Source organism: Calliphora vicina, chromosome 4, assembly GCF_958450345.1.
Source record: "Calliphora vicina chromosome 4, idCalVici1.1, whole genome shotgun sequence".
NCBI lineage: Eukaryota > Metazoa > Arthropoda > Insecta > Diptera > Calliphoridae > Calliphora > Calliphora vicina.
The window spans coordinates 48782970-48927148 of NC_088783.1; the positions used below are offsets into that span (position 1 = coordinate 48782970).

Here is a 144179-nt window from a genome sequence, read left to right on the forward strand (position 1 = left end):
TCAATATGTGACAAATATTTGAATTGAAACGGTTTTCGATTTTAAACTATAAGGCGATTAAATTCTTTCCTCGCATTCCTCTTTTGAATTGTTTATAAGATACTGTTTGTAGGGATTAACGACAATAGCTGAAGTGTCATAATATTGTAAATATCTGGGTCCTATTTCACTAAGCTACAAGTTCACAATGACAAGTATTTTTGCCTGTAAAATTGTGAACTTGTGAATAATTGTGTTTCATCAAAATAAAATTACAAGTTTGTAGCTACAAGTGAATTTTACAAGTCACAAGTCTACAAGACATACTTCTACAAGTGGTTTTGTTTCACTAAACTAAATTTGCACTTGTACAATGTGCAAATGTACAAGAACGTGTAATTGTAGAAATTGTAGTTTACAAGTGCAAAAAACTACAAGTGTTGTGAAATTTTTAATGAAACACAATTCATCAGCACTTGTAAGAATTAGACTTGTAATTGTAACTTGTAAACTTGTAGAATTGTAGTTTAGTGAAATAGGCCCCTGATCTTGGCCACTATGATGTAGCGTATATTTGGCGAACCTTCCTCTCAAGCTCTGAAGAGCTGTTAATAATTTTTGTTAAAGAAAATATCTAAAATACATATATTCATTCATCAGATAATTTGGTTGGTTCGTTTTGGAAATAATGTTTGTTGTTTGAGGTACCTGATGTTTACTCCTTTTATACTACAATGCGATCAGATTTGGGAACCTTAAATAGTGCCTGTCCAGTGGTCTGTTAAGGGTTAATTTCCATTTTTGTGCTGTTATTATAAATACTAGACTTCAGGTTATATTTCTCTTAAGTTTCATCAAAATCGGTCCAAAAATATATAACATTTCGCTATCTTTACATAAAAAATTCCTAATATTGAAAAATTTTACCATGAACTTTCACGATTTAAGGGTTAACGTTTTCAGATTTTAGTAAAACTTTCAGAATATATTAAAAATTGTCTGGACTATATTATATTTTTTTTTGATCAAGTTACCTTTGCAAAGCATTCCAGTTATTACGTTTAATATTAATTATGTTCATTTCTTGTCAACCGGATTAAAATGTGTGACGAGAACAAAGTGCGTACTAAAACTATCAAATATTTTCAACTAAACCAAACTTGGTCCTACAAAATGTTGGTCAAACAATCAAAGGTCTGCCGTCAAACTGATTCCAATGTTATTAAACAGTATCATGAGAACTTGTTCGTTGATAGAAAACCTGGTTCAGGTAGAAGGAATGGTCCACATGATGTTTCTAAAGCCAATAAATAGAAATCATTTTCAAAAGAGCTCACAACACATCCGGTAGGAAAGCAGTCCAGTTAGCTCAGTACTCGGACTATTTGGTACGGACTAGACAGGAACTCTGATAAAAATTTAGATGCCAAAGACAGAATGTGGAAAATTTTTCGCATCTTCCGGGTCAATATTTTTATGTTGCTGATGCTCGAGGGAATCTTGTAGAGAAGTTTAGGACCCAAACGCATAAAATTTTTCCAAAAAGTTCTTGGAATGGCAAGCAGTAAACAGTTTCGGCAAAAGAAGCCAAACATTTGTTACAAAGAGCTCTATAAATACCGAAATTTACATCAAGTAATGTTTATTAAAGATAATGTTTCCATTCATAAGACTTCTTATATTTGGGCTGATTTAGCAAGGTCTTGAATGGTACAAGAACAATAATGTGGAATTTGTATCCTCCAAACTTCCTGGAGATAAGTCCAGCGGAGAGATATTGGGATCTTGTTAAAGAGAGTTGAAGACCACAAAAAAAGTGTCCAAAAGTGTGGTAGATTTTAAACGGAGATGGACTAACTCTTCGAACAAAGTGACAGAAAGCTCAATAAAAACCTTAATGGAAGGGTTTCCGGAAAATGTTCATAAATTCATCGCTATTGATTAGAACTATAAAAATAATATTTTTTGTAAAATGTAATAATAATTTCAATCAAATAAAAAAAAATCAAAACTATAAGTTTAACAATTTCAACAAAATTTTAACAATAAATCTCAATGTGATGATTAAAAAATTCTGACATTTGTTTAACAAAATTATTAAAAACTTGAAAATGGAATTTTGAAACTACCGTTAAAAAAATTAATTCTTTTTGGTCATATCTGCGAATATGTTAATGGTATTCTAAGAAGACAAATGTCATACACAAGCGAATAAAGTAAAAATATGTAAAGTAAAAATAAGCTTTTAATTTAAAATTTCTTGAAATATGTTAATTTTGTTACCTCAGTTCTTGTTCAAATGGACTGGGGAATTTTAATAACTTTAATATTTTTTTAACCAATTTTAGTCTCTAAATATCTTATTGAAACGACATTTATGTACGCATTTCTATTTCATATTTGTAAATTGCAAAAGTAATTTTTTAATGGCAAAACTTTTACAAAAACTGAAAAAACTGCACTTTTATACCCTACACCACCATAGTGAGGAGAGGTATAATGCTTTTGTGCAAATGTTTGTAACGCGCAAATGTTAGTCTAACACCCACCTTAAAGTAAAGTAATCGACTCAGAGTCACTTTCTGAGTCGATTAAACGATGTCAGACCGTCCGTCTGGCTGGCTGTCCATGTAAACTTTGTGCGCAGAGTACAGGTCGCAATTTTGAAAATATTTCGATCAAATTTCGTACATATAATTTTTTCGGTCCTAGGACGGATCCTGTTGAAACTGGCAGAAATCTGTCAATTATTTCACCTAGCCCCCATACAAATGTCCTCCAGAAATTGGACTTTGTCGGTCATAAATGTTTAATTTATATAGGTATGAACACAAATTTTGCTACAAATAAGTTTTATATATACTGAATTCATGTCACCAAATTTTATTATGATCGGTCCATAATTAGTCATAGTTCTCATACAAGACCCGCTTTCTAAAATCACATTAACATGCATAAATCTCCTAAAAATTTAACATAAATAACTTTTATGCAGACATAAATCACACGATTTAATTGGTCATAGCTCCCACATAAGGACCATTTCGAAAATCACTCACGAACATAAACTATTGAAATTTTAAATGAAAACTGTTTTTGCTCATTTACTTAGTGTAGGGTATTATATGGTCAGACTTGACTGACCATACTTTCTTACTTCTTTTCCCTTGTAAATGCACCCAAAACATAATTTTTTTCAGGATAATTTGTTTTACCAAAATTCACCAATCTGGGGTTAAAACTGGGAAAACTTTAGTTTGTTAAGGGCCACCGTACTGTACACGCAACCCAACATAATATATATTCAGTGTACGTTAATGAAAGTTGCAGCTGTCACAACATCCAACAGAAGGACTGGGTCATTTTGTGCAAATTTTGCGTTTTGAAATTTGAGTATGCTAATGTTTGCTCTCTAACTTTTGCCACTACAAATGAACATAAATCAATTAATTACTTAAAACTAAAATTTAAAAAATGTAATTAAGGAATAAGAGACATTTCATAAAATATTAAAAGAAAAAATTTCCCACATTACTTTATTTGTCGGCCCAATTAATATATACTTAATAAAATTGCGGTAATTTGTATACCAAACTTTCCACACAACAATGTCATCCATCAACAGGAACTAATTTATAAATACAACTGTTTGATCTCAAGCGTTTGCTATTAAATTACAGATATAAATAATAGTTTTATAGCGACATTTTACTCTTCAGTAAACAATTAAAATTGCTTTTAAATTGCTAAACTATTATTAACTAATACATATTAAACAGTTATCTAATAATAGTAGTAGTTGTATTTATTTAACAAAAAAATATTAGTTTAATTATTGTAATTCTATGGCAATAATGACACCGCTTTAATTATAAGCAATTAGATAACAATAAAAAACCCCAGCTGCTAAAACGAAAGATTAAAGACACATACTTACAATATTTATGGGGTAGAGATGAAGTAAACTAAAACACAAAATTAATAAAGTTTAATAAAGAAATAACTAAATATTAAGTATTTAAACTAATACAATATATATTTAAATAAATCTCATGTACTAAATACATTGCTTGTAATGTGCCAACAATGTAATTTTATATATTTTTGTATTATTATTATCAAAAGGTTTAATGGATTGATGAGAAATTCGTTTTCTCTTTTACTATGTTTTTTATAAATCACTTTGCTTAACCATGGAGGCTGGTAGTTGCAGTTGAAATTAAATTACAAGACAACAATGAAGCATTGTTTGAGTTTATGTTTGTTAAATGAGGATCACAGCATGTAGGCTTTGTAATAGATGCCACAAATAGATATAATTTAAGTAATCAGTTAATAAGGCCGCCTAAACACTTGGATCAAATGGTATTTGAGGGGAAGGTATCCCTATAAATTCAACATAAGATGAATAATTTTTTTGGAAGATAGAAAAATCTTTAAAAATTCTGTATTTTATATAGCTTACATTTCACTTATTTTGTATAGCTTACCTTCCCCTGGCTGTACCAACATTACAATAGAAATACGAAACGTAACACTATAAAGTAAAACATTTTTAATACAGTGCAGCTAAACCAAACAAACTGTCTGACTGACAGATTGAATGAATGATGGGATTTGGTATGTGAGGAGTTATACAAAAATTACAAAGAAATAGAAACAGAAAATATGTTTAATAAAAAAGAAAAATTCATAAGCACATTGTTGTTTAGCAGTTAATAAGTTTGGTTTAAGTAGTTGTTGCTCATTTGTATGTATTTGAATGTGGGTGCCTACCGGCTGAAGTGCTTAAACTGCAACGAATCATATCGCTGTCTAATCAGTTGTCTGAGCAGCTGACTGAACCAACAACTATGCATTTTTCAAAAACTGTAGCTATCTGTATATATTAAGCACTCATATTTTTATAATTGTATGTAAATAAAATTATTTTGTAAAAACTCTAAGTTATTACAATATTATTTTTTGTTTTCTTGGCTGAAAATAAAAAAATCTTCACGCTCTTGTTGATCGAGTATGCGTTTGTTTTGCTTTAATTTGTTTTTATTTTATTTTTTTCTTTAGTAGGATTTAAACTTATAATTAAGCTTGTCTAATTTGATATGTATAGTTATTTTGAAATAGTTTTAACACTTTATTTACGCTGGAATGTTTTTTGAATACAGTATTACATCTTACATCTTTTTTGAATACAGTATTACATTCTTGTTTTTATTAATGATTACAAATTATTTATGGTGATTGGTTAATAGCTATAATTATGTAAAAACCGTAATATTAAATACATATTTCAAATATTTTTATTAATGTTTTCCATCCACTGATCTCTGTAAAGTTCACTATAATTGGTTGTAAACTGTTTTTTTTAGTTGTATATTTTGAAAGGCCTGTTTAAGGGCGGATTTAAATAAATACATGTTAAATTCATAATCATATTAACTAAGTATGTAATTAAAAATTGAGAAATATTTATAATTTTTTAAAAATTTTGGTGTACCTACTTATTTATATATATACAAACTTTAAATTTTTACACATGTTTGAAGTTTTGTTTTATGGTGTAATAATATTGTGAAACACGTAGATCCTACCATAAACATTAATGAATTTAAAAATATTTCGGAATAAACGTTTCGTCAAATAGTTCAAGTAAGAAGAGATTTTTAGAAAAATTCGATTGTTTTGTTTCTACACTAAAGGGTAAACCAAGACGAACTTCTGAACTTTTTTTTTTAAAAAAAAAAACAAACTGCAAAGCGTTTTGCTTGTCTGCAGATACACCCAGAGTCTCTGGTGAACCCGCAACAATCATATAAATAGCACACTATCTACTGGTCTATCGGGGAACCAGTTGGTAGCAACCATTTGGTTGAAGCTACATTTGACCACTGTTCAATTTGTTTTGCCAAATCACCATAAATCGTTCAATAATACGTGGAAATGATGAAATTGTTTTATTAAAATGAGTTCGGTTCCATTTGTGGACAACAAGTATTGTCGAATTTATGACGATACAGATCCACATGAGATCCAAGAGCGTCCAATGCATCCGGAAAATATCACTGTTTGGTGTGGATTTTGGACTGGCGGTGTCACCGGTCCAAACAGGTTGATGACTACCAACTTCTTTTGATATGGACACCAACGACAAGTGGTTTTGGCAGGACAGCGCGACTTGCCAGAGAGCTCATGCCATATTGGACATACAGCACGAGCAGGATTTAGAAAGAATTTGTTTCTTGCAATACCGATTCTAAACATCACGTTTGGGGATAACACAAAACAACTATAATAAGACTATGAATATGTTGAAGGCTTTTTGATATCACATAATTGATTTCTGGATTGTAAAGACGCTTAGTAAGGAGTGAGACTGAAAAAATCTTAACAAACGTTTTTCCTTTAAACTTTAAACCCAAGTATTATATGATTTTTTTATCAAGTTGCATTTGGAGATTATGTCAGTTATTATGTTTAATGTCAGTTATGTTCATTTGGTGTTAATATGATTAAAATGAGTGAGGAGAACTTAAATTATTATATCGCTGGATTAACATGCAAAGGCTCTAAGTCCACATTTATTAGAAATTGAGATTTTAATGAAGTAATATACAATAAGTAAAAATACATTGATTGCAAAGAAAAAAATTGCAGATATCTTGCTTTTTGTTGTTGTTTTGTAGTGCTGAGCAAAAGCGCTTAGTCCAATTTATCACAAGAAAAAACTCTAAGTCCCTATAAAAAATACAGTTTAACCATTTCTGTCAAATTGTTCAATGACATGTATTAAAACAAGTAAGAAAAAAAGGTCGGTCAAGCGCAACGCTACACTAAGTAAATGAGCCAAATTATTTTTCTTTTAAAATTTAAAAAAGTTATTATTGGGAGGGTCTTATTTGGAAGCAATGACTAATTATGGACCGATCGCCATCAAAGTTTTTTGCGTTGAATTTTATGTGTATACCAACATTTTTAAGAGATTTATGCTCGTTAAAGTGATTTTTGGAAGCGGGCCCTATATGGGAGCTATGACTAATTATAGACCGATCAGCATGGAATTAGGTGACATGATTTCCATAGTATAAAGTATTTCGGGAGGACATTTGTATGGGAGCTAGGGAAATAATGAACCGATTTCAGCTAGTTTCAGTAGGCTTCGTCCTTGGGCCTAAAAAAGTGTATATCGATTGCTTAATATAAAAAAGGCGTAACTCGATTATTTGTCACTTTACAGTAGAAGGAAAAAACTTAATAAAATCCATACAATTTTAGACAAAAAAAAGTTTTAATCCTATTTTTAATAACATTTTATTTCCCATTTAAAATTAATTTTTTTTTTATTTCAATGAAGTTAATTAATTTACACTTTTTACATTGATACTTTTGAAAAAAAAAAATTAGTTACGCCCTTTTTATATTAAGCCATCAATATACCACATTTTATCGAAATGTCTTCAAAATTAATCGACTCATAAAGTGATTCTGAGTCTATCCGTATAATCGGTGGGTGTTAGACTAATATTTTTATACGTTACAAATATCTACACAAACGCATTATAGCTACATATGTATATTCGGCTGTGCCGAATCTTATATAATCTTCACCAAATTGTACTTTAAAAACAAATTTAAAATATTTTTAGGTATACAAAATTAAAAAAAAAAAATTTCAAAATTGTTTTTTAAAATTTCCAAATTTTTTTTTAAAAGTTTTTTGTAAATTTTTTTAAAATTATTATTGAAAAAGAAGTCTTATATACTCTTTTTAAAAAAGTTTTTTCCAATTTTTTTAAATTTTTTTTTATTTTTTTTTTATTTTATGGCAAACAAATTTTTTTATGAAAAAAAATTCGGGTTAAAATATATTTTTCCCGATTTTGACCCTTTGTAGGTCCAACTTACTATAGCCTTATATACATCGTTGCAATGGACTTTGAAATTTCTATCATTAGATAACCATATTGTATATATTAATGTCTTAGTAATCCAGATATAAAAACTAGTAAATAAGAAATGAAAGACAAGTTGTAAGAAAAATACCTAAGTCCATAAAAAAATACAAACTATGCAATAGAAAAAGCTCTAAGTCCAAAAAAAACCTTGTATCTCGGCAAATATTTATTTTACCATTTTGCTTTTATGCACATAGAAAACAAAGAAAAATAAAAAAAATTTCCGTTTACAGAATTCAAAAATATTTACGCAAAAAAAGTTTGAATGTTTTTTGTCTCTCCTGTAAAATTTTAAAATATGGACTTAGAGCCTTTACATGTTAAGCCAGCGATATGTATATTTTAAACAAAACCCAACTTGGTCCTACAAAAAGTTGGCCAAACAATCAAAGGAATGTCGTCAAACTGATTTTAATGTTATTAAACAGTATCGGGAGAACTTGTCCGTTGATAGAAAACCTGGTTCAGGTAGAAGGAATTGTGCACATGATGTTTCTAAGCCAATAAATAGAAAGCATTTTCAAAAGAGCTTCCGACACATCCGGTTGGAAATTAGTCTGGTTAGCTTAGTACTCTTTACTATTTGGTAAGAAAATTTAAATGCCAATGCCGATTTAAAAACATACAAGGCTCAAAAAGTTCCTGGCAGGAACTCTACTAAAAATTTAGAGGCCAAAGACAAAGCATAGAAATAGAATTCAAATTTTATAAAAAAACAAGTAAGAGAGCTATATTCGGCTGTGCCGAATCTTATATACCCTTCACAAAATTATACTTCAAAATAAAAATTTTAAATATTTTTAGGTAAACAAAATTTATTTATTTTTTTTCAAAAGTTGTTTTTTTCATTTTTTTTAAAAAAAAAAAATTCTTGTTTTTTTAATTTAAATTTTTTTTTGGTTTTTTCAATTTTTTTATTTTAATATTAAGCGAAAAAAACTTTTGGTGAAAAAAAATTCGGGTTAAAAAATATTTTTTCCGATTTTGACCCATTTAAGTCCAATATCTTATATACGTCATTACAAGGTTTTTGAAATATCTATCATTAGATATCCATATATAGATATAGGTCTAAATATGTCAAAATCTAGGTTGTCCTGGTTTTTTCCTTATATCTCAGCCATTTGTGGACCGATTTTACCGGTCTTAAATGGCAACCGAGCCGGAAGAATTCCGGTGTTACTGATGTATGAATCGTGTATATAAGTTATTTGGGGGCTTCGGAAAATTGATTTCAACAGACGGACATGGCTTAATCGACTCCGCTATCTATAGGATCCATAATTATATCCTTTATAGGGTCGGAAAATTATATTGTGGAAAGTACAAACGGAATGACAAAAAATGGATGACGAAAAGTATGTTCTGGAAAATTCTTCGCAGCTTCCGGGTCAATAATTTTATTTTGCTCAAGGGAATGCTGTAGAAACGTTTAGGCCCAAGATCAGAAAATTTTCTCAAAAAGAATGGCAAGCAATATGCAGTTTCTGCAAAAGCAGACAAACATTTGTTACAAAGGACTCTATAAAAATCGAAATTTATATCCGGGAATGTTTACTTCTTAATGTGTCCATTTATTTTTGCCCTGATTTTGCATCCTGTCATTATGGTAAGCAAGGTCTTGAGTGGTGCAGGAACAAAAATGTGGTATTTGTACCAAGAGATTCAAATCCTCCAAACTGCCTGGAGCTAAGTTAGTGGAGAGATATTGGGCTGTTGGTAAAAAAGAATGGAAGAGCACAAAAAAGGTTTCCAAAAGTGTGGTAGATTTTAAACGGAGATGGACTAACTGTTCGAACAAAGTGACCTTAATGATCTCATCAATATTCATGAGAACTATAAAAATAATATTTTTTGTAAATTGTAATAATGATTTCAATCAAATAAAAAAAATCAAAACTGTAGGTTTAGTGGTTTCTTTTTTCTTAACATTTGTGTGTGATAATAAACTAATCGTGAATTAAATTACCTTCAATTTTAACGTTGAATATGGCGGTATTGATGGATCACTAAACTATCGTAAGTGAGATAATTCCATGCAGGCTATTCCAATCATCAAACTAAATTAAAATGAACTGATTTTTAATGCTATCAGTATGTTGAATTTGTATTGTCGTACGCTCATTTTGAATTTTTGTGAAGTTTTCTTAAGCCGCAGGTGTATTCGAATGAACCACAAGCCACAGCAGCTCTCAGAGCCATAATCGGCCAAATTTCGCCGGTGGACATTTGAACGGTATTTTATTGCATACGAAACCGAAAAACTAAATAATTTTAGTCCGATTTTATTAAAAATTCCCCATGGCTATAGAGGAGGTGAATTTTGTTGCTAATATCTTACAAAAATAATAAACCATTTATTTTTAAATTGTTAAAGAAATATTGCTTGATTTTTCCAGAAATCTTCTACAATAAAATGGGTGGGTTTAACTATTAACTTATTTCTTTCACATGAAATTTGTTATTAAAATATCATAATAAAAACGGATGTTCGTGTTAAATGCAGATATATACATAAGCACTTATATAGTTTAATTAAATTACTTATCTGTATAATATTGTTAATTTATCAAATCAAATATAGTTAATAAACAATATATAACTAATAAAAATTAATTAAATATGATATTTGTTTGACTATTAAACAAAATCATTCAAACACGAAGCCAATATTATGGTAACATGCAATCATGCTGTGTTCTCTTTAGCAGGAGTGTTCGCTATGTTAAGCAAAATGTTTAGATTAAGAAAAGTATAAAATTCAAAATATTCATACAAACGTTTAGAATTTATCCAAGTTTTATACAGCAAAAAACATTTTTTTATTTAACTTTGATAAAATAAAAATTTTATTATCAATAAATATGTAAAGATATCATCATCCTCATATTTTTCAGAACCTTTTCCATCTAAGATGATGTTTTGATATATATTTTGATATATAAATTAAGTGGATTTATTGAGTCATGGGTCCAGCCAATTAGGTGGATTTACGCCCTTCATTACAGCATGTAAATTATGCCTCTTATTCCATAATAAATATTCTTCAATATATAATTTTTTACAATATTGTTTGTCTTCTCTGTGCAGTGAATCCCCTTTTCCAATATTTATGATAGTCTTAAACAATCTTTAATAATGAAATAAAATTAAAATGAGTAATTCGCAAAAAAATATTATTAAACTTACATGCACGTACATGTTCAAATGAACAATATTATTACAATTGTAACATGTTCAACATGTAACACTACAGCAACTGATGTCGTTGTGTCAATGTCACAATATGCAGCAGATCGCTGCAAAGATCGAAACCAACATTTACAGTAAAGCACAAAAATTTAAGACATTTCGGGAAAGACGTCTATGAAAAAAGACAAAGTTTTGTTATACCCATTACCTAAAAGATGACGGTACATTGATTTTGTTATTACGATTGTAACCCAGCGCTACGGTAATTCTCTGTATTTGGTGGGAACAAAAGAGTTCTATACAGGACGTTTATAAGGGATATCAAAAAATTTATTTTACAACAGTTATTTTGTGACTTTAAAAATAAAAATCCTTCTAAAACAGTTATTTTTCAACGTAAAAATAAAAGTTCGCACGAAACTCTTAGAAAAAACAGTTTTAAATAGCCGTCATAAAAAAATCTTATTTGAAAAGTTTTATTTTTTCCGTCATAAAAAAAACTCATTTGAGGACTTTTATTTTTTCCGTCATAAAATAAAAGTCATTTGAAGAGTTTTATGTAAATTGACACCTAAAACTTGTCGCTGGTCAGGTCATTACAATTTGTAAAGCCCCTTTCATTGCAATTAAATAATTTTTCATTAAAATAAAATCAAGTGGGATTTTAAATTTGTTATTGCTTGATTCCTATTATCAAATTGTTGTGGTTTATTTTTCTTAAACAAATAAATTACTACAAGTATTATATCAGATAGACTAAATAAAGAAAGATACTGAAAAAAGTAGAAAATAAACGAAAAGAGTTTTATTTTTTGACGGGAAAAATAAAACTCCTCAAATGAGTTTTATTTTATGACTGAAAAATAAAAGTCCTCAAATGAGTTCTTTTCTGGCGGACAAAATAAAAGTCCTCAAATGAGTTATTTTATGACGGTTATTTAAAAGTCCTTTTTTAAGTGTTTCGTGCGAACGTTTATTTTTACGTTGAAAAATAACTGTTAACTATGGAGTTTTACGAATCTATTGGTATATAACAGTATAGGTCTCCGTTGACTCTAACATAGAGAATTTTTGATTTCAAATTTTCTGGATAACCGTTATTTACGGTACCTTGTTCTATTTATTATGAGCTGCTGAAATCTGACCAGACAATCATAAGAAAACTGTATTGAATGTAACTGATTCATTTGAAGCGATCACTAGCCAGAAATGCCCAGAATATGCGGCCAGATATGAAACCTTAATATTCCATCATGACAACGCTCAGCCACATGTTGCAATGCTTGTTAAAAAGTATTTAGAATGAAATGGTTGGGAAAATTTGCCTCAACCGCTTTATAGTCCAGACCATGCCCTATCCGATTCCTATGAAATCTCTCTCTGTCATACGCTGACGAGCAGTTCTTTTGGCTCGGAATCCATATGTAGCCAGAAAAATGGGAAAAGTTCTTAGCTAATACCCAATAGTAACACTGTCCTACAAATTGAGAGTTTTTAATTGTAACAGAATAGTGACTCTATATTTCCGAAAGGGCATGTTGAGTAGATCATTTCATGGTCTGAATTTTTTTTGCAGTGGGTCAAAATTTTAATTTTTTGTTCGAAGGGAGCATTATTCTAACTGAAAAAATGTTATATGTTAATGTCTGATAGAATTCTTACTGTCAGAGTTATATTGTGGAATTTTATGGGCTTCCTTTTTATGGAAGATCCTAACCTTCTATCTCCTCTTTTTAGTGGTCTATTTGAAACTAGTTTCGAGAAAATCAAAAAAAAAATCCTTTCAAAAAGGACATTTAAGGATTAAAATATTTTACCAAAATTTCAGTTGGGGTCAGCAAATATACCAAAGTTGTAAATAAAGCTATTCATGTCTTATTAGCAAAATTACACAACACTTTGGGTATCACATTTTTTAAAATGTCAAGATCTCCAAAAATCCAAGTATGATCCTAATGAGCTGAAATTTAAAATATAAATATTCCTTGAGAAGATCTACAAAAAACAAGTACACGAGAATCGCTACCACGACTGAAAACAAAAAAACCCTTGAAACTTTTTTTCAAAATGTTTTGAATTGAAGAAAATAATAAAATGTTACTATAGCTATGTTCAATAACTAAAAGTTGTTACTAGTTAGTAACAATTGTTACTGGAAAAGCGTTCATTAACTCAAAAACTTGCAAGAAGAGAAAAAATCAAGAGCGTATACATTTTAGAGAGTGTTCTCTCGTTGCAAACTATTACAAGTTATATTTTGAACTCGTAATAGTTAGCAGCTTATATTTTATATGTTTTGTGTTATTATTTATTTATTTAAAATTTTATTTTTGTGGTGAAAAAAATGTAAGAACAAAAGAATTTTCAATCAAATTAAAGAAAATGTGAGTATTTATACATTTTAAAAGGAATAAAATAAGAAAATTGTGTGTATAAAACAATTGTTACTGGAAAAGCTTTCATTTACTTTTTACTAATTTTGAGAAATTAAGAGAGTAATTTTGTAAATTTTGATTTTATTCTCGGGGAAAGTAAATGAACAGACCTTATGTGAAAGTATTTAGATCATATTACAACATTTTAAAGACAAAAATAATAGTTTAAACTGATTATATTTAACTTTTTAATGTTTTAAGTATATTTTAGGCTAAAATTGCGGCAAAAATTAGGCTCCCAATTAGCTTGTAGTATGAAATGAATTTGATTCTGATTGTTTTTTTACTATTGTCAAATTGTTTATTGAAAACGAATGTATATTTTCTATTCACTTTTTTAGTTTTTGTATACATATATTTATAGAATATATATTTTTTTATTACAAGAGAAAAATCTGTCACGTACGGTATTAAACTTTATTTATTATAAAATCATCCAAAGATTGTTTTTATTTAAATATAACGGATTGTAAAGGAAAAATATTTCGCTTAGTGTAAGAAATTAAAATAAAACCTCTCACGATTCAAATATTTTCGTATATTTCTACATGTACCTCAAAATGAGTTCCGTTTTATGTCACGTACGATATATACCCTTATTTCGCTCAATATTTTGGACAACAATATTTCAAAAGAACTTTTTATTATTTTAAAATATAGTGCCCTCTGAATGGAACATAAAGACCAAAAGACCAAATTATTTGTCAGATACTCTTATTTTTGCAAAAATTATTCAACTCTATAGGCGTACAAATGTCACGTACTATGATATGGAATTGCCCATATGTAAGTTATGTATTTTAGTTCAAGAGATATTTAGGTTTATTTGTTTTTTTTATAATTCTGCTCGATCTTTTTCGGTCTTTTAGATATGGCAGGCCTATAGAGTGTCGACATTTTGTTAAAAAATATCAGCTATATCTTCATATATATAATTCTTCTGTACGTGTGTTAGTAACTGAACTCCTCCTTAACGGCTGCGCCGATTTCGATGAAATTTGTTGTGTGCGTTTGAGTGGGTCCATGGATGGTTTAGATTTACAATTGACCTATATAGGAACAATGGGAGTGGGAGTCTTCAAACTTTGTGTGAGCTCTGGCAGAACAACGTTTGCCGGGACAGCTAGTATGCTATAAAATTATAATAACTTACTAACAGTTATCTCGTCCATACAAAAAGTTACACGCATTTTCCGAAACATTATTGAATTGCATTTGTTTCTTATGAACCAACATCACTTTATATTTTATTTTGAATATTGCCTTACTTTTAGCTTACACTGTACAAGCACTTGTTATGATATTGCTACTATTGCCAACTATTGCTTGATATTGCTGCTATTGTTAAGTATAAAGAGTATAAAGATTGAGAAAAAATAATACAAAGAAGAAAAAAAAAAACATATTGAAATAATATGGTCAATATAAATCATTTCAAGATTAACCACTTGCACAAAGAAGATTTATTTCGTATTAAACAATTTTAGCTAATTTTATTTTGCTTTTTTCTATGTTATTTATGATTTTTTATTTTTGTTCGCAAAACAACTACAACTACACCATCAACAACAATTACAATAACAAGTGTGATGAAGTGATGCTTTTTTAACGAATTAAACATGCAACACAACACAGCGCAAATAAAACTGAAAACAGACCATATTGGCAATAAACTACATAAGATCAGCTCTATAAACAATAAGCGTCTGGGGAGATACAATTTTTTGCACAAAAACAAAAAAAAACAGAAAAATGTTAATATTTTTTATTATTTTTTTATTTATTTTTTCATTATAGCAAACACTCTCATTAAAAATATTTCAATTACATAAAATAAAAAAAATAATAAATAATTGCCAATACATTTACACGAGTACTTAGATTTATATACAAACATCTATATATAAATGTTTATATGCAAAATCTACAATATATAAATAATTTTCTATGTCATGGTCTGGGCCAACAAGTTTTATTTTTTTTTTATTTTTTTATAAATTTTTTCCATTATTTATTTGTTAAATATATATATGTATATAAGTATGTATATAGTTTGTAGTTACATGAATATGCATCAATAAAACATTGTAGTAATTTAATGTTAATAGACATTTATTTGCCAGGCTTGTGGAGAAAAAAAACTCAAAGTTTATTCAATTTCGTTATATATACTCATGTACATGTAAGTATGCATTGCGGGTGCTGTGATTTAATACGCTGCATATGGTTAATTTAAGTTTGATTGAATTGTTTGCAACAAATTAAAGAATTAATTTAAATACAGACGAAATGCAGTAAATTAGCTGGAAATTGCTACCATGTTTGAGTCGTAACACTTTTGATTTGTAGTTACACTTGTTGCTGTGGCATTATTGGTTTGTCTGTTTATTTTTATTTCCTATATTGTTCACTGTTTAGCAGTATTTATATAAAGAAATGTTTTAAAAAAAAATATTTTTAAAGATTTTTAAATTAAATTAATAAATAATGTCTTAAAATTTAGAAAATAACATAGTTTTTGGATGTATTTTCAAGTCTGCGCAGACTTTCCACCTGTGTCTATAAGAACATTACCTAAAATGTCTTAATTTCTTTTATCTTGTATCAAATATCAGCAGAACATATTAAATTTGTTTTCGTTGTTATACTGCTATCGACACTTCTTTCCTGAAACATATTGCAAAAATATCAATATATATTTTGTCATTGACGCTCCTCAAGCAGCTCAATTGGGTCTATTCAAATCTGATTCCATTGTGATACCCAAGGGCTAAAGTAGGGTATTCACAGTACTTCCGTTGTCTCCAAGTTAAACCAACCAGATTCCCCGATTCGTCTAAGATTCATCATTGATAGCTCATCCAAGCATGATAGGAACTGAAATCCTAAGATGCGTTCCCTCACGATACACTTCTCTTTCTCTTCTTTATTACGTCAGCTTCTACAGTAATCATTGTACCGTAGGCATGTGTCCCAATTAAACAGTGTCTGTAATAAAGGAGACAATTAGCCTTATTTGCTCACGACGGTATTCTAATTAGATTCGTCCTGCTGGAAGGTTCATTAGTTCACCAGTTTTGTGAAGTCTCATATAGTTTCTGGGATATACGAGCCAATTCATCTGCTATACAATTACCCTGGTTTCCATTGTGTACATCGTGTAAGCGTTATCTTATAATGTCTAGCTATCTCACTTAGGGATACCCGGCATTACTCGGTTAACCTAGATGACGGGAAGACATCCGCTATTCCGCTGTAAAGACTTGCTATCAGTAAATAAGGACTGAGGTCGAAAAAATCTTAACATACATAAATGTTATTAAAAAATAAATCACTTAAGCTACAGCTTTTTTATTTGATTGAAGTTATTATTACAATTTACAAAAACTATTATTTTTGTAGCTCTAATCAATAGTGATGAAATTATGAACCTTTTCCGGATACAGGTTGTACATTTCCGTTTAAAATCTACCACACTTTTGGAACCCTTTCTGTGCTCTTCTATTCTATTTTAATAAGAGCTATAGGCAGTTTGGGAGATTTACCTCTCTTCGTAAAAATACCACATTACTGTACTTGTACCATTCAAGACCTTACTGACCATAATAACAGATTGCCAAATCAGGCCAAAAATAAGTGGACACATTAAGAAGTCTTATGAATGGAAGCATCCTCTTTTGATGTAAAATTCGATATTTATAAAGCCCTTTGTAACAAATATTTAGCTTCTTTTGCCTCAACCATACCAACTTGCTTGCCATACCATGATCTTTTTGGAAAAATTTTATATTTTATCAAAATTCATACGATTTTTTGCACATTTCACATTACAAAATTTACATTTTCAATATTAATTTTCACTAAATTTCCAATTTAAAAAAAAAAATTTTCGATAATAAACGTTAAATAAAGACTAAAAATACATATTTGAACAATTATTTATACGTAAATATTATGAACTAGCTTGGGGCCGATTTGGAATTGGCGCATTTAGAGGATATTTAGTTTTAGATAACAAATTCATTAAAATTATTTTCAGTGGTAATTTCTACAATTTTCATTTGCGATCGCATAAAGTATATACTAGGGTGGTTTTATAAAATCGATTTCCGATTTTTATAGATGCTCAAGTCTAGAATTGTTCGTTTTAGTGTAAAAATACGATTGTTAAAGTTTTAGCTCAATCGGACTTTGCCTTCCCGAATCGATTTTTTTTTGGAGTCCAGTCTACTGTAATAAAAAGCTCCCTAAAGTATGCAGTACAAATTTAGATATTTCATTTGCAAATAAATAAGAACAGGCAGGTGTATGTTGGTTGGAGAAACTTAAAGAACTAACATTAGTAAATGCTACCGGGCGAAGCCGGTGCGGTCTACTAGTTTTTAATAATTTTTAGTGTAGAGGTCCAACATTGCTGTCCTGGACAATTTTGACTCCGGATATAAAATTATTTAATAATATCCTAAAAATATAGAATTGCAAAATCAAAAAAAAAAAAAAAACAATGAAATTATTTTAAATTTTTCTTAAAATCTGCCAATTTCCAATTTCAAATATTTAGTTTTAATCCTCATTTAACATTTATTAGAATCAGAAACACTTTTTTTGAATTTTTTAAAATTTGGTATAAATAGAATGTTGAAAATATAAAATTTGGGATTTAAAATATGCAGAAAATTTTACTTATCGGCGGTGAGTGTCGACTCTTAGAATTTCTAAATTTTGGGTAATAAAGCTTAAAACGTGAAATTTTGTTAGCCTGAAACTAGTTTACGTAAACATATGTTTCTTTTGAGTACAATAATTCTGGTGTTTTGGAATATTTTTCTGATCTTTCAAGATTTTTAAAATTTTACTCTTCGGAAGGTTAAAATATATTCGCCACAAATGTATTGAAACAGCATCTCATCTTACTAGCCATAATTAAATAATATAATAAAATAATTTATATTTATAAAACAAATAGAAAATTAAAGCAAAGTTTCATTTTTTATGTGTTCGCTGTCAATTACAGAAGAACAGACCCTTCCCTTACAAAACTATTTATTGTTTAAGAACAAGTATTTTTTCTTATAATTTAAATAAATATCTGAGACATTTTATCATCACTTTAATTTACAAATATAAGTCTTTAATTTAAGTAATCATGCAGGTGTTAAACATTCAAGTTACGAATATTTGTATAATTTTATTAATACAAATAACATGAAAAATATTGTATCACTTCTAGTCATTTGCCAAATAGTTTAGTATATTTTCAGCAAATTTTCAATTTTTTTATATAAATTTTTTAAAAAATGTTTACCAAATTTACAAAAGGTCAAACTTATAAGGCTGAAACTGAAAAGTGTTAATTTTCAATATTCTTGTGATTTCACATAATAAATTCTGACTATTTTACCCAAATCATAAAACCTTAACAATTTCAACGCCGGAATCAATATTTGGGTTAATATAATTAAACGATTTGACTCAAACTTGAAAAATTTTACTTATATATCAAGTGTTGAAATAATGTGAGGCACAGTCCACGAAATTCCCCCCAATAAATTCCACAACTGTCTGCAGCCCAAGAAGTGAGACTGAAAAAACCTTAACACATGTTTTTCCTAAAGACTATTAACCCAAGTATTATTTGATTTTTGTTTTATAAAGTTACCTTTGAAAAATATGTCAGTTATTATGTTTAATGTCAATTATGTTAACTTGTTGTTAATCTGATTAAAATTAGTGCCGAGAAAAAAGTGCGGACTAAAATTTATTAAATATTTTCAACAAAACCCAACAAGGTCTGCTGTCAAACTGATCCCAATGTTATTAAGCAGTATCGGGAGAATTTATCCGTTGATAGAAAACCTGGTTCAAATAGAAGGAATGGTTCACGTGATGATTCTAAAGCCAATAAATATAAAGCATTTTTAAAAGAGTTCCCAACAAATCCGGTAGGAAAGCAGTCCGGTTAGCTTAGTACTCGGACTATTTGGTACGGAAAGTTAAAGCCAATAAAGGTTTAAAAACATACAATGTTCAAAAAGTTTCTGACAGGAACTCTGCTAAAAATTTAGATGCCATAGACAGAGCACGGAAATTTAAGTCAAATTTTATACAAAAAATATACCTGCTGCATAATGGTTGTTCTGAAAAATTTTTCTCAGCTTCAGTCAATAATTTTATGTTGCTGATGCTCGAGGGAATGTTGTAGAAAAGTTTAGGATACAAAAGCAGAAAATGTTCACAAAAAGTTCTTAGTATGGCAAGCAATATGCAGTTGCAGAAAAAAGCAAATTTTTTGTTACAAAGGTCTCTATAAACACCGAAATTTACAATAAGTAATGTTTACAAAATAGGATGCTTCCCTTCATAAGACTTCTTAATGTGTCCACTTATTTTTGGTGTGATTTTGCATCCGTCACTATGGTAAGCAAGGGTTTGAGTGGTACAAAAACAATAATGTGGTATTTGTATCAAGAGAGAGAGAGAGGAAAATCCTCCAAATTGCCTGCAGCTAAGGCCAGTGGACAGATATTGTTGGGATCTTGTTAAAATAGAATTGAAGAGCACAAAAAGGTGTCCAAAAGTGTGGTAGATTTTAAACAATGTGATAGAAAAATATAAAAACCTTAATGGAAGGGTTTCCGGAAAAGTTTCATATATTCATTACTATTGAATAGAGCTTTAAAAAAATATACATATTTTGTAAGTTGTAATAATAATTTCAATAAAATAAAAAAAGCCTTAACTCTAGATTTTGCGAACTCACTCCTATTATGCTTAAATGTTACAATCTGCTAAAAAGGACACTATTGTATGAAGTTTTCCAATATAATAGTTGAACTGTTCCAACAGCAATTTGATAGGGATGACACTAGTTTAAGATTTGTCAAGCATATTTTCAATAGTACTACAGAAATATCAAATTTTTACCACATTATTTAATTTATTTTCGTCCAAAAAGATTGGGTAATTCAAGGTAATTCAGCAATTTTAGTTTTTATCTATTGAAAGTATGAGAAAAAATATGAAAAATTTATTTAAATGGAATCTTGGAATGGAATATTAAATTTTTATACACCATGAGTGGCAAGGGTATAGAGTAAGCATTACCCGAACTTACTCTATACCCTTGCCACTCATGGTGTATAAAAATTTAATATTCGGGTATACCTATTTTTTATTATTTTCTCAGCTGGTGTTCTACTACAAGTGATTGGTTTACATCCATGAAAGTAAAAAACTCTTTTAAGTTCAAGTTTTAGAGAAATTTGGGAAAAAGAGAAAAAGCCCATAAACAGGCCATTGAAAAAAATTGGCGGGTAATGTGGTATACCATGTTCTTTTAATATTGTATACTAAACCACTTAACCGATGCTTAGTATTTTAATTTGTAAATTAGTTGCGTTTTATTTAAAATCATCTTCAATGGATTCGGTTAAAGTTGGCGGCTGACCAAGCTTACCAGAAGCTCCTCAATACATTCTTCGCTTCGTAGGAGACATTGAATGACTGATGCGAAAAAAATTTCCATTTGTTGTTTTTAATAGCTCAGATAGCGTTCTTCAAATCTTCCGCTGCCCATTTTCATACTTCACAATTCTTTGGCATATTATTTGCTTGAAATTCTTTAGCTACACCACATTAGCCGACCACGTGGTTTATTGAAATTATTATAAAATTAAATATATACACTAAATATGCTATATTGTTACATATGTTCATCAATAGCAAAATATTCCCATTTGACTTCAAAATTAAATTAATGAAGTTTAAAACACGTGATTTTAGAAAAAATTTAATTTTTAACAGATCACAAAAAAATGTCTACCACAAGATAATGCTGATTTTTTACAACTGACTATTTCCATGACCTGCAAAAAAAAAGTACTCTCACCCAATGTTAATTTTCTGAGATCATAAAACTCTTAAGCTTGCTACAGCTACTCCTATGCTCTTAGTTTTAGAGAAAAGCTGCTATACAACATTACCCGCCTATACCACATTACCCGAACTTATTCTATATAAGTTTGTCATTCCGTTTGTAATTTCTGTATTTTTATTTGCGTTATAGATAGCGAAGTCGATATAGCCATGTCCGTCTGTATGTTTACATCAACTTTTCGTAGTCCCCAAATGATTTAAATACATGATACATACATCAATATCTCGGGAAAAGAAAAAAACGGGATAACCTCAATTTTTACCTATTTTTGATCTATATCTGGATTACTAAGTCATTAATATAGACAATATGGATATCCAATGATAGATATTTCAAAGTCCATTACAACGATGTATATTAGACCTATAATGGGTCAAAATCGGGAAAAATATATTTTAACCCGATTTTTTTTTCACAAAAAAATTTTTTTTTTTAAATAATTTAGAAATTAAAAAAAATTGGAAAAAACTTTTTTAAAAAATATTTCGAAAAAAAAATTTTGAAAAAAAATAAATTTTGTTTACCTAAAAATATTTAAAAATTTTATTTTAAAGTATAATTTGGAGAAGGGTATATAAGATTCGGCATAGCCGAATATAGCTCTCGTAATTGTTTTATATGACCTGCAGCAATTTTGAAGTATAATGTTCTAATTTATCTCAATCTCTCACTAAACTTTGTCTCATTGTGGATGCAATTGCATCTCAAAAATTACTAGAGCCTTGAATTTTAGAAAATCCATGAAAAATAAAATTAACAAAATAACTTATGACGAGTTCAATGAATTGATGCCATCTCAATCTATTCAGAGTTAATAAATTTTAATCTTGCTTTCAACTATAGCAAATCCACTGATACAAATAGAGTACTTTTGCTTCGCTTACAACTCACTAACTTTACACATCCCAGATAAATATGTTTTCCTTCAAAATCTTTATATAAACTGACATCACTTGTCTCACAACTCTACCTAACCTATGCTTAAACTACTATGTTCATATCTCGCCATTACAATTTTATTATGTGTGAATTGTAATTTGCTCGCAGCCACAATATAAAATATAAAAATGTCGTCAATTCTTGTTAATAAGATGGAAACAAGTCATGCGCATACAAATCTCAAATCTTTAATAAAATAAAATAATAGAAAAACAAAAATACCTTGAAATTTAAGTAAAGAAAAATTGCATTGTTTTGTTTTGAACGAAATCGCATAAATAACAGATTTACATAAATTTTTGTAATAAAAAAAAAGCAAATACACATAATAAGTAATTTCAAGTGGTTTATAAAAAGTAATAATAAATATAAGTTTTTTTTACCAAATACAGCATATTAAATTTATAGCATGTTCAATATTACAAAAAATAGGATCTAAATGTCAAAAAAATTGTGCTCACATAAAATATTTCATTCCCATTAAAGTTTGCTAATAGATTGATGCTAATTTGTTTAACTGAACCTGACCATATTATATTTAAATGATAAAGTGCTTTAGAAAGAAATCTTTATACAATAATTTCCTGACTTTATAAGTAGGCGTGTGATTTATAGTAAATCATATTGTTGACATATATTTAGCTCCATTTTGCCATAATTAATTAGTACCAGTCAAAGAATAATGCAACTTTACTGTTAAAGAGTTAAATTCAAATGCAATAATTTCAATTCAATTGATTTATATTGATGTGTTGAAGTTAGAATAAAACAATTTAAACAATTTAAATACAAGTCATGTGGAAAAACTGAAACTAATAGTTGTTTTCATTTAAATAGAAATTTACATTTTGTGATATAAATACTTGCTATGCTAAATATCGTTATTTCAAACAAATAATCATTATTTTATCTTAAATGTTCAGTTAGATTTTATTAAGCATTGTTTTGATTAGTTAACACAGTCTAATTGTAATTGTTTATAATTAATATAGTTTGTGTTTTGAGTCTTTTGTTTTGTAGGAGCCTTTAATAGAAGCACGAAAATATGTTTTAAGTATTGAAAATATTAATGGTTGTCTTTTATTTATATGCAAATGTAAAAGACAAGCATTATTTATGGTGGCATAAATGGCATTTTGAAATTTCTACAAATATTGTTTTCATTTAGTGGTAGAGATAAATGTTTTCAAATTATTCATCCCACACATTAAACGTTTATAAGGTGTTTTGATTAGCTGTTTATTTAAAACTAATTGTTAGCAATTAATAATGTTTCTTTGTCCTCTGTATCTATACGCATTGCGTATTATACACCACTGACAAGTAATTTTGATTTCAATACATGTATCTTAGGCCTGGGCATCGAAGGCCTTTCAAAAACTTAAAATATAATTTAGATAATACAATGAAATGGAGCTATGATTTTTGAGTTACCATTAAAGATTGACACTATGTTATTATTGAAGTGGAAGCCATTTTGAAAACATAAGTTGACAGTGATAACTACCGAAGGAATAGCATGAGTAAAATCATATCTCTTTAATAATGAGGAAGTTTGCTTTCTAAAAAGCCATAATATATCAAAATAAATTGAATTTTATTCAGACACGCCAGCAAATCCTTCATTTGTTATGAACAAATTTGCAACCTCACCCTTCTCCGAAACTGAAGAGAAATTTGAGACAATTTATCCCAAAAAGTATGCGAACGTTTATTAAATACAAAAGGGGATCAGACACGCCAGCAAATCCTTCATTTGTTATGAACAAATTTGCAACCTCACTCTTCTCCGAAACTGAAGAGAAATTTGAGACAATTTATCCCAAAAAGTATGCGAACGTTTATTAAATACAAAAGGGGATCAACTGAAACTAATTTACTTGAGGTAATGTGTATTTAAAACAAATCTCTCTGCTTTGGAGATTACTCTGGGAAAGCCATCTTCGACATCGAGAAGGTATTCAGCAACATCTCTGCATATTCAACAATTGCTGAGTTATAGCTTTAGAGTGTTAATAGGGAATGCAGAGGAATCTGATTGTATATACAGTATTGGTCATAACTAAAGCACCCCCTCAATGAATATTTTTGTATAAAATCAAAGTTTTAAATATCTATTATGTATTATTTTCATTTGTTAATATGTTTAGTATTGATAAACTAATACTTTCAAAGTTAACCTTTCTATAAGAGGTAACTTAAAATCAAAAAATATTTTAAGGTAGAAAATTAAACGGACAAAACTAAAGCACCCCTTCAAGGATATACTATAAAAAAAAAAATTTAGTTAATTTTTTGTTGCAAATCTTTTGTTTTGGATGGCACAAGAACATTTCTTGGCATAGAAGATAATATGTTTTTATGGCGTTTTTCGATATTCCTTCCCAGTCTATTTTAACGGCATGAAATAATTCGTGAAAATTTCCGATCCTTATTTCAACAATTTTCATTTTTTATTTTCATATTAACAATGTGCCACAAGTTCTCAATAGGATTGAGATCGGGAGATTGACCAGGCCAATGAAGAACTTGAATCTTATTGCTGTGTAGCCAAGTCTTACAAACTTTGGAGGGGTGCTTAGGATCGTTATCCTGTTGGAAGCTCCCTATAATTGGCATCTCTTCACTGGCATAAGGCAACATACAGCTTTCAATACATCACGGTACATGAACCGATCCATAATCCAATAAATTTTATGATTTGGCCCAAATCCTTGACCAGAAAAGCAACCTCAGACCATTACATTGCTTCCTCCATGTTTAATTGTTCCTTTGCAATACTTAGTATTCAGTCTTCCTACTTTTGGTCTGCGTACACGCCTTATTCCAGCGGAACTTTTTAAGTTGTATTTGGATTCGGCAGGGAACAGTACTGTCTTTAATTGTTGGACACTCCAGTCGATATGGGCTTTGGCAAATTTCAGTCTAGCTTTCTTGTTTTTAGCTGATAGAAATGTTCATGTAGTGATAAGCCCGTCTTCCAGTCTTCAATAACTTTAATTTTAAATTTACTGGAGTACTTGTTCCTTGTCATTGTTTTTTTCACAATAAACTATATAAAACTTACATTTTGCACACTACGTCTTCCTATATTTTTATCTTTTGGAATTTTTAAGTCCATTCATTGTGATTCCCCATAATTCACATTGCAAATATGCAGTACCGAGTCAAATTTTTAAACATCTTATAGGAGGGTGCTTTTGTTTTGTCCGTTGCGTTTTGAGTTTTTATATGATTTATCATTTTAAATTATTTTTAATAAAATTATCTTTTACTAAATGAATATTAAATGAACATTAACAATATTAGTTAATAAAATATATACAAAATACATCCCAAAAAAGCCGTTTTTATCAAAAAAAATTAAGATTTGAAAAAATCCATTGACGGGGTGCTTTAGTTATGGCCAATACTGTATCATTGCATCAGTTCTAGCTTCTTCTATTAAAGTATCACAAATGTACGCCAGATTTGAATTAAATGAAAAAAAGAATTTATTGTATTTTTATTTAATTATATACAGGATAATGTTTTTCATGGAATATCACTTCAAATAACCTCAACTGCTGTGCTGACACGTACGTACTTTTTTTATAAACCTTAGAAAAAAAATATGAAAATCGTGTCAATTTTTTTTCGTTATCGTCTCCATAAAAGACGATAACACTATTCACAATTTCACAAAAAAGATGTCCCCGTAAAAACATCAAAATAAGTACATATTTTGTAAATACAAACATTTACAACATTTAAAAAAAACATACATCGTGTGGAATTATGGGTTGGCAACTTTCATTATTTATGTCTATTTATACCCTACACCACCATAGTGTCCTAATTGTGTCCTAACACCCACCTTAAAGAATTCCAATCTGTACAGGATCACTTTCTGAGTCGTTCGTCTGTCCGTCTATGTAAACTTTGTAATCAAACTACAGATCGCAATTTTAAAGATAATTCATCAAAATTTGGAACAAACTTTTACATTGCCCCAAGGCCTAAGCCTATTGAAATTTGTTAGAATCGGTCCAATATTTCTCCTAGTTCCGATACAACTGCCCTATCTGAAAATAGTTAAGTTCTCATAATATCTTAATTATATACATATCCAGACCAACTTCAGCACAAATAAGTTTTATATAAGCCTAACTCTCACCAACAAATTTTGTGATGATCGGTCCATAACTAATCATAGCTCCCATATTATGCCCGCTTCCGAAAATCACTCTCACTCACACGAGCATAAATCTTTTAAAATATTGGTAGAAACATAAAATTCAACAGAAATAACTTTCATTTAGAAATAAATCACACGACCTATTTTTACGGCGATCGGTCTATAAGTAGTCATAGCTCTCACACCAGGTTTACTGTGTAATAATGGTGTGAATTTTGGGTCGTTGGCATCATTGGTTTGGACTTCTTTGAAAGCAATGATGATGATCGATTACAAGTAATTTCTTTTGGCCAAATGTAATGATATAGATCAGAAAAATATGAGGTTCCAGCAGAGTAGCGCGGTGGATCGCTCCATTCCACATAGCTAATGTCATAATGAGTCTATTTAAAGGATTATTTGAGGACATGGTTATATCACTCAAAACCATTATAAAGTGGCCAATTAATTTGTGCTATTTTACCATGTTGTACCTTATCTTGTGGCAAATAACCCACAATCGATTGCTTCCAACAAATCCAGACTGTTCTATTTGCGAGACGTCGAAAGTCGGCTATATATGTCCCCGTTTCCAAGATATCATTACACGAGACCAATATTAATAACATTAAATTTTTACATTATTGTGATCCTATTGAAAAAACATGTATAAAACAACCGATACATCATTTTTAACAATACGGCGAACAAATTACTGACAGAACCACATATCTTTGGATCACTGTGGATACAAATTTGAGTTTTAAAAAGACTTCTGCAAGACTTGTGCCATTGTACCATTGTGCATAGTAAGTTGAGTTTCAAACTAAGTTTCAAACTTCTTACGTCTGCAAGATGAACATGGTACTACACTTCTATTATTCATCCAATTCTTCAGTATGACTTTGTATGTTAATGGCATCTCTGAGAATTCTTCTACCAAAGGTACAGAGAATGATCTCGATATATGTTACTAGTGTTCTCCATATTATGCCCTAAGGTACAATAAATATGTATATTCATACACCTAATGTCTCGGGATTTATTTAGGTACAGAGGTGGCTAGCAACTTGACAATTCGTCTATACTTTACTTCACAATATACTGGAAATACCAGATGGCATGTAAGATTTTGGATACTAAATTATGATTGTGGTAAATATACCCCAGAGACGATGTAGAAAACAAAACTGAAACCGTCCAGGCATACTTTTCGAAATTAAATTAAAAGGAAGACGACTGTTGACTTTTACACAAATAGCTTTTATCGTATAGGTTATGGAATATATTCCAGGAAACTCAATATCTGTAAAGTAGGCTCTCGAATTACTACCAATGCCATTAAGGCCTAAACAAGAGAACAACAATAAGCTTAAAATGCCACACATATATTAATAAAACCTCTGAGCAGCCTATCGTTATGCTCCCGACACGGAGATAAGCATTCTAATATCACTTCAGGTGAGCTAGCCAGATGGGGCACAATTGTGCGGGTTCCACTAGATTTGGAATACAGGTTTATCTTTAGTATCTTGCAAACATAAATTCACATATGTGTGAAAAGGTGGTGAATTCTAGATGTATCACCGGGCAAAGTAGTATATTTCATTAGAAAATAAATAGGCTGGTATCTATGATAAACGAAAACTGCAGTCAGTAAAGAGAAATAAGTAAAATGATTTCTGTTAGAGCTGTGGAAATATGAGTGAGGAGAAGAAATTTTAACACTGCTAAATTAATTTAGCAGATCAGTAATTATTGATGAACTGTTTGATATAAAGCATATTATGAGGTTTCCAACGAGCTGAAACTAATTCTACTATGGGGCCACTACACAGAGAAAACAGATTCGTGATAGCAACCGAACTTGTTGCCAGTCGAATGATGCTACCTTAGTGACCGAATTTTACAGTGGTGGCTACGAAATTTTAAAAGGGGTAACAAAAGTTTGGTTGCGTTAACCGAAATTCTGTTTTGTCAACTGACTTTCTGTTAATAGAACCAACATATTCTATGCGTGCAACCGAATCATTCGATTGGTAACAAATTCGGTTGCTATCACGAATCTGTTTTCTCTGTGTATTTCCTAACCATTCAATATTTCCTAACCATTCAAATGGTCTAGAAAGATCGTCTATATTTCCTTGATTGTCATTCAATTATTTGTGTATTTACAAACCTTATGCACATATGTATGTCTTGTGAAACTAATTGAACATTCATAAACATCCTACTGATCTACTTTGTTTCTATGCCAAACACTTTTAAAGGTCTAGATTAAAAAGTCTAACAAATTTGTTTTAATATAATTGATTAGCTGCCAAATGGAGGTTAAACTCGTCAAAGTATTTAGTTATGCCGTGACAGCAAATGTGTCAACAACTAATTAACAAAAAACTTAAAAACATTATATAATATTTCTTATTTCTTCTCACAAATGGCTTCATCTTCAGAAGATAACCCCGTATTTAAGTGACAATGATTTATATATTGTTTAACATTAGAAGAAGAAAAAAAAAACAAATAATTTTTTGGCAAAAAAACTAATTAACCAAAAGTGTGAATATTTATTACACAACATTAATCTTCGCCAAAATAAACGACAAACTCATGCCATTTAAGTAACTGCTCAATCAAAAAGGTAACATCTGTACTGAAGAACACCTTTGTATTATAACCTCTAGATTTAAACACACATCTGGGCACTCTAGCCTTAAATCAGACAAAAACCAACAAACAACAATGTTAAATAAATAAATAATAAAAAAAAAATTAATAAATCTAACCACATCATTGTAAAAATGTGTGAACATAAATATGTGAAACGCCAACCTTCTTTAGCAACAAATGCGGCTTTCAAACACACAACAGCAAGTGACTTGTAAGCATTAAAAATAAAAATAAAAAAAGAAATACTTGTACTTAATAACAATAATTAATTGATTTTTATTTAAAAATTATTTCAACAATAACAAATGTGTAATGTCTACAAATATGTAATTCCAATTGCTAACGTTTCTATGTGGTTCACAAGATGCATTAATTAAATAGTTTCTTTGTATGTTGAACAATAACAACAGATACCTTAAAGAGAGCAATTAAATAGAAAATTATAACAAATAAATCATTACAAATGGTAATCATTAGTAATAATATAATGAATTGTAAATAGTTGGCTTCAAATTAATTCATAAGCTAACAGTTTGAACAAAACACCCTATTAATATTAATTTTATTTAAATTTTTTCATAATAGCTATTAATTCATTTATGCTTAGAAATTTACATCGAAATAATAAAAGTTGTTTTCCATTATAAATTTTTTTAAAATTTCAGTTTTTGATTAAAATGTTAAAAAAATATACAAAATTGTGACATCAAATATGAATTTATAAATTTGATTAACAACAAAATACACATGTTCAAACAAATTTGAAACAGATGTTTAATCTTTATCTTTACAAGAGTTTGTTTATTAATTTATTTTTAACAACCAAAAAAATATAAATTAAATATTTTGACATTGATGTTAGTTTTTTATTTTGCAAATAAATCATTTTGTTATGACTGGTCAATAAAAGCAATAATGTATGTTACACTTGAAGAAAAAAATAGAATGTATAGACTGTTTACAATTTTATAGAAATCACAAACAAAAAAAGGGAAATATGATATTTTAAGCAAAAGCAATCATGTGGGTATTTCCATGGTCGAGAACGCGACATTGGTTTACTTTTGAAGTGAAAGAAATCTTAAGTGTTTTTCTTATTTCCATTTGTGCATTTTAGTAGCACTACAATTATTGACAAAGATAGGTTTTGTTGATATGTTGTTTCAAATATTTTAGTAATAAATATAGAATCAAGAACGCGACATTTTAACCATCAGAATATCTATATATATAAGACACAAAAAATGTTTCTATCTATGTCCGTTATAGACTCTGAAACCATTCAACCGCTTAGCTCCAAATCGGTTTCATTGGAAAGGAAATTTTCTGAAGATTACGTCCATTGGTAAAGCCGATTTTCGAATTTTCCCCAAACTTGAACTTTTAAAAAATTTTATTGTCTTGAATTTTTGTATGCAGGTACCTCACACGATGTGTAGATCTACTACTAATGGATCTTTGGAAATTCGAATTTTATCCCTCTAACCCGCAAGAGTGCCTCAAGGCTGCATTACAAAACACCAATTATCTCAAAAAGTAATTATAATATTTTTTTAATTTAACTGTGACTTTAGTTACAGATTTGTTAACATTTCCCTGGAAGGTCAAAATGCATTCTGACTTTTAGTTTTTGTTCTGCTGTTTTGTGAGTTATAATTTTAGCACGTGAAATTTTGTGTGTGATTTTTTTATTTTTTTTAAATTAAAGTTTTACTAACTTTTAGTCGCCCGATCTATTCGAAATATTTATACCCTGCACCACCATAGTGGGGAGGGTATTATGCGTTTGTGCAGATGTTTGTAACGCCCAAAAATATTAGTCTAACACCTACCTTAAACAATACCGATCAACTTAGAATCACTTTCTGAGTCGATTAAACGATGTCCGCCCGTCTGGTCGGCTGGCTGGCTGTCTGTTCATTTTGAAGATATTTCGATCACATTTGGTACATATTATTTTTTCGGCACAAGGACCAAGCCTATTGAAACTGGCTGAAATCGGTCCATTATTTCACCTAGCTCCCATACAAATGTCCTTCCGAAATTGGACTTTATCGGTCATAAATGTTTAACTTATAAATGTTTCTGCACAAATTGCGCTCCAAATAAGTTTTGTATATACAAACTTCATGTCACCAAATTTTGTTACGATCGGTCCATAATTAGTCATGGTTCCCATATAGACCCGCTTCCGAAAATCACTGTAACGTGCATAAATCGCTTAAAAATGTTGGTATACTCACAAAATTCAATACAGTAAACTTTCATATAGACACTAATCACACGACCTAATTTCATGGTAATCGATCCATAGTTGGTCATAGCCCCCATATAAAGCCCACTTCCGAAAATCACTCAAAAATACAAATTATTGAAATTTTAAAAGAAAAATGTTTTTACTCTTTTACTTAGTGTAGGGTATTATATGGTCGGGCTTGACCGACCATACTTTCTTACTTGTTTTTATTAGTTCTTTTTCATTAGTTTTTCAATAAAATAGTATCATAATTATGGTTTTTTACACCTAAACCGACAACAATGCCCTGAAGCACTCAGCACCTTTTTGCATCTGGTTCCTAAACTTAATTTGCAAATAAGTTTCTGATGGATGTTCTGAGTTTATTGAAAAAAAATTCGACAACTTTTTTTAGCTTTTTAAAGTTGGAAAAACTGATTAAAACGGCATCACTATATCTATGGAACTACATAAAATAAGTGGACAGGTGTGGTACTTTTTGATTTTTGTACTTTTAAGGGAATAAAATGGGCAAAACCCAAGTTTTAGTACTTTTTTGTATATCATATCCAAGAAATTTAATTTAAATGGAATTTTAGTCCTTCTAAAAAAAATTCAAATGGATTTTGTCACTTTTTTGGAAATTTTAACGTCAAAGTGATCCCTCTTTTTGGTACTTTACACAAATATATTTGATATACATTAATATGGTATAAAGCATTTTTTTAATAAAGAATTTTTAGCGTAGTAGCACACGCTGGTTATCCGCTAGTACTTAAATATGTTTATTCTTCAAATTATGAGATATGAGAACTTTATGAACTAGCTGAGTTCCGTTGAAAAATGCGCATAGCACTATGTGATCAGTTCCTTGGACAACTATGTCGCGATTCAACGTTCGTGAAAATTACTTTCCAGCATTTAGATTTTGACATCTTCCCAGACAACTTGGGCCAGTATGCAAGAAATGGTAACAATGAAAAAAATATAATAAAAATGATTTCAAAATTTTACTGGCCACTGGATAGATACTGATGATGTTAAATTAAGCGAAATGTCCAAAAATTAAATTTTTGAAAAAATTTTATTTTAATAAAAATTTCAATAACTCAGTCCATTTTTAACGGATTTTAAACATATTTATTCGGCTTCGGTGTCGACTCGGCTGGTTGGCTGATCTTCACATATGATATCTTAGGCTTCTGGTTATTGTAATGAATCCATTTGATTTTCTTTTATAGCGTTCAAGTATCATTTCGGACACGAAAAAACGTCTTTCAAGGTCTCTCATATTCAATTCGTATGGAATGCTTTTGGATGAATCCTGCTGCTCGCAAACATTTTGAAATTGTTACCTGAGTAGCTCGCAATAACTTTGCAATATCTTGTTGAGTTTTAAAATAATCTTCATGGACTAATACCTCCAATTCTTGGTCTTCAAACATTTTTGGCTGGCTGGAATTCACCGTAAGCTCTTCCTAAATTCAGTGAGGAAATTAAGATCAGTTGATGCTCAAATAACTTATTTGTTTCCGTTCTGATCCATTTTTTGCCCGTAACTGAAGATTTTGGAAGCGTTTGGCAAAATTAAAAAAATATTCTTGTTGTACTCGACAGGTATTTTCTTGTCGCACAGTATAATTTATAATCATAAGCTCGTAGTCTAAGGACTATCGGGACAATAGGTAGTTAAAAGCAGAAGCTTTATAATAGCGAATAATGCTTTTTCACTGCTGAACAACATTTCAAAAATAATTGAAGTTTGGCGGTCACACTTTGAAAATATTTTCAGTAAAAAAATGCATATTGTTGCCAATTGTCTACATTCCAGTTCCAATTCATTTTAGACGAATATAACCTTGATAATAATTCAGATTATAATTCAGAAAAATCAAATGGAGTACGAAAAGTTTCAGTTAAAGAAATTCTAAATCAAACTAAAGCTAAACTAAATATAATAAATAAAAATCAACTAAATATTTGATAATTTATAGAAAAATATAAGTAAAAATCATGCATTTAAGGGTTAAGGGTTGAAGCATATTTCGACATTAGTCCCCATCCATACTGTGAAACATTTACTGCAAAATATTTGAGTTTGTTTATGAAAAGGGAAAGAGGAATGGAAAAAGGTACATGAAGTTTTTGTTGACTATGGCATCGACATTTCGTTATCTTAATATAGAAAAGCCCTAACTAATTTTTTCCCAAAATTTAGTTTTATCCATATTTCGATAGATAATCCCGTAACACACCATTAATAAAATGTCACAATATTAAATTGGTTGAAGACCTTCATAATAGTCTGTGTTAAAAAAAAAATTGCAACTACAAACTCTAAGTTTTATTAGGTTGTTTCCTTCTCCTCTAAAGTAAGGAAAATGTTAGTAAGGGCCTTTCTATATTAAGGTAGCGATTTATTCGTTCATATTCGTTCTGTACATAAATGTTAAAAACTGAAAAGCAAAAACTTCACTGTATGGACGGACACGAATGAAAATGTTTTGCAGCTAATGTTTCGCAGTGTGGACCGGGACTAAACAACTACAGTGAGCCTCAAAAGTGAGTAGACACCAAAAATTATTTGATTTTTTTAAGATAATAAAAATCCAAAAATTTATCCATCGATTAAAATTCAAATGTTTCGTTTTGTTGGAGATTGGGCTGAATAATAGTTTCGATTCTGACAAAAAAAGATTTAAGTCGGACTGTAATGATTTTCGTGATCTTTAAAAAAATCAAAAAATTGTGTTTACTCACTTTTGAGGCTGTGTGTATGTTAATCATCAAAATTTCCGCATAGAGGCATCCCTAGACCATACTTCTGGGCACAAATTAGAAATATTTCAACAATAGAATGGAATTTTCCCTTCTCTGTTATAATCTCCGTAACTAGTTTTACGAAGATCGGCTCATAATTGGCCATAGCTCTCATATAAGAACCACTTTCGAAAAAACACATTAATCAATATAAAAGTCTTACAAATATCGGTTGTATATATGCAAAAATAATACTATTGGATATTGTGACGATCAGTTCATTTTTATAAAATCGGTGCCCATATTATATTGGAGTTGGGTATATAAGATTCAGAACTGCCGGATATAGCCCTCTAATTTGTTTTCATAAACGTTTAACACCAGCACAATTGATTGATCGACACCTCATAACATTGCATCATATGCAAATACAACATGATTGTGACTCTCCCAATAATTCCAACAATTTATATTGTTTTTAGATATGTATCTATAAATAAAACTTTTATTTAACATAGTACATTGTACTTAATTAAAAAGTTCTTCATATCCATCATAGTTTGGCTCTAGGTCATAAGCAATTAATAAATGAGTATGCCTGTATATTTTAATTAGACTTACATATACTTAAGAATTGATGTGTATACAGAGAAGTCACATCATATTGCAGTTTATCAAAACAATCTTTCTTTAAAAGTTATCCATTAAGTGTAGGAGATAAAATCTTAAATTTAAATTACTTGCTTTAAGGTAAATTAATTTATTAACTTTTCTTCATAATATTATCATTAGATCAATTAAATAAAGAAAAAATAAAAAAAATTGCTTCCGACAGCAAGTATGAGGGCTAGACCAAGAATAATAATAGTTTGTTGCCTAAATCTTTTGTTTTCTACAACAAACATATAAAATATAAAAATAGAAACAATTTTTTTAGGAATACATGAATCTACGTTATTAACGGAATCACATTAGAAGTAACCCTATTAATATGTTATCTGCAAAGATTCTAAACTCATTCATTATTTGGGTATATATGATATTATAACATGATTATGTTATAAATTTCAAATCTAATGATTATGATTTATTATAATTATACATTTATTTTCAATAAACAAATATTTATGCAGACAATCAATTAGATAGTTTTGAAATATTGCCCAACTGAATACATTTACGAATAGATAATGATCATTATTTCAAATTAATTATTGAGGAAACTTAAACACTAAATTAATTTAGATCAAAGAAGTGTGTAAGTTTTATTAATTACAAACTGATAAATAAATATGAACCAATTAAATGTGTTTTTTATTCGATAGAATTTTTTAATTATTTTTTAATTGTTTATGATTCCGCATGTGTTGAGGAAACATAAGTTATACAGAATTCTTACAATAAATTTTAAACGTTTTAAAACAAGTGTTTTTAATAAAAGATAATTATTGGGGTCTGATTATATTAATATTTAATTTATTATATGATTAAAGTGTTGTAAAAAATCAATAATGAAAATTACACAAAGGTGGTTAGCTTTTATTTTGAAACATTTGTCAATATAACATTGTCTTAAACGCAAAATACCCTAACTAACAAAAAAATTAAAAATCTATTTTTTTTACAAATTCCGATGTACTTTGATAAGATACATCGGAATTTGTAAAAAAATGGGCTTTGAAATTTTTGTTTATTAGGGCGTTTTGCGTTTTAGGTAACGATAAATTAAAGTGGACAATATTAGCTATGAGCTTTTCCCATCTTTCTAGCAACATCTTGATTCGGAGCCAAAAGAACTGTTCATATTTAGAACTGTTCATATTTTGAGGCCAAGAACGAATCACTCCAATTTCAGATACTCTATTCTATGGCGGCATGCTATAGTGGTTAAAGTGCTTGCCTACAAAACCAAGCACCCAAGGTTCGATCCCTGGCAGAGGACGAAAAATGTTCATCATGGTTTTCGAGTTTTTAAAATTAACCCCTCTCTAAACAATACATCCAAGAAAACCACTGACCACCCCTCCCCCTGGAAAAGAGGATAACATCATGATAAAGGTCAGGCAGTCCGCCAACACCTGGGGGAAAGTTAGGAATCAAAGAATTTAATTAGCAAGGATCCCCACCACCACTACATCAAATACACAGAGGGCGTTGTTTCTAGGCAACGACAGATGGCAAGACCATTATCCTAGACCAGCTACAGCAGACCAATCATCTACTTAGTTGGAACAACAACTGATTAATGAAGCTGAAACAAGGCAAAAATAGCAATAGGCAACATCTTATGTATGGCAACATCCCACATGTATCCTTGGGCCCGCTACAGCAGACCAATCACCTACTTAGCGGGAACAACAACCGTTTAACGAAACTGATACAAAAGATAACAAAAGTCTGGTTCTAATGGCAACATGAAGACGCACGATACTCCAATAACAAGGAGTGCAATGGCTTTGGAAGCCAAATGCTCACAAGAGGAGTAATGGAGAAAAAAGAAAAATTCTGAAGTGAAGTAAAGTGTATCCCAGAGAGAGCATTGTGCATCGATCGTACTTAACAGCAGTTGGACGGAACAATCTCTGGACTATAAAGTGGATGAGGCAAACATGTCCGAATAGTTCCCAATATTTTTTTACAGGTATTGAATAATGTGGCTGAGCGTTACCATGATGGAATATTGAGGTTTCATGTCTGGCCGCATATGCTGGGCGTTTATCAGAAAATGCTTACTTCTAACGAATCAGTACAGTAGATAGAACCCTTTGTTTCCACCAAATACAGAGCATGCATTTGGTGTCGATTCGGGTGGTTGGCTGGGCTCTTATGCTTCTGGTTATAGTAATGTATCCATTTTTCATCGCAAGTACTGATTCGTTGTAAAACTGAAAGCGTTCAAAAACCTAATTTCCCTGCTTTTTGGATGAATCCTGCTGCTCGCAAACATTTTAAAATTGATGCTTGAGTAGCTGCCAACGATTTTGCAAGCTCTTGGTGAGTTTCAAGAAATCTTCATGGATGTCTCCCGTTCTTGGTCTGCAAACATTTTTGACTGACCTGGGCGATCTTTTTCTGCCGTATCAAAATCACTACTCTTAAACCGAACAAACCATATCCCGCAGGTTGAAACCGATGAGCCATCTTGGGTGAGCCATCTGTATGCTTCAGCGTCACTTTTTCAAGCTTAAGAAGTAAAAAAAACTACTCGTATACGACGCATTGTTGACAAAAAATTCGACATTTTCGAAGCAAAAAACTAAATTGTTGTTTACACTACAATGTTCAATAATGACATATGATTTATTAAAAACAAAAACAGCGCTGAAAAGATTCGCTATAAATTGTAAGTCCCGCATTTTTAAGTTATACACCCAATAATTAAGTAAAACCTTAAAAATTTTAATTATTTTATTAAAAATAATAAACATTATTTCTTTATAAACTTAACAGTATTTTTAATAACTTTCAAATCTACTCTACCTAAAATACTTAAACCATAAACCAGCTTAATAATAAGTGTGTACAATGAATTAAATCATTTAATTTTTCAGTTCAACAATTAAACGTAATAAATTCCCATAATAATCTGTTAATAAATAAACCTTCATAGCTAAATTACTCTTAACATTAATAAATAATACAATTTTTATGCAAGAAATCTCATAATAAAATATAAATTTACATTTTTATTATTTATTATTTATACTTGAGCATAAGTTTAATAACATTTGTTTTCTGCAAATATTTTTAATGTGGGTTTATTGCAATTAGGCCAATTAGATATTTGAATTTGCCCAATAACTTTTTCTCATATTTCTATTGAAATTAAACAAAAACAAAAATCTTAACATTAGTTCGTAGGAATTTGTTATACCTTAATTTGCATTTAACATTTATTTTGAAAGAATTGGCATTTAATTCTAATTCAGCGAAAAATACAAAAGAAGAAAAAAAAATTATTCACACAATACTACTTATAGATGATCATTAAACATGATTTGGCATTTCGATAAATTTTTGGCAAATGTGAAAAAACGTTCAACAATAACAAAGAAAACTAAAATATAATGGTTTTGAATATCACTTTTATGGTATGAAATATAAATGTTTATGGTAAATGCCACATTAAAAACAAAAAAAAATTTAAAGAATATTAATTATTTGCTTAATTTAATCAAAATTATGTTAAATTCAAGTAAAAGTCATGTTGCTTGTTGAATGCTGCGAAGTATTAAAATATCTGAAAATGATTTTTGTATAGTTAGTGTGATGATAGTGAAGAAAAATTAATTAATTAATTATCTTATTTGTTAATTTAATATTTAAATAACTAGGAGAGTGTTTGAAAAGCTGACATCACTTTTTAGATGAAAATTGGTATAGGGCTCAAAATGTAGCATAACCGAAAACTGAGTTGAGATCTCTTAAATTTTTTAATATAATACCTAATCCAGTGCACATCACAACGCCTTTAGTAGTTATTAACTGATTTTATTAAAAATTAAAAAAAAACAAGTAAGAGTGCTATATTCGGCTGTGCCGAATCTTATATACCCTTCACCAAATTATACTTGAAAATTTTAAATATTTTTAGGAAAACAAAATTTAATTTTTTTTCCAGTTGTTTTTTGAATTTTTTGGAAAAAAAAATTTTTCGATTGTTATTTTAATTTTTTTTTTTAAATTTAAAAATTTTTTTTTTTTAAATTTTAAAATTTTTTTTTTTTTAAATTTAAAAAATTTTTTTTTTTTTAAATTTTAAAATTTTTTTTTTGTTTTTTCAATTTTTTTTAAAAAAAAAAAAAATTCGGGTTCAAAATTTTTTTCCCGATTTTGACCCATTGTAGGTCCAACTTACTATGGTCTTATATACATCGTTGCAAATGTCTTTGAAATATGTATCATTAGATATCCATATTGTCTATATTAATGTCTTAGTAATCCAGATATAGGTAAAAAAATAGGTCAAAAATCGAGGTTGTCTTGGTTTTTTCCTCATATCTCAGCCATTTGTGGACCGATTTTGCTGATTTTAAATAGCAAAATTCTCGAAAGCATGTCTGGATCCCGAAGATATCTGGGGTCTTCAGAAAACTGATTTCAACAGACAGACAGACAGACGGACAGACAGACAGACAGACAGACAGACAGACAGACAGACAGACAGACAGACAGACAGACAGACAGACAGACAGACAGACAGACAGACAGACAGACAGACAGACAGACAGACAGACAGACAGACAGACAGACAGACAGACAGACAGACAGACAGACAGACAGACAGACAGACAGACAGACAGACAGACAGACAGACAGACAGACAGACAGACAGACAGACAGACAGACAGACAGACAGACAGACAGACAGACAGACAGACAGACAGACAGACAGACAGACAGACAGACAGACAGACAGACAGACAGACAGACAGACAGACAGACAGACAGACAGACAGACAGACAGACAGACAGACAGACAGACAGACAGACAGACAGACAGACAGACAGACAGACAGACAGACAGACAGACAGACAGACAGACAGACAGACAGACAGACAGACAGACAGACAGACAGACAGACAGACAGACAGACAGACAGACAGACAGACAGACAGACAGACAGACAGACAGACAGACAGACAGACAGACAGACAGACAGACAGACAGACAGACAGACAGACAGACAGACAGACAGACAGACAGACAGACAGACAGACAGACAGACAGACAGACAGACAGACAGACAGACAGACAGACAGACAGACAGACAGACAGACAGACAGACAGACAGACAGACAGACAGACAGACAGACAGACAGACAGACAGACAGACAGACAGACAGACAGACAGACAGACAGACAGACAGACAGACAGACAGACAGACAGACAGACAGACAGACAGACAGACAGACAGACAGACAGACAGACAGACAGACAGACAGACAGACAGACAGACAGACAGACAGACAGACAGACAGACAGACAGACAGACAGACAGACAGACAGACAGACAGACAGACAGACAGACAGACAGACAGACAGACAGACAGACAGACAGACAGACAGACAGACAGACAGACAGACAGACAGACAGACAGACAGACAGACAGACAGACAGACAGACAGACAGACAGACAGACAGACAGACAGACAGACAGACAGACAGACAGACAGACAGACAGACAGACAGACAGACAGACAGACAGACAGACAGACAGACAGACAGACAGACAGACAGACAGACAGACAGACAGACAGACAGACAGACAGACAGACAGACAGACAGACAGACAGACAGACAGACAGACAGACAGACAGACAGACAGACAGACAGACAGACAGACAGACAGACAGACAGACAGACAGACAGACAGACAGACAGACAGACAGACAGACGGACATGGCTTAATCGACTCCGCTATCTATAAGGATCCAGAATATATATACTTTATAGGGTCGGAAATGAAAAATGTAGAAATTACAAACGGAATGACAAACTTATATATACCCTTCTCACGAAGGTGAAGGGTATAATTATGGGATAGAAAATAATTTAATAATTAATAATTTTGCATCTTGCTTTAAAACTGTATGTTGTCTTTATCGTCACTATTAACTATTTTCGAATGAACTGAAATAGAAAAAAAAATTTTTCAGCTTCATTCGAATGCCAACAATTTGGCAATAGTTTGAATGAATCTCATGTTTTTGTTCCCGTGGTCGTCAAACATATTTAGTACATTAGACATCATTCATAAATCATCTTATATCGGCTCGTACAAAACCAACTCAAAGTTCCTGACAGCTCTTAATATTTTAGAAATTTATAACGCCTACTGTGTGGCGCCTAGGGTGGTCCTTAATAAACGAAAGTTGGATTTTGGCCACTCTCACCCCCCAGTTTGGTGAACATTAGTAAAAAAATCATGCTGAAAAAATTTCAGGTAAATCGGTTGGGGTTAAGGCAAGCCCTCTGAAGTTTTGAGATGCATTTACAAGGGGAATAAATTAATTTTTTTCAGTTTTTGTAAAACGAATAGAAATATGTACATCACGTCGTTCTAATGAGACATAAAAAATAGAAATTGTTCAAAAAATGTTAAAGTTATTAAAAAATTGCCAGGCCATTAACGTGTCTCAGGCAACTAGAATAAGAAATGTAGGAACTAAATTAACATATTTTGATAAATATTGAAATAAAAGCTCATTTTTACTTAAAATATATCCATATTTACTTTTATATGAGTTTTTGTCTTCGTAGGATACCGTTAACCTATTCGCAGGTATGAACAAAAAAATAAAATTTTTTTAACGGCAGTTTCAAAATCCCATTTTCAAATTTTTAAAAATTTTGTTAAACAAATTTCAGAATTTTTTGATCATCTCATTGGGATTTATTTAGAATATAATAGGGAATAAAACTGTGAAAAAATTATGAAAATATCACTTATAGTTTTTCCGTACCTGCGATTTAAATTTTGACATTTTCGAGAAAAACCAATTATTTGGCCACATTTTGGCGAATGAGCTCTATTTCCTTACTGCTATGAACTTAAAGTAAAACATATTCAGAATATTATAGTCCAGATAATTCTAAATATACTCTAAAAGTTTTACTAAAATTGGAAAACGTTAAACCTTAAATCTTGAAGGTCAAATGTCAAATTTTTCAAAATTTGTAATTTCTAATTTAAAGATATAGAAATATTATTTATTTTTGGGCCGATTTTGATGAAACTTAACAGAAATCTAACACAAAGCCTAGTATTTACAAAAACAGCGGGAAAATTAAAATTAACCCTATATAGGACTTGGGGTTAAAATGACCCCAAACTTCTAAAACCATAAAAAAATTATGATTTTATAAGTTTGGGGTCATTTTAACCCCAAGTGCCATTAAGGGTTAACTTCCATTCTTGTGCTGTTATTATAAGCCCTAGAGTTTATGTTATATTTTCATCAAAATCGGCCCAAAAATAAATAACATTTCAATAGGGCTTGCGGGCACGTCTTAACCCCTACCGATTTACCTACAATTTTTTCAGGATGACATCACAAATAATAAAAATGTTTATATGTAAACGATTTTGAAAACGACGAAAAATGAATTCATTGTTTTCGTTTTGTAAATTATTCAAACTTTCACTTTGATAAATTTTAATTACTTTGTATCACATTTTTTGCCAAAATATAAATTTATTCATAGCCATTTTTAGCTATGACCTTCTGCCATCTTTTTGCCAATATATGGATCCCGAGCCAAAAGAATTGGACATCTTATGAGGCCCAAAACGAATGAAGAAAATATCGGCTACTCTGTTCCAAAATGAAGCATATCCCACAGAGAGCTTTCTGCATCGAATGAAATAGTAGTCGAACGGGACACGGTCTGTACAATAAAAACACTTCACTCTAAATACTTTTTGACAGATATTGCTACATGTGGAAGAGCGTCGCCATGGTGGAATATTACGGATTCGTGTCTGTCGGCATATCGTTTTTCGGCCAATTTTCGCTGCAAACGAATCAGTTGCATTCTGAATTGTTTCTTTGTGATGGTCTGGTCAGATTTCTGCAGCTCATACTTAATATATAGGATACTTTTGCCCCCACTAAATACAGAGAATTACCATGTATATTTAGCTTTGGTGTCGATTCGTCTGGTTGGCCTTCACATGCGATCTCTCAAGCTTCGGGTTATTGCATTGGATCTACTTTTCATCGCAAGCAATGATTTTCTTTTATAATAATCAAGCATAATCTCGGAAATTCAAAATAGCCTTTCAAGTTATCTAGACTTCAATTCGTATGGTACCTAATTTCTCTGCTTTCAGATGAATCCTGCTGCTCGCAAACGTTTTTAAATTGCTGCTTGAGTAGATCCCAATGATATTTCAAGCTCTTGTTGAGTTTGACCACAATCTTCATGGAGTAATGCCTTCAATTCTTGGTCTTCAATATTTTTTGACTGGCCTGGGCGATCTTTGTCTTCCGTGGCAAAATCACCACTTTTGAACCGAACAAACCATTTCTCGCACTTTGATGGAATACATTCACCATAAGCTTTGGTAAATTAAAGAAGTAAAACAAAGCTTCCCTCACATGACGATTCGTTTGTACAAAATTCAACATTTAATAACTAAGTGAGAATAAATGAGAGATATGTACCCTTCAAAATGTCATATAAGTTGTTAAAATCTCGCATTTTTTAGTTATACACCCAATACCTCTTGGAAAATTTAAAAATTTACGTATTTTCATGGAAAGAAATGTGAGATTTTTATCAAATTTAACCCATTATTTGTTTAAGAATATCCATTCCGACTTTGTTATTTCGATCGCTGCATTGAATAGTTAAAAATCTAAAAGAATCCAAATTAAATTAAAATACTAAATAAGTTGCAAATAAAAATGTGTTGTAGCCTTATTAGATCCTTCGTACTGAGTATTTACACCCTACAACACCATAGTGGGAAGGATATATTGGGTTAGTGCTGATGTTGTCCACCATAGAGTATACCAATATCCTTAAGATCACTTTCTGAGTCGATTGACCGATGTTCGTTCGTCCGTCCGTCGATTTAAACCTTGCATTCAATGGTAATTCGACAAAATTTAGTACAAGCTTTTCTTACAAACAAGTTTTAAATAAACCTAACTCGCACTACCAAATTTTTTGACGATCGGTATATAATTTATTTAAAAAGAAAACTGTATATAACCATCTTCTCGGTGTAGGGTATCATATGTTTGGGATTGACCGACTACACTTTCTTACCTGTTTTAATATGCCAAATACAGTAAGGTTAATTGCCTGAAATTAGTTAAAATTCCATTATTCTAACCCACATAGAGTTACTGAAATTTGGGTTATATTTAGGTAATACTTAATTTCAAATATTTCCAGTTATTTATATTTGTTTTTATATACAATAAATCAACAAAGATATCAATCAATATATAATTTTAATTAAAATAAAACATGAGTAATAAACAATATTTGTAATAATCTTTAAAGTATTTTTTTTGTTAAATTAATTTTAATAATAAAGATAAATAAAATAAAATTACATTGTACGATCAGCATATTATTAATCTTTATTAGCTACATAAACAATATGTTTCTCTTGTTTTTAATGTTATCTCTCTATTAACCTAAAATTGATATTTCTATTACAACAAAGTAAGTATAAACAAAGTTTGTTGCTTAAGCCTTTTGTTTTTATGTAGCTTGGCTCAATAAACAAATCAAACCAGGTATTTAATTAAACTTTTGAACTTTAGTTTATGGTAATCGTCAGTTTTAAATAAAAAATAAAAAAACTTACTCACGATTAATTTTTAAAAAAATTTTGAGTTTAAATTAAACTGAAGTATTTTTAAGTTGAAATAAAAACTCGGGCGCTAAAAAAATCATTTTCAATTTATATTATAGTTTATATATATTTATTTTTAATATTTTATTAATATTAAAGTTTATTAATATTGTAATTAGTTATTAAATCAAATATTACAATATTTAATTATTTTTAATTAATGCCTTTTAAACGTTTTGTCTCCGCGTTATTTATTATGCCGTAATTTGTTAAAAAATATTCAATTAAGCCATGTTGCTGTAAAATCATTATTGTCACTCATTAGTCTGGAGAACCTGTGAAATAGTTTATGGTATTTTAAATACATTCATAAGACAGCTTTTACTTTATGTTGTTTTAAATGTTTTAGCTTTTATTCTGGTCTTTTTTGTTTTATTTGTAAATGATCGATAATAATATTTATTACTCTTGTTACTCAGTTTGTTTGTTTCATAGTTATTTCTTCATTTCATTTTAATTAGAATATGTAGCGAGTACATGTAATTAAAAAATTAATAAAAATGTTGAGTAATTAAACGTGGGCGTTTGATGTTTATGTTTCTAATGAACAAAACATAAATTATTATAAATCATTTGGAAGTTGTGTATGCAATTTACAATTTACATATTCAATTTAAAACAAATACATGTATTTATCTGAAGGTGATTTATTTTAACCCCTTGATAATATTTAATAAGAGTTTTTTTTTGTTTTATAGGAAAGTTAATAATGCGTAAATGTAAATTGATTGTTAATTAATTTTTTGTATTAGTTGTTATTATGAAAGTGATATGTTAGTGTTTAAGAGATAAACATCTTGCTGTGATCAATAACAGACAGGGTATTCAAAAAAGTGGTGATAAAGAACTTTAACTAGGAACAAGAATTTAAGGGAAAACTATTAAAAATATAAATATCTGAAAGCAATCTAAGAAAACCTAAAAAAAAATAGTTTTCCAACAACTTAGGTTAGGTTATATTTCCAGGCAGTCGTGGAGTAAAGACAGAAAAGAAGAGCAGCTCATGTGGGTACAGGCAATAGGTCCCTTTATGTTACCTGAAAGTAGAAAGATAAAAAAGCGGACAGATAGAAATGAAAAGAGGAGTGGACAGTCAGATGTGATAAAAAGATTATAAAGTGAAAAGTAAAAGGGTCCGAAAAAAGAGAGGAGAGAGATTATTAATTGCGTACCATTAAATTTGCGGTTAAAAGGTCACTCTATGGAGATCCTCATGTCTGGTCTGAGTAGCCAATTACTATGCCTTATAAAAGCATTAACGCACTCTAGCCTCATATTCGAGAGCTCAGAAGGACTAGTTAGGGATCGATGTTTCAGAAACCTTAAGCGTAGATATCCTAATGCCGGACAGTGACAAAGAAGATGCAAAAAGGTCTCTTTCTCCTCCTCGTTTTGACAACTTCTGCAGAAGTCGTGGTATGGCAAGCGATGTCTCCTAGCATGGTTGCCAAGAGAACAGTGTCCGGAAAAGACCGCCACTACACCACTCAATTGTGAGCGTGTCAAGCCAAGAAGATATGTTGTTCGTCCGCGATTCAGTCGGGGCCATATGGGTTCACAACTCCATCTTGTCTGAGTGAGCTCATGGTAGAAGTTACTAATATGAAGCCTGCATTTGGATAACGGAATCCCGCATAGGAAGTCTATGTCTCCGTCAGGCAACATGGTGCCTTTTATAGCCAAATCACAGTTGCCCGTAATATCTCCGTGTCCATGTACCCACTTGAGTACGAGAGTTGAATATCACTCCATCCCGTTTAAAGATGCCCGGCGTTCCTGGGCCAAATTAGATGTTATGTATACACCTGTTTGAGATTTTATTGCGGCATGAATGTCAGTATATATACGAATACCACTGCCTGATATCTGATAACTGAGCCAGTTAGCGGCCCTGTTAATGGCTGAACCGTCCGTATAGACTGAGAGACCTGTTGTGTCATGTAAAGGTCCGTCCATTACTTTCCCGTTGTACGAAATTGAGAAACTGAACTTCCTCGCAATGAAGGTCCTAGAAATGCAGTAATCCATATTATCCGGAAATTCTGAATGCTACCATTTATACAGTCGTGGCCGTATGGAGTATTTTACCACGCCCCAATCGCGTTTAGCCTAAAGGTCGAGGTGAATGCCATTTTTCTGACAATTAGATCCTCAGGAACCCAGTTCAATGTAGTAAAGATCGACTTTATTACGGTCGTTCTTAGAGCTCCTATTATCAGGACTGCCATTCTTCTTAAAACACTCTCGAATACCATACAAATTGAGTCGGCTTAATTACCGTATCACATAGCCAGTTAAAAACTGGGGTCTAATACCCCACTGCGTGCCTATGGCCTTCTTACAGACATACATTACCGTTCATTTCCTTGAAAGGGTACTGGGTTTCCAGGATAGTTTACTATCCAGAATAACTCCCAAGTATTTTGCATTGTCCGATATTGTTAGTTCAACACCATTTAATCGGGGAAATGAGGAATCTTGTACTTCCTTTTGAACAGTTTTACTTGGGTTAACACTCAATCCACTGTCAGTAATCCACCGACTTAGTACACTGATTGCATTTTCAAGGCGTTGTGACATCGTGCCCAAGTGGATCCCAGAGACTGCCACTGCAACGTCATCGGCGTAGGTGACAGTTTTATAACCCATGCGATCCAATTTCCTGAGGAGACAATTTATGGCCAGATTCCATAGAATTGGTGATAAGATACCTGCCTGAGGCATACCCCTAGTGACCATTCTCGTTATCACTGCCGATCCCTTTTCGGAACGAATGATCCTATATCGTAGAAGGTTCGTGATGAACCATACAGTTGATTGATCCAGACCAAGATCATGTAGAGCTGAAATTATAGTTGCATATTCTACATCATTGAAAGCATATTCCATATCCAGAAAGGCCACTAATGAGAAATTACCGAATTCAAGGGATTTCTCAATATATCCCACTAAGGAGTGAAGTGTTGTCTCAATAGATTTTCCCTTCATGTAGGCATGTTGAGAAGCAGATATGGATTCTTGTTTCAAAGACAATCCTATGTGAATGTCGATGATTCTTTCAATGGTTTTCAGCATGAATGATGACAGACTTATTGGTCTAAAATATTTTGCTTTGGTGTGTGACGTTTTCCCTCCCTTCGGAAAGAGTTTAAATCCAACAACTTAAATACTCAACAATAATATCAAACACTTGTCCTTGATTTCAATCTTCATCAGCCAATTTTAATATTCCAATTAATATCGAAATACATTTCACAAAAATAAAGACAAAAATACACAACATTAACTTAAAGCTATTAAAGGATCATCATCTGGAACTTTCACCGGCTGCTTTTGTACCCATTTCTTTTCTGTCAATTTTGTTCGCACCAATTTCAATTTTGTTATACTCGAATTCGTTTGATTCTTTCGCGATTTTTTCTGCTCCAAAGCTTTTTCCTTGTCGATCTCCTGTAATTGTTCGAAAATATTTTTTGGTTTTGAATTTTGGCGATTCTGATGACCTGCAGAAGAATTTTTAGCTGCATAAACCACCACATATTGTGAAAAAGCCGAATCGGAGGGGGTACCCAGATCAGCGAAATCTCTAAATTGAGCAAATTGTTCTTCAGGATAAGTGTATTTTTGTATGAAACCCTCGGTAGAGGATACAGTGTGGGTATTGCTGGCATCACCGTAATAGAAATCACTGCCCTCTTCATTGATATACGATTGTTCTTCATCGGAATAGAAAGTGCCTCCTCTCAAAATGCCAAAGTCGCCGGAACCCAATACACTGGCATCGTATTGATTAAATGGTGGATGTCTGGGCTGTTGTTGAAATTCTTTGTTTTGTTGGGAGAGGAATTTGTTAATAATGGAGTCTTCGTTTAAAGGATAATAGGGCTGGGCATGCTCTAAAGTTGGCAAGTCGGAAAAGTAATTGCTATAGTAATTTTGGGCAGCCGGTTGAGGAGACTCATTTTGTTTTTGCTGGGCTAAGGGTCTCTGCTTAGGCAAATAAAAACCTCTAGGTTTTATGACTACCGGTAAATGTAGCTGAGGTCGTTTGTAGTCTGTGGCAGCCACTAACTGATCCGTAATATTTTTAACAGTTTTAGCTAAAATTAAAAAGAATATAAAAACAATATTATTATTTTTCAAATCTTTTCTTTTAAAACGCTAAGCTTAAATAAAAATTGCAAAAGTTTGTTTAACAGAAACGTAATTTACACACCTTGACAGGAAGTGTTACAACAAAAAACTTATTGAAGCTTAAAAACAATAGCTACAATTGTTGTCTATTGTAATCTACCATCAAAAACAAAAAACGAAATAGATTTTTTTTTCAAACCTAAAAGAAACAAACTGCTTTTAGTGGAGAGTCACAGCTAAAGTCAAAGAAACGACAAGTCATAAGCAATTCATAGATCAATGATAATCATCTAAACCAAATACTCATAGTTGTACAAGTTTCTGAACAAAAAAAATGTAAAGAAACAAACTCATAAAATTCGAAGAAAACCCATGTTTAACTTCATTGAGATATAAAATATTATGATATCGAAAGAAACAAAACCAATAACTACTACATACCTTTACTTACAATAAAAAAAGTCATTGGTAGTTTTATGCAACTGTTGTAATGTCAGGTTAATCACAACAAAAAAAAAACAGCCACAAAAAGTACAACAATATTTACAACATTTTAGTTTACAACAAAACAAATCTAAAAAAAATATTTGTAAAGATTAAGATCTACTAAAAACGATTTGATAATGACTTGGAAGTGTGTGTACAAAGAAATCCCTGTAGGGAATTTTAATGTAACTTTTCAATTTAACTCTTTAATAAAGAATAGATCTTAATATATAAATTCGAAATTCATAACTAACTTGGTTGTCTTTTTATTAGTTTTCCTATCAGGTTGCCTCTTGCCTACCGTGTTTTTATTCAAACATCAATTTGAGGACAAACTTTACGAATTACATTTTTGATGTTGTCTTTTTCTGAACACAAAAATCATGTATAATAGTATAAAAAGTAAATACTTAGATGTTTAATAAATATAAATGTTAGTGTAGGAAAATGTAAAACACTAAATTTTGTACTTAACATTTCCGTCAACTCATACACGAAATCTAGTAAAAGGTAGAGGCTTGGTAATAATTATATTCAAAGGAAAATGCAGATTTTATTAAAAACAAGTAAGAAAGTATGATCGGTCAAGCCCGACCATATTATACCCTACACTAAGTAAATGAGCAAAAACTTTTAAAATATCAATAATGTATATTAGTGAGTGATTTTCGGAAGTTGGCCTTATATGGGAGCTATGACCAATTATAGACCCATCACCATGAAATTTAGTCGTGTGATTTATCTCTATATGAGAAATATTTATGGAAAATCTTGTGTGTATACCAACATTTTTAAGAGATTTATGCACGTTAAAGTGATTTTTGGAAGCGTATGTAGCTATGACTAATTATTAGGGTATTCAATTAATCGGGTTTCTGATTTAATCGATTAATCGAGCAAATAATTAATCGGGATTTAGATTTATTCGGTTAATAATCGGTTAATTTCAAATTATTCGATTAACCGAATAATATCTATTTTAATTTTAAATTGAAAATACAACCACGAATTTTGTGTACAAAAACATAAAAAACAAACAAAACATAACAATTCAACCAAAAATAATAGCAAATATGGTATTTAAAATCCTTTTTGTATACACCTGCGAGTTTTTTTTAGGATTTTAGTGAGATCTTCTGAAATGATCTTTTAAACAAAATATAATTTAAATGTTTTCCTTTTAAACGATTTTTTTTCTTTAGAATTAATAAAACTTGACTTTGAAAAAACTCTCTCGCTGATTGTAGATATTGGAGAAATCGAAAGCATGATAAAGAATATCCAATATCTCAGTTCTTTTTTTAGTTTTATCTAAGAATATAAAATCCTTCGTTATACCATTGGAGTCCTTTTTGGATTGTTTTAGATTTTGAATACTTTTAATATTTTCGTTAAGTTCTGATAAAAGACTCCTTTCAAAAAAAAGTTTCGTCTATACATGTAAATACAAACAAAGTTTCAAATACATGTAAATACAGTTGTTATACTCACTAAACATGTTTCTTTGATGTTCGAAAAATATGTAATTTTAATTTCACATTTGTATTGGAATTAAAACGGAAAAATAAAAACAAAAAAATATGTTAAAGTGCAAAAAAAAGGAATTTCGGTTAATCGGTTAATCGACACAAATTAATCGATCTATTTTTTATTTGAAAATCGGCGATTTTAAATTATTCGAACAGTTAACCGTCCAAAATTAATCGCTTAACCGATTAACGGTTAATCGATTGAATACCCTACTAATTATGGACCGATTGTAACAAAATTTGGTGACATAAATTTCGTACATATAAAATTTATTTGGAGCGAAATTTGTGATATAAATATATCAATTAAACATTTATGAGCGATAAAGTCCAATTTCTGGAGAACATTTGTATGGAGGCTAGGTGAAATAATGGACCGATTTAAACAAGTTTCAATATACTTGGTCCTTGGGCCGAAAAAATTATATGTACCAAATTTAATCGAAATATCTTCAAAATTGCGATCTGTACTTTGCGCACAATGTTTACATGGACAGCCAGCCAGACGGACGTCCAATATTTTTGGGCGTTACAAACATTTGCACAAACGCATTATACCCTCGCCACTATGGTGGTGAAGGGTATAAATATATAGTTTAGCTTAACAAAGGATTATACAAATAAATAAAATAACAAATAATATGCCATTTACACCAACGGAAGGCTAGTAGTTTGTGGCTCTATTCATTGATTTTTTGATTGAAAAATCAAATTTTCTTACTTGTTTTTCCATACAAATTAAGAACTACTTTCAACTGGTCTTCGTCGAAAAATGACAGAAAATACCACTTCCAGCTCTGGATTTTCACAATTGAGCATTGTAACATTATGTTTGATAATTCGAACTTATGTTCAAACATTTTTGAAAACTGTTAAATTACGAGAAATATCTATATCATGATTATTACTGCTTTCCAGCAAAAACTCTACTAATCCAGCAAGTAATATTGGAGCTAAGTGATAAGTACTTATTTTATGACAAAAATAACTAGTGTATTTTTGTTCGCGATTTGAAAAAATGTAAAATTATTAGTTTTGAGTAAATCAAAGAAAACTTACAAGTAGCCTACAAATTACTTTTACAAAATTTATATTTTGTTCTTACGAATGAATTATTTTTTATATTTATATATATATAAGCGACAAAAAGGGTGTTAAAGGAAAACACATAAGCTTTCTTCTGAGCAAAAAAAAAAAAATAAAAATTGGGTCCATTTTTTTAAAAAAAAGTCAACAAAGTTTTTGATTTTGCAAAAAAATTCAAAAATTTTAAATCTTGAGTTACAAAATATTTTTTTTTATAGATATCCCACTCGCATCCCACTAAGCGACCATATAGGTCACTTAGGAAAAGACCTAAGCTTTCTTAAAAAAAATAAAAAATAAAAAGGGCCCATTTTGAAAAAAAAAGTCAAAAATATTTTTGATTTAAAAAAAAAAATCAAAAATATTTTATTAAATTTTTTTAATTTCTTTTTTTCGAAAGATTGCATAAATAGCTATCTAAACTATTTGGGACACATTTTGCTAAGAACAATAGGTAATAAGTTATATGGATAAAAAAAAACACCTGTTTGGCCAAAATGTCAAATTTTGACCTCCTATAACTCAGAGAGTTCTTGACCGATCTTGTTGAAAAATGGTGTCCGAATTACTATCCAATAGAACTAACATTGGAAATTTCATCGCGATCGGAAGACATCGATTTCAAAAGTTGGTTCACTTGACGTGAAATGCCCCATATATATATTAAAAAAATAATACAAAGTTTGCACTTGACTGGTTACTGAAATAAACAACCATCACAATTGTAAATTTCATATGAAATGTTCTTATTTTATTAAGAACTTCAAAAGTTAAGTAAAAAATTAACTCTTTAAAGAGTTTAACATCATACTCATATATACATTAGAGTGACAATCAGTTGTATGGAAAAAATTTTTTGTTAAAATTTTAAAGAGTGCCGGGTGGAATATTGGGACACTAGGCCTAATAGTTAAGTACTGAAAATTTGAGCCAAATCGGTCAACGATTTCTGGACGCGCATCGAGGTCAAAGTTCAGATTTATGCAAAATTTTACTATTTATATGGAATAAATAGGTGAAACTCGTTAAATTTCTGCATTGTTTTCTAGAAATGTATAGATTTATTTATATTAATGAATATTACATTAAAAAAATTTTTTTGGAAGTTAACCCTGCATCTCCTTTGGGTCAAAATGACCCAAAAACTGTATTATCGCCAAAATTCGGAAAAAATGCAAATTTTTTTGTTTTTTGTGCTCGATGAAAAGATTCTATATGTGTAATTGAAATCGGAACTCAAACCAAGAAATACATACCCGAGGTGTCCTAATTTGAGGGCCTTTGGTCGCGCCCCTGGTGGGCTCATGAGGTCCACGTTCAAAACTTAAACTCGACAACACTTCTTCTTTGCGCATGTGAAATTTCAATCAAACCAATCTAACCATTTAGAAGTTACAGATTTATTTCCCTCTTTTTTTCTATACCACTGTGTGTCGCTTACGATAAAATTTGTTTACTGTAAAATGTAAACATTGACTTACGATAAAATCTTACCCCCTATATTTTTGATGTTATTAAAAATTTTGATATTCTGAGAACGCTAAAACATCAGTCGGTCCATAAAATTTTAATTTCTGCAATAAAACAAAAATTTTAAAAATGTCGCTTACGATAATTTGGCGCTAAGGGCTCGATATACTCGTTCTACAGTCCAATATACTTTCGTTGTAGGCCTTTGCAAAATATTCCCATAAAACTTTTCATATTCAATCAAGTAAAGTATTAGTGCAAAAAAATCTTTTTTTTTCACATTTATAAAAAATAGATTATGGCATATAGTCAAGTGACAGCGCTTGATTGGTCGTACAATCAAGCGCTGCCACTTGACTTCTTTTCTAAACACGGATTTCTTTCACCATAATAGAAGGGCAATATTTAGTTTTTTTGCATTAAACGATGCAATTACCTTAACAAAACAGTAGTTGCCCAATAACTCAATTTTGGAGTTTCTATTGCTTTTTAGAAATTAACGATTCAATTGTCACTAATGTCTGATCACTTGGGTAATTCCTATTGATATATTGTATTTTTGTCATTTGACACGTGTGTGTTCTTTGTAATGCAGAGAAAAGTCAATTGATTACTTTATACATCCCATGTAACCTAGCGTGAAGTCAATTGTCACATAAGTGTCTCTAAATAGCCTAGAGTGTAGTCACTTTAAACGTTTATTTTATACTACACAAAGTAGTTATTTTAACCACCAGAGAAGTAATATATAGGAGAGTTGTCGGAAAAAGGTTGTTTGCAAGCAATCTATGATTGGAGATGTCTTTTTAATTGAGGCCAAGCACGAATCAAGCCAATATTGGAAACTCTGTTCTGAAGTGAAGCGTATCCTAGAGAAAGCAATCTACATCGATTGACACAAATATCAGTTGAACGGGGTCTGGATTATAAAGCGAGTGTGGCAAAACTTCCCAAAACCACTTCATTAAAAACGCTTTTTAACAGGTACTGCAACATGTGGCCGAGCGTTTTCATGATGAACTTTGCGTTTTTCAACCACAACTCGCTTCAAATGAATCAGTTGCTGTCGGTACAACTTGCCTGTGATAGTCTGGCTAGATTTCAGCAGCTCATAACAGATAGTACCATTTTGGCCCCAACAAATACAGAGCGTTACCTTATCGCCATGGTTATTTGGCTTTAGTGTCGATACGGTTGATTGGCCAGGCTTCACATACAATCCCTCTCACTTCAAGTTATCGTAAGTCCCGGTCCAGACTGTGAAACATTTGCTGCAAAACATTTTAAAATTGTCTTTTGAAACTGCATTCGTGTCCACACAGCAAAGTTTTTGCTTTTCAGTTTTGAACGAATAAATGTGGATGAAATACTCAATAAAAACTTTATGTACATTAAATAGAGTACTCTTTTCCATTCCTATTTCCGCTTTCATCAACAAACCCAAATGTTTTGCAGCAAATGATTGACAATATAGATGGGGACTAATGCATACATTTTTCATCGCATGTAATGATTCGTTGCAAAAACTATGTTCTTTTATAGCATAATTTTTGGACATGCAAAATCGTGTTTCAATGGCCCTTGGCTTCAATTCGTATGGTTATCAATTTCCTTGCATTTTAGATGAATCCTGCTGCGTTTTGGAATTGCTACTTGAATTACTCCCAATCATTTTGCAATCTCTTGTTGAGTTTGACAACAATCTACATGGAGTAATGCCTAAAATTCTTGGTTTTCAAACTTTTTTGGCAGGCCTGGGCCATCTTTGTCTTCCGTGATAAAATCAAAACTACTGAACCGAACAAACCATCTCTCGCACATTGAAACCGATGGAACACATTCTCCATAAGCTTCGATGAGCAATTGGCTTCAAGGCAATTGACCTTCAGCTTAGGACATGCACCCTAAATAGTATGTAAAATCACTAGTTTGGTACAGTCTCCTCGAACTGCTGGGTGCTTACTCACTGCCCCAAGTACGAGTTATTTTATAGTAAGCTAAACATTTGTTTAAAAATTATAAATTAATATAATATTAACAAAAAAATCAATGGCTTCGACTTTTGTTGAACCACTAACGTCTCATGTTTCAGTCAAACACACTAGAATGCTGTGATAAATGCCAAATCTCATTACCAACCTGTTTAAAAATAAGGACCTAATCTACTAAATAAAATAATGTGCTGGGTAAAGACCACTCATTCCAAGTTGTAAATTTTCCTTTTTCTATTTCTTTAAAAGTATCTTTTTCAGTGAAAATAGGAGAGATACAGTTTTAGACATATTAGGCTACAGCAGATAGAAACCTCAGTTCTTCCAGATGTTTCACAGTGTGATATTTTACTAATTTAGCTTGGATATAGTTAAAATAATGGAGCCTCTCATATGTCTGTAGTAAGCCATTTAATTTTAAAAATAATTGATTTTTTGTGAATATTTACATTCTCCATAGCTAAAAAGCGTTTAATTTAACTTAATTAAACATACCTAAATTAATGAATAGGTTCAAAAATATAAGGCCAAAACAAATCAAAGTGATTTACGTTGAAAAACAAGGTTAATTTAATCCAGTATTTACTAACTAGTTCAAAAACACAAAAGCAATTGCTTCTTCCAATAACTGCCAGTTAGTTGCAGTGTTGTTTTCAATTTGAACTAACTTGACTTTAAATTATACGCTTGTGAACTTTTCTGATTTTGTTTAGTATTGCAACAATTAATACACTTTAATTTATGACTATTGAGTGGTTTGCGATTGACAGCTAAATGGCACGAGTTTTTCATTCTATTTTGAATTATAACAAATCGTTACAAAATGTAACCCAACTGCATTTATGTTGACCATACTTTAATTTTATTTGTTTGCAACTAAAGTAATTAAAGCAATAGACACTCGTATGGTTCCCTTAGTGTTGTGGGCAATTAAAAACTGTTTGTTTGCTCAAAAACTCCCGCTCATAGATTGTAAATGCAGCAGCTAGAGCAACAGCAGTCAGAGCCAAAACAACAAGTTACAAAGTCACGACCATGATCTTTGTTAAACTGTAATGAACAAAAACCTTAACATTAGTTGTACATATAGATAGATTTTTGCTACAGTTTTGGTTAAATACTCGTACAAAATAACAAAAAAAAATAAATAGTAGAAACATTTATTGACAAGACCAAACCAAGTAAATAATGAGAAACTAGTATTGAAAAAAAATTAAATTAAAAAACACATCAATCTTAAAAAGCGATTAAATGGAAAAGACGTAAGTATTTATTTACAACATGTGATTTAAAATAGAGTTGTGTGGAAAAATTTAACAATTGCCATTGGCAAATAAAACCAGTTACATGATTTTAGAGTCATCAATTGCTCCAAATACGTTAATGTATATAGAAATGTAGAATTATCTATACATAAACGTTACTGAGTACGTAAATGATTCATCATCGGCCAGCACACATGCCTAAATTTGGACTGTAGGTTCCTACATACTCAAATATCTAGATCAATCAAGAATGAATTTTTTGAAATTTAGTACAGCTTCAAAAAACATTTAAAATGCATCTTTATCTACTTAAAAAAAATTAAGACAGTTGTTAGGTATTTTTTAAATTCGAACCTAAGAGGGAGTTATTTGGTACTCGAGTCTGAAGCTGTAGTAGATTGAGCCAAATCCGAACTTGGACTTTTGTTAACAAATTCATTATTTTCGAGCAATACCAGAAGTACGGTCAGGCGCGGATCTAGAGGCGTAACCGAATAATTTGAATATAAAAAAGCAAAAGGTGTAAAATAAATTTTAATTTATTTTCCCGGCCAATTGCTTGTGTATCTCACCTATGACGCGTTAAATCTCGGATTTGAGATCAAGAATTGTTTCTGGTTTATTCTCATAAACTTGAGATTTCACAAAACCCAAAAGAAAAATATAGCACGGCGCTAAATCGCATGATGTTGGTGGCTAGTTGACACAGAATTTCTTGAGATAATTTGTTCTGGAAATCGTTACTGCAATAAATCAATTATTGCATACGCGGGATGGAAGGTGGCACCGTCTACGTCGTCCAGATGAGGCCATTATAATGTTTCTGTAACGAATGCCGTTCACAGTCACTGCAATTTCGTTATCATCTTCAAAAAAAATGATGCCCAATCATGTCGCATGACCATCACAATACACAGTAGACAGTTGCTCGTTGTGGGTTAACTTCTTTCTCATGGATTGCCTAAGGATTTTCTGAGCACCAAATACGAAAATTGTATGTATTCACGAAGCCATTCAGATGGAAATGCGCATTTTAGTAAAATTAACATTGACTTCACTTTGCTCCATTACCCACTGAACTAATTGCCGGCGCTTCCCATGCTCTGGTTTGAGGTCCTGAGTAAGTTGCAGTTTGTTAGCATGAAGGTGGTGGACTTTTGTCAAAATTCGATGCATAGTGCTTCGTGAAATTTGAAGTTTCATACAATTTATTGACCAGTCTTCGAATGGTTGACACATTAGGTGTCCCTTGTTCTTGGGGCAATACAAAAGCTTGTACCAAATTTTATCGAATTATCTTTAAAATTGCGACCTGTAATTTGCTTAAAAGGTTTATATGGACGGACAGACAGACGGACGGACATCGCTTAATCGACTCAGAAAGTGATCTTGAGCAGATTGATATACTTTAAGGTAGGTATTGTGACAATATTTGTGTACGTTACAAACTTCATCACTAACCCAATATACCCTCCCCACTATGGTTTTGTAATACAGGCAAATCCCGGTATAACGAATCTCACTTTAACGAAAATCCGATTTAAAGCACGGTCAAATTCTTTACATTGACTACCTTACATAACGAACGTTTCAAAAATTGTATGCTCGATATAACGAATGTTGAGAAAAAACAAACAAAATCAAACAAACGACCACATTTTTAACATTGACAACCTTCGCTATATAGAACATTTCGAAATTTGTACGCTCAATATAACGAACAGAAAGTATAAAAAACAAAAGTAGGAAATAATGTAAAAATAAGAAAATAAGTCGTTATAAGAAATAAGAAATGCTGTCATTTCTTCTATTGTGGTTTTAATTGCTTGTTTTACAATATCGAATGAAAGATTTCGTTCGCATTCGAAGCGAAAGAAAACTGATTCGATCACGTAAACATGTAGTTAAGGAATCCAAAATCAACTTAGAATGCGAACGAAATCTTTCATTCAATTTTGTGAAGCAGGTTATAATTGTACACGTGTTCACTTGAATTAAATATGGAAAACCGTTGAAGAATTTCGTTGAAAGAAAAAGTTAAACATTTAGATGAATGAATGAAATATGAAATAACAAAATTCTCAACATGTATTTTGAAGAAAATAAAAACAAACATTTTATTTATTTGACTAAGTGTTTCCTGTAAATTATCTTCACACAAATTAAGTGGAATCTGGAATCTTCAAAATCTGTTTTTTTTGAAATGTTTGTCCCTGAGTTTAATTTTCTACAGGTTGAATCATTTTCAGAATCGAAATCCCTTACAATGAAGACTTTATTAATCGTGGATAATGCACCAAGCCACCCTCCAGAAGAACAATTAGTAAAAACTACTAAAGATATACAAATTTGGACGATATTCATGCCTCCTAATGTCACACTGCTCATCCAACATAGGGATTAGTTAAATTCCAATATAGAAAAAGTAGTCCAAAATTAAAAAAAAAACATCTCGATATAACGAATTTTTCAATTTTACCAATTGACCTGACAACATATCGTTCGCTATACCGATATTTGCCTGTATATAAAAATTAAGCTCCATTTCTGTAAAAATTTTGCCATTTTTCAAACTCAATTAAAAATTTTGAAGTTGATTATTTTTCACTACTATGTGGATTGAGATATTGCAAAAAAGTTTTGCTTATTATTTTAGAATTTATTATAAATAAGAAGATATTTTTAAAAAAATATTTGAATAACCAGCACCTAAAGTATTTGAGAAAAACAAAATAAAGATAAACAAGTAAGAGACCTATATTCGGCTGTGCCGAATCTTATATACCCTTCACTAAATTATACTTCAAAATAAAAATTTTAAATATTTTTAGGTAAACAAAATTTATTTTTTTTCCAAAGTTGTTTTTTAAATTTTTTGAAAAAATAAAATTATTGAATTGTTTTTTAATTTTTAAAAAAAATTTTTTTTGTTCTTTCAATTTTTTTTTATATTTAACGAAAAATAAACTTTTGGTGAAATTAAAAATTCGGGTTAAAAAATATTTTTTCCGATTTTGACCCATTATAGGTCCAACTTACTATGGTCTTATATACGTCGTTGCAATGGACTTTGAAATATCTATCATTAGATATACATATTGCCTAAATTAATAACTTAGTAATACAGAAACAGGTCAAAAATGGTTCTTTCCTTATATCTCAGCCATTTGTGGACCGATTTTCTCGATTTTAAATAGAAACCGAGCCAGAAAAATTCCGGAGATATTGATGTATGAATCGCGTATATATACTATATAGGGTCGGAAAATTATATTGTGGAAATTACAAACGAAATGACAAACTTATATAACCCTTCTCACGAATGTGAAGGGTATAAAAACGAAAGTTTAAAAATAAAAACTGAAGTTATTTAATAAAATAAACAGGAGTATACGGTTTCCCTTGATTTGTACCAAAGCTTCATTCAATGAAATCTGTACAAATTAAAAGCTCAAGCTTTAAGTTTCTTAAAGTCTATCTTCTACGATTCGTTCATACATCATTTGGCAATCGGACCAGTAGTTTAGAAGATCCAGATTTATTAACACTTTTTTCGATTGACCCCACTCTGCGGGTTTTAAAGGAGGTAGAGGAAAATTTGTACTTTTTCTTCTGATATTTTAAATAAATAAGCTTTTCGTCATAAAAGTTAGCTGATATCCTTCTGAATAAAGTCAAAATCAAACACGATTTAGATACCAAAAAGGAAGAACTAATTGTACTTTTCTCTTTTTATAATATTGCACCTATAATCAGGAAATTAGTCACATATGATTCTCAATGTGTAGGAATCCACAAAAAAGGGGACTAACAGGTGCTTTTTCCTACTAATAGTACTTTTTGATTACCTTATAATAACGGACCTGGAAACATTACATATTAAGCACATATGTATGGATTTAAGAGAATTAGTGAAAGTGTTATCCTGAATGAGAGGCAAATTCCCAAAGGGAGCCTTAACAGTACTTTTTATTTATTCTAGTGGTACTTTTTAAGCATGGTCATGACTGAGTGAGATACGTCAATATGATTTCTGAATATTTTAAACAATTGCTTATTTAATTACGATTTAATTACGGGGTGGCGAAGCGAAACCCATATATTTTTTGACAAAAACTAAAACAATTTATGAAATAAAACCAAATATTTGTCAGATGACTATTAAATAATTCTTTGCTTAAAAGAAAAATTCAAATAGTGAATATTTATTAATCATTCTTATTGATTTAAGAAACATAAATAATTTTCCAATTTTTTCGCTTAATCTTAAATCTTTATGAGAACCACAAAACAGCTGTAATTACCACAATTAAAATAATAATTGTCATTATAAATAGTTATTTATATTTTAATAAAAAAATTGGATTTCAAATTTAAATCTAGTAGTGTTTGCTTCAAGTACCATTTTAATTATGGTCATAAAAATATATATATTTATTTTTTATAATTTTATTTTTTTATATTGTAATAAAAATAAATATTAAGTAGAAATCATAGAACTTTATTAATAGAAATACATAAAAAAAAAAATCTAAAAAAAAACAAAACCTGAATTTAGCCATTCTCAGAAGGCAGCCAACTAAAACCGCCAACCATCATTGCCAGCATCTTCATCTGCTACGTATGGATAATTGACCATTAATATCAAGGCATAATCACAATTATTTATTTGGCATTTAATGTTTTCAATGATCTTGTAATTTCAACAGTTTTTTTTTCAGAGTTTTTTTTTTTTGTAAAATTCTTTAGTTTATGTCTCTGTCATGGTCTTGGTCTTTCAGCGTCATTGTCAGTCTCATGCTGTCTTTGGTATTCTTTTTTTTTTTTTTGTTAAAATATCAGAGGATGTTTTTTATTTTGTTTATTTATTTTTGTGTGTCTAAATAAATGTCAAGTATTTTTTGAAAATTTATCAATTATTTTTTACTGCATTATTTATTTCCATAATTTATTTTAATAGAATATTTTTCAGATTTGTAATAAATTCAGCAGTTTAATTTCAAACATAAAAGGTTAATTTATATTTTTCAATCAGTTGATTAAGTTATAATATTTTTATTGTATCGAAATAAGGCAAAGTAATCAATTTTATATTTCCATAAAAAACAGTATAATTAACTTTATTATTTAATAGATTATTAAATAATAAATTTAACAATGTTTTTGATTTTGCAAAACAAGTACAAAATTTTATATTTTGAGTTACACAACATTTATTTTGATAGATATCTAACTCGCATCCCATTAAGCGAGGAAAATATCTAACCTTTCTTTTGAGAAAAGAAAAGAAAAAGGGACCCATTTTGAAAAAAAAGTCAAAAAAGTTTTTGATTTCCGAAAAAAAATTTTTTATTTTTTTCGAGAGATTGAAGAAATATTTACACTTTTGCTAAGAACAATAGATAATAAGTTACATGGATTAGAAAAAAAACCTATTTGGCCAAAATTTCAAATTTCGTCCCCCTCTAACTCAGAGAGTTCTCGACTGATCTTGTTGAAAAATTGTGTCAATCCAATAGAACCAGTGTTGCCAGTTTAGCCTTTTTGAGGCTAAATTTAGCCTTTTTATTTACTCTTTAGCCTCGAAATTTTGGTTTTAGTTTCGTGGCTTTTTTCTAGCCTTTTCTTAATTTCAAAATAGCCTTTTTTGAAATTAAAAAAGGCTAAAAATTTCGAGACTAAAGAGTAAATAAAAAGGCTAAATTTATATTTGTGAACCATTTTAATTTTAATTCATTACTGATTTTCATTTAGCTTTTCAACATACTCAAGAATTGTGCAGTATTAAAAGAACAAATAACAATTGCCAATATCAAGTGGTTCAAAATGAAATAGAGTATTTTATATCTGAAAACTTAAATGTCTAGCAAATTCTCTTTCAAGACAAAATTGTTATTACACATTATATTCATCATTATATAATGGACAAGAGCCCCACAAACTCTTGAAGGCTTGTGATACTCGATGGCGATCAATAGCCGTTAAACGTCTTGTGGATCTATGCTTCGAGTTAAAACCCATTTTGTTTTAATTTCGTCAAACCAGCAATTCTAAAAAGCCAAACTTTTAAGTAATTAATACACTGATTATAATTTGGCGTACCATCTTTTTTTAAAACCAGTATTGCACAAAGTACAAAAAGTAAATAAATCATTTGCTGTTTTCGGATTTAAAATTCAAGGAATTTGATCCATATCGTCGCCAATTGAAAATTGTTTAATGTTTTTGACACATTTTTCATACTAGTTTGATGAATGAGAGATAAAATAAAGAACGTTTTAATTAGTGAAGATTATGACAAAAATAATACGACAAATTAAACTAATTGAGCAATTGCGACAAAGATTACCATATGAAAACTCTACGCAAAATCAATTTTTTTCCCGTTGATAATAAAGTAGTAAAACCAAAAAAAAATATATTATGTCATATTGATAGTGAAAAATTAAAGTGCTAATAAAATTACGCAGTAGTATTTAACTTTTTAGTACTTCCTTTAAGTAAAGCTGATGAATTTTATGAACATATTTTCTAATTTTTTATTTAAAAATAAATATAAACCAAAATTCTTAATTTATAATATTTTAGCTTTTTTTCTAAAGCGGTTTAGCTTTTTCTGGCCTTTTTTTGAAGCCAATATAGCTTCTTTTTTCGCCAGCTCCTGGCAACACTGAATAGAACTAACCTTGGTGCAAATTTCATCCCGATCGGAAGTCATCGATTTCAAAAGTTGGTTCATTTGACATGAAATCCCCATATTTATACTTGGACTTCATAAAGCCATGAAAACCAGGGAACTATTTTGTAATTCAATTCGAATTGAAATAATCATTCGAATTTGTATGCTTTGTACATGAAAGTTTAAATATGTTTTCTTTCGAATCGAATTACACAATAACCTCAGAAAAAAATGATCTGAATAACTATTTTTCACAAGTTGGTGAGTTTTGAAAATAACTTTTATTTCTGGTCGAAAAAATTGTTATCAGTGAATAACATTCATTTCATCAAAAGTTATATTCGTTAAAAAAAAATTTGGAAAATGTGAAATTTTTCATAAATTAAATTAAATTTAAATTTTTAATATTTTTTTCAATTTTCTTTTAAATGAAATACAAAAACTATTTGTACTATCCATAAGGGCCACCATTTTCTGCATATATGCACTTCACATGATTCTATTATTTTTAATTTATATTCAAACGGATTTAACTCTTTGCCACAGATAAGATCTTTCTGCAGACAACCTTAAATAAATAAATAAATTATCTTATCTTAAGTATTTTGTTACAATTGCTGAAACTTTGTTAACTATTTCAATGAAACATTAGTAAAGACATTAAATGCACAGTGAGTGTCAATGTTAAAGTTTTATTGTTTTTCCACTTTATATCTATCCCCAGGGGATAAAAATGTAACTGTTTGCGTTTTAATTGTCAATAAACTTGTTACGAGATCTTAATAGAAATCACAGATAAAATTATAAATAAAATCAGCAGATTGAGAAAGAGTAAGCAAATATATTTTGAATTACTGATAAAGAAAATAATCGTATTATTTATGAACTTACAGAGAGATTTTAAAAAATTAAACAAAATTTATTTTTTAAAGGTAAATTTTAACTAACATTTAGGTGAAGGATATAAATCAAGGCCAATTAAATATTTACAAGTTAGAAAAATAGTGCTCTAAATGAAGTCGAATTTCAAACTGGAAACTATTTTTTTAACAACTTTTACGCACTTTGTTACAAAACTAATAAACACTTCATTGTTGGTTAGCATTTTATTGCATAAAATACTAACAGTTTATTTGAAAAGGAAATATAAATTTTAAAAGTACTTTAAATAGAATATGTAACTCTACCGTATAATTTTAATGACATTTTCCATAAAATTTTAACATTATTTTATTTACGAGCTAAATTCTCTTTACAAATTTTCCGAACTAGATTTTATTATCATAACAATGTTGATTTACAAGGTGGGAAAGAATATTTGAAACAAACTTTTGTTTAATACTCAGAAATCACTAACATCTCCTTTTATTTCCGATTCATGCATAATACTGGTCCATTTCACAACTACCAGACATTAAAATATGATTTAATAAAAAAAATCTCAGTAAAACCGGGAAATGAACGAGTAATTTTAACAAATAGATAAAGACTGAATTAAAAAAAAAACTTAACCACACGTTAGCTTTTAATAATATGTCAGATTTTATATTTTCTAAATAATTAATTTTCAACTGTTATTTCGGTCAAAATGGTCACCAAAAAAAGTACGTGAAAAAGTATTCAAAACTTTTCAAAGAAATAGCAAAAGATCTCAATATTTATCGTCACACTGCACGGTGGTAAATTCCGGCCAAAAATGTTTTTTTTTGTTTTTTTAATTTTTATAAAATTATGATGGTAAATTTTTCTTAACACTTCAGAATATACAGTATCATAATTATTTTGGCTATAAAGTAACTATATGGTTATTTATAGAGCTGTAAAGTCAAAGGATTTTTCTTGTCATTTTAATATTAGAAAAATTTGATTTTTTACTTTTGAATTGAAGTAGCCTGTGCTTTTTTCTTTAATTTTTTTTTGCAAATTAGCACATGTTTTTATAAAACAGTTAGCAGTTAGCCATTCTATGTAGTTATTAAGGAGTTTTTGCGTGATCTTTTTATATAAAAGTGAAGTGATTTGGAACTAGTTGTAATTCATAGAAACTAAATTTAAAAAATGTTTGAAAGGCCAGAAAAAATTAAAAGGGACTATTACAGTTTAAGTGTAAATAACATCTTATAACGTAAAATATTAAGAGTGAGTACTATAAATTTCAGCTGCAATTATCTGCCATTCTAATAACCAGAACGATTTCAGTGCCTACATATTTTACATATTTTTTTGTATTTTTTTGGTCAATTTCAAAAATTATGTAAGTTTGAGAGTTATTTACGTCTATGCTGAATTGGCCAAACCTTGTATTTGTATGTCGGAATTTTTTCAACGGTTCATTTAGGTTATTTTTAATTATAATCCTAATTGAAGACATTTACAAAAATTACATACTTTTTTTCGATACTTTTATAACGTCAATGTTTATTTGGCCAGCTCCTATATGCAATTTATAATATAGCGATGGCTCAAGTGTGTTTTTCTTAAATGTACACCAAATTTAAAATTTTACATGAATAACCTAACTTTTTCGATAATTTCAAAACGTCCACGTTTGTTTGGCCAAAACCTGTATATGTATTCCGAAATTTGTAATACCATTTTTTTCAATCACTTATGCTATTCTTCATTTTTGGACTAAATTTCAGGCATTTACATGAATAACCTAATTTTTTCGCTTTTAAAATGTCCGTGATTGTTTGGACAAACCCTGTATATGTAATCTGAAAATTGAATGATAAATTTTTTTCGATCACATATTTTATTCTTTATTTTTGGAATAAATTTCAGCCGCTTACATGGTATTTTTTGATACTTTTAGAACGTCCATGCATTTTTGACCAAACCCTGTACTTGAACATCGAAATATGCATCCATCGGTTGGTTATGTTATTCTTAATACAAATACCAAATTTCAAACATTTTGACGAAGAAATACAGAAGTTATGGATTTTTGGCCGGAATTGACCACCGTGCACTGTTTCAAAAACCAATAAACAGTATAAGGAAGACTTGAACATTGAAAGAAAACCTGGATCAGGAAGAAAAAAGGATATTGGCAAGGCAAAAGAAGTCGAACAACTCTTTCGAAGAGCACCGAACACTTCAATCAGAAAAGCAGCTCGTAAACTTAAATGCTATGATTATTTTGTATGCAGAGCCAAAGTTAATGCTGGGTTAAAGTCGTATAAAGTTCAAAAAGTTCCAGATCTCAATTCGTAAAGAACTTATAAGCAAAACAAGGAGCGAACAAATTTAGGTAAAATTTTATATAAAGGACACCTGCTGTTTAATGGATGATGAAATGTATGTAATGGCAGACTTCCGGGTCAAGATTTGTATGTGCCTGATGGACGATGTAATGTTCAAGAATCATACCAGACAAAAAACAAACAAAATTCCTCAAAGCGTTGCCTGTGTGGCAAGCCTTTTGGAGTTGTGGCAAAAGAAGCAAATCAGTTTTGACATCAGGTACGAAAAACACAGAAATATATATGACGGAGTGTCTAGAAAAATAAATTTTACTTTTCTTAATACAGCACTGAGTATCTTCATATTTCTGGCCCGATTTGGCATCATGAAACTATGGAAAAAAGGCTCTTGAGTGGCATTCAAACAATAATAACAATTTTATATCCCGGAAGACAAATTCACCCAACACCAGAAATTCGGCCAGTGGAAAATTATTGGTCTCTTGCTAAAAAATAATTAAAGAACGCAAAATTTAAACTTTTATTTTTTCATGCAAATTTATATTGTTGATACGTTATTTTGGTTTCTGAAAACAGCAAGTTGTTTGATTGCAGTGCCGACGTTTCATTTACGTTTTTGTTGTCTTCATTGATATCATGTACCATTAAGAAATAAATTGATAGGTCTGCCTTGCGCTATATTATTTTATTAATCCGGCTCGAAGGACCAAAATGTAAAACCTCTATGAATAACTCAAGTCTCTACGGTTTGAATGATTGTATATTAGGGTGGGTCAATTTGTTCGGGCCCAAAAAACGTGGTAAAGCGTATAGCAAATTCGTAATCTACGGAAAATTCTATGAACTTTTTCAGAAGAAACCATGGTTCTAAAATCAAAATCGAGCTTCCGGTTTTTTACGAGAAGATTTGGAGCTCAAGACCTCTTTTGCTAGGAGACCTCGGGTATGTTCAATTTTAAAAATAATAATATTTCTTCGTTTGTGTTCCGATTTAAAAAAAATTACATATATATAGAATCTTCTCGTTGAGTACTACATATAACATCTCGTAGCTATATATTCTTTATACATCTTCTTAGAAATTTTTTTAGATAACTTAAAAAGAATGAAAGCACCTTTATGTTATATACACATTTCTTGTTAGTCCTATAAATTAAAAATAGAGAAAATCGGAAAATATTTGAAACCGCGGTCATCAAAAAACTGGAGTAGGGTGGGTAAAAATGTTAAAAATGTATTAAAAAAATTTTGAAGACCAAGAATTGGAGGCATTGAAAATTGTTGTCAAACACAACAAGAGCTTGCAAATCATTGGGAGCTGCTACTCAAGCATCAATTTCAAAACTTTTGCATGTAGCAGGATTCCTTCAAAAGCTTGGAAATTGTTTACCAAACGAATTGAAGCTGAGAGACATTGAAAGATGATTTTGTATGTCTGAAATGATGCTTGAACGCTATGAAAAATAAAATCATTTTTTCTCCGAATCATTATTTGCGATGAAAAATGGGTCCATAACGATAACCCCAAATGTAACAGATCTAACCAACCGAATCGATACCAAAGCCAAATATCCAAGGCGCTGAGATAATGCTTTGTATTTGGTGGGAACAAAAGGGTCCGATCTACTAAGAATGCAACTTCTTCGTTTGAAGCGAACATTGTCCGAAAAACGTCCAGAATATGCGGACAGACATGCAACCGTAATATGCTATCATGACAACGCTAGGCCACATATTGCAATACCTGTCAAAAACTATTTAGAAAGAAGTGGTTGGTAAGTTTTTCCTCACTCTCCTTATAGTCAAGATTTTACCCCTTTCGACGACTATTCATTTCAATCGATGTAGAACGCTCTCTATGGTATACGCTTTACTTCAGAACAGAGTATCCGAAATTGGCTTGATTCCTTCTTGCCCTCAAAGGCTTAGCAGTTCTTTTGGCTCGGAATCGATATGTTGCCAGAAAGATAGGAAAATTTTATAGTAAGCAATGGCAAATACATTAAAAAAAATTGTATTGTACAGCTGTTTCAAAATAAAAGCTAAAAATTTAAAAAAAAATCCTGCATTTTTAAGTCATATTGTTTTTTGCATCTCCTGTAAACTTATGAAAATTGGTGTTAAGTTATTTTGCATTGTTTGTGACTATAGCATTCTAATTTGTTCGACATTAACACTTTTATACTCAAAGTAAGCCAGGCGCGAATCCAGAGGGGGTGAAATACCAAAACCGAAAACTTTTCATATAAAAAAAGGAAAAATGTACAACAAATTTTAATTTTCCACCCACACCACCAAATGGTTGACCTGGATCCGCGACTGTAGCAAGCGCTAAATATAGGAGTTTGAGTTTGTTCAGCTGTAATTATTATCCATCTTCAATTTATTCTCTGTTATGCTTATTTATTTCAAAAATATGGTCACTGCATTCATAGTTCTGCACCTGTTACATCTCCTATGAATTTTTTTCTTTTAATTTTCGACTTTCCAAAGTCTTCTGATTTTTGTATCATTTATTTCATGCCACACTCTAGAATCTATAAAATAGATTTTATTACCGCTCATTTAATTTCCTTAACTAGTCGGTTTTAGTTTTAAAGCTCCAGTTTTTTTTATATTTAGTTTTATTAATTTTAAAATACAATTAACAACCGAAACGGCTAAACAACTAAAAAATAATAATAGCAACAACTACTGGGACTATTAACTAAAGGAAAATAGCAAATGTTAACATCATAAAAAAAACAGAATCGTAAATTCCCATACAAAAGAAGTTAACAAAAACAATTACAACAATATAAAAATAAAAAATAAGTATATCTTACAAATGGTACTAAATGGAAAAAGTAAAATCTAGCTCTTGTTTACAACATTTAGTTGGATGGTGATTTTTTTTCTCTCAACAAGTTAACGATCATTGTCAATGCCTACCAAGTATTTGTCGGTAAGTACTGGCAGCAAAATAAAAATAAATACCAAAACCATTTAATTTTATGACTGACACAAAGTCAGTCAGTCTTATTTAAGGTACTGACAGTATGTATGGCTTTTTGAATGATTTGTATTTTAACAGTTTTTTTTTCATTTCATGTCTTAGTTTTCTGCTGCCTTGAAACATTTGTGTACAAAATTGATTTATATGTTTTTTTCCCCATTTATATTTGCTACAGTTTTTAGCTTTTTACACTCATGTTAAAGATCTTCCGGGTCATGATTTTCTAATTAAATCAAATACATTCAACATTAAAATGTTAAACTGTGTGTTCTTTTGTCTAACACTTGTTGAGGTAAATTTATTTACGATTACGAATACATACATTAATTTGAGTGTTTAGAATGAAATTGTATACAAATTATGGCGGTTGTTCTAGAATAGAATTTAATTATATGTTTGTTTTTATGTAGTTTATGAGATAATTATCCTGCAGAACATGACATGTTATACGTAAAGGTGTTATTAATATTTTATGACACATTTTTTTTATTAACAATGTGTTTAATGTTTATTACGCTGAAGTTAAATTTTCAGCGGATGCTGGTTGTTAAATAAATTTTAGAATCTGAAATGAAGAACTGAGAAACTTGTTGGAAATAAATAAAGAACTATTTCTCTTATATGTCAGAGAGTGTTTCCAAAATTATTTACTTAAAAAACCAGAAGCTCGTTCATGATCTTGTAACTCCCAAACTAGTGACATAATTTGATTGTGACATAATTCAGGCAACTCGTTGAATATTTCCAAACCCATAATTGATTGTGTGTTTTTTCTACATGTTTTTACAAAATTTATTGCAGCTATTAAATTAAAAACTAGTAAGAAAGTATATGCGGTCAACACTGACCAGGTAATACTCTACACTGATTAAATGAACAAAAATATTTAGATCGGGTGAAATATTTATACTTAAAAATGCGTTTTTTATACCCTACACCACCATAGTGGGGAGGGTATTATGCGTTTGTGCAGATGTTTGTAAAACCCAAAAATATTAGTCACCCACCTTGAAGTATACCGATCGACTTAGAATCACTTTCTGAGTCGATTAAAAGATGCCCGTCCGTCCGTCTGGTTGGCTGGCTGGCTCGCTGTCCATGTAAACCTTGTGCGCAGAGTACAGGTCGCAATTTTGAAGATATTTCGATAAAATTTAGTACATATAATTTTTCCGGCCCAAGGACCTCTATTGAAACAGGCCGAAATCGGTCCATTATTTCACCTAGCCCCCATACAAATGTCCTTCCGAAATTGGACTTTATCGGTCATAAATGTTTAATTTATAAATGTATCTCCACAAATTGCCCTCCAAATAAGTTTTATATATACAGAATTCATGTCACCAAATTTTGTAACGATCAGTCCATAATTAGTCATAGCTCCCATATAGACCGGCTTCCGAAAATCACTTTAACGTGCATAAATCGCTTAAAAATGTTGGTATATACACAAAATTCAACATAAATAACATTCATATAGACATAAATCACACGACCTAATTTCATGGTGATCGGTCCATAATTGGTCATAGTCCCCATATAAGGCCCACTTCAGAAAATCACTCAGAAATATAAATTATTGAAATTTTAAAAGAAAAATGTTTTTGCTCTTTTACTTAGTGTAGGGTATTATATGGTCGGGCTTGACCGACCATACTTTCTTACTTTTTTTTTTTTAAATTTGTATCTTTTAACCTGAAACATTTGCACAATATTAATGTATTCCATTGTTAGCTACGACATTTTCCGATCTTTCTGGCAACATATGGATTCCGCGCCAAAAGAACTACTCATCTTTTGAGGCCAAGAACGAATCAAGCCAATTTCGGACACTCTGTTTTGAAGTGAAGAGTATAACAGCGAGAGCGTTTTGCATCGGGCCAGGCGGGTGAGTCAAAACTTCCCAACCACTTCTATCTAAATCGTTTTCAACAGTTATGGAACATGGGGACTAACGTTGTCATGATGTATTATCACGGTGTCATGTACGGCAGCATACTCAGGGCGTTTATCTGCCAATGCTCACTCAAAGGACTGAGTTTTAAAAGTGGCATATTTTTACTTGAAGTTTTTTTTGTAAGACCAAAAATTAACTTATCTAAACAAAAAAAAATAGTTCGGAATAAATGTGGATCAAATTGGTCCTAATATTTCCAAACCTAATAAAAAAGTTGATACAAATTTTAGTTTTAGAAACTCAATAAATATGTAATAAAATCTTCATCGTTTTTTAAATATGTTATTCTAAATAACAAAATGTAAAAAAAACTTGTCAAAATGTCAAAGGGAAATGTCAAAAATTGCAGCGAAAAATCCAAAAATGGTATTTTTTACAATTTCCTTCGGGGCTGGGAAAATACTTTGGTGATAACTAGGGAACACATCAAGTTTTCCAAAGCTGCTTACCGTTTTCTGATACCAGCTTTGAGATTTTAGAACATGTGGCAAAATTTTGAAAATTTGATAAAAAAAAGAGGTCAATTTCCGAAGGGTGTAGTAATATAGAAAAAATTGGAAGTAATATAGATCTAAATGTTCTTAAGTCAATGGCATCACTAATGTTGCCATTCTTTGTTTTCAAACACCGAAATTCCTAAAACGGGGAAAATGTGTTCCAAAAACTGAGTTTTTTTAAGAAAATAGCCCACTTTGACGTTATTTACAGTATGATAGTAAATACGTTTTGTATGTATATAAACAATATATAGGGCAATACAAAAATGACGAGCTTTTGAGGATCGGCGCTTTACGTTTTTAGAATTTTTTACTCAAACCTATAATTTTGTTTCAAAATTGGCCAAGTTTGGATAGGGCTGGGGGGTACAATGTCCGGTTAAGTTAGTCAAATTTTACTTTATACGTTTTTGCATTAAGTTCTCTTTCCAGATCATAAAAAAATTTATATATCCACGAAGAAAATTAGTTTTTTATAAAAGAAAAAATATGGGGACTTTTTTTGGGAAAAAACTTAAAAAACACATGCATGCAAAGTTGAAATATATAAAAATAAGCTTCAAATTTGGATGCGAGTAACTTGTTATAGGGACGAAATAATTGTTATCAGGTTTATTTTATTTTCTTTAGAATTTTATCGCAAATATACGTCGTATATAAAAAGCAAAGACCTTCTCAAGGACTATCTACATTTTAAATTTCAGCTCATTCGGATCATAAATGGCTTTTTGGCGTTTTTTTTTTAAATGTGTGACATTGAGGGTCCACTCACTGATCCCCATTCCGAACACCTCAGCCGAGTAAATAATACAGCACAACATATAAGTGTGGACTTGATCATTCTATTTTAACAAAAAATCTTTGTTTTAGCGTAAAAAAATAGTAAAAACGAAAATTGTTAAGGTACAAAGTGATCTTTATGTGCTATTTAGAGTAACTAGATACGTTCAGAATGCATTGATTTGTTCTCAAGAGTTGTTCAACTTTACCGTAGCTACAACTTTGCCAAATATTGTTAGTGAAAAATTAGGAGACCCTGGAAGTTATTCCAACAAAAAGTAAAAACAAAAATTTTTCTTCCTATATTTTTTAAACAAAAGTGCACGAAAAAGCTATTTTTTGAAAAAAAAATGTAACAAAATTTATTTGGCGGAATCTTAGCTATATTATTGCCATATAAAGTTAAGCCGTATCACAAAATCTGAATTAGCTGTTAACCATAAACTGATGACACCTTTTTTAGAGGCGCAACTGATTTTCAGGAACTTTGGGGGCTCATAAAAAAATATCGGTCACCAAAATGGACAAACTGAGTATAGGGTTTTACTACCCTTTGGTAGTAGAGTCGAACCTATATAGTCATGATCGTGTGTTTTTTTCACTGTTGCACTGTGTTATGAATCGATCCGCGCCAAATTTGTATGTGTGATTTATTTGTATATAAAACTTATTTGTGGAAATCAAGCATTTATGATCCATAAGTCCTATTTAGGGAGAACATTTGTATGGGGGCTAGGTAAAATAATGGACCGAATTTTTTCAATAGGCTTTGTCCCTAGATCGAAAGTAATAGATGTACTAAATTTTATGAAATTATCTTCAAAATTGCACACAAAAATTTACATGGACAGCCGGATCGACGTTGTTAAACTGACTTATAAAGCGATTGTGTGTCGATCGGCTTTAACATTTTACATTAAGATGGGTGTTAAATTGATACTTTTGGATATTACAAACACCAGCACGAACGCATAGTACCCTCCTAATTATGGTGGTGTAAGTTTAAAAAAAACCCAAAAACATAAATAAATTAAATGATTTTGATCAACTGAAAAATTCATGATAACATCTCTCCATAATTTAAATAAAATTTAAAAATATCGTTGATATTTGTGATGCCCCATCTCTTAAGTATTTATTTCAAATATTTTGCATAAAAACATAAATTTGAGTGTAGCTTGTTGTTTCTTTCAACGAACATTTCTTCGAGATTGAAAAATAATTTTGGAAATAAATTCAAATCGGCTAATAGATTAAATGAAAACATACAAAACAAGTGTTGACAAATTTAAAATATGTGATAACTGTCTGGTACTAATTGTAAATTTATGCACTAATAAAACACACATGGACAAATCATTAAAATACCTTTAAATAAATAAATCCCGACAACATTAACATTTCGTTAAAAAAATACCCATTTTATATTTAAAATATTTTAATTGTTTAAGGTTTATTTTAATTTTTTGTTAAATTTATTTATGTAATAAAACTTAATAGAGCATTATTAGTCACACTGCATTATCGTAGATCTAAATGAATTTTTTACGCACTCTTGTAACAAATTTCAAATTAATTTTGTTTAAGTTTTCAGGCATGTTAAATTAAATATCTGTTTATTTTTTTTTGGATTTTGTTTCAATTTAAATAAATAATTTGTTTAATTTAGTTTTTGGTTGTATAATAGTTTTATGTATTACAAAATTTTAAATGGAAGATAATCATTAAATTGGTTTTCAGCTGTTTCCCTTCTTTCTTCATTTTAATTAAAATATAGTTTAAAACTTAGAGAAATTTTAGTTAAACCCCACAAATCTTATTTAAGGTAAAAATAACCATAATAACAAAATATAATTACCAATGTCTAGTTTTATACAACTTTCATCTCCCACATAATTTTGCTTTAAATCTGCTTCCGTATTAAAACTAATTATGGGTTTTATCGCCATAAAACAAAAGTAATGCAAAGAAATTAAGTTTTTTTCTCTTTTATTTTATATATTCGCATGTTGTGTGATCTTTTTTTTATGTGGAACAGTGTGTCATGATGTCAGTGAGGTTTCTTTTTTGCTTTGCAAATAAAATTAGATTATCAGATTAAGGTACAGTGGCTAAAGAAAGGGAAAAATTGTAAATAACACAGTCATACAAAAGTGATCAAAAAAAATCTGACGGTATTCTCATGTAGCAATTCTGTTTTGTCGGAGTCCATAGAGTAGGGAAGTACTTATAGTTTTTCTAGATCAGTTCTTTTTAGTTGCAATTACAAAACATCATAAATACACTACCGCTCACTTTTTTTCTTATTTTATCTCACTTAGTTATTGAACATTATAGTGTAAACAACAAATTGTTTTTTGCTTAAAAAATTTCGAATTTTGTACCAACAAAGCGTCATATGTAGGAAGTTTTGCTATACTTCTATAATTTGGGTGTTTTCGTTGAAAAATCATAACTTTTGAACCAAATGAGATAATCAAATAATTTAAAATGCATATGACAGATAATTGATCAACATATGAAATGAGTGTTTGAAATGGTTCGCTTTTTAGGTGCATACTTATAGGTTAGCAAAGTTGAAATTTGTGGAAAATTCAATTTTATGCACAGTGGGAGAAAACCCTAATTTAGTGGAATTAAATTCATATCTTCTAAACGCTTGGCCAAATTAATTTCACTTATATGGAAATATTGCAGGCAAGGGGGTAAGCTAATAAAGTAATGCAAAATGGGTACTGCTACTTCAGTAGAATGAGCGGGAGAGGCTGCTAAACTACACTACATCGGAAGAAATTCTATACTATTTAAAATTCTAAGAAATTATTTTAATATATCTTTCAAAAAATTTAAATTTTATAAGTAATTTTATTTATAGCAAGTAACTATTTAAATCTATAGATTTCAATAGACCCTATTGCCGGCATAGGTCGAAATATTCATAAATAAAATTAAACTTTTTTAGTTTTATTAATAAGTTTATTTTTAAAAACGAATAACAATTACACTGTGCAACAACCAAAATCGGAATGGAGAAAATCGGGAAATATTTGGACCCGCTGTCATCAAAAAACTGGAGTCTGATGAATCACTAGGAAGTAATGGATCCAACAAAAGTTGCATAACATCTTTCGATAACGGTTCCTTTTTTATAGCTTGTAGATGAAGTTCTGGACAATGTGGATATAACACAGCGTAAAACAAATATATTAATATTGACATAAAACGCTTTGCAAATGTTATATTTTTAATCTAAATAAAGCACTACCATATTTAAAAGGACTCATAATTTTATGTCAAATTTGGTATATGGGCATTTGTTTTTAGCAACTTGTAAGTAGTTACAATTATATAAATTTCATTTTTATATAATGTATTTACCAATAGCACTTCTTATATACAATCTTAAAAAATAAGGAACTAATTTAGTACGAGATTTTACATCGTCCCAACGATAATAATTTCTTAAAAAAATTATATAAATTCACCTCGCACTTTTTCGCAGCTGAATTTTTCACCATATGTAGTCTATAATATAGCCTTGATATTGGTAAACAAATTAAGACTGCACCTCATAGCATTAGTAACTGGCAACCTTCCGAAAATTCAAAAAGTAAAAAATAAAATTCTATTAGAATATGGCTATTGGTTATCACTAGGGGGCGGATTTATATGCAAATGCATGTTTTTTCTCGAACGTCCAAATACAATGTAGACTAATTATCTATCCGAATCGCACATTTTGCTGCAAAATGGCATCGATTTGTTAGTGCATATTTTTGCATATTTTATTGATAATGCATATTTTGTTATATTTTACTTCAAAATGCATATTTATATGCATATTATGCCAATTTTTAATAAAAATATAATTTTTTGTCGTTAATGTTTCGACAAAAATATGTTTGTCGAATTTGTTATAGAAATAGCAGTAAATTTTATCGACTAACTTCTTTCGATATCGAGAAACTGGCATTAAGTTCTTCATTTCTCTATCAGTAATTGAAAATTATCATTTCAAAACATTTTTCTTCAAAAAAAGTTTAGTTTTTTTAAGTATCAAAAATTCATTAAATGTGTCGAAAACATTCATATTTGTTTTCATTGCACATTCGATTTATAAGAGATTTCGTTATCGAAAGATTTTGTAACTTCACCTACACAGTAACCGCTCCTGACAGTAATTTGCAAGCAGTTCTAGGAGACTGTCGTAAACTAGTGATTTTGGATAACTTAGAGACAAATACACTACACAATTAAAGTTTGAAGTCCCTACACTATCGATTACATAGAGACACTTAAGTGACAATTGTCTTTATGCTAGATTACATGGGATGTATAAATTAACCAATTGACGAGATAAATATTAAGGTTGGATGCTACTTTACAGCACGATCAAAATATTGATGATTTTAAAGGGAAAGTCACAATATAGAAGCTCTTGGCTTTAAACTTGTATTTATACCAAGATATTACAATTAATAAAATATCCATCGTTTTTTAGAAGAAAAGTTATGTTAAAAATAGTTTTAGAACTTTAATTGTTTAATTCCTAGTATAATTTAAATAGTTCTAACTGCTGGCAACAGTGTTGTGTATTTTTAAGACATTTCGAAATCCATACTTAATTATTTTATGTTTCTGCACAAAAATATAAGTGCATATTTTTTAAATTTTTAGGTCATATTTTGATTTTTTTGAAGCATTTTTTAGGCGCATATTTTCCAATAATAAATGCATGAAAATCCGCCCCCTAGTTATCACAAACAGCGGAAAATATATTTTTATTTTTCTGATTTACCAAGCCTCATATTCCGTCTACATAAAAAAAAGTAAAAATACAACTTAAAGAAAATCTTGTACTATCCTGCTTAATAACAACTTTGAAAACAATTCTTCATAAAAAAAATTTCTGAAAATTTTTTTACATTTAAATAGTTGACAATATCAAACCACAGAAGTTATTAATAAATATTAAATATTTTTAAGTACAGCAACAACTATAGATTGAAACTACATAACAATAAATCAAATATACCAAAGTTTTTTATTTTTATTTTGCGCCACTAAATTGTTGATTCTCCCACAGTGTTATGGGAAGAAAAATAAAATATTTTTCAATATTTTTGATTTTTTATGTTTCTTTTTAAAGACCTATATGATTTAATATTATTCCAGAAAAGATTTAACATTTTTTTTTTTAATTTATTTTTATATTTTTTGTAAAATATTCCAGAAAAGATTACAAATTTTTTTTTTTTTAAATTTGTTTTTAAATTTTTTGTAAAATAAAAATAAATAAAATAAAAGAAATAATTAAGTAGATATTTATAACCGATTATGGCCAATAAGCTAAGTTGTTGAAAAAATAATAAATAAATAAAATAAAAAAAAATTATGCTCAAAATCCGTGAAAAAAGACATGGTTCCAAAAATTTGTTGCAAGCATTTTTGGAACCATATCTTTTTTCAAAATTTTACCGGACAGTTGGAAATTTTAGCAGTAGCTAAAGGAATAATCAAAGATCTTATATTGAAAATATAGCAAATATATGTAGATATTTATAGTTTTTTTATTTTCCGTCAAAGTTGAGAAATATTGAAAATATTGGTAAATATCGATTTACCTGGACAAAACAAACAGCACAAAAAGAATGATGATACTGTAATTGAAAGCGGACCAAATTATTTAAAAATGGTTCTGAGTTTCATCAGTTTCAACGTGCCGTTCAGATGTGCTGATTTTGATACGAAAACCAGAGCTCGACCAGGCTAGCCAAAAAAAGTTTGAAGACCAAGAATTGGAGGCATCAATCCATGAAGATTATTGCCGAACTGAACAAGAGTATGCAAACGTATTGGGGGCTACTGAACCAGCAATTTCAAAACCTTTGCGAGGAATAAGATTCACCCAAAACCCGGGAAATTGGGTACCATACGAATTAAAACCAAGAGACCTTGAAAGACGATTTTGCATGTCCGAAATTATGCTTGAACGCTATAAAAGAAAATTATTTTTGCATCTAATCATTAAGTATGATGAGAAATGGACCCATTACAATAACACGAAGTGTGAATGATCACATGTGAAGCCCGGCCAACCAGCCGAATCTACACCAAACGCAAATATCCATGGCGCTAAGGTAATTCTATATATTTGGTGAAAGCAAAAGGGTGAAATCTAACCAGACCGCATTATAGTCAAAACCGTGTCCAGTCCTACTATATCTATTTCGATCGATGCAGAACGCTTCCGATATTGGCTTGATTCATTCTTGGCCTCGAAAGATGAGCAGTTCGCGCAATTCATTTGTTGCCAGATAGATGGGAACAAGTCATAGCTAATAATTGGCAATACTTTGAGTTAATTTATATTGTACAAATGTTTCAAAATAAAAGCTAAAAATTTAAAAAAAATTCCTCATTTTTAAGTCATACACCCAACATGTCGGTATTTAAACACAAATTAATTTTATATAGATAGAAATCACGTGATCTTACTTCATGGCGATCGGTCCATAATTGGAAACAAATCGCAAGACTCATTTTAATGGTGATCGGTCCATAATCGGTCATAGCTCCCATAAAAGCTCCACTTTCGAAAATCAATCACGAATAAAAAAATTATTGGAATTTTAAAATAAAACTGTTTTTGGACAGGTACACAGTGTAAGGAATTATATTTCTGGATGTATCTCAAAACTACTTCTGTTTTATGTCACGTACGATATACGCTTATTTCGCTCTTTATTTTTGACAGCAATGTTACGAAAGAACTTTTTATTTTTTTAAAATATACTTAGTACTCTATTATTGGAAGGTAAATATCAAATTATTTTTCAGATACTCTTATTTTTGCAAAATCTTTTCCACTCTATAGGCGTAGAAATGTCGCGTACGATGACATGGAATTACCCATATGTCATTTTGAGGGTTACAACAACAAAGTTTTTTTTTTGATTTGAAAATGTCGAATCTTGTACCATCGAATGGTTATGTGAAGCCATAGCCAGACTATCACTGGGAACCTGTACCGAATGCAACTGATTCGCTTGAAGCGCGCGTTTGTCGAAAAATGCCTAGAATATGCGTCCAGACCGTCCCCGTCCGACTACTAGTTGTTTCGATTGATGTAGAATGCTCTCTCTGGGATACGCTTCACTTCAAAACAGAGTATCAAATATTGGTTTAATTCGTTCTTGTCCTCAAAAAATGAGCAGCTCTTTTGGCTCGGAATTCATATGTTGCCAGAAAGATGGGAGAATGTCACTACTTTGAACTAATTTAATAATTATAAATTAAAAAAAATCCATGATTGCCTTGAACATGCATTTATATGAATGATGAAATGATGTGGATGATAACTTAAACATATTGTGGTTACCGCAATCATATAAATAATAACAGTGCGCAAAAAAAATTTTAAACATTTTGAAATATTTAAAAAAACTTTTTAAAAAACAATTTGGAAAAAAAAAATTTTACTTTTTTAAAAAAAAAATTAGTTTTGTTTAAATAATAATATTTAAAAAAATATATTTTTAAGTATAATTTGGTGAAGGGTATATAAGATTCGGCACTGCCTAATATAGCTGTTTTACTTGTTTTTTTAAATATCAATCAATCAATTCAATATCATCTGGCAACTATGATTGCCAGTGATCATGTCATAAAATATAATTCATCTACGTGTAGGTATACATTATCAGTATGCGAAACCGTTTTTATACCCTTCACCATGAGTCGCAAGTGTATATATAAGTTTGTCATTCCGTTTGTAATTTCTCCATATATATTCTGGATTGTTATAGACTGTCTGTGTGTTGAAATCAACTTTCCAAAGCCCCCAAATAACTTACATACACCATTCATACATCAATATCTCCGAAATTCATCCGGCTTGGTTGCTATTTAAAATCGAGAAAATCGGTCCACAAATGGCTGATATATAAGGCAAAAAACAGGACAACCTCGATTTTTGACCTATTTTGACCCAGATAATGTGGATATCTAATGATAGATATTTCAAAGACCTGTGCAACGACGACAAGATAGGGATGCCAATCCCGAATCCCGGGATTTGTGAAAAAGAATCCCGGGATTTTTCGGGATTAACGAATCCCGGAATATTACAAGATTTTTGATATTTTCAGGAAGATTTTTCAAGCTTCTAAAATACCTAGAAAGCTAAATTTCAGCATACTTATAATTCTAATCTCGCCGAATCTTGTATACCCACCATCAATGGAGATTTGATTAGCATTTATGAAAGAATGAATGACTTATATCGAAGTTTATGTTAATATCATTATATACAAATTATTTATTGACAATAAAATATTTTGGACTGGACCTCACAAAAGTTGGTAGAAGGGTTTATTTTCATATACAACTTGTTTATGACTAATTTCATCACGATATTAATTATTATAAGCCAATTTGGACTAGGGACAAATGTAGCCCGATTTCCGCAATACTTTACAGTATAATTTCGGAGTACTTAGAACTTATTTTGTGCACAATTTTTTAAGGATTGACGCATATTCAACATATTTATGACTGCTCAAACAGTATTCCGGGAGACAATTGTATGGGGCTAGGGGAAATCATGGACCATTTTCAATACCATGGAGCAAACATTTTCGACAAAAATTGTGCAGTTTCAAATGCTAATAACTTTTAAACTTCATTACCAATTTTTACACGATTGGTCTCATAGTAAGGGCAATGTACGCTTTCCTAAAAATCCTCTTGCTATGAACATGGCATATGTACTCAATACAAAAGTTATAAAATTTTCAATTTTGTTATGGATTTATCACGGTTAAATTTATTTTAATTCAATGCATTAGTTTTTGCTTTGTTATATTTTTTCTTATTCATATTAACGAAATAAATAGTTTTTATTGTTGAATTTGATGTTTTTGACGTTTAACTAAAATCCCGAAGTCCCGAAAAATCCAGTCCCGTTTGGCATCCCTAATACAAGACCATAGTAAGTTGGACCTAAATCGGGTTAAAATCGAAAAAAAAAATATTTTTTAACCCGAATTTTTTTTTTCACCAAAAATTTTTTTTTCACTAAATATTAAAAAAAAAATTAAAAATTAAATTTTTTTTTTTTTAAATTAAAAAAAAAAATTTAAAAAACAATTTCGAAAAAACTACTGGAATAAAATTTAAATTTTGTTTACATAAAAATAGTAAAAAAATTTTATTTTAAAGTATAAATTGGTGAAGGGTATATAAGATTCTGCACAGCCGAATATAGCTCTCTTACTTGTTTAATTTATTATTTAAATAAGAAATAAACCAATTTTGTTATAACAAAAGACCATTTTCTTGAAACAATTTCTAAGCCATCCTCATTTTTTTTATCTTATTTTTTTTAATTTCTATTCGCAACACAAAAGCACCCACAGTCATTAAACACTGTAAATAATTTTCGTTTTTCAATTGTTGATGTTGATGGCATGTCTGGGTCTTATTAAACATTATTATGTTTTCAGATGTTCGCCAGATTCTCCACGAAAAATTATTTAGTATAAAAAGTAAAATTAATTTATTTTTTGTTGGTTTATGCCACAAAATTTCTTTTGTTTGTTAAAAACTTTAACAAAATGTGATTTTGTTTTTTATTGTTGTGTGTCTTTTTTTGTAGCTCTTTATGTGAACCTCCACAGCGTGCAGCGAGCGGTGTTTAAAGAGACAAGATTATGTGTTGGATTTTCGTGTTATTTTTGTTAGTTTTTTTTAGCTTAGCGGGCGTGTGAAAGCTGTTGCACATGCGCATGAAAAACGCGTTTTAAGTTTTTGCTTCTACCAAGATTTTTTTCCAGTTGTTGTTAGCAAAGTATGACTCAAGTTGGCGGCTATTGTATGCATAGTTTTATGTTGTACATAGATACAGGTTTATTGCTACATGATAATGTTTAATTTTTTGCATTACGAAAATTTAACAATTGCTTAATTTTGGATGGATGAATTTTTTGTTTCTTTTGTTTTGGTATTTACAGCACAAGAGGGAATAATCACTGGATTTTTAGTTTTTTTTCAGCGTTTCGAATGAAATTCTTTTGTTAATTTAAGCGTATGAAAAATTGCTATAAAAAATAACTTGGTTACATCTGCTGTATAAATAGTAATGAGTAAAAAATTGCAGAAAAAAATCTTATGTATTTTATGGCAAAAAACTCTACTAATGAAACTTGTTTAACTTTCAAATCCCAACCAGGTTTTTTTATAGAATGTATGAAAACGGCAGCTTGAAATTTTAAATAGATAGTAATTTGTTTTTCTTGAAGAAATTAATGACAATTAAAGCCTTTTTGAACTCAAAGTGCGATCAGATAAAATTATTGCAAAATTTCAAACAAAAATATGCAAAAAAGTAACGACTAGTAAAAGAGGAATGATTTTTTACGTAATATTTTATTATTTAGTAACTTTTTGTTATATTACAAGTTATTTATCAATGAACGTCCTAAAATTTAATCCGAATTTGATTGATTCAAGATGATTTCATAACTCTTTCAAATTATATTTAAATCAGAATTGTGTAAAAACCTTTAAATTATGCTTTATTTTATGTAGTTTTATTAACCCACTTTAGGCATTTTATCATACTTTTATCTTTTATACCTATTTACCTAACTATTTTTTCAAGTTTGACACTAATCACTTTGTGAAATCGATAACTACAATACCATTAACCTATTTTAAATACTATACAATATTTCTATTAAAGAAATCCATACTAAAACAACTTTGTTTGTCCATTATTCACACTTAACTTAACAAATTATTTCACTTTTTTTTCTCCATTCTACTATGTAATAACTAACTATAAAGAAAATAAAAGTTCAATAAACAAAAAAATTATCTCACTTTTATTATGATCTCTAATAAAATTTAACACATTTTACTACAATGAAAACCGGTAGACATTCATAACACAGTCAGTCCAAGCAACAAAATCAATGGATCAATATTTACCACCACTTACCACCAGACATCTCCATCTGACAAAGACAGAGGAGACTTGAATTGTGGTTTAAACAACAACTGTGTTGCTGCCGATGTTGTTTATCAGTTTGTTTTTTTTTTAACTTTTTGCTCAATTATAAATACTTTCTCCGGATTTCCAGTATGATCAAATAGTATTACAGCAACAACGACAACAACAAACAACAGTAATAACGGCCAAGACAACAAGAAATAAATAAATAACAACAACAGCTAGCTACCTCTCTATAAACAGCTGTTGATTGATTTTTGTGTTTGAGTGTGTCTTTGTTTATTATTATTTTGTTTTGTTTGTGTTTTTTTGTATTTGTTATTTTTTTTTTTAATAATTTCAAGTTGTCTTGTTGTTTTTCTATAAGATGACTTTTGATGGAATTGAGGAAAATAAAAAATTTGTTAAAGAGTTCAACGACTTTTATTCATGGTTAGAAAAATAAAAGAGAAAGAAGAGTTTTTTTTACGTAAAAATAAATGACTACATAAGTAATAATGTTTTATAATTATTTAATATTCATATAATAATAAAATATTGGCAAAACTTTTAATTATTGTCAACATTAGTTAATAAATGAGCCCTCCAAATAATTGGTAATGACTTCCACTTACATAATAACATTATTTTCAATGACAACAACTCCTCTTTTTTTAAGTGATAGAATAAAATATATTTTTTTAGTTTCAAAACATTTTTTGATTGGATTTATTGTAAGCAGTAATTATAATTTTATTGTAATTAATAGCAACGCCCAACAGCAAATTTGGAAAAGAATAGCGACTCTATAATTCTGAAAGGACATGCTGAGATCAGTTTTGTAGAATAAACTTATAGTACAGTTGGTCTGAATTTTTCTACAGCGGTTCAAAATTTTAATTTTTTATCGAAGGGAGTTAATGACTGAGATAATTTTTATTGTCAGGGTTATATTGTGGAATTTTATTGGGATTATTTTTATGGAAGATGTTAACCATCTATCTCCTGTCTTTAGGGGTTAATTTGACCCTTTTTCGGGAAAATCAAAAAAAGTCCTTTCAAAAAGGACTTTGAAGGATTTAAATATTCTACGAAAATGTTTGCCGAAAAATTTCAGTGAGGGTGACCAAAGATACCAAAATTTTTTAAATAAAGCTATTTACGCTTAATTAGCAAAATTGTCAAAACTCCAAGTATGATCTGAATTAGCTGAAATTTAAAATATAATTTGTCCTTAAGAAGATCTACAAAATCATGTCCGTCTGTCTGTCCGTCTGTGTGTCTCTGTAAAACACGCTCACGTCCAAAATACGCAAACAAAATTGGTAGACTTGCAAAAAATATGTTTACTGTTGTCCTATGCAGTTTGGTATTGAAAATCAGCAAAATAAGTTCACTAGAACCAGAGCTATGAACCAAAATGTGAGACATCGTAAAAAAAATTAAAAATTTTCACATATTTTTGGTTATTTGTGTAAATATATTGCAGATATTACCATAAAACTTTACACACGTTATTTTTATAATAAAAGGACTAACTCTGGTGAAAATTATAAGAATCGGTTCATGATTTCTCCTAGCCCCCATACAAATTCCTTCCCGAAATATGGTTCTATGGTCTATAAATGCCTTCAGAATTGCAGTATCCATACAAAATTCAACAAAAATAAGTTTCGTGCTAAAAGAAATCACAACACTAAATTGTTTGTGGATCGGCCCATATTTGACCATAGCCCCATATAAAGTTCAGTTCCGAAAATCACTTAAATTAGCATAAATATCTTATAAATATCGCTATTAAGTTGAAATTCGTCATAAATAATACCCATATATAATAAAATCTCTATACCTAATTCTATGATGATCGGCCTATAATTGGTTATAGCTCCCATATATATCAAACTAAAAAATATGTATGCAGGTGGAGGGTATTTAAGATTCGGAAAAGCCGAATATACCGTTCTAACTTGTTTTTTTTTTTTAATTTTGCTCGATTTTTTTAGTTTTTTAGACAGAAGGTCGATTTTTTTTTAAATATCATATATATTTGCGATAAAATTCCGAATACAATAACAGCAACGTCCTAACAGTTATCTCGTCCCTATAAAAAGTTACACGCATCCAATATTAGAGTATGTAAAAATGGCCGTATTTTTTATAAACGTTAAAATTTTTCTAAAGGGAGCAAGGTTTGTGGAGCTCCTGATGTATTGGTGAAAACCTTACGACTTGAAGATTAATAGTTTAGTGAAATTAAATAATTTTTTGAATTTTTCGGACGCTATTTACCTTAGAAACTCAAAAATTATAATATAGGGATTTTCCATGAATAAAAATATAAAATTTGAATCAATGTAAAATGTTAACGGTTAAAGATATCACAACAAGATTTGGAGCTAATGAAGATCCAAACATTCTTAAATCAATGGCTTTCTAATTATTGACATTTTTTATTTTTAAATACCAAAATTCCTAAAACGGGGAAATTGTGTTCCAAAAACTTAGCTTTTGTAGAAAAGTGCGCACTTTGACGATATTTACAGAGTGATAGTAAAATAACTTTGTACGCATTTAAATAAGATATATGGTACAAATATGGAGCTTTTTCGAGTATCGATGCTTTGCCTATTAAACATTTTTTTCTCTAACCTATTTAAAAAAAAAAATATGCAAAGTTTTAGTAGTTCTGTTGACAACTAGGTCCGCTTAAGTGAGCCAAGTTTTATTTTACATGCTTTTGCTTTAAGTTCTCTTTTAACATCATATACAAATTGCATAAAGTCCCGAAGTAAATTTTTTGCTACAAAAGAAAAAATATAATGATTTTTTTGGGAAAGAAAAAACGTAAAAAATACGGCCCTTTTTACATGCTCCAGCTTTGGATGCATATAGGGACAAGATAACTAACTGTTAGCAAGCTGATCTTATTTTGTGTAGAATTTTATTGATCTTCCATATCTAAAAAACCAAAAAATTTCGAAAAATATTAAAAGAAATAAATAACTATAAATATTTCTTCAACTATCTTATTAAGGTCTACTTACATGTGAGAACCGAGGTAACCAATATTAAAGAGCCACGCACTTGTCTGCATTATCAGTAGGAAGCTGAACACTTGCGAATCAACTTAGAAACACCTCAGCTCCACCCGCGTTAAATTTCCTAATAATATCTCTAATAGTTCCCTAGTCACCGAATTATTTCAAATAAAAACGTTTCTAAACCACTTCGGATTCGTTGATACAAAATTCGACATTTTAGAAGCAGACAAAAACTTTGTTGTTTAAACTATAATGTTAAATAACTAAGTGAGAATAAATGGCAGATATTTACCCTACAATGTCATATAAGTTATTAAAACCAAAAATCGCGTTCAAAAGATACGCTTTTATAACCAATAAGCATTTTTACTGGAATTCAAGTTGAAAGCAAGTGTAATTCAAGTCTTGAATTATAGCCAAGCAATTGTATTACAGTTGTATTACACTTTATTTAAATAGCCTTCTCCAGTAAAAAGGAAATACAAATTCAAGCCATATGTTTTTAGTTTGAAAAATATTTAATTTTTTCAAGTTTAAAACATAATTGAGTACATTTGCATTCAAGTTAAATTCCAACAAAATGTTCAAGTGCTTAAATTGTTTCCCAATAAGCACCAAAGCCCCAAAAATTTAAGCAATTGAACATTTTGTTGGAATTTGAGTTGAATGCAAAAGTAATTATGCTTTAAACTGGAAAAATATTTGAAAAAATTAAATAATTTTCAAACAAAAAACATATGGCTTGAATTTATGTTTCCTTTTTACTGGAGAATGCTATTGAAATATAGTGTAATACAACTGTAATTCAATTGCTTGACTATAATTCAAGGCTTGAATTAAACTTGCTTTCAACTTGCATTCCATTAAAAACGCTTATGGGGCTATTAATATTTTATGTTTAGATCCAGATCAACCTTTTTTAAAAATGCCCATATTCAAAAATTTAAAAATAATTTAAGATAATTTCCCACATTTTTTTATATATAAAAAACGTAGTTTAATTATTTAAATAATGAAATATTTCTTGTATTTGTAAAAGTTTAGCCATTTCTAAGACTATTTGCAAAACATTAAATTTGAAAATTATTTACATATAGTCGGATTGAGATGTAATAATAATTTACAAAAGTAATTACTTAATATTTGTGATGGTCATCATAATAAGCAGAAAGTAATCTCTAAAACACATTAAAAAAATTCCAACTGGGAAGTTATTAATTATTTAATTGGCGTAACATATTTTTATTAATCATCATTTAAAAATTAACTCATTTACTTTTACTTTTAAACTCTATAATTTCATAGTCTTCTTCCCATACAAAATGAATACAAAAACCATATTAGTTAATTAACCATTTTTTCAAATATTACTAAAAAAGTTTTTAATAAAAAATATAAAAAAAAAACTAACCCGCTGTTTTATTTAACTAATATTCATTGATTACTTTATTTAACTCACCATCTTTAGTATCAGCATTACGATCATTATGATCATTAATATTATCCATTTTCTGATTATGTTGGCTTAGAGTTGTATTTGATATTACTGTTACATTTCTTGAACGATTTACGAGGCGCTGCTCTAAAGAAAGCGTTAATATGCCAGTTAAATCACATACTAACAACAACAAACTTAAACGTGTATAATTTTTTAAATTCACCATTTTATTATTATATAATAGATATTTTAATGAATATTTTTTTTTATAATTTTATTTTTACTTATTAATTTATTAGCTTAATTAATCACAGTTTTTAATATTTTTTTTAAATGTAATGCTCATGAAACTCAACTCGTAAATGAAAAATTACACATTTCCGCTTTTGCAATATGTAAAGAAAAGCAACAACCACTTTAGCAGCAACATTAAAATATTCAAAACTTTTTACATCCTGTTAAACAGCTTTATGGAAATTTTCTTTTTATTTTAACTTCAAATTTTAATCCTGTATTAATTTTTATTTGATAATATTATTTATATTTCTTTGATTTTAGTTTCCTATATTTTTAGGTTTAATTTTATATTTAACAACCGCTCAATATTTGTTTTGCAATAATGCAATTTTGATCTACGTCGTCAATCATGCGCTTTAGAAAACAAAAGTCATCAAACTGTTAGGTTCTAAGTTGAGAAAAATTATTTTATATGTTGTAAATAAGATTTTCACAATTGTAAGCGTTTCGTTTCTTATAATTTTTCAAGAGAGTAAATGAATTCAGTTCATTTATTATTTAAGAGAGATTTCTCTTAAGTTTGTTAAATAATTTATGAATGAAAAAGTTCATTCGAAATGTTACCAACAATTTAACAGCTGTTTTCTTGGTCTAAACCGGTAACAGTTGTAAACAGTTAAAAGCTGCTTGTTCAGTTTGATGTTGTTGTTGTTGTTGCTTTTATGCAAAACATTTAAAAGTGTAAGAAGATAGCGAGTTTTTGGTAAGAGAAACAATTAACGAGTTTGTTTAACAACTTGTCTATGGCTGTTTAACATAATTTGCGGTTTAACATTGTTAGCTATTAAATTTATTTCCGGTTCCTGCTAATAATGGAAATTGTTAAAGAAATTTCACTTGAGAATTTATTTACTAGCAAATTAAAGATTTTAAAGCATACTTGTCCACATAGGAAGAATTCATTACCAAATGGACAGAAAATAAATATTTTCTTTTTTTTAATATCGAATTTCAATGAAATTCATCACTAATGTTATATATGAAAAGATTTCAACAAATCATAAACCAGAAATACGATTGGTCCCCATTAAAAATTTTTGTAATGGGAACCAGTCCCCCTCAAACTTGATCACCTCGGATCTCATTTTTTTTAAAAATCAATTTTTTTAAAAATCGCCAAAAGTCCATTTGTGATCCGAATGAGCTGAAGTTTAAAATATAAATAGTCCTTGAGAAGATCTCTAGAAAAATATGCTTACATGTGAAGAGATATTCAGGTTTATTTATTGTTATACTCTTCACCTTCGTGAGAAGTAAAGAGTAATTTCCACAATATAATTTTCCGACCCTATAAAGCATATTCTGGATCCTTATATATAGCGGAGTCAATCAAACCATGTCTGTCTGTTGAAATAAACTTTCCGAAGCCCCCAAATAACTTACATACACGATTCATACATAAATATTTCCGGCTAGATTGCTATTTAAAATCGGTCCACAAATGGCTGAGATATAAGGAAAAAACCAGGACAACCTCGATTTTTGGTCATTAATATAGACAATATGGATATCTAATGATAAATATTTCAAAGACCTTTGCAACGACGTTGACTTACAATGGGTCAAAATCCGAAAAAATATTTTCTAAGCCGAATTTTTTTCGCTAAACATTAAACAAAAATAATTTAAAATTTAAAAAAAAACAATTCGAAAAATATTTTTCAAAAAATGAAAAAAACTACTTGGAAAAAAAAAGTTTGTTTACCTAAAAATATAAAAAAATTTTATTTTTGGTGAAGGGTATAACACAGAGACCAAAAATAACTGTTATTAAATTTTTTGAGACTGAAAAAGTTAGGCATAAATCAATGAATAATTTTTACGTTTTCAAATAAGAATTATTCATAATAAATATTTTTTTTCGTTGCTCATAACTTTTATTTTCGATTTATATTTTTTTACGTTGCTCAAAACTTTTTATTTCAATTTGTATGTTTTTAAGTTGCCTAATAAGAGTTATTCTAAAGAATATATTTTTTTCGTTGCTCATAACTCAAAAAAAGTTTCTTTCGCCACCTTGCACAGTGGTTTCCCTTATATGAACAATATCAATATCTTCAAAACTAAAAAAGGTAGGGTCTTCAAAATGTATCACCTCATAGCATGCCCGAAGAACTTAAAGTCCGCAAATTTTTTAGAAAAAATATTAACAACTGTAGCCACAGTAGCCCTTTGATTTTCCAAGGGTTAATTGGCTTTTAGATTTGTTTTATGAATTTTTGAAATAAAATATTTCAGTATGAAAATTCGTTTGTTTTAAACAATTTTAGTTAATTTTTATTCCATTTTAATTCATTTGAATTATACACTGAAAAAAAAACTAAATTAAAAAGTTATACAAAGTTATATGCGCGATATTTTTCGGGTATGTTGCAATCTAAACTGTTTTATATGCTTATTTTTCGCTTCAGCATCTTCCTCCGACAATTCACCTATTGAAACTACTACATGCTTGCTTACCTCAGCTCCATGGATCAGATTTTTAAGTACCGATGCAAAAATAAGACGGCGCACAGAGGGATTTTGGTGTCAAAAAGTCAATTTTTCAAACACTTAATTTCAACAATCAAATGATGCAGTTTTGTAAAGAAATGTTTAAAGATGAAATGTACACTTATAGTTTTAAGAAAAAATTTATTTTATTTTTAAAAAAGTCCATGCTAGTAAAGTCCTTGCAAGGGTGTTAAGCAAAAATTTACTTATATTTTCACGCAATTCAGTGGTTTATATACCATTTACCTTTAACATATTTGAAAAATATAACATTTCCACATCAATAAAAAAAATTATGGGGATACCATAACAGTTAAGAAGATATGCCCAAATCTATAAGTCTCTAATAATTATTGTATTTTTGATTTTCCATGGAGAAAAAAATGTAGCCCCACTTTCCCCCAAGCTCTTTTTTTAATAAAATGAAAGGTGGGGCTGTCTTGTTTCGATTAAAAAAAAAAATTGTTTTCTGAAGTTTTCGGGACAGGATGAAAACTATAAATTTTTTGTCGAATAATAAACGAAATATCCATCGGCGTGACCGATTTTATTGAAAGTCAGCATGAGTTCCTTTTTGGTATCAATAAATGTATGTACCAAATTTCTAGACTTTTACTTGAATATAAACAATTTTATGCGAAAAAATCAATTAGGATTGTATGGGCAGTGGGCGTTGGGCGTGGACGATTTTGATAAAATTTCATTTTTTTTTTTAACTTAGTCCATATAATTCTCTGTGCCAAATTTCAGCGCTCTACGACCACAGCTTATAATTTTTGCAAAAAAATGTATGAAGCCATCCCTCTGTGGGGCGAGTTAGTATATTAAAGATTACACGCCCATCCGCAAATTTCCGCAACTAACTTCAGCACTTTTATTATCTTACGAATCTGATAAATACAATGAAAAAAAACCCTACGTGGGAATATTGGGGGAACACATCTAAAACTTTAAGTAAACATAATGAAGTTATACAAAAAAGTAACAAATATATAGGTTAACTAAAACATTAATTTCACAAGAATTACAACACAAGTTAGTTTTATTATTTTCTAAAGATAAAATAAATACCTTTAACTTCAAAATTCATTGAAAATAATTTAATTTTGTAGACTACAGCAATTGCAAGACCCTTTTGAAGTGCACTTTTGCAAATCCAGCGTTCAGCTGCGCTTTGCAAATGAATATTTGCTCATGCTTTTAATTTTATTTTTAAAAAGTCCCGTTAGATTTCCAGCAAAAACCGGTTTGCCATTTAAAGGATTGGATATCTAAGAGACAATTTTTATGCATTTTGTCTAAATATTTTGTCATCGTTTTATTTATTTTTGGCCTATGGGCGGATCCACTGTGCCTTGGTTGCATTTTATTAGTAAATACATTGAATTTAAGCTTTAAAGTCGCAAAAAATAAGCTTGGTATGAGATTGATGTTTTTTATTGTGTGTTTTTTAATTATGAAGAATTTTGTTTCACAATCAATGTTTTAGCAAACGCATTGTCCGCCAAGTTGCACCTTTTCTCAGTCAACAAAATACGCAAAGCAGAAAATGCTCTTTCACCAGAAAGGCCTTTAGCCGGCAGTGCATAGACAATATGAACCAATTTATTTAAAAATTGCAAAAGTATCCTTTTTCTCGTCCTAATATTGCAACAAATCGGCTTCTACGTCCAGTCTCATAGGTTTAAAGCTCTCAATTTCAGCTATAGCTGCTAATAACTCTCGCGATGTATTGCCTTTGTCATCTTCTGAAGATAAATCCACTTCAAGTTCTCTAATTGATGTTCCGAACAACGATGACGTATTTAGATTCGTCGATTCGACAATCAGAAAATCGGATATTGGTTGAAGTGGAGATACTTCAGGTGAAGTTAAATCGTCAATAAAAGTTATGAGTAAAGAAAAAAACTATTTATTATGAATAACTCTTATAAGGCAACGTAAAAACATAAAAGTCAAAAATAAAAGTTATGAGCAACGAAAAAAAATATTTATTATGAATACAACTTATTGAAAAGCAAAACTTATTTTCATTGAGAATAACTATTATTTAAAGAAACAAAAATTTATTTCTACAATATAACAGTTATGGCTAAATTTTTTTTAGATATTTCTTATAACAGTTATGTCTCTGGTATAAATTCGTAGCCTCTCAAAGTTGGTCACCTCGGGTCAAAAATCGGCAAAAATCCATTTATGCTCCGAATGAGCTGAAATTTTAAACATAAATAGTCCTTAAGAAGATTTACAAAAACAGGCGCTTTCATGTATATGTTATCTCTATTAGTTGAAGAGATATTCAAGTTCATTGAATTATTTTTTTTTTAAATTTTGCTCGATCTTTTTATGGTTTTTTAGTTATGGCGGGCATACGGAGGGACGAAATTTATCACCGAAATATCAGCTATATTTGCAATATAATTCTAAACAAAATAAAGCCAACTCTCATCCCTATAAAAAGATACATGCATCCAAAGTTGGAACATATAAAAAGGGCCGTATTTTTTACGCTTTTCCCCAAAAAAATCGCTATATTTGTAGAAAAAAAAAATTTCTTTTGGCCTATATACTACTTTTATATGATCCGGCAAAATAAATTAATGTACAAGTGTGTAAAGTAAAATTTGGCTCACTTTAGTGGACATAACACCCCGCAGATTGGCCAATTTAAAAAAATTGTGGTATTGAAACAAGCACATACTTTTTTTCCTATCAGACGGTAAATAATTTCACAGTAGACACTTTTCTAAAAAAAACTCAGTTTTTGGAACACATTTTCCCTTTTTAGGAATTTCGGTATTTTGAAATAAAAAATGTCAAAGATTATAATGCCATTGATTTAAAGATACCTGAATCTATGTTATTTTTAAATTTTGTTAGAATATCCTAACCGTTAAAATTTTACATTATGGAAAATCACCATTATTAGAATTTGTTTAGTTTTTGAAGTAAATGAGGTCCGAAAAAATTATAATTTATTTTTTTTATTTTGCTAAAATTCGAACCCCCAATTCCTAGGGTTTTCACCAATATCAAATTCTTATATAAAAAGTATATATTTACTCATCAGAAGCTCCACAAACCTTGCTCCCTTTGAAAAATGTTGCATGCAAAATGTGTATAATACTTATTGAATGTAATTTATATGTTTGGTATAACACATTTTGCATGCAATATATAAAAAAAAACGTTAAAATTTTTCAAAAAAAATAATCAAAAAATGTCATTAAAATTATATTAAAATTAGATTGTTTGGCAAAAGTAATTTGCAACATTTAAAATGGATTGGTGTCATTAAATTAATAACTAAATTACAGTACAGTATATTCGGATACTTTACTTTAACTTTTTATAAAATTTCAAATAGTTAGAGAGGAGATAATTGTTATAATTTTTAGTCCAACGTGCAAAAAGAAATTAAATAAAATTATGAGAAATAAGAAAAAACTTGGTTGCTAAAATAATTGTTTGATACTCTTCACAAACAGAGATAAAAGAAACATGTTACCTCTAAACAAAATTGAAGTAGGAAAACTTAGCACTGTATTGACATGTGAGTAGTTTCATATTCAAATTTTACATTTTTTAACGTTTTTTTAAAGCATATTTAGTAGGGAAGTGCAATTAATCAAACATTCTGATTAATCAATATACTGATTAATCATTAATCAATTAGTTTGAATTTTGATTTTTCAAATATGAATATTTTGTTTAAAAAAAATTGTATACCCATTAGGGCATCCAAATTATTCGATTTTTCTTTTGTTCGAAAGATTTCAACTAAATTAATCGAATAATTAATTTTTTTTTAAATAATGAAAAATAAGTTTTTTCTTCGTCAAGTCGTTCGTAAAGTCGTATCGTTTCAGAATAATCAACATTATATATATGACTGCTCAGTATTCCGGCTGACATTTGAAATCATGGACCGATATTGCATATTTTCAATACCACACAAACATCACAATAGAGAGTAGGAATTTGTGGAAAATTTCAGCCAGCTACCTCCTTTCGTTTGGGACCTATCGTGTTTTCACCAGACAGACAGACCGCCGGACATAAGTAGCTAGATCGTCTTAGAATCTTAGGAGGCTCCTGGAAATATATTGGGTTTGTGACGTAAAAATGCGGGATTTACAATATATGGCATATCGGTTTTTGTTTTCAATAACTTTTATGTCCATTTTGAAGGGTACATATCTGCAATTATTTTCACTTAGTTATTACACATTACAGTGTAAACAACAAAGTTTTTTTGCATCAAAAATGTCGAATTTTATACCAACAAAGCATCATATGCGGGAAGTTTTGCTTTACTTCTTTAATTTGAAAAAAAGTGCCGCTGACCGATTGTACACCGAAGCTTATGTGCTCTATCGGTTTCAACGTGCAAGAGATCATTTGTGCGGTTCAGAAGTGGTGATTTCGACGCGGCAGATAAAGACTGCATAGGCCTCACTGTGGTTCCAAATCAAAATCTAGGTGGACAAAATTATTTGGCGCTCTTTTTATAAACTTTTTTTCAAGTTACAGTAGGGTCTAGATACACATATAAAAAACATTAATAAAAAATTCAAAAAATACGTTTTCATGTGTTTCTGAAACTAAATTTTTAAAAAGATCTGTATTTATTATATTTCAAGTTACAGTAGGGTCTAGATCAGTGATGTTCAAAAATAAAAATGAAGATGTATTGGTGAGAGAGCTACCCAGCAAACATAATGTCAAACACTTAAAATAATAACAAAATGAAGAAAGTTTAGATTTAGGATTTTTGTCAAATAAAACCAATTTATTAAATGAATGTAATTTAAATTTTAAGGAAATGAAAAAATATACATTGTAAGTCCGAAATTCACTTAACCTTCGCTTTACCAAAGGTTTTTTTATGTACATGGTTTACCAATACCCACCCGGGTGACACTACACTTCTATAAATATATGCGACGAACGAAATTTTAAAAAATTTTAAAAACCTTATAAAAAGTTTAAAATGTTTCTATTAAATTCTATAGAACTCTAAAATTTGTTCAGTGAGTATAAATTTCATTTAAATCGAAACAAAATTAAAAAAAATATTAAACCAATAAAAACTAAGTGGTCACCCGGGTGGGTATTGGTAAAGCGAAGGTTAAATTTTGTATTTATTTTTGACTTTGTTTTATTGTGTTCAATTGTAATTGAAACGCGTGTGTTTGCTATGCTTCGAACGAGAACAACCAACAACAATGCTTAATAAATTTCTGAAAAAAAATGACGATAGTCCGCCATATGTGTTTTCTTCGCATGCTCAGCGATGAATGAACAAAAGTATTTAAAAGAGCGTAACAAATGTGTGTAAATTTTTCAAACAATTGTTGTATGAACAACATTACTGGTCTAGATATATAAAAATCAATAATAAAAAAAAATATTTCTAAAAATTCCATTCCATAAAAATTTAAAAAAAAGTATTTCGGTGCTGGCGGCTACAATTTTTTTACAAAGACATTCCCCAGAAGTTTCTTTAAATGATGTATATAGTTATTGGACGGGATTCGACGGTCTTTTTTTTTGGCAAGCTATATAATATTCTTAGAAAAAAAAATATCGGTATATTTGAGACCATAGGACTATAACATGAAAATAGAGAGGCCCATAAATATAAGATATACACTTAATAAAAGCCTATATCAATGTTTACCTCTGTTTTGAAGTATGAATTTCTATATGGTAAAACAATTGTGATATATGTAATTTAGAAAAGCAGTAAAATATTAAAAAAAATTAACGAAAATATGATTCAAAATTGTTAGAACTTCAGGCGCTTCTATCGAGAAAACGAAATGTCCAATTAAAAAACCCATTTCTATTGGAGGAGAGCAGATTGTCAGCTTCCGAAAAAATTAAATTTTTCCAAATTCTGAAGATACCGATTTTTATAATTTTGTCCACCTAGATTTTGATTTGGAACCACAGTGGGCCTGCTCAAAAAGTTTGAAGACCAAGAATTGGAGGCATTACTCCATGAAAATTGTTGTTAAACTCAACAAGAGCTTGACAAATCACTGGGAGCTACTCATGCGACCATTTCATAATATTTGCATGCAGCAGGATTCATACAAAAGCAAGGAAATTGGGCACCATACGAATTGAAGCCAAGTGACCTTGAAAGACGATTTTGAATGTCCGAAATGCAGAATAAACGTTATAAAAGAAAATCATTTTTGCACCGAATTACTACCAGCAATGAAAATAAAACGAAGTGTAAGAGATCGTATGTGCAGCCTGGCCAATGAGCTAAATCGACACCAAAGCCAAATATCCATGTCGCTAATTCTCTACATTAGTGGGAACAAAAGTGTCCTATCTATTATGAGCTTCTGAAATCAGGCCAGACCATTACAGGGACCTGTACCGAACGCAATTGATTGGTTTGAAACGAGCGTTGTCCGGAAAAGACCCAGAATATGCGACCAGACATGAAACCGTAATATTCCACCATGACAACGTTCGACCACATGTTGCAATACCTGTTAAAAACTATTTAGAAAGAATTGAATCCAGACTTTACCCCCACTATTATTTGTTTCGATCGATGCAGAACGCTCTCTCTGGGATACGCTTCACTTTGGAACAGAGTATCCAATATTTGCTTGATTCGTTCTTGGCCTAAAAAGTTGAGCAGTTATTTTGGCTCGGAATCCATATGAAACACCCCACTTTTAAAAGTGTTCGCCGTGCTATATGTTGTATTTTCTTTAGCTTTGAAATAATTTCCTGTTACGCACTTGTACCTTGTGTGTCTGATAAAATAACGGCAATAGTTGGATTGACATAGATAACGCCCATAACAAATTAAGTAGTTCTCATTATTTATGCGCTACATTATTGGTTGGTAATATGAGTTCATATAGTAATATGCCTCAATATTGGTGAAATGACAGAAAATCTGAATCCGAATCGGCTTAAGTTTCTTATAGAATATATGAAGCCTACCGGTTAAATTAATCCGCCACCTACAGAAATACTCCCAAATATAATTGTATTTTGGCTACAACTATAGGGACTCAAAAGCTCCAATCAGACCGCTTATTATTTTGCGGTTTTAGTAAAAACTCAAACACTTCCTTGCGTGTCATTTTAGTGTAACAATATACAAAGGCATTTTGGGGGTCTCCACAATTGTTGGCCATGTCTTAAATTTAAATTGCATGTTGCATACAATAAATGACTGTAAAAAAAGAGACTCATAAAAATAAGATGCTGCCCACATAATTGGCAACTTGATGTATTTTGACTTCTTATACCAGCAACACAAGCCAAACATGGCTACATAGTTTACTTATATTCCCCCATTTACTAAAAGGAAGTTTTACGCAAATCCAAAGAAACTAAACCAAAAGTGTAAATCTTATTTAATTGTTTTTTGTTTGCAACTTACGCACTACTTTGTAGTCAAACAAGACATACAATTAAAATACACACAAATTTTGTGGTATCTTTCATTTGAGGCTGGCTGCTGCGATTATTGCAAAAAATGTTTTTTCTTTCGTTCAGTAATTTATAAAACAACAACCGGGAAGTGTCTTCTATTGGCATAGCAGACCTGTAGAGTCATTAATTTTAGTTTAAAGCCAGATTTTCTCTAGTTTTTTGTCTTTTTCTATTTTTGCAAATGCAAATTTTGATATTACATGATATTCATGTTACTTGGTCAATATCATTTTAATGACCAGTGGATGTTGTTAGCAGCTGATATGCCTCCACTTAGATTGTGTTTGAGTTTCAGTTATGCCTATGTTTTTGGGGCCACCATCTTCGTCTTTATCTTGTTGAAAATTCAACTGGCTCTTAATTTCTTTTATCTTGGCTCTTAATTGTTTAGTTAGTTGTATGATATTTGTTTTGTTTTTTTTTTCTTTCAATTTCAAGTCAGTTTTTCTTTACAGATTTAAATTTAATTACAAGTTACAAGATTTTCTTATCATTCGCAGATCTCTTACACATTTGTGTCAATAAATCAGGTACACGCAAACATGTAATTGATGCTAATATGTTATTTGATATCTAGATATATGGTGGAGGCAGTAACTGTTCATTCACGGCTTGTGATCAACTACTGTATTTTACTTTTTTAAGCTGTTGATTTTAAATGGTGGTTTATTGAGTTTTATATTAAATATTTGGTTTGACTTACATTTAAAAAAGCTTAGGAATTATTGTATAATATAATAATTTAGAACTAATTTGTCGTTTGTATAAGTACTTTAATTTAAGCAATGAATTCCTTGATTCTCTCATTAAGTTCTTACTCCATCACTTCCCTCCCTAACATCACATAATCCATAAAACTTGAGCCGACTTGAGTTTTTTTCATAGAAAAACTGAAGCCGACTCGGCTTGAGTCTTTTTTCATAGAAAAACTGAAGCCGACTCGGCTTGAGTCTTTTTTCATAGAAAAACTGAAGCCGACTCGGCTTGAGTCTTTTTTCATAGAAAAACTGAAGCCGACTCGGCTTGAGTCTTTTTTCATAGAAAAACTGAAGCCGACTCGGCTTGAGTCTTTTTTCATAGAAAAACTGAAGCCGACTCGGCTTGAGTCTTTTTTCATAGAAAAACTGAAGCCGACTCGGCTTGAGTCTTTTTTCATAGAAAAACTGAAGCCGACTCGGCTTGAGTCTTTTTTCATAGAAAAACTGAAGCCGACTCGGCTTGAGTCTTTTTTCATAGAAAAACTGAAGCCGACTCGGCTTGAGTCTTTTTTCATAGAAAAACTGAAGCCGACTCGGCTTGAGTGTTTTTCATAGAAAAACTGAAGACGATTCGGCTTGAGTGTTTTTCATAGAAAAACTGAAGACGATTCGGCTTGAGTGTTTTTCATAGAAAAACTGAAGACGATTCGGCTTGAGTGTTTTTCATAGAAAAACTGAAGACGACTCGGCTTGAGTCTTTTTTCATAGAAAAACTGAAGCCGACTCGGCTTGAGTCTTTTTTCATAGAAAAACTGAAGCCGACTCGGCTTGAGTCTTTTTTCATAGAAAAACTGAAGCCGACTCGGCTTGAGTCTTTTTTCATAGAAAAACTGAAGCCGACTCGGCTTGAGTGTTTTTCATAGAAAAACTGAAGACGATTCGGCTTGAGTGTTTTTCATAGAAAAACTGAAGACGATTCGGCTTGAGTGTTTTTCATAGAAAAACTGAAGACGATTCGGCTTGAGTGTTTTTCATAGAAAAACTGAAGACGACTCGGCTTGAGTGTTTTTCATAGAAAAACTGAAGACGACTCGGCTTGAGTGTTTTTTCATAGAAAAATTGAAGCCGACTCGGCTTGAGTCTTTTTTCATAGAAAAACTGAAGCCGACTCGGCTTGAGTCTTTTTTCATAGAAAAACTGAAGCCGACTCGGCTTGAGTCTTTTTTCATAGAAAAACTGAAGCCGACTCGGCTTGAGTCTTTTTTCATAGAAAAACTGAAGCCGACTCGGCTTGAGTTTTTTTCACAGAACAACTGAAGCCGACTCGGCTTGAGTTTTTTTCACAGAACAACTGAAGCCGACTCGGCTTGAGTTTTTTTCACAGAACAACTGAAGCCGACTCGGCTTGAGTTTTTTTCACAGAACAACTGCAGCCGACTCGGCTTGAGTGTTTTTCATAGAAAAACTGAAGACGACTCGGCTTGAGTGTTTTTCATAGAAAAACTGAAGACGACTCGGCTTGAGTGTTTTTCATAGAAAAACTGAAGACGACTCGGCTTGAGTGTTTTTCATAGAAAAACTGAAGCCGACTCGGCTTGAGTTTTTTTCACAGAACAACTGAAGCCGACTCGGCTTGAGTTTTTTTCACAGAACAACTGAAGCCGACTCGGCTTGAGTTTTTTTCACAGAACAACTGAAGCCGACTCGTCTTGAGTGTTTTTCATAGAAAAACTGAAGACGACTCGGCTTGAGTGTTTTTCATAGAAAAACTGAAGACGACTCGGCTTGATTGTTTTTCATAGAAAAACTGAAGACGACTCGGCTTGAGTGTTTTTCATAGAAAAACTGAAGACGACTCGGCTTGAGTGTTTTTTCATAGAAAAACTCAAGACGACTCGGCTTGAATGTTTTTCATAGAAAAACTCAAGACGACTCGGCTTGAGTGTTTTTCATAGAAAAACTCAAGACGACTCGGCTTGAGTGTTTTTCATAGAAAAACTCAAGACGACTCGGCTTGAGTGTTTTTCATAGAAAAACTCAAGACGACTCGGCTTGAGTGTTTTTCATAGAAAAACTGAAGCCCACTCGGCTTTAGCTTTTTTCATAGAAAAACTGAAGCCGACTCGGCTTTAGCTTTTTTCATAGAAAAACTGAAGACGACTCGGCTTGAGTGTTTTTCATAGAAAAACTGAAGACGACTCGGCTTTAGCTTTTTTCATAGAAAAACTGAAGACGACTCGGCTTTAGCTTTTTTCATAGAAAAACTGAAGACGACTCGGCTTTAGCTTTTTTCATAGAAAAACTGAAGACGACTCGGCTTGAGTGTTTTTCATAGAAAAAGTGAAGACGAATCGGCTTGAGTGTTTTTCATAGAAAAAGTGAAGACGACTCGGCTTGAGTGTTTTTCATAGAAAAACTGAAGACGACTCGGCTTGAGTATTTTTTTTTCATAGAAAACTTGAGCCGACTCGACGTGAATTTCTTTCATAGAAAATCTGGAGCCGTATCTGCTGGAGTTACTAATGGAAAATCTGGACTCGGCTTAAGTTGCTTCATAGAAAATCTAGAGCCGACTCGGCTTAATTTTTTTTTTCATAGAAAAACTTAAGTTTCTCGCCTTGAGTTTTTTTCATAGAAAATCTGGAGCCGTCTCGGCTTTTATGGAAAATCTGGACTCGGCTTAAGTTTCTTCATAGAATATCTAGAAGAGGCTAAAGTTTTGTATAGAAAATATGGAGCCTACTCGTCCCAGGGATTCTCTTAGAAAATTTGGAGCGGATCCCTCTTGAGTTCCTCCATAGAAAATCTGGAGCCGATTCGGCTTGGGTTTCTTCATACAAAATCTTGAGTAGATTCGGCTTGAGTTTCTTATAAAAAATCTGGATACTATCGCCTTAAATTAGGATCTTGTTTAGTGAACAAATGAAATAAATCTCTGTCCCTTAGTCGCAATTTTAACATAACTTTTGACTAAAAACCTGCACTTCAAGACTGTGGGAATTATTTTTAAGTAATGACAGTTCCTGTATTTGTATAAGTTGTTTTGTTTTATCTTATTTAATAAAGCTGTTTTCTCAAAAGCCCACATATCATATTATTTCTACAATTTTATGAATTATTTAATAAACACACATCTTACAATATGTAATAAAATATCTCAAACAAAAAACATTTATCAACAACTCCACCCAAATACACTGTTTGCAAGATTTCTTCCTTGATGTTTAAATTTATTGTCAAATTTAAACCATAATTTTTTGCTTTGCACCTAAAGTCTTAAGACTTGTACAAAAATTTCAAATATTTTAGACAAATATGGACAGATGCAATACAACACAGCTAAAATGTATATAAACAGATCAAAAGCAAAAATACATATTTGCTAAAAACGATCATTTTACACAAGACAAATTACAAATTTAAATATTTATTAAATGTTTACTTATTTATTTATTGTAGTCGACTGTGCATTTGTTTGTTTGTTTGTATTGTATGACAGCTTGACAAAGTAAATATTATAAATGCAAAATCATACAAATGTTTAGAGTTAAGAAGAAAAAAAACCGAATATATAAATTTACAAATATTAATGCGTAACGCACTTGTTGGTCGATTTAGTTTTATGCCAGCTGTTAAGTTTTAATTTTAATAAATATTTGCTTATTTGTTTGTTGGGTATAAAGTAAGCAAGTTTGATCACGCTCACTGAAAATGCATTAATATGCCAAACAAAAACTTTAAGTAGTTTCCATAAATATGTATTAACGTAATCGGGATAAATAAAAATTGTGTTGCTATTAAATAATAAAAAAAATAAAGACAGTAAAGCCTGTAGATGAGAGACAATTCATTTTAGATGAACGACGTATGTCGGAAGCACCAGCTTATTTTTAAGCAGATGCAATGTAAAATCCCTTTTTATACCCTTCATCTTCGTGAGAAGGGTATACATATATAAGTTTGTCATTCCGTTTGTAATTTCCACAATATAATTTTCCGACCCTATAAAGTATATAAATTCTGGATCCTTATAGACAGCGGAGACGATTAAGCCATGTCCGTCTGTCTGTTGAAATCAAATTTCCGAAGCCCCCAAATAACATACACTATTCATACATCAATATCTCCGTAATTCTTCCGGCTCGATTGCTATTTAAAATCGAAAAAATCGGTCCACAAATGGCTGAGATATAAGGAAAAATCCAGGACAACCTCAATTTTTGACCTATATCTGGACTAAGTCATTAATATAGACAATATGGATATCTAGTGATAGATATTTCAAAGACCTTTGCAATGACGCACGGTAGCTCATATCTCAATTTCATCGGCCAAAAGTCCAACTTTTTGTTAACTCCGATGTCAAAAATTGTAATGCCATTCAATAGTAAACACATTGAAACTAAGGTAACCAAAAAATTAGATAAAAATATTATCAATTGTGTGCATGGCATGATGTTAAAGTCAAATATTTTATATCGTTTTATAAAAAATGTGATTTTTGTAAATTTGATTAGAAGTAAATTATCATTACTCGCAAACTATTATCGATAATTGGATGTTTTTTTTTTGTTATGTTGGTAGGATAATAGTCTTTAAGAACTCGTGTGCCCTGTCACTGTACCGTTTATATCTGATGTGTTATTATTTTTTTTCTCATGTACTATATTTTAGTCAAATTTGAATTTCAGTGGAATAAAAGTGCTTAGGGTCAAAATAGGTTAAACAAATTTTACTACCAGGAGAATGGCCAAAGTGTCCTCTTTAAGCCTATATATACTTGTTGACCTGTTTTGACCTGTTTGTTGAACACTTTTTTCATTTGAATGAAATTACTCCCAAATTTTTTTTCTATTTTTATTTTACCTGTTCATATGACTGGCGCAAAGTACAAGTCGCAGTTTTGAAGATATTGCGATAAAATTTGGTACATAAATTTTTTTCGAGTACAAAGCCTATTGAAAATAGCTGAAATCGGTCCATTATTTCACCTAGCACCCATACAAATATTCTCCCGAAATTATACTTTATCGGTCGTAAATAGTTAATTTATATAGGTATCTACACAAATTTTGATCCAAATAAGTTTTATATAAACTGAATTAATGTCACCTAATTTTATGATGATCGGTCGATCATGACTATAAAGGTTCGACTCTACTACCAAAGGGTAGTAGAACCCTATACTCAGTTTGTCCATTTTGGTGACCGATTTTTTTTTATGGGCCCCCAAAGTTTCTGAAAATCAGTTGGGTCTCTAAAAAAAGTGTCATCAGTTTTTGGTTAACAGCTAATTCAGAAATTGTGATACGGCTTAACTTTATATGGCAATAATATAGCTAAGATTCCGCCAAATAAATTTTGTTACAATTTTTTTTCCAAAAAAATTGCTTTTTCGTGCACTTTTGTTTAAATAATATAGGAAGAAAAATATTTTTTTTACTTTTTTTAGAATAACTTCCAGGGTCTCCTAATTTTTCACTAACAATATTTAGCAAAGTTGTAGCTACGGTAAAGTTGAACAACTCTTGAGAACATATCAATGCATTCTGAACGTGTCTAGTCACTCTAAATAGCACATAAAGATCACTTTGTACCTTAACAATTTTCGTTTTTACTATTGTTTTACTCTAAAACAAAGATCTTTTGTTATAATAGTATGATCAAGTCCACACTTCTATGTTGTTCTGTATTATTTACTCGGCTGAGGTGTTCGAAATGGGGATCAGTGAGTGGACCCTCAATATCACACATTTAAAAAAAATCGCCAAAAAGCCATTTATGATCCGAATGAGCTGAAATTTTTCTTCGTGGCTATACATTTTTTTATGATCTGGAAAGAGAACTTAATGCAAAAACGTATAAAGTAAAATTTGACTAACTTAAGCGGACATTGTACCCCCCAGCCCTATCCAAACTTGGCCAATTTTGAAACAAAATTTTAGGTTTGAGTAAAAAATTTTAAAAACGCAAAGCACCAATCCTCAAAAGCTATATCCCCATATATTGTTTATATACATACAAAACGTTTTTACTACTTACTGTAAATAACGTCAAAGTGGGAAATTTTCTAAAAAAAAACTCAGTTTTTGGAACACATTTTACCCGTTTTAGGAATTTCGATGTTTGAAAACAAAGAATGGCAACATTAGTGATGAGAGAGAAGTATACACTCGAACATACATTTTTAACAAACAATTTTTGTTTTAGAGTCAAAAAATAGTAAAAAACTAAAATTTGTAAGCTACAAAGTGATTTTTGACAGCTATTTAGAATGCCTAGATGTGTTCGGATTGCATTGATATGTTCACAAGGGTTATTCAGATTTACCGTAGCTACAACTTTGCAAAATATTGTTATTGAAAAATTAGGAGTCCCTGGAAGTTATTCTAAAAAAAGAAAAAAAAAAAACATTTTTTCTTCCTATATTTTTTCAACAAAAGTGCACGAAAAAGCTATGTTTTGGAAATAAATTTTAACAAAATTTATTTGGCGGCCTCTTAGCTATATTATTGCCATATAAAGTTAAACCGTATCACAAAGTCTGAATTAGCTGTTAACCAAAAACTGATGACACCTTTTTTAGAGGCCCCACTGATTTTCAGAAACTTTGGGGGCCCATAAAAAAAAAATCGGTCACCAAAATGGACAAACTGAGTATAGGGTTTTACTACCCTTTGGTAGGAGAGTCGAACCTATACTGTCATGATCTTGTGTTTTTCCAAAAGTCTTCATTTGTTGCATAGTGTAATTAGTCATAGCTCCCATATAAGGCCCGCTTACAAAAATTACTTTAACGAGCATAAATCTCTTAAAATAACTACCATATAGACATAAATCACTCGACCTATTTTCATGGCGTTCGGTCTATAATTAGTCATAGCTCCCATATAAGACCCGCTGCCGAAAATAACTTTAATGAGTATAAATCTCTTAATAATATTGGTATAAACACAAAATTCAACACAAATAACTTCCATATAGACATAAATCACACGCCCTAATTTCATAGTAATAGGTCCATAATTAGTCATAGCATATAATGCCTTCTACCGAAAATCATTCACGAAAATAAATTATAGTGTAGGGTATTATATGGTCGAGCTTGGCCGAAAAAATCATACTAAATGCTATAAAAAATTTAAATTTCAACTTTAACCTTAAATTGCTCAACAACTGCAGAATCGATTTTAATAAAATATCTCTATCGGTTCAAAAGTTACAGAGTTTTGACCGATGAATAACGATAATGAGCCACTGTGCGACGTATATAAGACCATAGTAAGTTGGACCTACATCGAGTCAAAATCGGAAAAAATATGTTTTAACTCGAATTTTTTTTTTTACCAAAAGTTTTTTTTCCCTAAATATTAAAAAAAGTTAAAAAACAAAAAAAAATTTTAAATTTTAAAATTTTAAAAAACAATTCAAAAAAAATTTTTTCACAAAATATAAAAGAAACAATTTTAGAAAAAAAATACATTTTGTTTACCTAAAAATATTAAAATTTTTTATTTTGAAGTATAATTTGGTGAAGGGTATATAAGATTCAGCACAGCCGAATATAGCACTCTTACTTGTTAGTGTATCTATTTGCCGGCAGAGTATCCTCTATTCCGAATTTCATGTCTATAACCTTAGCTATTTAAACTGGACAATGACGAATAAGTTAGTTAGTAATGTTACTCTTTAATTTAAATAATATACAAACATAGTGTTTTATATTTATAGAATACATATAAAATATCTACCACTTTCTGACCTTTCACTGTACACGCACAATTTTCACTTATGAAGAAGTCTTTAATGTTGTTTAACTGGACCAAACTCATGAATAGCTCAAATCAGTCTTCAAATACAAAGCTAAACACCAGCAAAAACTTACTTGCAAACTGAGTAAAACAAATTGTCGGAAATATGATAAGATTTGTATGACTATGATGCCAACCAAACAGGCAGTTTGAGACAACATTAGACAAACACTAACTGACAGGCTCATGGACATAAACTAAGTGACTGAAAGATAGACAGACCGACAACGACACAGCAACTGACGGACACACAAAACTTTTACTGCCAATAAACCAAAAAATTTAAAATTGAATTTAACGCCTTTTACTGTACGCATTAGCTTAAAGGTTTCTTTTTAACTTGAAATTTATGAAGAAAATAATACGCAAAATAATAAAAAAAACTGAAAATAAACGCATAATAGATTTACGCACCCAACATGGTTGGTTTTTGAGTATTTTTTTTCATGGGAACATTAAATTTATGTGGTTGATAATTTCACTATTTTCTTTTAAATTTTGGGTTGTCATAAGTGGAGAAAGCGTTAAATAGATCTTGAATGTTGAACAGGTAATAGAGGTTTTCGTTTTGGTAAATAAGAAAATAAACACTGATAAAAATTATAAGTTAAACTTCCACAATAAATTAGTGTCAAATGGGTGTTTAAGTGATCTTCACAGATTTTTTTTTAAATTTTTTCATTTCCGTTCTGCTTTTCAAACTAATACATCAAGTAGCTCTTCAAAATTTGTAGATTTTTGCCCCCACATTTTTTTCTTAAGTGTACCAAAACATCTCCCTGTAAAAGCAGGAAGACTTTAACATTATGTTAAAGTTTTCTAATGGACAATCATCATTTAAACAAAAAAAAAACTTACTAACGCTTAAACTATAGACAAGTGTAAGTAAATATGTATGTAAGTATCTAATACTCAAGTAAAGTGTTGTAACGCACATCTATGTATCTGATTTGTAATGGAAATGAAGTGTTTGAGCAAAAACTTCACAACAATATTGGCCTAATGATTTCATTAAAAAGTAATTACACATGAAACTTTAATAACAATTGTATAAGCAACACCACAAAACAAATAAAACTAGTATTTTGTTTGTACAATTTGGTAAAAAAAAACCTCTTTAAGTGTTTTGGCCATTTAATGTGCGTAGGAAATATAAAATGATTTGTAATAATTTACCAACAAATGATGTAAGAACACGGTAGCTAGAATTTGCGCATTAAGTTTATTACACAAGTTCTAGATACATAGATCATTAGGTTTGTTAAATTATTCAAGACTACGTGACAATATTGTCAGTTTCTGTTTGGAAACAATTGTATTTGCTGGATGTTTTGACAAAACTACTCCATGAGATCGTTGAACTGAATCAAGACTAGATGAAATAGATTCTAGAATTAACCTGGCGAATATAGGAATTAAATTAAATCCCATAGAATCCTGTAATTCGGCTCCAGGTTTATATTCAAAAGGATTTTCCAATAATCAACGATCGGTGTTGAATGGAAACAAGCTGTGTGTGAGGTCTTAACAAAATTTCTATTTTACTTAATGTCATACGGTCCCCTTCATAAAACAATAGTGTATAATTTTTTTTGCCATTTCGAAATAATTGAGTTTAAAATTTTTGTGTTAGTAGACATCTAGAACAAAAGTAGTATTTCAATTCATCTTTTGACCCACTTTGTGGAAGTAGAATTTCACCAAATGACCATATACAGAATCAGTTATGTAGATTCTTATTATGCAATAACAAAATAATGGTATATATGCTTATACACTATTGTTTTATTGAGGGGACGATATAGGAAAGGGGTTCAGTACATTCAGTACTGTTTTTGGGTGGGATGACGTAAGAGGAAGCAGACTGCTCTGAATATGACCAGCAAGTAGTACTTTGGGAAGAGTGTTGGTCATCAACCCAGAAAGGACAGTTATTGTACAAACGGAAAATAATTAGACTCATAGAGCCTACATTGAATGGCTCATCTATAGGGTTTTCTAAAGAGGTAAAATATCTTGGGGTTACACTTGAGTTGGAACTGTCACTTATCCAACTCTATCAAGTAAACTACTACGACAACCTGTGGCTGTCAGCGACTTTTTGGTAAAATGTGGGGGTTTAAACTAAATATCGGCCTATTATTACAGTGATAAGTCCAATAATAACGAATGCTGCCTTGGTATTGTGGAATAAAGTGGAACAGATGACTGCGAGATGTTTACTTGATCATATCTAACTCCTCATCTACATTTCTACTACATGGTCCATGAGATCCTTCCCCATGATCTGGGTACAATCATACATATCGCAGCTTTACATATATTGATAATGGAAAAGTCAGCATCCTGATTACTCGTGTAATGCCGGGTGATCTTGTTGGGCACATGCGCGTTCTGGGCATCTTTGGGAATGATTGTAGTATTGCAGTACCAACTTTGGTGTTACATAGGAAGTTTAGAGTCCTTATACCTGAAAGGCATGAGTGGATAAATCATAATTGGTGGCAGGATAATACCGATCAGCTGTGGTTTACCGATGCCCTCAATCAAGCTATTGCTGACACTGGCTCTACTATTAATGTGCCAAAATTTCCAAAGGGTATCCCAATGACTAATGAATGTTTAAGAAGGAGATTACGGAATACTCGGATCCATGTTATGTCGGATAGCCATGCTGCTCTTAGAACCTCATCATCATATGAAGTGAAGTCTGGTATTGTCATAGACTGCTGGATATCTTTGAATGAACTACTAGATGCGTACAATGAACTCACCTTATGTGGATACCTGGCCATGAAGGCTACGATGGTAAAGAATAAGTTGATTGTCTGGTCAATAGGGATGCCCGACAATCGTTCATGGATCCTGAATCTAGTATGTCCTCGTGAGGATTACAAAGAATGTCATTCTCACGAGGACACACTATGAAACGAATTCGTTCTTGAATTGATTCGTAATTTGCCCGATTTTTGGACAGTTTAAACGGTTCGTTATTAGGTTGCTATCGGTCAGAAAGGGTGACTAGAGAATACTTACTGGATTAGAAAAGAGGCTCCTTGACGGATAATTAAAACTTGCTCAGCCACGATGGGTGAATGAATCTATTTGTGTTATCACAAGAAATATATGGCCTACGCTGGACTATTAGCGAACGTTTTATCTACAACATGGTGTTGGTGATCACCGGACATTGCAATTTTAACATCCATGCTGGAAGACTTGCCTCATTATAACTTTTGCCGGAGTTTTGAAAATGAAGAAGACAAAATTTTTCACATTTTATGTAATTTTCCGGCACTAGTAGATCTGTCTGCTAGGTTCTGAGGGAAACGCTTCTTTAGTAGCCTCTCTGAATTATCTGGTATGGAATTGGGATGTATATATGGCTACATTAAGAAGAGCAGGTGGCAATTAAGGCCAGATATACCAATCAAACCGCAGGGTGGCCTGGAATCCGCCGCATAACGGTCTCATTCACTCATTCACTATTTTTCTGTCTTCTTTTGCGACCTTCAAATATAAATCTTCCAACATCTACTCTAATTTACCCTCATTTCTTTTACATTCTATCCATCTTCTTTCGTCTACTTTCAGATAACTCAAAGCGCACTTTAATGGATACAAACCGGGTCGCTGAACAGATTGCACTGCGTCTTAAGGAGACAAATGTCATTTCAAATTCATTCATTACTGTTTTTTCATTGTATTGGAACTAAGAAAGTAAGACATGGGAGATAGGAGGGAGTAGTGTTTGTGGATATTCAAATTGAACTTTCCTAGTTGAAATTGATAGGAAGTTTGTTCTACATACGAAGAGTATGGCTTTCCGAATTAGTTGTGCGGTCCACTGATTCCATTGATCACAAAGTGTTCAGTTCTGCGGGTATCATGAACAAATTTCCTAATTTCAGCAGAATATATTACATTGCAGTACCGATAGAACTGTATAGCGCAACCCACATTGCGACGATGTTACAGTGAAGAGACCTATTGTCATTTCTACTGTACGAGGTATAGGACGGTGCTCCAAAATAGATTTTGAAACACCCATTCATGAGATTTGTCTGCCAGCAGATTTCAATATACAAGTGTGGTTTAATATGTCCGTTACTTTTTGAATGTCTAACCTATAAACTGATAGGGCAACAGTGCTCCTGTCAACAGGAATCTGTAAGTTGATTCCTGTCAAAATTTGAACAATCTGTGTGATTTAGTTTGTATTTGACAGCCATTGATTGCAGACACCTCGTGACTTGAAGAGAAATTGGAAAATAGTGCATTTTGTCCGCTTATCAAGTATTATTTTTTCACTCAAATGAAGGCTAACCTTGATAATACTATGCGATCTCTATACCATCAATTTAAATGGTAAAAAAGCGGTTGACTGAATTTCGTTGTGGCCGCGAAAGGTGCCGAATGTTTTGGATGCTCAGTGGTGGTCTCTACACCCGACACACTAGAAAAACGATATGGTATTGGCCGATCGGTATTGAAAGTGCGAGAGATTGTGGAAGCCATAGGCCTCTCACATGGCTCAGTAGTTTCAATATTAAATGATCACTTAGGTATGATAAAGCTTTCCGAAAGATAGCTGCAGCGTTTGCTCAAAATCGGGTGAACACAAATGAATATACGCGTGCGGTTATTATGGCAAAAATCTATGAATTAGGCTATGAAATGCTTCGTCTTCCTATTCTCCGGATTTTGCCAAGAGTGACTATTTCTTGTTTCCAAACCTGAAAAAATTGTTAGGCAGAAATAGATTTCACTCCTCATCACATCTTACAAAAAATACCTATTTTGATGACCTCGACAAATCTGATTTTTTGGAAGGTATAACAAAACCCTAGGAAGGTATAATACCCTACACTAAGTAAAAGAGCAAAAAATATTTTTCTTTTAAAATTTCATTAATTTATATTTTTGAGTGATTTTCGGAAGTGAGCCTTATATGGGGGCTATGACCAATTATGGACCGATCACCATGAAATTAGGTCGTGTGATTTATGTCTATATTAAAGTTATCTATGTTGAATTTTGTGTGTTTGCCAACATTTTTAAGCGATTTATGCACGTTAAAGTGATTTTCGGAAGCGGGTCTATATGGGAGCTATGACTAATTATGGACCGATCGTAACAAAATTTGATGACATGAATTTTGTGTATATAAAATTTATTATTAAACATTTATGACCGATAAAGTCCAATTTCGGGAGGACATTTGTATGGGGGCTAGGTGAAATAATGGACCGATTTCGGTCAGTTTCAAAAGGATTGGTCCTTGAGCCGAAAAAATAATATATATGAAATTTCATCGAAATATCTTCAAAATTGTGACCTGTACTCTGCGCACAAGGTTTACATGGACAGCCAGCCAGCCGACCAGACGGACGGACGGACATCGCTATATCGGTATACTTTAAGGTGGGTGTTAGACTAATATTTTTAGGCTTTACAAACATCTGCACAATCGCATAATACCCTCTCCACTATGGTGGTGTAGGGTATAATTAGAGAAACGTTGGACAAATTGTATAGAGCTCTGTGTTGAAAAACATGATTTTTTATCCAAATACCTCTGTTTTATTCAAAAAGTCACGGTCTCATTCATTTATGTGGCTTTGGTTACTACATGTTGCGCCGATGTTACACGACAGTCAAAAGAAAGTTTCTCACATTATCCAATTTAGAGAATCTTAAGTTGTTTATGTTGTAACAAAGACAACTAAGAACATTATGAGCAAAGATGGAGGAGTGAGTCAGTCGCGATCAAAATTATGAGCAACGATTTGTACCATGTCAATCGTGTAATGTAGCAACAATGCATTGCTAAATTTGTTTAAAACTAGACATGTAAATCTTTTTTAAATAAAGTATTATGTATTATGGCCAAAATTTATTACCATATTTAAAATTAATCCTCCTTATAAATTTTGAAACAAGTTTAAATCTGATCTGAAAATTTCCTGGATTATTCGATTGATATTCATTTAATACATTATAAATATATTGTATAAACTTGATTATTTAACGTGTTCATTAAATAAGTCCAGTCTATTTAAAATTTCCTTGAAAAACATAAAGTAATTGATTTAAACAATTTCAAGGTTACCCTACATAAGAAATAATTTTGAGTTTAGGATAATTATTTTTGTATTATGTAGCTACCTTAAAAGCTAGGCCGCTATAGAAGTTATAACCAAAATAAATAGGTACTAAATGATTCATTTCTTTAGTAGGTTAACACTTTATTTATGAAATTTTTCTCTTTAGTTGCTGGTGTTACAAACAAACCAATTTTTCTTAGATGATTTTCTTAATGTACCCTCCACAAAAGTAATTAAGCAAAGCCATTTTTAATCAATTACTTGATAAATTAACCAGGCTTAAAAAAGCCACATGCATTTTAAGCATATAATCATTATAAAAATGAAATCCAAACAAAACTGAGCAGAAAATCCAAGATTCATTACATTTCTTTCCTAACATTTTGCCTCAATTGAAAGATCTATTACATGTATACAAAGCAAACAGGTGAATATAGTCAACTGAACGTGTAGACGTTTGGAAAATTTATGAGATGATGACAGTTTTATGGCATTTTTGAAAAAAAGAAATATAGAGAAAATTAAATTGGAAATAACAAAATCAATAAAACGTTACAATTATCGAAGAAATTATAACAAATATTGGTATAAAATTTGAAATAATTTCCTCATAACTCATGTTTGTTTTTCACTTTAAATTGTATTGAAACCGGTGCGGTACGGCTTAGGATTATTTTTTGTTAGTGGCTGATTTCAAAGGAAAATAAAACAAATAAATAATAAAACTAGAGACATGTGTTGAAATGAAAAATCGGTTTATATCATCTCAATATGTCTTCAGTAATTAACTAAAGAAAATTAATGTATACACTTAAGCAAAAGGACAAACAATTCAATAATTTCAAAAGTATTTGTTAAAGAAAATATGGCAAATCTTTATCAAACAACTAATAGTAATTGGGGGGTTTAAAAATTATAAGAATTTCCTAAAACATTTTAATTATTTTTTATTTTACGATTTAACTAACTTCTTACTTTGAGTGTATTTATATTTTTCTAGCTAATAGTTACTTATTTGTTTATGTTTCACTTGTTTTGTTGCTCTGCAACCATTATCAATTTCATTTCATCTTACATCAGTTGTAGAGTTACATATTTAAGGTGTTTTCACATTTAATTTGCCTACTACTACTTACAGACTTCAATGCATTTCATACCGCTTCAAAATTTTAACTCTAAATGCAAATGAATTCTATGGACAGCTGAAAAGACAAACAGACAGACAATCTTAAATCTGTAAACTGTAACGCATGTCATGCTGCACTTCATGTAATATGTAGTTAGTTTATTTTGCTCCACAAAGGTAGAAAGACAGACAGACAGTTGTCCGATCGATGGAAAGACACACTCACAGACTTATGGACACATGTTAAATGTCTTAATTTGTATCATGTTAATATAGTTAATAACTTGTTATAAACTGATTTATGATGTGAGCATTAATGTTTTAATATCTCGTTAATGCTGATAATTTGTTATATAAGATGAGGCTCTATATTTACTTAATTTCTATAAAATTGTTTTTTAAAAAGGACTAAATTATGACATTTTCTGTGATTTATTATTATATGTCTTTAGATTAAAATAAAGGAAAACTAAACAAACTTACATAGTAGACCATAGTAGACTCATTATTTTAACTAGCTGATATCAAATACTTATCACCAGGGAAACCGGAAATATGCTCTAAAAAAAGCGTTTTAAGCGCTTTAAATATGCAGTAAAAACTTTAAAATATGCTCTTAAAATTTAAAAAATATGCTCTTAAAAAACAAACTTTTACATAATTTTTAACCCAAAAATATACTTTTATTTAAAAAAATTAATACAATTCATTTCTAAAAAGGTAAAGTAATATAAAATAAACAAAAATAACATGAACTAAAACAAGTATAACAAAAAATAAAAACAATAGGAACTTAAGCTATGAAAAGGCCTCGAGAGGTATTTTTTGATGATATTTTATTTAAATATAAAGTCACTTCTTCAATTAAGGTTATTATTGCAATAAATTACAAAATATTGACTTAAATTTTCAAATAAAAATCGTTGTCTATTGGATCTGAAAACATTTTTATACATAGAAAATATTCTTTCGAAATCAACTGATATTATAGGAGCAAATTTAAAGACAATATGTCTTTAACAATTTGAACGGTTAAGTTTGAATTAGAACTAAAATTTTATATTTAGATAGCGCTATTATTAAAATAGTGCTTATTTTATATTAAAAAAAAGCCATCTATTTTTCAATTTTGAATTCTAAACAAAGGAAGTAAAAACCGGTAACACAACAGCGAATAATAAGTAAGACAAAATTTGTTTTTGATAAAGTCAAAATATGATATTAAACAGTAAAATATGCTCTAAAAACGCAAAAATATGACATAAATATGCTCTTAAAACAAATATATTCAAAAATATGCATTTAGGGGTAAAATATGCAAAAATATGCACTAACAAATCGATGCCAAAATTCTTAAATAGTTCTGAAACGTGTAAATATCTTACCCATGTCCTCATTAGACTCACCAGAAAAAAAATGCATTTGCATATTTTGGTTTCCCTGCTTATCACAAACGCATACAAAAAAGGACTTAAATAAGTTATTACTATTAAATCTATTACAAATTGTCTTTAACTCTTTCAGCCACGGTTTTATGTGTATAAGTTTATAATCAAAAGAATTAAATTTTTATTGTACAGTGGGGTCGGAATAGAGTGAACTAATTAATGCAAGGCCTGTTCACTTTATCCAATAAATTCACTTTATCGAGACTGAAAAAATAAAATAAATTTGAACAACTTGAATTGCTACTTTATACCATTGAAGCCAGCCTACGCTTGCATTGAAACCTCCTGATCGTGTAACTGCTCGTGTATTTTTTTTTATTTTGCCTTAAGCATTTCTCCACTGACAGGTAAATTTTTACATCGCTGATTTAAAAGTCAATTATAGAGTATTTTTTCGACGCTGGGACATTCCGCTTTTCGCAAAGTTTTTTTTATTTATAGCACTTTTTTTGTGGACTTTGCTACACCAACATTTATTTGCTAGAACTGTAACTCCCACTCCATTGTCCATATCTTTAATTATTTCTTGCCAAACTTTTATAGAAAACATTTTTTTGGGATTATATAGCAATACAAATAGTAGGGTCAAAAAAATCTCAGAAAAACCAAAACAGAAATAACGGTGTTGTATAAAAAATGTGTGCAAAAGAATAATGAAACTCAGCTAAGTGGTATAAAAATAGTAATGAGAGTCAAAACTGCCTGTAGACAAAAAACTAACAAATTTTTTTGCAAAAAAAAAACTAAAGTTCACTCTATAGAGGTAGGCGATGTTCACTCCAATGTAAAAAATTGTGTGTTCATACTATCCAGTAGTTCATATTATCAAGTGTTCACTCTAACCCGACTCCACTGTACTTAATTAAGATTCATTTATTATGAAAGTTATGAAAAAGCAAATAAAATAGCTATATTCGGATGTGCCGAATCTTATATACCCTTCACCAAATTATAGTTCAAAATACAAATTTTAAATATTTTTAGGTAAACAAAATTTATTTTTTTTCCAAAGTTGTTTTTTAATTTTTTTGGGAAACATTTTTTTCGAATTCTTATTTAAAATTTTTTTTTTAAATTTAAATTTAAAAATTTTTTTTTTCTTTTTAAAATTTTTTTTTCAGGTTAAACATTTTTTTTTCCGATTTTGACCCATTGTAGGTCCAACTTCCTTTGGCCTTATATACATCGTTGCAAAGGTCTTTGAAATCATTAGATATCCATATTGTCTATATTAATGACTTAGAAATCCAGATATTGGTCAAAAATAGGTCAAAAATCGAGGTTGTCCTGGTTATTTCCTCATATCTCAGCCATTTGTGGACCGATTTTGCTGATTTTATATAGCAAAAACGTAATCTACGAAAAATGCTAAGAAAATTTCACGAAGAAACTATGGGTCTAAAATCAAAACCTAGCTCCCGCTGCACTGTGGTTCCAAATCAAAATCTAGGTGGACAAAATTATTTGGCGCTCTTTTTATATTGAATTGGTGTCTCCGATTCCAAAAAAAAAATTAAAAGATCAATATAAACTTTTTGTCAAGTTACAATAGGGTCTAGGGTCTAGATATATAAAAATCATTAATAAAAAAAATTAAAAAAATACGTTTTCATGTGTTTCTGAAACTAAATTTTTAAAAAGATCTGTATTTACTATATTTCAAGTTACAGTAGGGTCTAGATATATAAAAATCTATAATAAAAAATAAAATATTACTAAAAATTCCAATCCGTAAAAATTAAAAAAAAGTATTTCGGCGGGTGCTGGCGACTACAATTTTTTTACAAAGACATTCCCCAGACGTTTCTTTAAATGATGTATATAGTCATTGGAAGGGCTTCGACGGTCTTTTTTTTTGGCATATTCTTAGAAAAAAGTATAAGTATATATGGGACCCAAGTATAAAGGACTATAACAGGAAAATGGAGAAGCCTATAAATATAAGATATACACTTAATAAAATCCATATCAATATTTATCTATTTTTTGAAGTATGAATTTCTACATGGTAAAACAATTGAGATATGTGTAATTTAGTAAAGCAGTAAAATATTAAAAAAAAATTAACGAAAATATGATTCAAAATTTTTGAACTTCTGGCGCTTCTGTAGAGAAAACGAAATGTCCATTTGAAAACCCCATTTTTATTGGAGGAGAGCAGATAGTCAGCTTCCGAAAAAACTTAGTTTTTCCAAATTCTGAAGATATCGATTTTTATAATTTTGTCCACCTAGATTTTGATTTGGAATCACAGTGCACTGAGCGACTTCAAAATACACGTTTAAGAAATTTCACTGTCCAACAAAGTGAGACTTTTTGATTGGAACAGAATAGCGACCCTATAATTCTGAAAAAGCATGTTGAGTAGATCATTTTTGTAGAATAAACATATAGTCCAGCTGACTGATTTTTTTTACAGTGGGTGAAAATTTTAATTTTTTGAACGAAAGGAGCATTATAGTAACTGAAAAAGAATGTAAGTTATTGTCTGAGAGATTTCTTATTGTCAGAGTTATGTGGAATTTTATGGGGATAATTTTTGTGAAAGAGCTTATTCCTCTAACCCACTCTTTAGGGGTCCATTTGAACCTTTTTTCGAGAAAATCAAATAAAGTCAATTAAAAAAGGAAATAAAGCGTAAAGAGCTTTATTTACAACTTTGATATCTATGATATATTTTCCGGCAAACATTTTCGTAGAATATTTTAATCCTTTTTTCAGTTAGTATAATGCACCCTTCGATCAAAAAATTAAAACTTTGAAACACTGTAAAAAATGTCAGACCAGCTCACTGTGATTCCAAAACAAAATCTGGGTGGACAAAATTATTTTGCGCTCTTTTTATAAAGAATTGGTGTCTCCGATTCCAAAAAAAATGTTTAAAAGATCAATACAAACTTTTTTTCAGATATATAAAAATCAATAATAAAAAAAATTTACGTTTTCATGTGGATTTTGTTAAAATTTTTCGTATTTAAATTATAAACAATAAATTTATACAATATTTCACTATAACCTATTTCACTTCTACAAACACTGAAAAGGTCCATACGCTTGAAACACTTCACTTTCAAAAGTTTTTTTTCTGATCACTATTTAAGAAAGAATTCTGACCAATATATAAAAATTGTTCATGATACTAATATGTGAATTTTGACACATATAAACTCATGGATATCATGATTTCAAAAATTATACAACTGTTAAGTGTTTTTACATCTTGAAAAAATTAATTTTATTACATCTTTCAAAAAAGTATTTTTGTTGACTAGTGTAATTGAAAATAATAGTATACAGCATATATTAGGTTGAGTTTATTAAACTTAAGTATTTCATGAAATTAAAACTCAAATCTGCCTTAAGACATAAAACTCAAAATTAAAAAAAATAAAATATTTCTAAAAATTCCATTCCGTAAAAACTAAAAAAAAAATATTTCGACGGGTGCTGGCGGCTACAAACTTTTTTACAAAGACATTTCCCAAAAGTTTCTATAAATGATGCATATAGTCATTGGAGGGCTTCGAAGGCCGTTTTTTTGGCAAGCTTTATAATATTCTTAGAACAAAAAAATATCAGTATATTTGAGACCCAAGTTTAAAGGACTACAACAAGTAAAGCAGTAAAATATTAAATATAATATAAACTTCTGGCACTTTTGTCTGAGAAAACGAAATGTCCAATTGAAAAACCGATTTCTATTGATGGATAGCAGATTGTCAGCTTCCGAAAAAACTTCGTTTTTCCAAATTCTGAAGATACCGATTTTTATAATTTTGTCCACCTAGATTTTGATTTGGAACCACAGTGCAGCTCGACTATAAGTTTATTCTACAAAAATGATCTACTCAACATGCTTTTTCAGAATTATAGGGTCGCTATTCTGTTCCAATCAAAAAGTCTCAATTTATTGGACAGTGAAATAGCTTAAACGTGTATTTTGAAGTCTATCAGTGGGAGCTAGGTTTTTATTTTAGGCCCATAGTTTCTTTTGGTAATTATACCCGTAGTGGGGAGGGTGCTATGTGTTTGTACAGATGTTTGTAACGGCCAAAAATGTTAGTCTAGCACCCACCTTAAAGTATACCGATCGATAGGACGGAGCCTATTGAAACTGGCAGAAATCGGTCCATTATTTCACATAGCCCCCATACAAATGTCCTCCCGAAATTGGACTTTATCGGTGATAAATTTTTAACTTATATAGTATCTCCTCAAATTTTGCTCCAAATAAGTTTTATATGTACGGAATTCATGTCACCAAATTTTATTTTGATCGGTTCATGATAAGTCATAGCTCCAATTAACGTGCATAAATCTCTTAAAAATGTTGGTATATACACAAAATTCAGCATAAATAACTCTCATGTAGACATAAATCACCTTATAGCTCCCATATAAGGCCCATTTCGAAAATTACTCACGAATATAAATTATTGAAATTTTAAATTAAAAATATTATGCTCATTTACTTAGTGTAGGGCATTGGTAGGCGATCATATTGTTGAGATTACGAACATTTTCGTGAATTTACACGTACACAACCCGAAAGTAAACAAAACACACAGCAATAGCGTAAAAAATACAAATAACTCATTTAGTTGCAAACAATAGAGCGTAAAAATACAAATATTTCATTCTGTTGCTTGATGTTGTTGCCAATTTTTTATTTTTAACCCATACATGCACTCAAACTACAATTTTTCTTTTTGCGCTTCCCTGGTGTAGGGTATTATATGGTCGGGTTTGACGGACCATACATTCTTACTTGTTTTAAATAGTACATACGTATAAATGATTTAGCAGAGTTAAACTCCCTTAACATTACAGAATTGGTTATTTTATTACATGCTTATTATTTTATCATTAAACCTCTATTTTATCTAAAGATAAATTTAGCAGTTACACAGATAACTTCCCATAATGTATAAAGATTTTATCCAGTAATATTTTGAACTTAACATTCAACTATAAGATAACTGCTACTCTGGAGACTTTTATAGGCGACATCTGTCGCCTGTTTGCCGTTATTTGTGCTAAAATTTGTAGTGAATATACAAACCATTAACGGTAAATAAACTATTAGTACTGTTATAGCAAGCTAATACTTCCACCATTTTATTTACTTAGTGGAGATTAGATAATTTAGATAATTAGTAGAGACAAAAGTAGTTTATTTATTTATGGGGTTTAACAATGAGTTGCGTTTTGTTGTCGCTAGGGGGATTTATTGATGCCAGTGTTCCCATTGGCATATGGCAAATTTTAAGAATTTTCATGGATGATTCAGCCACCATTACATCAGGCATCTTGCAAATAAGCCCCACACTTTTTCACACTTCCAATTATTGTCCCTTTTTGCGCATTTATTGATGTTCTAACACCAACTAATATATTTTTAAATATCTAAAATTAAACAAGATGGCACAAAAAATACTTAGACTAAAATATTTTCGGGAATTTTAGAAAAACAATTAATTATGGTGTCTCTGATCATATGTAAAATGAAACTGTAAAATTTTGAGTGATGGTACATGATCGATTAATGAAAACAATAGTTGGTAATGTAACAAAATCGATTGCTATGTTTTCAAATTAAACGGTGTTGGCAGATGTGCCCGTGTAGCACAATTGTCACTTAAGTGTCTCTCAGTAATCTAGAGAGTAGTCACTTTGAACATTTATTTTGTACAACACTTTTTTGTGAATAATTCTTACAAGTAATTCATGCTTAAGTGTACAGACATCCCATGTAACCTAGGGTGAAATCTATTGTCACTCTAGTGTCTCTAAGTAACCTAGAGAGTAGTCACTTTTAACGTTTATTTCGTACTGCACTTTAAAAAGTAGTTATTTTACCCACCAGAAGTAATCTATTGGAGAATTGTCAGAGAGAGCAATCAGTTATTGGATTGTGATATGATATGTCTTTTAACTGACTATTTGAGGTCAATGTTAAACTAGTTATGTAGTTGATCAAGTAGCTAGTTAGGTAGATAGTAAGATAAATGACTATACTTCGGATAGTCTCATTCTAGTTCATAAATATTTAGTAGTATGAATACATTTTAAATTTATTTCACTTGTTTTTTTATGCAAGTTACATATCTATGTTTTTATGTAGAAATTTATAATTATACCTCCAAATAATGTATATGGGGCATTTCATGTCAAGTGAACCAACTTTTGAAATCGATGTCTTCCGATCGGGATGAAATTTGCACCAAGGTTAGCTCTATTGGATAGTAACCCAGACACAATTTTTCAACAACATCGGTCGAGAACTCTCTGAGTTATAGGGGGTAAAATTTTGACAATTTGGTCAAACAGGGGTTTTTTCTTATCCATGTAACTTATTACCTATTGTTCTTAGCAAAATGTGTCCCAAATAGTATAGATAGCTATTTCTTCGATCTTTCGAAAAAAAATATTTAAAAAAAAAAATAAAAAATTTTTAATATTTTTTTTCCGAAATCAAAAACTTTTTTGACTTTTTTTTAAAATACGTCCTTTTTTTTTTTTTTTTCTTAAAATAAAGTTTAGATATTTTCCTTGAACACCTACTTGGTCGCTTAGTGGGATGCGAGTGGGATATCTATCAAAATAAATATTTTGTAACGCAAGACATACAATTTTTTAATTTTTTTTTGCAAAATCAAAATTTTTTTCCAATATGGGCCCTTTTTTAATTTTTTTTTTGCTCAAAAGAAAGCCTAGGTCCATTCCTTTAAGATATTTTTAGTCCCTTAGTGGGATGCGAGTGGGATATCTATCAAAATAAATATTTTGTAACAATTTTTTAATTTTTTTTTGCAAAATCGAAATTTTTTTCCAATATGGGACTTTTTTTTAAAAATTTTTTTTTGCTCAAAAGAAAGCTTAGGTCTTTTCCTTTAAGACCTATTTTGTCACTTAGGAAGATGTGAGTAGGATATCTATTAAAATAAAAATGTTGTAACTCAAGACATTCAATTATTGACTTTTTTTTGCAAATTCGAATTTTTTTTCAAAATGGGCCCTTCTTTAAAAATTTTTTTTTAGTAAAAAGAAAGCTTAGGTCCATTCCTTTAAGATATTTTAGGTCCCTTAGTGGGATACGAGTGGGATATCTATCAAAATAAATATTTTGTAACTCAAGATATACAATTTTTGATTTTTTGGCAAAATCAAAAACTTTTTTGACTTTTTTTTAAAATGGGCCCTTTTTGTAATTTCTTTTTTTTGCTATAAAGAAAGCTTAGGCCTATTCCTTTAAGATGGGTTTGATCGCTTAGTGGGATGCGAGTGGGATATATATCAAAATAAATGTTTTGTAACTCAAGACATACAATTTTTGTGTTAAAACATTTATTTTGATAGATATCCCACTCGCATCCCACTAAGGGACTAAAAATATCTTAAAGGAATGGACCTAGGCTTTCTTTTGAGCAAAAAAAAAAAATTAAAAAAGGGCCCATATTGGAAAAAAATTTTGATTTTGCAAAAAAAAATTAAAAAATTGTATGTCTTGCGTTACAAAATATTTATTTTGATAGATATCCCACTCGCATCCCACTAAGGGACTAAAAATATCTTAAAGGAATGGACCTAAGCTTTCTTTTGACTACAAAAAAAATTTTAAAAAAGGGCCCATTTGGAAAAAAAATCGTATTTGCAAAAAAAAAAGTCAAAAATTGTAAGTCTTGAGTTAAAAAATATTTATTTTGATAGATATCCCACTCGCATCCCACTAAGCGACCAAAAGGGTCTTCAAGGATAATATCTAAGCTTTTGTTTGACCTAAAAAAAAAGATTAAAAAAGGGTCCATTTTGAAAAAAAAAGTCAACAAAGTTTTTGATTTTGCAAAAAAAGTCAAAAATTTTATGTTTTGAGTTACAAAATATTTATTTTGATAGATATCCCACTCGCATCCCACTAAGCGACCAAGTAGGTGTTCAAGGAAAATATCTAAACTTTATTTTAAGAAAAAAAAAAAAAAAAGAACGTATTTTAAAAAAAAGTCAAAAAAGTTTTTGATTTCGGAAAAAAAATATTAAAAATTTTTTATTTTTTTTTTTAAATATTTTTTTTTCGAAAGATCGAAGAAATAGCTATCTATACTATTTGGGACACATTTTGCTAAGAACAATAGGTAATAAGTTACATGGATAAGAAAAAACCCCTGTTTGACCAAATTGTCTAAATTTTACCCCCTATAACTCAGAGAGTTCTCGACCGATGTTGTTGAAAAATTGTGTCTGAGTTACTATCCAATAGAGCTAACCTTGGTGCAAATTTCATCCCGATCGGAAGACATCGATTTCAAAAGTTGGTTCACTTGACATGAAATGCCCCATATATGTAATTATTTGTTATCAAATATTTACTCAAAAAATATTTGAGTGGCCATTAAAGAAGTACAAATAATATATTAATAACGCCCTGTTATCGGAATAAAAAACTAATAACTTTGATTAAAAGCTTTTTTTTAAAACAAAATTTCCCATTTTAAAAATACACTTCAATAACATTATTTTATTGGCATGTGCTCTTATTTTATGTGATTGCTATAGAGTTTTTTTTTTTATTTTAAACTTAAATTATAATTTGATTTTCCACTAGCAAAAACTTTTTGTTTCATCTCTATATTTACACATAATTATGAAATATTTACAATATGTATCATTTCCATTGGATATTTGTTTATAAGTTATAAAAAGTACACCCAGAAAAAATTACTACATCCCAGTTTGAAATAACACCATTCCGTGACAATATGTATATGTCAATTAAGAAACTCGAATAATTTGTTCAATAAATACTTATTATTTATTATTGGCTCGCCGATGTTTATTGGATAATTCAGATTTGTGGTTAAATACTATTCTAGAAAATTGATGTGGGTAGTTATTTTAATTAATTTCTCAGTGAAATTTGCTATCATACTAAAATGCTTGTGGCTATCAGCAATACTGACAAAAATAGAAATAACTGTGACCATTTATTATTTGCTTTAAAATTTGTTAAATTTTTAAAAGAAATATTTTGAATATTTGAAAATATTATTGAACTACGAAGAAAAATCCACATAATTTTTATATCCACCATCAACAATTTTACATATCCTGGGTCATCATAAGATTCTAAGACGATCTAGCTGTGGCCGTCTGTCTATTGAAAACACTATAAGGTCCAAATGAAAGGAGCTAGCTAGCTGAAATTCAAATACCTTCTATTGATAAGGTTTGTTGGGTATTGAAAATGGCCTATATCGATCCATGATTTAATCCAGCTTCCATACAAATGTCCTCACAGAATACTGTTTGAGCAGCCATAAATATGTTGATTATGGGGCAATGCTGATAAAATTTTGAACAAATTAGTTCTAAATACTCCGTATTTATACTGTAAAGTATGGCGAAATTCGGGAAACATATGTCCCTAGTCCCCATACAAGTCCCGCACCGAAACAAGATAGTACACGACCGGGATATGTCTCATGGAGGAATTAAATTGTTTCACTGGCTATATGGTATGTGGCACTGTCTTCTTGAAACCAATATCAATCATGGAACAGCATCGATCAACTTGGTCAGCCTCATTCTCTAAAGAATTTGGTGCAATAATAGCTGCAGCAAAAAATCCGTAAAATTATAACTGGTAATAATTGTACAATTCATAATCGGTGTCGTAGTGTTGTACTATGTCATAAATATTTTTCAAACTAAATTTTTCGAAACAAAAACAAAGCATTAATAAAACAAGTAAGAGAGTTATATTCGGCTGTGCCGAATCTTATATACCCTTCACCAAATTATACTTAAAAATAAAAATTTTAAATATTTTTAGGTAAACAAAATCTATTTTTTTTCGAAATTTGTTTTTTTAATTTGGGAAAATTTTGTTTTCCAATTGTTTTTTAAACATTTTTTTTTTTAAATTTTAAAATTTTTTTTTTCAATATTTAACGAAAAAAAAAAAATTTGGTGAAAAAAAAAATCGGGTAAAAAAATATATTTTCTGATTTTGACCCATTGTAGGTCCAACTTACTATGGTCTTATATACGTCGTTGCAAAGGTCTTTGAAATATTTATCATTAGATATCCATATTGTCTATATTAATGACCAGTAATCCAGATATAGGTACAAAATAAGTCAAAAATCGAGGTTGTCCTTGTTTTTTCCTTATATCTCAGCCATTTGATTTTAAATAGCAACCGAGCCGAAAGAATCATGGACCAAATTTGCCTAATTATCTTTGAAATTTATAAAAATTACGACATATAACGCTACGACACCGATTGTGAATTTGGGCCGATTTTGATGAAATTTAACAAAAATATAACATAATCTCTAGGGTTTATAATAACAGCACAAGAATGGAAATTAAGGTTTAATGGCACTTGGGGTTAAAATGACCCCAAACTTTTAAAATCATATTTTTTTTATGGTTTTAGAAGTTTGGGGTCATTTTAACACCAAGTGGTATATAGGGTTAATTTTAATTTTTCTGCTGTTTTTGTAAATACTGGGCTTTGTGTTATATTTTTATTAAATTTCATCAAAATCGGCCCTAAAATATACAACATTTCGAACATTTCGAAATCTTTCCAAGAGAAATTCCAAATATTGAATAATCTGACCTTTGACCTTCACGATTTAAGGGTTAACGTTTTCCCATTTTAGTAAAAGTTTCAGAGTATATTTAGAATTATCTGGACTATAATATTCTCAATAGGTTTTACTTAAAATTTATAACAGTAAGGAAATAGAGCTCATTGGCCTAAAAATTGCCAAATAATAGGTTTTTCTCGAAAATTTCAAAATTTAAATCGCAGGTACGGAAAAACTATAAGAGATATTTTCATAATTTTTTCACATTTTTATTCCCTATTATATTCTTAATAAATCCCAATGAGATGATCAAAAAATTCTGAAATTTGTTTAACAAAATTTGTTGCGGGCTTGTTTTGAAGAGTTTACGCGCCTATCAATGCAAGCTAAAATGCCCCAAACCCCGCACCTGAATGGATAAAGAAAAAATTTTTGCGTGGGGAGGTTGGTGATTTGGCATTGGGAAAAGGCTAAAATCCTAAGTGCCTTATATTTTTTTTCCCATAATTTTTATATTAAACAGGAAGGGCCACTATTAGTTAGGAGCCACCACTCCAGACCTCTTCCTAGTGGATTTAATGAAGGGCCACTATAAGTTAGGAGCCACTACTCCAGACCTCTTCATAGTGGATTTCATATTGTATTTGTTTGTTTGTGGTCTTTTGTTGATGTTAATTGTTTTTTTTTTGCTGAAAATAAAGAAAAAAATGTACATATATATTAATAAAATAGTCAAAGTAGGGATGGAACAATACATAATTACCATGTCCTGTCCAAGGGTTGTAGAAATCTTCCTGAAAAATAGAAAAAAAGGAATTATTAATAATTAGTGTATGTAACTTACCAACTTCTATCAAAATGTGACTATATCAGCTGTTGATAGATATGTGTGTATTCGAGCTGTGTTAAATAGGCATAGTATTCGTAGTGGTGAGATAGTAATACAAATGTGTAAAGTAGCAGGGTTGTATTTTTCATTCATAACGGCTAAACGTAAAAATCGAAAATTCAAATTTTAAGAAAATTATGAATGAAATTATTATGCAGCTATTTTTGCTGACAGCCTGGTACTGCAAGGATATGGAATGCAAAAAAAAACTGGTAACGACCACCAAATAATAAATATTTTATTTGGCGGAGTTTTTATGTTGTGTCCAAGGAATTAACCGCGTAAATTGTAGGTATTTTATGTTATAGTTTTTGAATTAAATATTGATATTTATAAGATTAAGCGGGAAGAAAGTTTAAAGTCAAATACCATACGATAAATGAAGTAGAAACAAAGTATTCCGCGGGAAAATTAATACATAATAACAAGAACTTTTGAGAAATATATACATAAAATTAGCGGCAAAAATTTAACCGGCAAATTTTTGACAGTACATAAGATTGAAAAGGGTATAAAAGGGAAAAATACTGAGAAATAAGATTAATAATCGAGAAGTACCAAAGGGAACTGTGTACAAAGTTAATTTCTTAAATAAAATATAAAAATAATAAAATCTGAATCTAAATAATAGTGAGTGAAGATAGAAAAATCTTTAAGAAAATCCTTGTTAAGGATAAGTGTACTGGTGTTATAAATAGTCAAAAGTAAGTTTTGTTTGTGTGAAATGTGTTAGTTATTTGTGTATTCATGAACAAATATTACAAAAGAAAAGAAAGAAATAGATATTTTTGTAATGAATTAGAAAATATTCTATTGTAAACCGAAATAGAATCAAAATGTTTGAAATAATTACAAATAATAATAAATAAATTATACTTTGAAGAAGATATTTGTTCATGAATATTCAAAAAGTTTTAATAGAATAAAAATATTAAGGTGTTTGTGGGTTAGTTGTTTTTCTTTGAGGTTGCCAAAAAGCGTCAGAAGGAAAGATCTGTACCCAGGACTAGCGAGAAAGTAGCCTGGGGGAATCAAATTTTTTGTGTAAGGCCTTGAATCAGAAGTAATTGCCAGAGGATAAGGCAAAGGAGATTTCCGAGAAAAAATCTATAAACTCGTTCTGAAAGCCAGAAAATAAAACATCAACAATAACAACAGAATCAGATCAAGCTGCGTGGTGAATCTCAAGGTATTGAAATTACTAAAGTAAATAACAATAATAATTTAAATAATCAAAAAAAGGAAAAAAGTCAAAATTAGGTCTAATTTATATATAGTATTTAATTTTATTTAGTTATTTATAAATTATCATTATTTTTAAGGTATATTTAAGTGGTGATATTGTGCAGAAAATTTGTGTCCATCGAGAGTGTCGTGTGATTTTGTTTGTTTTGTGTTAGATGAATATACAAAAAAATAAGTTAAAGAAAAATATATATATATAGCGTCTACAGTAGGTACTCAAATTAGGCGGAATTTATAAGTAAAAGTAAAACAAAAAGAAATATCAAAAGTGCATAATATTAGTGCGTCCTTAGAGAGCTCTTTCAGGCATAGGCAGTTGTTATAGAAGCGGACATCCGGTAGTGCGGATATATATATGATAATTTGAGTTCTGAAAAAAGGAAATTAAAATTAATAGTATATATATATATTTTTTTTTTGATAGGTTTAAAAATAACAAAAAAAGAATAATAAAAAAAGAAAAATCTATTAATTATCGAAAACAACAAAATAAGCAATACAATTTATGTTATTAGTTTAAGTTATTTAGGAATTGGTGTTTATAATAAAATGAATATTGAAATTAGATAATAACAAAAAAAATAATAATGTCTGAGTAAAATTAATTGTTTGGGGATTGTTGAAACAGAAAAGGGCGACGAATGGCGGGATTTTGGGACTGTGAGTAAAAGGTAATGGTGGATATGTCACAGTCATGGTTGGGAATTGGGCGATTAGAGGTTAACATCTATCTCTCTATTAATGGCATTGCTGCGTGTAAGTTTTTGTTTTGTATGTATGTTCAATTATAAAATTTTTTCTTGTTGCAACCTGGGCCAAATAAAGGGTTGAGAACTTCCCCTGAGGTGACGCCGCAGAGCTAGAAGGGTAAACTTGGCAAGAGGAACAAACAGGTTCGTAACAAATTTTTAAAAATTTCTGAAAATGGAGTTTTGAAACTGCCGTTAAAAAAAATTTATTTTTTTGTTCATACCTAAGAATAGGTTAACGGTATCCTACGAAGACAAAAACGCATATACAAGTAAATATGGACATATTTTAAGTAAAAATGAGCTTTTATTTTAAGATTTCTCAAAATATGTTAATTTTGTTCCTACATTTCTTGTTCTAGTGGCCTGAGACATGTTAATGGCCTGACGAATTTTTAATAACTTTAACATTTTTTGACCAATTTACACGTACACATTTCGATTCTTTCAAATTAAATTGCAAAAGTAATTTTTTAATGGCAAAATTTTTACAAAAACTGAAAAAAATGCATTTTTCCCCTTGTAAATGCATCTCAAAACTTCAGAGGGCTTGTACGTCTTAGCCCCAACCGATTTACCTAAAAATTTTCTCAGGATAATTTTTTTACTAATGTTCACCAAACTGGGGGGTGAGAATGGCCAAAATCCAACTTTCGTTTATTAAGGGCCACCCTAATATACATACTATATAAAAATGCCAAATTCGTCATTTATATTAAGAAGTCCAATCAAAGAAGATGAGTCATTCTTTCATACAAAAATATTTGTTCTCACAAAACATTTTAGTAGAATAAGTGCACGAAAATTTCTTCTAATGAATCAACCACTAATTAAGGAAATTTACCTGATTTATTATATATTGATTGTTCTTATTTCTGTGTAAATATCATTAAAAAGATATACTCTTGAAGAATGGATTTTGAAAAACGAAACGTAAAAAAATGTTTATGAAGAATTTTTTTAATGAACATTAGTTGATTAATTTTAAAAAATTGTAGTACAATTAAAATTAATTTTTTATGTTTCTATAAAATAATACTTCCATTATTCCATTTGTGATAAAAAAATAATCACAGATGAAAAGATTAAAACATTATTTTAACACTAAAAACACCCCTAATTTCATTGTGATATTCTTCTTTTTATTATTTAAATAAAATATTTTTCCATTCATTATTTATTTTATTTGATAAGTGTTCAACACTTTAAAATTCACACCAAACAATGACCTTGCTAACTATTTATATAAAAAAAATTATGTTGTGTTGCTGAATGTTTGTACAACAGATTCTATTCGATTTGAAATAAATAAAATACATACAATATAAAAAAATAACGTTAAATTTGAATTTAATTATGGATCGACAGCAGCTGGGCTGGCCGGCTGTCGGTCATTTGAACACATTTTTTTTTTGGCGTCTTGTCTTTAAATGACGAACGCACGTTCTTCATTAAATGAATCATTTAGATTTGTTTATATTTAAAGTACACACGAATAAATGAATGAATGAATGTATGAATGTGTTCAACAAAATGCTGCGAGAGGAAATATTATAAAATAATTGTTTAATAGCAGCAAAAACAACAATAACAAATCAAACCTAAAAATACTCTCCCTTAGAATAAACAATGTCGATTACTCACATGTTTTACCCATCAAATCGTTTTCAATATTGTAATATTGCAGTAAGTAACGTTAGGCATATAAATCGATCATTTAATTTAATTCTTTAGTTTGTTTACAACTTGTGTTGTTTTGTTTTGAGGTGAGAGTTTTGTTATTGTCCGCTCAATGTTGTTAAAATGAGAGAGAATATATTTTTGTTTATATCTTTTTAAAAATAATTGAGAGCTTATTATTATTTGTGGAGAATAGCAAATATTTGACTTTGATTTTATCATTAGTTAGTTAATTAAATTACCTAGTACATGCTTATTCTGGTGTTTTATTGTTTGCTTTTGAGTTTAACCCAATAATTTTGTAATTTGTACTTAAATAAACTTTACAATTAGCATTGATAAAGTCAATATCGAATTTTGTTTCGTTTGTTTGAAATTGTATAAAACAAGGAAATTCAATTAACTTGTTTGTATTACAACTATTCATAGGACACAATGGACAGTTGGACAGTTATACCTATAGCAAGAATATAGAATGGCCGAAATTAACTCGTCCTTTTATTCCAATTACCACTTACATTTGCTGACTTGGACAATTTTGACTTTGTTGAAAATTGTAAGAATGATTTGTACCAGCCTCCATACTAATTTCATTCCGAAATAGGACTCTATGGCACATACAGTGGGGAGCTCAAATGAGTACATGTTTCTATTTTGTGAACTTCTTATGGAATAAAAATAAAACTAATAAAGCAAATCCAAACATTTTTTCTATCATTTATTTTATGTTTAATATGTAACAAAATGAATTACAATTCAAAACAAAAAACATCCAGTTCTAAATAAATAAACAGACAAAACTAAAATAACTCGCATATACTCAATTGCATTTTTTTTTAAAAAATATTGAAACATTTGACCTTTGACCTTCACGATTTAAGGGTTAGTATTTCCCAATTTTAGTAAAGATTTCAGAGTGTATTTATAATTATCTGGACTATAATATTCTGAATAGATTTTACTTAAAATTCTCAACGGTAAGGAAATAAAGCTCATTTGCCAAAAAATTACCAAATAATTGGTTTTTCTCGAAAATTTAAATCGCAGGTATGGAAAAACTATAAGAGATATTTTCATAATTTTTTCATATTTTTATTCCCTATTATATTCTCAATAAATCCCAATGAGACCATCAAACAATTCTGAAATTTGTGTAACAAAATTTTTAAAAATTTAAAAATGGAGCTTTGAAACTGCCGTTAAAAAAAATATGTTTTTTTTGGTTATACCTGCGAATAGGTTAACTGTATCCTATGAAGATAAAAACTCATATACAAGTAAATATGGATATATTTTAAGTAAGAATAAACTTTTATTTTAATATCTCAAAATATGTTAATTTTGTTCCTATATTTCTTGTTCTAATGGCCTGAGACACGTTAATGGCCTGGCGATTTTTTAATAACTTTAACATTTTTTAACCAATTTTTGTATTTTATATCTTATGAGAACGACAATTACGTACACATTTCGATTCTTTTAAATTAAATTGCAAAAGTAATTATTTAATGGCAAAAGTTTTAAAAAAACTGAAAAAAATGCATTCTGATCTATAAAAGTCTGATTTATAATGGGTCAAAATAGGGAAACATATTTTTAACCCTAATTAAATTATTTCAATGATAAATTTAAATAATTAATAAAAAAAAGTTTAAAAATTAAAAATGTAATTTTGAAAAAAATATTTGGCATACAATTTTTCACTAAAATATTAATTTTTTTTATTTTTTTTTAAAAAAATTCTGAAAACATTGTTTTTTAAATTTAATTTACTAAAAAATATTTAAAATTTTAGTTTTAAAGTATATTTTGGTGAAGGGTATATAAGATTCGCTACAGCCGAATATAGCTCTCTTACTTGTTATACCCTACACCACCATAGTGGGAAGGGTATAATGCGTTTGTGCAGATGTTTGTAACGCCCAAAAAAATTGCTTAACACCCACCTTAAAGTATACCCATCGACTTATAATCACTTTCTGAGTCGATTAAACAATGTCCGTCCGTCCGGCTGGCTGTCCATGTAAACCTTGTGCGCAGAGTACAGGTCGCACTTTTGAAGATATTTCGATAAAATTTGGTACATATAACTTTTTTGGCTCAAGGACCAAGCCTATTGAAACTGGCTGAAATCGGTCCATTATTTAACCAAGCCCCCATACAAATGTCCTCTCGAAATTGGACTTTATCGGTCATAAATGTTTAATTTATACATATATCTACACAAATTTCGCTCGAAATAAGTTTTATATATACAAAATCCATGTCACCAAATTTTGTTACGATCGGTGCATAATTGGTCATAGCTCCCATATAAGGCCCACTTCCGAAAATCACTCACGAATATAAATTATTGAAATTTTAAAAGAAAAATGTTTTTGCTAATTTACTTGGTTAGGGTATTATATGGTCGGGCTTTCTTACTTGTTTTTTCTTTTAAATTTTTATCCAAATCTCGAAAGTTTAAATAAAAAGTGCAACCTTAGTTTTTAGATGACGGATCACAATTTGAAACCTTGGAAGCATAGAAAAGTGCCCATATTATATTTGTTGTATATACATATATAGGATTAATAAATTAATGTTTCATTAGTTTATTAATTACGAAAAAAGGAATACAACAAGAAAAAAAAAATAATTTCTGCTATAAAGTAATATGGACTATCACAATTTTATTGACCACTATGTAATTATCTGTAATCATAAAGTAAATTAATGGAAGTACTATAAAATAAATCAACTAATTAAAAATTTACGTTTTGTTTATACTAAACTTTATAAACACTCTTTACCATGCAAAAACAAATCCAATTTAGTTCTTATCTAACTAAACATTTCTATGCCAACACAAATAATAAAATAAATTTTTAATTTAAACACATTTTACAAAAGTTTAGTACGTTTGGTTTAGACTAAACAAACCGCTTAATTTGAATTTGTATATATTTTGATTTGATTTCATTTCAATTCTATTTTATAATTATTATCATAAACAGAAACCAAAACAACATCAACTAGAAAACAAACCACAAGAGTTGTAGCAGCAAAAACAACTAAAATAAATATATTAAAAATAAAATTAAATAATAATAAAAACAAATCAAGCTACAACAAAATCACGCACACTTACAAAACACAATGTAGAACAACGAGATAACTAACTATAGTGCTAAAATATGCGGGTACTGTGAGTTCTAGTAACTAGAGTCAGTGCTTAGCTCAGATTTTGAACGCAAAAAATTCTATGAAAAAAGAAAACACGCACCCATTCTCTACTCATTAACACCCTAACAAACGTACAATCATCATTCACTCGCATACACTCAGTTGAAAAACCCATATTCAAATATACTCTCTCTCTATCTCTCTCGCTCTTTCTGGAGACGAAACAAACGCAAGTGGTTTTTAAAATTTTAGTAGCAATAAAACCAAACAAGTGAAAACATTAAACAAAATACAGAACATTAAACAAAAGAAAAAAATAAATATTAAAACAACAACAACAAAATATATAATATAAAAAAGTATTCTATTTTTTATAAGACAAAAGAATGTGTGGAAACAAATAAATTTAAAAAAAATTATTTATGAAAATAAATTTGAAAATATTAAAGAATGTTATTAAATTATAAAGAAATCTATTTGTATAAAACCTTAAATTCAATTTAATGGTTTTCTGGTGTTTGGATTTTTTACTTCCTCTTTTGCTGCCTCTTGATCGTTGTTGGCATACATTTATAAACGCATTCTCTTACATACCCAACAATGTCGGCTCCATTGGCGTATGATGCGACTTATTTCAAATCCATTTCCGGTATTTTAAAAATCTGCTGCATGGTAAGTACTCTTGAGCAGTGAACTAACTCTACTGTGGAGCACTGATTGTCTATGAAGATGATGTATTTTTGTTCTTCTTTTATCTCACCTTTATTCTGGCACTTTTTGTGAAAACATCTGGCATTGGTGTGTTTTTAAATATTTTTCCATTTGTTTTTTTATGTTTTGTATATATTTGCAAGAGCACAGTGATGTTAAGGAATAAAAATTTGTGTAAAAGTAGCTAAACATGCAAAAACCTAATTCCCTTTTTAAAAATTTTATTAGGACAACAAACAAAAGTTTTTTTAAATTGTTTATTATTGCAATTTATTTGCTTATTAAAGAACTTTAAAGAAATATGTTGGCTTCTCTTAAACCATTTTTATTATTTTGTATTGCTTTAATCTTATCATTTATAAAGTCTCTAACGTCACACATGTTGCTGGAAAATGACTAGGGAGCAATGCTATTAATATCAGTAGAAGATATGGAAAATTTCTTATAAATTTTAAAATAATCCAATATTTTGTTTAAAAATAAAAACAATTAAGAAAGAGCAAAAACATTTTTCTTTTAAAATTTCAATAATTTATATTTTTGAGTGATTTCCGGAAGTGGGCCTATGGACCGATCACCATGAAATTAGGTTACGTGATTTATGTCTATAACTATGCTGAATTTTGTGTGTATACCAACATTTTTAAGCGATTTATGCACTTTAAACTGATTTTCGGAAGCGGGTCTATATGGGAACTATGAGTAATTATGGACCGATCATAACAAAATTTGGTGACATGAATTTTGTATAAATGTATATTTATGACCGATAAAGTCCAATTTCGGAAAGACATTTGTATGGGGTCTAGGTGAAATAATTGACCGATTTCAGCCAGTTTCAATAGGCTTGGTCCTTGAGCCGAAAAAATAATATGTACCAAATTTGATCGAAATATCTTCAAAATTGCGACCTGTACTCTGCGCACAAGGTTTACATGGACAGCCAGCCAGCCGACCAGATGGACGGACGGACATCGTTTCATCGACTCAGAATGTGATTCTAAGTCGATCGGTAAACTTTAAGGTGGGTTTTAGCCTAATATTTTTGGGCGTTACAAACATCTGCACAAACGCATTATACCCTCCCCAATATGGTGATGTAGGGTATAATTAGTAACTTGGGTACATTTATACTTACTAACGCAGTTTTATTCAAATCGGTTTGACTGAGATGATAAATTATAAATTTATACTTTTAGCTAGCTTGGGTTTAGTTTAAAGGGTCTTCCAATAGGGACTTACGAACTTTGACAGTTGATAGCTGCCATATTATTGAATAGTTTCTTTTTTCAAATCACCGTGGACGGATATAGCAACAACAACACGTGCAAATGATAAAATGGTTTTACCAAAATGGGTATTCTATTCGGTATATGTTCCTCTAATTTTATCAAAAAATGTCAACAAACAAAATTGTCGAATTTGAAACGATACCAATCCACATGAGATCCAAGATCGTCTAATGAATTCGGAAAAAGTTATTGCTTGGTGTTCGATTTTTCCAAAAAAAATAAAAAATTGTATTTCTTGAGTTACATAATATTTATTTTGATAGATATCCCACAGGAATTGAGTTACAAAATATTTATTTTGATAGATATAGTCATGTCCGTCTGACCGTCTGTATGTTGAAATCAACTTTCCGTATCCCCCAAATAAACTACATACATGATTCATATAACAATATATCCGCTTTAGACCCGGTTCGGTATTTATATCTGGGTTATTAAGTCATTAAAATAGCCAATATAGATATCTATGATATTTCAAAGTCCTTTTCAACGACGTATATAACGCCATAGTAAGTCTGATCTGTAATGGGTCAAAATAGGGAAAAATATTTTTTAACCCGAATTTTTTTTCTCCAAAAAAGTTTTTCAATGATAAATTTAAAAAATTAAAAAATTTTTTTTAAAAAAAATTAAAATTATAATTTTGAAAAAAATATTTGGCATAAATTATTTCTGATAAATTTAAAAAATTAAAAAATTTTTTTTTAAAAAAATTAAAATTATAATTTTGAAAAAAAATATTTGGCATAAATTTGTTCACTAAAAAATTAAAATTTTTTTTTTTTTAAATTTTGAAAACATTGTTTTTTAAATTTTGTTTACTAAAAAATATTTAAAATTTTTGTTTAAAGATTCGCTACAGCCGAATATACCTCTCTTACTTGTTTTTTCAAAGAAATCAAAATTTGTATTTCTTGAGTTACAAAATATTTATTTTGCTAGATATCACACTCGAATCCCACTAAGCGACCAAAAATACCTAAGCTTCCTTTTAAGCAAAAAAAAAAAATTTAAAAAGGCCCCATTTTGCAAAAAAGTTAGATTTCGTCAAAAAAAAAATCAAAAATTGTATGTCTTGAGTTACAAAATATTTAATTTGATAGATATCCCACTCGTATCCCACTAAGTAACCAAAAGGGTTTTCAAGGAAAATATATCAGCTTTTGGTTGATCTAAAAAAAAAATTAAAAAAATCAAAAAAAAAAGTTTTTGATTTTGCAAAAAATGTCAAAAATTGTATGTTTTGAGTTACAAAATATTTATTTGGATAGATATCCCACTCGCATCCCACTAAGCGACTATTTTAAGAAAAAAAGGGCCTATTTTGAAAAAAAAGTCAAAAAGTTTTTGATTTCGGAAAAAAAAATATTAAAAATGTTTTATTTTTTTAAATATTTTTTTTTCGAAAGATTGAAGGAAGAGCTATCTAAACTATTTGGGACACATTTAGCTAAGAACAATAGGTAATAAGTTACATGGATAAGAAAAAAAACCCTTCTTGGCCAAAATGTCAAATTTTGACCCCTCTTCTAACTCAGAGATTTCTCGGCCGATCTTGTTGAAAAATTGTTTCTGAATTACTGTCCAATAGAACTAACCTTGGTGCAAATTTCATCCCGATTGGAAGACATCGATTTCAAAAGTTGGTTCACTTGACATGAAATGCCCCATATACAAAATTCATGTCACCAAATTTTGTTACGATCGGTCCATAATTAGTCATAGCTCCTATATAGACCCGCTTCCGAAAATCACTTTAACGTAAAAAAATATCTTAAAAATGTCGGTATACACATAAAATTCAACATAGTTAACTTTAATATAGACATAAATCACACGACCTAATTTCATGGTGATCGCTCCGTAACTGGTCATACCTCCCATATAAGGCCCACTTCCGAAAATCACTCACGAATATAAATTATTGATATTTTAAAAGAAAAATATTTTTGCTCATTTACTTAGTGTGGGGTATTATATGGTCAGGCTTGACCGACCATACTTTCTGACTTGTTTTCATTTGCTACCCCACAAAGTATATTTATTCTGGATCGCTATAGCCATTCCCTTTTGTCCTTCTGTATGTCGAAGTCAACTTTCCGCAGCCCCTAAATAACTTACATACATAATTCATTCATCAATATATCCTCTATGGACCCGATTCGGTTGCTATTTAAAATCGAGAAAAGCACGCCTAAATAACTGAGATATGGGGAAAAACCCTGGACAACCTCGATTTTTTACATATTTTTTAACAATATCTGGATTACTAAGTCATTAATATAGACAATGTGGATATCTAGTGATAGATATTTGAAAGACATTTGCAAAAGCCTTTGTAAGGTATTTGGACCTGCAATGACTCAAAATCAGGAAAAACTTTTTTAACCTGAATTTTTTTCACCAAAAAAATGGTTTGTCATAAATTGTTTTAAAAATAAAAAAAAATAAACAGAATTTGTTTTGACATAATAATATCTTTTTCAACTTTTTTCTGTGTACATTGAAATGTATACATTGAAAATTGACAACTTTTTGCCGAAATTGGGCAAGTTTGTCACATTTAGTTGTTTGATATTGTTAGCTTAGTGAGCAAATGTGCTAATTTTACTTTTAATGAAACTTGAGATTTTAATAAAAAACATTAGAATAAGTAAGAAAACACTGCTTGCTTTAAAAACGTTTACAATTATTTTTTTTCGTTGTTATACAAACATGATAAATGCATTTTTTTTGCCAAAATTGCAAATTATTATCTTAGTCAAATGAAATTGAGTATAAATGCATTACTAAATATGTATGTATATAATAGGGCTGTAAGTATGTGAAAATGATACAACAAAACGCCGACACACGTAAACTTAATATTAGATCGTAGAATTTAGTTTAAAAGATCAGGTCGAAATCAGCTTATTATCTTGGAAACATAGGACATGGAAATCATGTTAGAGTTAAGTTTCGATAAAAAACCAGCAAATAATATTAATTTAAAAAATTCTCAAAGACTTTTTCTTAAATATTACTAAAAATTTCATAAATTTTTATCTCCTAATTATGAACTGATCATTTACAATGGAGTATATTATTGAATTGTACGTTCCAAAACCACATTTTTTTGAAGCCACCCTAATACACATTAGTTTGATTTTATTTTACAACAACAAATAGTTTTACTAAAGATTAAATTAAGAGTAAAATAATTATTATGTAGTCTATGCATAGGGAAGTGAATAACGATAATAAAATTAATGTGAATTAATTTATATCTACATAAATACAAAAAGAAGTAGTAGCACGTTATCTTAAACCAAGTTTATTAGAACATAAAGAATATGTTCATTTTACATGGATTAAAGAATGTATGATAATAATGAAAAAGAAAAAATGATTTCAATTTAATATTATTTAAATTTTTCATCTAACATATATTGGAACAAAAATATGTATAAAAACCTCAATGCACTCGCTACAACACTAATGCCCTTGTGCACACAATCAGTGTGTTTTTAACATAAACTGAATAAGAAATACAATAACAATCCAAATTACATGCCAATCCACAGCAATAATGCATGTCGCGTTATAATGCCTAAATCAAAAACGTTTTTGTTACAACAATTACATCAACGGAAAATTATTGTTTTTTTCTATGTAACCCCATTTTTATATATTCGTATTTTTACATCCGATAACTACAGTTAAATGTGGGGAAATAGTTTGTCTCACAAATAATTGATTAAAATTATTTAGTTTGTGTATATTAGGGTGGCCCTTATGTTGAACTTTTTAGTTTTTCTTTGCTCCCAAAGTCTAAAATTATTTTATATATATAGTTTTCGATTATAATAATCGCTAAATGGGAAAAAATACCTGTTTGTTCAAAATGTCATATTTTGACACCCTCTAACTCAGACAGTTCTTGACCGATCTTGTTATGTCTGAATTACTATCCAATAGGACTAACCTTGTTGCAAATTTCATACCGATCGGAAGACATCGATTTTATAATTTGGTTCACTTGACACGAATCCCCCATATATATGTATATATATAATATTTACTATTTAAGTCAATTAATGTTTTGCATTCTTTATTTTTAATAAATAAAGCATTGAGAAACAACATTTATTTTTAAATATTTAAAAAAATCGTTTTTTGTATGAAGAAAAGTGTTGGTGTTGAATATAAAGAAATACTAAAAATAGGACTTTGCGCAATTAAATTAAATTGGTAATATGCAAATGACTTTAAAGAGAATGTGTTTACTGAATATGATAAAAATCGAAAGATCCAAGGTCAATTTATTTGTGATAAATTGTAAAAGTTTTGATTTGGGATGTTCATGAAATTTAATGATTTTTTTTTCGTTGTCAGAAAATTTTTATATTTTATTGCATGACTCACTCAGTAGAAAATAAATTCTCAATTATACAATTCTTGTAATGTCAAACAAAAGAAAATATGAAAAAAATTAAAATGAAAATTAAAACTTTCCTTGGTGAGTCTACCTTCTACAATTATTGTATCATATTTTATTGTATATTTAAACAATTATATAAAAATTAAATGCAAAAGCTAATTTTAATTGAATTTTTTTTTTCAATAATGAAATTTTTTTTATTATTTTGAAAGCAACCTCTAAATGTTATCCGATTTTGCCCAAATTTTCAGCATTTGGTGTTTAGATGACGGAGAATAAATTTAGACCTTGAAAGCATTGAAAATCGGATAAACGTAAAATAAAGACCACCCTAATATACTTAAATTTTGATGCACAACTTAAGTTGGTGATTTTCAATATCAAAACGCTGATCAATATTCTAGTTGAAGATCATTTGTTTCAGTTCTGTATTTTGGAGGTAAACATGTTTCCATTAAACAGTAAATAGCTAAATGGTAGAATGTTATGGAATCGTAGATGACTTTATGGAGATATAATATAATATTTTCCAAGTGTTTTATTAAAATGGTAATAAATAAAGTTATATGTTGTCATATAAAATCGTAAATAAACTGGAAATAAATACAAAACTAAAATAATCACATTTATGTACATTTAATGTAGCAATTGTACATTCATTTAAAGCAAAGTTTTTTTTTATAAATAAATAATGCTTTGAGTTTAAAGGTAACCACTGTTGAACAATTGTTTTTTTTTTTAAATAAATGCAATTTTATTGTGTGGATTTATTGTAATTTGTATCACTTTTGTCTCTTCCTCTTTCACCTTGTCTCTGGTAAAACTGCTGAAATAACTTTAACAACAATCAACCTGTATCCGTTTCCGCATGTAATTGAATGTGTACGTGTGTGTGTGTGTTTGTATATGATGACACTGATTTTTATGATGCTACTAATGCACTGCTCGACTGCTGTTGTTGGGCTCTTATTGGTTTTGTGGCACCATTCTTGCAGATATGCTGTTTCCTAGGATTCCTCTGTATTGTTTGCAATTCAGTACATTTGCACAATTTTCGCGGCTGTTTCTACAATATCTGCGTTATAGTTGCCTTTGTTTGTACATTGTTGGTATTGCTGGCACGTCTGTTTCAGTTGTGGCAACGTAAATTCTATAAATTCAATGCTGTTAAATATGAATTTTACCTGCATGTATTCCTGGCATTTACCTGTTTCATAGCTGGCTGCTTCACCATATCCTTGGATGTTTTATCGTATACAATTGCAACGGTATGTAGAGAAGAAGTCTGATTCATTCATTCGTTTTATTCATTCATTCATTCACTCATTTCTTTGCAATGCCATATATTGTGGCAGTTATTTATTTTTAAAATTACTTTCTTTTTTACATTTTTTTACCTTTTTTTTATTCTTTTCATTACAGTTTTTTGCATTTCTCGCCTTTAGCTTTTATGCGTTTGACGCTTATTTGGGTTATCGTTTAAATCGTCTTTGTGATGCCCAGACCCAAACGCAACCACAACCGCCAGTTTGAGTACAATACTATGGGTTTTCCTATGAAAAAATATTGTATTTATTTTTATCGTCATTATGTTTTTAAACCATAATGTATTTATGTGTGCATGACTTCTGTTTAATTGTGATTATTTAGAAAAAAAAAGCAATTAAAAATTCGAATTAATTGTATGTTTAATGTAAGTTTAAATAATAATAATTAACTATTGAAAATAAGACTGTATGTTGTAGTCACAAAAACCAACTTAAACCAAATGTTAAGCTTAGTAACTATGTATTTTTAGATATTTGTTATAAATAAATGAAATATTTTTTACATTGTTGTATGTTTTAATAGTAATGTTTTAAAGATTTGTTTTAATGATAGCGACTATTTTTAATTAGTTAAATCTATTTACATATATAACAAGTAAGAGAGCTATATTCGGCTGTGCCGAATCTTATATACCCTTCACCAAATTACACTTCAAAATACAAATTTTAAATTTGAGGTAAACAAAATTTATTGTTTTTTTAATTTTTTGGAAATTTTTTTTTTGGAAATTCTTATTTTATTTTTTTTAAAATTTAAAATTTTTTTTTGTTTTTTATATATACTTTATAGGGTCGGAAAATTATATTGTGGAAATTAAAAATGGAATGACAAACTTACATATCGTTACCTTAATATAGAAACGCCCTAACTCGTTTTTTTTCCCAAAATTTAGTTTTTTGCATACTTCGATAGATAATCCCGTAATACACCATTAACCTTTATGTGTTCGGGATTGTAAAATTTCGATGGCGGTCGGAAGTCTACATTTGTAGTAAATTTGTATTTGTATGGAAAACTATGTCAACATATGAAAAAAACACTAGTACCGAGTGTCATTTCAATAGCCAGGGGAGTTGGAGCATGGCCTAATACCCTTGGATTTTCAGAGTGCTGTTCAATTGGTGGCATGAAGAGCTGTTCTGCAAGGTATCGCGGGTACTTTCGTCGTTTGGTCCTTGTTTTCCAAATATATAACAAATACAGTGCCGGTCAAAATAATAGCACCACAGAACCTTAAAGCAATCAACAAGGAAAATATTTTTATTTTCATAGTGATTTTAATTAAATATACTATAAGATCGTTAACTAATCTCTATTTCTTCTATGAGTAAAGTTTTCTTTAAGAAAAATTAACTTTTCAATCAATTATATGGTATTTGTGAAAAATACCCAGATTTTGTGCAGTCAAAATAATAGCACTATCGTAAGAAATTATCGAAAAAATATAGAATATTTATGTTTTCGATTTAAAAAATCGCCATAATATTATAATTTGAATTAATTTATATTGAAATGAATAAAATTTAAAACAAAAAAATTTATTTTACTTTTGAAATTTTTTTAGTAACAAAAAAAGTGGTGTATGTGAATTCTAGTTTCAAAAATTATGATTTCTGAACATACAATTAGCTTAATTCAGAAAAAACCTATTTATAGATATTTAGAAATCATAACACTCTTGGCCCACCGTTTCGAAAATCAGGCAGGTGGTCAAAAGTGGCGACTAGTGTTGCAGTTATTCGCTGATCATTACAAGAACAAAATTTAAATTATTTAAATCCTAGAAAAGTTTTATCAATAACAATATAACATCCTCTATTAAAGGTAAAATTTCCAAAGTCACATTACCATTTTTCAACATTCAAGTACCAAAAAACTTTTTGGTCGAATAATTAAACAAATTATATTGTTTGATATCAGACTTCTATAGAATGTCCTCCGAATCCAATTTCAACTAAAATTTAACATAATATATTCATCTTTTCTTACAAACACACAGATTTTAAAATTATAATTTGATCGTGGTTTTTCTACTATAACATTCGAAGAATATATTGAATATGTGGAATAAATAATTCAATATTATATGATCAAATGCTTGATAAAATCATACTCAGATATAAATCAAAGAATTTATGACCCTAGTAATGATCTATGGAATGATAAATTTATATAAATTTGCGTTTCAAGCTAAAAGGTCAATGTCGTGGCACAGGATGCGATATCCCCAAACATAATTTTATTAAAACTAGATGGCCAAGAGTCACAAAAAGGGTAAAAGGAAACCAAAAATATTTAAGAATTTATTTTGGGGAATGAAAAAATATACTTGGCATACAAGTTGGATACAAAATTTTAAAAATTTATGGGTAGGAGGTGGTCGCTCTCTTTTTTGCCAAAAAATACGAAAACAAAAGGCAGCAATATTTTACTGTTAATAATAGCGTGTTAAGAACGTTACAAAC

At 30.0% G+C, this 144179-nt stretch overlaps 1 protein-coding gene across 1 annotated transcript; it reads right to left on the reverse strand.

Moving 5' to 3' along the window:
• Positions 1-47832: 47832 nt before the first annotated feature.
• LOC135958415 (uncharacterized) lies at positions 47833-88253 on the reverse strand. The gene is made up of 3 exons (XM_065509320.1): positions 88205-88253; positions 56974-57075; positions 47833-48736 (listed from the first exon to the last, which is right to left on the reverse strand). The coding sequence occupies exons 1-3, from the start codon at positions 88251-88253 to the stop codon at positions 47919-47921; spliced, it is 969 nt and encodes a 322-aa protein (XP_065365392.1). The 3' UTR covers positions 47833-47918.
• Between the last annotated feature and the right edge of the window lie 55926 nt (positions 88254-144179).

Excerpts from the sequence above, each read along its gene's own strand:
- LOC135958415 (XM_065509320.1), bottom strand. The coding sequence starts at position 88,253 with ATGGATAATATTAATGATCATAATGATCGTAATGCTGATACTAAAGAT. Across the intron at positions 57,076-88,204 it reads TAATGCTGATACTAAAGATG|ATCCGCGCCTGACCGTACTT; the intron begins GTGAGTTAAATA and ends TTACGCCTCTAG. Across the intron at positions 48,737-56,973 it reads TACTACAGCTTCAGACTCGA|CTAAAACTGTTAAAAATATT; the intron begins GTACCAAATAAC and ends TTTTAATTTTAG.